This window comes from Balearica regulorum, chromosome 2 (assembly GCF_011004875.1).
Source record: "Balearica regulorum gibbericeps isolate bBalReg1 chromosome 2, bBalReg1.pri, whole genome shotgun sequence".
NCBI classification, from domain to species: Eukaryota; Metazoa; Chordata; class Aves; order Gruiformes; family Gruidae; genus Balearica; species Balearica regulorum.
In genome coordinates, this window is record NC_046185.1 from 29526251 (window position 1) to 29654781 (window position 128531).

Below are 128531 nucleotides of genomic sequence, written 5' to 3' on the forward strand. Positions count from 1 at the left end.
AAAAATTTCTTCACCAAAAGGGTTGTCAGTCACTGGAACAGGCTGCCCAGGGGAGCAGCTGAATAACCATCCCTGGAGGGATTTAAAAGACACGTAGATGCGGTGCTTAAGGACGTGGTTTAGTGGTTGGACTTGATGATCTTAAAAGTCTTTTCCAAACCAAACGATTCTATGAAATCCTACTTTTCTGTTACTGGAGTATTTTTCCCTTAATTCCTCCATTTTTATGGGGGGCAGGAAGGGACCAGCAATCCAAGTCTCAACTATTTATTGGGCTTTCACCTGAAGGAATGACACAAGAAAGGCCAAGACCCACTCCTTTGTAAGATGTATTAAACCCTTTTAGGAACTAATTCTACCCTGTGGATGAATGCAGCAGTGAAGTTGAGTGAATTACCCTGGAGCACTTAAACACAACTTCCAGTATCAAAGCTCACTAAGGTTCTGTATGGCATCACAATCTGCTACAATGCTACATCTCTAGTATCTCTCAGTTTCCCAATAAAGCATCTCAGACTCAGGTACACTTGAATGTCAAGAAACTGAAGGGTGGAGTAGGACAACGTATTTGAAAACTAAAAATAACCAAATCGCTATGCATGACATAAGCATGCATGGGAACTCTAATGTGGCAAAGAGCATGAAACAGTCACTGCTGAAACAATCCAGTTTCAGAGTATCTTGTTGCTAAAAGCCTGTACGTGATGTTTTACGAAATATACACGGCACACTCATAACCACTGAGTTAAAAAGCATTTTTCCTCTCATCTGATAATACTTGTTATAAATCTGAGCTGTTCAGCCTGTGAAATACTCATCATAGGAACTGCCAAAGCAGCATTCAACAATACACAGAAAACACTGAAGTACAACAGTATACTGAAATTATGTTTTTAATGCATAGGCATTGTAAATCAGTTAATTTCATCAGAACTGAAATACATAGGAAAGTAAAAAATTCTGGTACAGGTTATTTTTCTCTGCTGTACATATGTATATATTACGACCATGAAAAGGCAAAAAGCATCTGATTACGAAGACTGCTATGCATCACTTTTATCACAAGGTGGTGCAAGTGACCTACAAACACATTCACTTTACAAAACTTTGACAATATTTTGCTTTGTCACCCTCAAGCTAATAAGGCATTTTTTACATGTAAAAATAAACAAACAAAAAATGGCAACACAACAAAATGACTCCCCTCTCCCTTGTCTCAATCTGCCGCAGCCCTTGATGCAGAATATTGCTTCAGCCTAGCTTGGAAGTTTCGCAATTTTCCAACAGGCTGTTTTGCTGTACACCTTTAAGAGGAATTACACCAGGAAAATGGTTCTTGTCCCTGTCAAGTCTGAAACACTTTTGTTTTACACAGAATAGGGCATGCTGAGAAGTAGGTTCCCGAAGCTTGAGGAACACTGGGCGGGGGGGGGGGGGGGGCACTTTTCCAATAAGAGATAATGAATTCTCTGCTGTAGAAACTCAGAATTTATGTACAGAATACAAAGGGGGTTATGTATTTTATATGCAGCAGATATTTAGTATAATAGTAGCTATTAACATACTTAAAAGCATTTAAATACACTTCCATGGCAACTCAAAACAGAATTGGTAACAGAACTCAGATGCAGCATTATATTTTTGGCAGACAGCTCAGACAACTTCAGTAGTATCCTGTACTCCTATCAGTAGTACCCATCCACATCAATGAATCTAGACAAAGCATTAATACTGCATCCCGTTCTCTCTGTACATGGTGCATGTAGCTATGAAACTGTCAATTTGCAGCAGCGCTATTTAGATTCATTGTAACTACTTCCTTGATCTTAATATTTTGTGTTGCATATCTGGCATGACACTTCATTATAATTTTATATATAAAGTAGTAACACATCTGCACTACACTGATAAAAAGATTACTGTAGATTTCTAAATAAACAAACACATGAATTTGATTTAAAAGAAGAATGATAGCGTAATATGAAACAAAACCTCTTTCTTAGTATTCCACTACTGAAACTATTTAGGACCCCCTTCCACCAAGGAAAATGGAGTGGAGAATAACATATTCATTCATGATTGATAACTAATCAACCATCTACAAAACATTTGGTATGTTTTACAGGTTGTGCAAGACAATCTCAATACACGTATCTTTCACCCATCAATGTTAATGTGAATTCATATTTCTGACAGGATTATACATGTTTGGAAAAAAAAATAAACCACACAGAACAGCTCCAGCAACTAAAGAGAGTCACATACAAAGTCACATACACTATGACCTGATGTAATCTTGAGTGCCCCAAGTATGCTAAATTTGGTGTTAGTCCATTCTGTTCTTACATGTTATAGCTAGACCATCCAAAATCAGCTGGATGTCTAACTTGAAACTACTTCAAATGTGAAACTACAAAATTATATTCAAGATGGACATTCTGGAGGTGGTAAATGAGACCTTGACATCCACTTACGTTACACACACTGACAGGATGAGAAGAGATCCTCTGCAAGCAGTATGCAACTGGGAGACAAGAAAGCTTCATCTGTCCCCTAAGCAAACACATGATTTACACTTGGTGTAAATGGTGAAAACTCAAGCCAAGAAAATAAACCAGAAATTGTTTGCCCTAGAGAAACACAGTATGATTACGGGATTAGAGGTTAGAGACTTTCTTAGATCCTCCTACTGGGAAGAAAGAGGGAAGATTGGGGTCTTTTTGCAGGCACTTTTCATTAGTGAGCTCATGAAAAAGCATGAATCAAACTATGACAAAGCCAATATAAATTAGGTAGCACTTTCAAGAACTGTCTTAACTTGAAAATATGCAGTAATAAATCAGAGAAAACTTTTTAACTGAAAAGTGAATTCCCACTGCACAAAAAGCCCTTTTAAAAAAATCAATAGTCATGACTGATTTACGGAAAAAACCCCAAAACAAAACTCCAACTAAAATAAAATCTGGGGTTCCCATTTTCCAGCATAGTGTACACTGAAACATATCGTACAGCCTTTACAGTAGTAGCCTCAAAGGTCAATAGTACTCTTCTGAGACGTTACCTTGATTCCCCCTAGTTACCCCTGTACTACCTTAAGAGATTGCATGCTATAAAAGAATATATACTTTAATGACTTGTTTGGCTCATGTTCACACAGCCCTGAATCCCAGGCATTGGCCAAAGGCACTGAAGTTGCAAATGTGAAGTAGGCGTGCAAGGAGGGCCTTTGCACTATGTTCTGGCACTTGTCTAATTATGCATCTCCTGTGACAAAATTTTGTTTTCGTGACTTAGTAGACACAGAAGCCTCAAGTATTCCAAATTTGTTGAAGCACATACCAACTTTTATCTGCTTGCTGGGGCTATACACTCTTTTTTGTTTCTGACTGGTTTTACGGTCACTGAGAAACCGCACTCCTCAGTGCTGATTCCCACAAAAGCCACTGAACACTCACACTGGCAATATTTATCAAACAGGCAGCTGTTCCACTTGCAGTCGTTCTGCCACTTCTCTCTGCATATTCAAACTTTTTTTTTTCCCCCAACTCTTTTTCAAATTAAAATGCACCCATGTAAGCCCTCTCTCTCAAATCAATGTCAAATATTAACACAATTACAATTTTGGCCCTTGAAAGGCACACTTGGCAAAGTGATTTGCAGGCAAAAACTAACAGACATTACCATGGAGAAGCGTGTGTATACATGTATACAGAAGTATCTTGAGAACCGAAGTCTGTAGATGCAGCAAGCGAAGCACGCACTGTCTCAGCTCCCCTGCTCAGCCCATTCACTTTGCAGCAGGATTCTTGGGAGGTTGCAGTTTGTAGGTGCTGAAATAGTTCACCACTTGCTGAGGGACTTCTGCCAGGACACACTGTGCCAGAGCTTCTTTTGGAGACTTACAAAAAAACCCCACCAAAAACACAACAAACAAACAAAAAACAAACAAACAAACAAAAAAAGAACACCAAGTTTCAGTTTCCACCAACTGTCAACGGAGATCCTAAGACAGCTAATAAGCACCTCCTCTACTACGCCAATGTAAAGTCTGACATTTTACAGAGCACCTTTGTGGAACAGATGGAAGCTTCCCTGACACCTTTACCTTCTCGTTCCTATTACCAGGAACCAGCTGGCTGCCTTGCTCCACTGAAGTAACAGGAGCTGGGTGTGCACAGGGCTGCCGTGCCTGAAGATAACTTTTGTCATATGAAATACATGCGCACACTGTGCAGACTTCTAACTTCAGCCATGTAAACACACTTCCACTATCTGCTTAAGGTGACCCTTCGGGGGCTCGTCTAATCATCTGCAACCTTCTGCACCCAGTGCCATCCACAGAGAGGAGCTCTTCTAGATACTGGCTTTACTGTAACACTAAGTATCCATGAGAAAAAAAACAACAACCCTTATTTAGAAACTGAAAGCATTTGAATATATAGTTTTATACTGAATATTGACCTTAGTTAATCTACATCCAAGTGCATTGTTCAAGTAAGCATATTCTGTATTGATGTTGCTCTCTTTCTCCTTTCAGTTTGCCTGTGTTGCTCTGAGATTAAACAAAGAACTTGTATCAAAAATAAAAATACAAAGACAAAATAAGGAGGCATAAGTAGTATTATTAACAGGGTTAATATTAGGAAACACAATAAAATTAGAACATACTAGGATGGAAATAAAAATATTGATCTTATCTTCCCCATACTGAGGAAGCTTTGGTGTTTGGTGGGGTTTTTTTAATCAACTTTTTTCAGTGATATAACATTTAAAGGCCAGACTATATTAACCTGTGCATATTTTATTGTGTTCTACAGCAAGAAAAAAAAATCAGGACTCCATTCTTTCACCGCCTATTTTTTTTTGTATAATTGTTTTAATGAAAACTATCAGCACAATTGTGCCCACACACAATTTCTACTGATTATGACGTCCCCAATTTAGTCTTGAATTTTAACACTGCACTAAAATCTGAGACTAACCCACATTTACAAGTGGGCATCCACAATAAAAAACCACTTTTCCCTAAGAACAAGATCACAGTAAGTTTCTCCTCCCATATGAAAACCACATCCATTTTTTTAATCAAGTCTGAGAGAGATTTACAAAGGTCGTTCCCCTGCAGCAGCTTGTCAGAAATGCAGTGCTCAGACTAGAAATGGAGTCTTTTTAAACATGAATCAGCTCACGTAAAGGAAATTGTACAGATGCTGAAGTCTTATGTCCTTTTTTTTTATTTTTAGCATTTGATAAAGACTTATCTCAGACTTCAGAGTTCAAAAGCTTAGGACTAAGGATGTCCTAGCAAACCCAGCACACCTCTACAATATTTATTAAGCATACCATTAAGATTACTTACGTTCTGGAACTTCCTGAACGGCACAAACTGGACAATGTCTCTGACAGCTGATTCTCCTGATGAGGACCTAAGAACGCCATTGTCACCATCGAGAAACTCCATAGCATCAAAGTCTGCTCCTCCAACACCAACAATGATAATGGACATGGGCAATTTCGAAGCATTAACTATGGCAGTTCGAGTTTGATCAAGGTCTGTTATCACACCATCCGTTATGATCAGAAGTACAAAGTATTGCTGTCAAATCAATAAACACCATGTTATGACAAAGAAATAGAAAACATGTAGGCATGTACACTTAGAAAAAGGCACATACAGACTACATACTGTTGTCATTTTGAGCATGTTCAATATGCTCACTGAACTTTACAATCAGACATCTAAATTGTGGTCAGGCTTCCTCTGTACAGTCCGAATAAAATTTACAAGGATAAAATAATCAATCTTTTAAAATAAGTCATCTTTAAACAGCCACCTCCCAAAAACCCAGTGGTATGGCCTTTCTCTTCTCCAAAATCCCTACACAAACCAACCGTTAACCTATCTTCCAAGTATTTGTCCTGGGATAGAAGGCAGTTTGTTGAGGTTTTAGACAGAAAACACCTGTGAAACTTGTATTTATTTGCCTTCTAGTCTATTGATACCTTTATGAAAGGCTACCCTTTGCTTTGTTTAGTTAAGAAGGGTACCAAGGGTAGTTGAACAGGCTTTCATGTTTTCAGTGCATCCCCCAAAATCCTAAACATAGATTAAAGCACATCTTTTTGTGCTGAAAAACAGCATGCTCATTTTCAAATTCCTTTAATCATGTTTTCTAGCTGCTTTATGAAGTTAATTACCAAGGCACCTGAGACCACCTTGCACTACTTCAGTAATTTATTCAAGTACCACTTGAGTTGCTTCTACTATACTGCCAGGGCTTCTACAAGTTGGCATCTTAGTCTCTGTTCTGGATTGAAGTATCAAGAACAACCTAGAAGTACAGAATTCAGAAACTATCAAGCACTTTTTGGACATCTGTCTTCTCTCACTTGGTTCGTTTCATATGATTACTGAGCAGCACAAATTCAAGTTCCAAAGGTACTTCCAATATTCTTAGAAGTATTTCTCTTCAGTTCCTTGCTTCCCATCTTCCCTTATCTGCCTTCAAAATAATTGGTATTCCCTTGTCTCCTGTGTTCAAGTATCACCTTTTCTCATTGCTCCCCACCACTCCATTCCCCTACTCCAGCAAGAATGCCTACAAAACAATCATGATCTGAGAAGGCTATGACATCACATGCATGCTAGTACATCACATTGGATTTATTTCTCTCTTATACTTCCCCCATACTGGGGGAAAAAAAAAAACCAAAACAAAACCAAAACCCAATCCAAACTATCTACGATATGCATTAAAAGGCAAGGCAGCAAAATTTCTTCCATACATCCTTTCAGGCAGAAAAAATAAAACCTCTTGCTAGGCATATTGCACTCTCAGGAAAAAAAAAAAAGTACAAGAGATTTTGCTACTTTCCTAATATATATATTGATGACAGTTACTACCAAGGCAAAACTTCATAAACCACCTGGCATATAAAAATCCATAGCTCTTTCCCAAATTGGTTTCCAGAGGTACTTTTATATGCAAAAATAGCTGATCTTATTTTCTGATTTTACATGACGTCTAAGAATCCAGTATTTGCTGTCATCAATGATTTAGGATATATATACAGATTTGCTGAACTTGCATGGATTATTATCTGATTCGATACTCAAGACTTGCTCTTCAGACTTCCTACTTCTTAATATAGTTGACAACTCACACACACAATTTTAATATGGAGGAAAGCACGGCACACACAGCACCTAAAGCTTTACAGTAAGGACAATTAATTATCTATGGTGGTACCTAGGCATCAGGAGCTATATCCTCCATTTCTTTGTTACCTACCTTAATTTTCTGTCTCAGCTATCTGATGTGAAACAAGGTCTAGCTGATGTTCCTCAGCTGAGGTTAAATCACTTTCCTATATGGAAAGGTTTTAATTAGACTTTAAACACTGTATAGCACTGCAAGAGATTTTTGTTGGGATGCATCGCTTCTGAGCTTGGAGGAGGTGACCCTTGAATATTAGCCAGCTGCCTTGGGCCCCTCTTCCTTCCAGGGCTTTGCCCCATGGTGTTCTACCAAGCAGATCCCTGAAGAGGCCAAAGTCTGCTCTCCTGAAGTCCAGGGACTTCTTGCTTGCTGCACGCCCTCCTCGCTGCCCTGAGGATCTTGAACCACCATTTTGTGGTCACTGCAGCCAAGGCTGCCCTTGAGCTTCACATCCCCTACCAGGCCCTCCTTATTGGTGAGAACAAGGTCCAGCATGGCACCTCTCCTTGTGGGCTCCTCTATCACTTGGAGGAGGAAGTGATCATCAACACATTCCAGGAACTTCCTGGATTGCTTGCGCTCTGCTGTGTTGCCCTTCCAACAGATGCCAGAATGGTTCAAGTCCCGCTTATATAAGGACCAGGGCTTGTGAATGGGAGGAATGCTCTTATCTGCCTATAGAGGACAAATCAGTCTGCTTTTATCTCGTTTTAAGGCTACCAAACATCAATTCACAAGGTAACTGGCAAGCTGTCAAAACAAGTACACTTACAAGCTTAAAAGAGAAAAACAGTATTCATAAACTAGACTGGAAAGAAAAAAAGTACGAAAATTACTATTCTTTACCATAAAGAACTTACAGATGCCATTTTCTGTTGTGTAGCTGCAGCAGCAAATCTTGCCACATGATTTATAATTGGAGAAAAATTTGTTGGCCCATATAACCTCACTTGAGGAAGACAAGCCCGATATGCGTCAACAATGCCCTGGATTCCTAGAAAACACAAATAGATCATATTAATTTTTTCATGTTAAAATATTTTGAAGCACTCAATCTTCCTAAAACACTGTCTATATCAGTTATTTAAAGTGACAATGCAAAGATTTAAAACTAACAATGATAAAGAAAATTATTCGTGAACAACAGAGGCCTTCAGCTTGACCAACGCTTAATGCACACAACACTCTTGGCTTTATGTGACTAGAAACGCCAAATACTGTATGCACAAGTGAGTCTAACTGAATTACAACAGTTCTTTTTGCCTAGCAGCTTGTGGCAGTTAGCAGCGTGATCAGGGAGGCCATGTTGAACAGGCACTAGCAGCATCATACTCAAACTAGACAACTCCACACCAGCAGCGAAGTAGAATGAAGTGGTTGGACTACATGAGAGAACCGTTCCCAGCTTACCTGTACTGTGCCCTAGCTGGTTAAAACACTTCTTTCATGAATCATTACAGAAGACCAAATGCGATTTCTAATAGCTAAGAATCAGTTATAAAATTGTTTCCTGCTACATGAATGAACTCATCATTTAATTAGAACAACATGCTTTGCAGTTCACCCTTGAAGTGTTTTTATCCCTTCCCCTTAGACGTTTTATTTTCTAGGTCTGATGTCACTTTCTCAGACTTACCATTACAGAATGGGTTTGATGGGTTAAAATTTAATGGGAACTCATGTGACACCTGTCAATACAAAAAAAAGACATAGTCAGGACTGTATATACAATCTCTTCCTGAAATAAGCCCTTTTAGTTGTCTTATATAGTGCATTTACATATTCCATTACCTGAAAGGAAGGAGGAATTTGCGCACCAAATCCAAAAGCTGGAAACATCTTATCTCTAAAAAAGCAATTTAAAAGAAAATGAAGTGAGTGCCTTCCTTTAAAAGCTGTCACAACTCAGTAAGTTTAGCTAATCAGTGCTGCTTTTGATCATTAAAAATGCTCTTTATTAAACATTAAGAGTCAATATATAATGGAAGTTCCCCTGTAATTGTTTCTAGGACCAAAACTGTTTTTTCACACCAAATTGGCAAGAAATCAAGCATTTATTTAAATTAATGCTGCTCTTTACATCACAGATGAAAAGCCTTGCTTGTCTGCTGTAAACACAAGCTTCTGCTTGTGATTATGTGATTGTGCAGTGATTATGAAGTCTTTTTTAGCTCTACATCTCTGCTCAGAAGTTTTATTCCAATACATCTGTTGGCATCTTCAACACTGGCTTAAGAAACTACCACAAAAATATACACACATCCAAAAAATGATTTAAATAAAAACCTAAAACTTACGCATCGTAATCTTGAATGACCATTCCAACAGACCAAATGGCTGTTAGGTATTCATTAACTCCATTAGGGCTAAGGTAATGCAGAGAGTCTGGAGAGCGAGGGTCTCCATTGGAGCCTGTAAAATCTATCCCCACCTGTCAAATGCAATATTTGTATCAAATTGCTGTTAGAAGTAAAATTAGGTTACTTATCTCTGGCAAAGCCAAAGTGAAAATCAAAAAAGAGTTGTAAATAGTAGTTACCAGGACACCTACAAATCTAACAGGCATAATACTTTGATGCAGGTTTCTTAAAGTATTAACGCTCTTAAAGGAACACCACTCCAAAACCAGCAGAAACTCTGCATCTCTCAGAAGGGCTGAAACGACTTTCATCTGTCAGGTTTTCACCTTGTTTACTTTCAGTTACCATTCACAGCAGCTCTTCAATAGCTATTAAATGAATTTCATCTTGTTTCTTGCCATACACATCTTTCGTCTCAGAAGTACAACTAGCCAGACACCACAGAACCCTAGATAGTTCTTCCTCTGACCTCAATGAATTTTCTCTGCTTTGGTGATGAGACATATTACCAAGGTAAAGATATCTTACTGTTATTTGTGCTGCATTTGGTTCATGAATTAAGTAACTCAAGGGTCCAAACCCATATGATGGCTTCTGTATGTTGCTTTCATTAAGCAAAGGGTCTTGAAAACCACCAAAGGCAAAAGTAAAATCTTTGGTTGGGGTGATGCAGGACGGGAAGAACCCTTATGAAAAGGAAACTTGAAGTAAATCTGTACATTTCTCCTTGGTCTCCATTCACACAGCTCAGCTAGTTCCTAACAAACATAACTACAGGTTCAGAACTTTTGTGCCATGAATAAAAAAAATAATTTTTCCTAAACAGGCTAGATGGACTCTGGCAAAATAGCTTCCTCCCCTCCATGGTACACAACAAAAAATAAATAAATACAATAATCAAATGAAGAGCACAGGCAATCAATGATATATGTCAGTTTGCTCCAAAACTCAAAAGCTACTTTATAAAAATGATTTAACTTACTGTGAAATTCAGCTGACACCCACCCATGATGTAATCAAGGAATGTGCATTCTACTATGATCTAAAAATAGAAGTTAAAGATAGAAATTAACTTTTTTTTTAATAGGAGAAAACCAGTACGTATTATTGGAGCAAATTTTGATGTTCCAGATTTGTTATCTTCACCTATCCAAAGCACTACTTTTACATTATAGATATCCCACCAACTCACCCACTGCAGTGAGGATATTTACAGTGTTTGCCATCACACAATGCATCAGAATCAGGCCATTTACACAGTTACAGGCAGACAACAAAGCAGCTCCAAAAGCTGCCATAATTTATAAACCAACATATTATGACAGACTTACCAGATTTTAATTTACCATAAAACAATGAGTTGGGAAATGCAGCAGTTCAGGAATGGCCTTACAAATTGCTAAGCGGCTTTTGCCATATAGGTGGCATCTTTAAGAGAAAGTGAGAGGATGGGGAGAACAGATACATGATTCAGGTGTCAACCTGAAGCAATGCATCCCAACCAAGAGGAAGTCAAGCAAAAACACCAAGAGGCCCCCATGGATGAACAAGGAGCTCCTGGGCAAAGTCAAACACAAAAAGGAAGCCTGCAGAGGGTGGAAGCAAGGGCAGGTAGCCTGGGAAGAATACAGAGAAACTGTCCGAGCAGGCAGGGATCAGGTTAGGAAAGCCAAAGCCCTGATAGAATTAAATCTGACCAGGGATGTTAAGGACAACAAGAAAAGCTTCTATAGGTATGTTAGTGATAAGAGGAGGATGAGGGAAAATGTGGGTCCCCTCCGGAATGAAACAGGCAACCTGGTTACCCAGGATATGGAGAAGGCTGAGGTGCTCAATGACTTCTTTGCCTCAGTCTTCACTGGCAAGTGCTTGACCCACACCGCCCAGGTCACAGAAGGCAAAGGCAGGGACTGGGAGAATGCAGAACCACCCACTGTAGGAGAAGATCAGGTTCGAGAATATCTAGGGAACCTGAAGGTGCACAAGTCCATGGGACCTGATGAGTTGTATCCGCAGGTCTTGAGGGAACTGGCGGATGAAGTGGCCAGGCCACTCTCCATGATATTTGAGAAGTCCTGGCAGTCCGGTGAAGTTTCCACTCACTGCAAAAAGGGGAAACATAACCCCCATTTTTAAGAAGAGGAAAAAGGAAGACCCAGGGAACTACAGGCCGGTCAGTCTCACCTCCGTGCCTGGCAAGATCATGGAGCAGATCCTCCTGGAGACTATGCTCAGGCGCATGGGAAATAATGAGGTGATTGGTGACAGCCAGCACGGCTTCACTAAGGGCAGATTTGGTGGCCTTCTGTGACAGGGTTACGGTGTTGGTGGACAAGGGAAGAGCGAGATGTCGTGTACCTGGACTTGTGCAAGGCATTTGACACTGTCCTGCATGACATCCTTGTCTCTAAATTGGAGATGGACCACTCGGTGGATAAGGAATTGGCTGGATGGTCGCACTCAAAGAGTTGTGATGAATGGCTCAATGTCCAAGTGCAGATCAGTGACGAGTGCTGTTCCTCAGGGGTCGGTAGTGGGACCAGCACTGTTCAACATCTTTGTCAGCGGCATGGACAGTGGAACTAAGCACACCCTCAATAACTTTGCTGACAACACCAAGCTGTATGGTGTGGTCAACACGCTGGAGGGAAGGGATGCCATCCAGAGGGACCTTGACAGGCTCGAGAGGTGGGCCCGTGTGAACCGCGTGAAGTTCAACTACAGGCTGGGCAGGGAATGGATTGAAAGCAGCCCCGAGGAGAAGCACTTGGGGTTATTGATTGATGAGAAGCTCAACATGAGCTGGCAATGTGTGCTTGCAGCCCAGAAAGCCAACCACGTCCTGGGCTGCATCAGAAGAGGTGTGACCAGCAGGTCGAGGGAGGTGATCCTGCCCCTCTACTCCACTCTGGTGAGACCCCACCTGGAGTACTGCATCCGGCTCTGGGGGCCCCAACATAAGAAGGACGATGGAGCTGTTGGAGCGAGTCCAGAGGAGGGCCATGAAGCTGATCGGAGGGCTGGAGCACCTCTCCTATGAGGACAGGCTGAGTTGGTGTTATTCAGCCTGGAGAAAAGAAGGCTCCGGGGAGATCTAATTGTGGCCTTCTAGTACCTGAAAGAGGCCTACAGGAAAGCTGGAGAGGGACTGTTTATGAGGGAGTGTAGTGACAGGACAAGGGGGAATGGGTTTAAACTGAAAGAGGTCGATTCAGATTAGATATTAGGAAGAAATTCTCTACTGTGAGGGTGGTGAGGCACTGGAACAGGTTGCCCAGAGAAGCTGTGGATGCCCCCTCCCTGGAAGTGTTCAAGGCCAGGCTGGATGGGGCTTTGGGCAACGTGGTCTAGTGGAGGGTGTCCCTGCCCATGGCAGGGGGGTTGGAACTAGATGGTCTTTGAGGTCCCTTCCAACCCAAACCATTCTATGATCTGTCTTCTTACATGAATCAGAGCCCTTAAATATTTATTGTGTCTAGAACTTTCAGACATTTTAGAGTTTCTTGCAGTTTGAGGGTGAAGGCATACTAGATGAGAGTTGTTATGCCTGAACGCTTAAAACCAGAGTCATACTGGAATATATTACTGACCTCACAGTGCTTAACGCTCACAATGCCAGAGTTTTTATAAGTTTTTTTCTTCTGTCTTTTCTTTTCATTGATGCACTCAAATTCAACCTGCATGAATGCAAACAAAACCAACAAAAGGACTATAAATATAATTTATGCAACGAATTTAAAAATTCTTTATTGTAGGACTGCTACTTTGGCCCTCTATTAAAAATGCTGTTTATTTCACTATCAAGCAAAATTAAACCCAGCCTGCCCAAAATCAGCAAGAAAAATCCCATTATCAAGACAGAAATCCTCTCTTACCCAAAAGCTGACAAAAACGTTCGTTTAGACAACTGTATTTCAGCCAGACAATGAAATTCTGTACCATTTTCCCTCTGAGGATACTGCTAACAACTTTCTTTTTGGTAAAGACATAGTGATTCATTCAAAGCATCACTGTTTCCAGCAGCTGTGACAGTAATGTATGAAATAGAGTTACAGGTTTAAGCTTTCCATAATCAGTTGTTGAGGCTTCATCAACTAAACCAATAACTTAACCTCCAAGTGCAAATCAACAGCTAGCCAGGTTAAGCAGCTCCTGCCATCATACAGTCATGATGGCATGATGCAGTGTGTCTGGTGCATAAGGAGCCTGATGACGTATTCCAGACATGCCTTCTGGCTCTGGGCCAGAAACAGGTTCTGCTGCTTTGGTTTAAGTTAATTTTTAAAAAATGATCTTGCAATTAATCTCAAGCAAACAAATGCACTAACAAGGACACCACCTGAGAAGTCAGCATGCCTCTTCTTTACCTTCTCTTTTTTGGACATTTCATCACCAGCATCACTTCTACTTGATGGAAATTGTCTTTCAGGGACTTGTTTTTCTACTATGTCAATTGGTGACATACTGACTAATAACGGTCATGGGACACATAGCATGTGCAATCTTTCAACTACATTTCATAATCCTCCAAGCAGAGCACACTAACAGCATGCCTGGGGGGAAGATACACCTTAAGGGAAGGGGGAAACAAAAAGAAAAATCATAAATTCTCCAGAGAAAAGACACCCGTTCACTCCAGTCATATAAGATCAGCTTTTTCAGCAATTGAGGATAAGTCACGCCCACGCTGGCTTTCAAGTAAACTTGAAAGAGGTTGTGCCAAATCCCACAGGTGCAACTGATGTCAGAATTGTGAGAGTAACTAAAGATCACACTTGGAGTATAGAAAGTCAAATTCTAATGTGCACTGGAAATATTTTACAGACATTATTAATCAGATTATGCGGGACTATAGGTTAGTTTCTATTAAAAGTAGAAGAAACCTGGAGCACATCATTTGTGTTGTCTCTTTTCTTCGCTTCATCTTACTGACACAGCAAAAAGTTACTTAGAGTAAGCATAGACACAGTTCTCCTGAAAACAATTTTCTTAAAGCATTTCCAAAACCAGCACAGGCAGATTATAACTTAAAATAATTTTTCTTTAAATTCAAAAGAGAATTGCACCTATTATGGTACTAGGTGAGCAATGAAAATAGGTATTTGCAATCTCAAGAAGCCTTTACACAACACACTTAACACCACACAGAAACTCACTATCATGGTTCTTACAAAAAAAATATGTGCTTGAAAACATGAACATACAAACCTGCTACGTTGTGTCTATAACAAAAGTGCAACTTTAAAAAAGCCAACCACACATCTTAAAAGAATCATAAAATCTTCATTAAAAAAGCAGAAAAAAATTATTTTATGAAATCCTCCTACTCCCCGATTTATTTTTTGCACACTTTAATTACAATAACAAGAAGGATCACTGTCCATATTGAAAGCTAAACTGATACTATCTGGTCCCTGAAAATCTAGAAAAAATGAGAAAAAGAGCTCCAACTAGGCGGCATATGAATTACATGCATACAAGTCCAGAATTCCTTACAAACAATATAAAGCTTTAAGAGGCGAATTCAGAAACAGGTATCTAAACGAAAAGCATGGCAGGGCACAAAGCAGCAATCAAAAAGCCCACTACAGTCAAGGTTGACTCTTCATATTCAACAGCTCTGAAGAATTTAGTACAAATGCAACACTCAAGATGTTAGAGAAGTACAAGCAGGAACACAATATATCCCTTTATTACTAATGCAAGAGAGTTCTGCAGGTTTACAGAATTAAAGGAAAAGATGGTAAAATATTTTGAAAACATACACGTCCATAAAACAAAGTCTTGTATGTTAAGGTTGCTATGCCACCTTTCTTCTTCTAAATGTAAACCTTGTCCATTAAAAGGTTTGCAAATTGTTATAGCTCATAAGAACAGGAAGGGTAACTTCACCTTAAAGAAGAGCCACGTAATATAATACATTCAGTTGCATTTTTGTGCAGTGGCATAAATGTTGATTTTTTTCATATTCACTAAAGTATGCATGGCAGTTGGTAAGTGCCATACTTGAAAATAAAGGAGTAAAATCTGGGAAAAAAAAATCCAAGCCCTACAAGTTTTGGTCTTTTAACTGCAGTGAAATTTGTACTGCATTCAGGGTTTTGTGCTGATGGTAGGTATTTAGCTATGTGGTATTGAAAATTGTAGCCAAGATATTAATCCCAGGAAAGTGGATGTGTAGTGTAAATGCTGAGTCAGCCTCAACTGCAGTAGCATTTTTAAGGCGTAGCCCAACACAACTTTGATACCTCCAAATCAAGTGACGTAAGTTTTCCACCGAAATGAATAAAACAGCTTATCAAAATCACACAGGCAGCTTAGACTATGTAAGACTTACAGGTGAGGACCGAGATGCTTCCTTCAGTTTCGACATCGTAGTTTGGAAACTTCCTATAAGATCATGAGACCCATCACTATCGTAGTCGTAACACTCAACCTAAAATGAAGCATTATTCAGTGTTAGTAACAGAAATGGTCCTACAAAAGCAATAAACACTGCACTGGCATTTCTAGTTTAGGCAAACCTGAACATCCAAAACATTCCTAAATTTCTTATATCATGGAGTTTTTCTCATGTTGCAGTCTTGGAATTGCATAGAGTTGCATCTAAAAATTACAGATTAAGACTGGGTAAAAGTTAATATACCCAATTTCAGATCATATCTTCCACTGAAGTGCAGGAGAGACAAGGATACTGAGCAGTGTCAGGTCCCACACGAGCAGGTAACATCAATTATATTGAGCTCATTTGGGGAATGAGGGGTGTTGGGAAGAGTAGGAAAACAATCTGTAGGTTTTTTTATTGTCATAATGGATTAAGACACTTTTGGTTTTTGGAGGTATTAAGGAAATTTGACTACCTCTGAGCACCCAGCTAAAAAACTTAGTAAATCAGTTATTCAGTGACCACAAGAGTTTTATTAATACTTTTTTATTACTTTTAAATTCTGAATTATCTTGAAGATTAATAAAGTATATGAAGGTTCAACCCTAAGTCTAGAAACAAGACCTGAATTTTTTTATTTTTTTTTAATATTAGCAAATTTAAACACTCACCATGATCCACACTTCATGGATCTGAATGTCAACTAAAAACCCCTCTTTTCCTGTATTCAGTGTTTAATGCTAAGTTTTACTATTCAATCAACTCATCTTTTAACACCTCAACCCACCAAAGAAGGCAGAACAAGTGAAAAATAAACTTTTTTTCTGTTTGAGAACCTATTATTTTGAGCGAGCATCATTTTACCACTTTTACTTTAACCTTACAGTGTCCTCGATTTTAGTTTTTAAAAACTCAACTTATGAATGTGTTCCAACTGCCTTTCTAGATAAAAAGCTGGGTATTTCTCTATAATAGCATATGCTAATTCCATCCACCTCTGATACTTCATTTCAGTTTAGCAACACAGACATGCTAGCTAACTTAATCAAATCACAGGAAAACAAATTAAAATAATGTAATAATAATTATTATTATAAATAATAACAATAAATAGTCAAAGTAGGAATCCCCCATTATTTAGAATCAAAACATCAACTTTAAGAAAATTTTTTCTGAATATATATGGCTTAAACTGAACAGCTATTTTCACATCTGTCTTTCCAGAGTGAAAAAATTCTATGCCATATGCAAGAATTGAATTACTTGCCCATTTCATTTCAGAATAACAAAGTAAAACAAACAGCTTCAACACACACCTGAGTTTCTGAGAGGAATTAACTTTCTGAAAACAAACAGTAATGTTGAAGTACAAAATATGATGTGTAGATTGCAAGTTCCATACTGTGCAGAACATGCCTCTGCATTGCGGTTTGCACTACTCCTACAACATTTTGAATGCACTAATAAATAAAATGCATGCACATGCACTGAATAGCAACTTAAATCTCCTACAAGCAGTCACAGTACCAACAGACTAATGTTCATGGTAGAGGCTATGTAAAAATTCTTTTGACTGCCATAAATTAAGCCAATCAAATACTCAGCCAAGTGCTTCAGTACCTGAAATTTAAAACTGAAGAAATTTCCTGAGCCAAAAGTTATGATACCTGCTCACAGCACAGTTATTTCTTTTTCCTTTTAAAGGGATTAAAGTTTGTCTAGCCTGATATATTTGACCCACGTAAGCCAATTTTCAATACTTACTCCAGGCAAGACAGAAATACTACTTTTGTTCCGTGTGTGCTCTCCTGGACACACAATAGCGCTAACGAACCATGTGATAAAATTGCATATATATTTTCCCCAGCGGAACTAGGCATGCTTGCTCCAGATGAAAGGCTCACATTCTCACACAAAAATTTCAGACTGCAAACACACTCACATGGAATATAGCAATAAATCCAGAAGATAAAGAATCAACTTGGTTTGTGCATTGCTGGGGATACACAAACTAAGCCATTAAATAGGTGAAAAGCCACTCATTATGGAAAAGTTGGTGGTTTTACTTACTATGACAAATAGCCCATTACGTATACAACTGTACATATAAAAGTGTTAAAAGCATTGTTTAATCCTTCAACAACATTATAATACAATTCTGTCTGCATTTTAATGCTTGAAGTGATAGCTCCCAGATTTCTAAGTTACGACATAATCCTGTCAGTCTGCAAGTCCGTAACAACTCCAAGTAAAATCTATTTCTGCTGGAAATAAACCTACGCTTCTGAGGAAAGATTCCAAAGAACAGACTTTATTAAAATAATGATAGAGCTGAGAATAACTCCGTGGTAATATATTCTAATCAATGGTCTATATTTTAAGTATGGCTGTTCACTGAAAAAGAGAAATATATTTACAGTATATGGAGATGTAAGAGCTGTCACAGCTATTTTGGGGAAAAAGGAAGAAGAAAGTAATGGGAAGGAAAAAACACAGAAGCAGCAAGCAAAGCACGTTCTGGGCTTATAAAGTTGTTAATCAGTCTGCTCTATAATTATGCATTTAAATCTATACAGGTGCTTGTAACACCTAGATCCCCGTGGCTGTTAAGCATTTTCCAGGACTGCCTCAAATCATATGACTAATACTTGTCACATGCAGATCATGCTCTCGTTATTCCTTCCCAAAGGAAAAACAGCAAGTATAGCAGTTTGTTGGGTTTTTTTTTAAATGCTAAAATATCAGGTTCCTAACATGATCATAATAGCTTCTAAATGACAGTTTGATTGGTTGTTTAGCTTCCCCTAAAGGGAATTCCTGAAGAAAAACATTCAGATGCTAAACATAATTTATTCGAGATAAGACTTGAAGATACAAAGATTTGAAGACCAGCCCTGGTAAAACCATCACTTCACAGGTTTGGTTGACTGTCTGACAGAAAGTTCAATTTCATCTGATAAGAAAAGTTGCTACATCTGGTGTCCACAAGATAGATCTGGACTATCTCAGCTAGTCTATTAAATGTACTTAATTGTGTATCAGGTAGTATATTAAGAATTTCATTAGTTTTACCTGTTGCATCAGCAACAAAGCATTACAAGACCCATAATGTAGAACAAAGCATATTCTAGCCTTTACCATCCATTTTTCACTATACTGTATCTTAACACCACCAATGTTGGCTGATGCAACACTAAAACTGTACGATCTAAGTAAGAAACTGAATTAGACATTTCAAAGCTACTTATGTTCAACTGCTTTCCCAGACTTTCAGAAACCAACTCTTACCAGATAATGCATCACAAATGTGAGATTTATTTTTTTTCCTCAAACACGCATGTATCTCTGTGACTTTGAAATAAGAAACCTAATACTTTCAATTCAATTTGAAATAGAGAGAGGCAATAACTCGAATAACACATCTTCCATTTATTACGTACTTTATTTTTAATGCATTAATTCATACACACACATAATATACATTACCTTGATTGACTTATCCATGTCACTGTAACACAGAGAATTGAGAGAGATTTTAAAGGGCCTCCAAACAGGGTTCAGGTTGTTTTTAATAACCTGTTAAAAAAAAAAAGCCAGAATAGTATTGTTCACAACAGTGGAAAGTAGCCATAGTAATTGGTCATACCTTCATGCCATGATTTTTGTAAGCAAAACCAGTTGACTAATACTGCTGTCAATCACCTCCTGCAATCCAAATCTTAACACATATAACGAAACTAAACATTCCTAACATGCAGTACCATTGCCCAAAAGAGATGGTATCTTTCTGCTCCATATTGTTCTAGACTGCACTGTGATCTACCATATCATCCAGCTACTACACTGCAAAAAATTACATTCCTTTATTGCTACCTAAGTGTTGATATTGTTTTTTATTTAATAAACACACACACATATACATACACACAAACTTATATAAAAGCATGACTTAACAAAAAGCATGGAAAAAGATTACATTGGAATTTCTGAATACATCAATGCTCTGGAGATTACACTTCACTCCAGCTTGTATTTATTCTGAAATGCTACTATTGAAATATGCCCTCCAGAAATTCATGGTATGGTTAAGCAGAAACAGTGTATGAGGGTAAAAAGACATCCTACTGCACACGGTCTCTCAAGCTGAATGCTAAATAACTGATATTTAAGAGTAACACCGAAGAATCCTCAGAATTTATCAACAGATTCTGGATTCATTATTGAAATTGAAGATGACTGAAGATGGAAAAAACTTATTTTACAGAGAACCACCACCTCATGAGAGAAACTTTACATAAATCTGACACAAAAAGGACTTACACTTCTTCAACATCCATGCTTCAAAATTAATATGGTCACCACTTCAAATGTGCACAGTACCTCAGTTGTGACAAGGGCCTGAGCTTCCACTACTGTGAGACATTTTGAATCTAGTCTCACTCTGTCAGTGGCTGTCACGGGACCTCTGCACCTCGTCCTGGGTGGAAGGCTGCCGCTGCTAAAGCACATTTTCCCTCACTGAGCACTATCCTTGGCTTGCCCTTGCTATGCAAGCATTTGGTATAATTACTTTCATTAGTAAACGGTACAGCTAGGTGACACTGACATAAGAACAGCACAGTCACAGGAATGCCCAAGTTCTACTGTCAGAGTAGCACTGAGACAAATCTCCCTGTGTGAGTATGCAGGACCTTTTCAAAACACATTTTCTTCTAGATTGTAGAAAGGTGTGGGTGTTTTGTGGTGGTTTTTTTTTTAAAGGAAAAAAGAAAAAGTATTTTCCTTTAAAATAGGATGGCATAAACCAGAATCAGACTAAGGCAGACCTTCCTGTTTTATCAAAAAAATCAGTGGAAGAGCTGAGGTGATTTCTAACTGGTCTACATGTCAACTACCAGATGATTCTCTTCTTTTTGTAAGGCACTGTACCTCTAGTGCTGTGACACAGTGGAAATCAAATAACCTTAATCTCTAGGCTGTTGACTGAAAATATCCTACCTCTGTTCTGTGAACCATCACCCAGTTTCCATCTCCAGTCTGCTTGTGGAATTCCAGATAAGGATCTGACTTTCCAAAAAAATCCTGTATATAAAGAACATGTAATTATCCCAGAACAGCCTGTGGCATGAATGCCAATAAATGCTAGTTAAAACACACTTAGATTAACGAAAAGTAAACTATATATTCAGGGAACAAAAGCTTTACATGAAAAAATGCAAGTTTGATTATGTTACCACCTGTGAAAGAGAGGAAGAAAACAGGGCATGTCCATCAGTTTAGGATAAAAGTTCTACAGTGTTCACCTGACAGTTCATGCAAAAGAATACTTATATTCGTAAGTACTATGATGGATAGTTGGGAAACTAAGAATTTCACCAGTTCAAAAAAGTAAATTGACTAGGAAAAATAACATTTTTTCCATTATTAGGTTTTTAGGTTTTTTTAAAGTCTTTCTAAATACCGTATTTTTAGCTACTCTCAAAATATTTAATATAACAGATTTATACACCCTTTACCATTTATTTCAGAGAGCTAACAGGTAATAATTTATACAACTATTCAAACCAATAGATATGCCAAAACTCCTTTATCTTTATGATTAAATGTAAAGATTTACATTTAAATGGAAGCATGCTATTCACAGAATATCCCTGCAATGTACTTGTCTTATTTCTGAATATGTTATAATTCATTCCAAACCAGTCAATGAAGTTACTCTGAAGCAATCTTTCTTCAATTTCATTTTTAGTATAAGAAAAATATTCATGGATTTAATTATTTAAAAAAATATGAAAGAACATTTTAATGTTTCCTGATTTGACAAGATTCTTAGTTTACTACTTTATCAAAGAAACAGCAAGCACTTAAATACCTTATTGTCCAGTTTCCTTGCTTCTACTTCCAATACAACCACTCTGTTATCCTTCACTTCTTCTGCTGTAATCTAGATAGGCAAACAAAACACTTGTTTCGTACTCAGGAACTACATAGTTTTCTCCTATTCATAACACTCCTTTGGCAGGTTCATAAAAAAAAAAATTTGCTCACAAGCGAAGCATTAGAAAATGGGGTCGAGGGAGGGAGGAATAATTTGATTTGACATTGGGATTCATTAGATGATGACACTGTCAATTAAAGATGCTGCCCAAACAGTAGCACATCGGATGCCATAATTATTTTGATGGATGCAATGAGACTTATAGATGCAGATGGTGAGCTGTTCTCCTTTTGGATGACAAAGAAATATTAGTAGAGGGGAAAAAATACTTTAAGATACTTTTTATAGCACTAGAGACACACTGTGTTCAAGCTAACTAACTAACTTAAAAAAACCAACAACATTTAAGGAAAAACACTGAAGAGATTTATTGTCTTACCGTAATACTTCCTCTTCCAGCAGGTCTGCCATTTTTAAGTACTAATGGTTTTGTTAGAGTCCTGCTAGAAACTATCTGCCAAAACAAAATTTGAGTATCAAGCATTATTAGTGCAATTTTCTAGATTTTCAAAGGCATTAAATGAGATAGTGAGGTATTTTGATTTCAGGAATTTTTCCTTCATCGTGAACATGACAGCATTACATTTACTTCCCATTATCTCCTATACTACGTAATACTTGATACACTTCAGAATTTTAAAATACATATGCAGATGAACACATGCAGAGTTCTTAAGTTCCAATCTCAAATTGTTCTGAAGTTCTTCATACATATAATTCAAACACATGCAAGCCGCATTTCATAAACGGCTTCAGCAAACAGATTTATAAACACAATGTTTGTCATGCAAACATCAGCCTCCCCCTCCAGTGTTTCTAGTTGATTTTATTTTATCCCCTTCAGGTAACGCTTTCTCAGAAATATGTCTACTTATTCTACAGGTCCTTCTTTACTTTAAGAGTGAATGATTAATTTTCAATTGTTACTGAATTTCATTTCACAATGCCTCCATCTTCATAATACAATTAAAAAAACTTTAGACACAGAGGAGGAAAAATCCCAAGATGACTCTCCTGAAAAGAAGTGCCCTCAAAGGATCTATTAGAAAGAACAAGTTAAAAAGAAGCTGCACAATTGCAATAGCACCAACAGAATTTGACAGGGAAATGGGAGTGAAATCAACAGTAGGCAGAACCAGAATCACTGCTTGCCTTGAGCAGAAAGCAAATTACAAGGTTAAAATGGCCCTTGTGAACATTCTTATGTTGCTATACACCAATTCTCTTTCTATGGAGTATAAAAATAAGAATTTGGGTATTAGAGTAAATAAACAATAATTACTACTCTGTGCTCGTTGACAGTCCACTTACTTTCAGACAGCAATCTGTTCAGCCACCATTCTAGAGTACAGTTCAGGGCATCATCTCAAGACTTTTTGCAAATAAAGTGTATATACACTGAACTGAGGCTTAAAAAATACAAATGAAGGGAATCCTATTCAACCTAAGAATACCTCAACTACACAAGAATACAGTGATAAATTTAAGATAAAAATGGTTAATGATTTGCACTAACTTATATTTTTTTAATTCTAAGGGAAATCATCTGCATACTTACTTGCCCCAGTGTACATTCAAATTCTCCTAAGAAGTCATCATCATTCAGATCAAAGGTTTTGTTATCGATGTCATATATTCCAAATTTAAGTTTCTGAACAAGCTCAAAATAATAATCAATTAGAAATTTCTTGGCAAACTTTGGGTTCAAGGAATTCTTAACTCTTTCTGTGCGATCAACCTGCAGTTAGAAAGATATCACTTTACCCACCATTTCACCAACCAAACAAGCACTCAAATCAAATAACATTATTATTATTAAAGACTTTCAAAAATTCTTCCTAGTATAAAGCCATGTCTTCCTACAAACCTTTCATCAAATATAAATAACCGTATGATATTACAAAACCCACTGTAAGTCAAAGATTTTGAGGATCTGTTTTCTTTGCTCCCTATAAGGAGTATCTATTCCTGCACAGGCAAGCCCAACATAAAAATGGATACTGTCAAATCCAGGATGAGACCCTAATTTTGGAGTACTGTATTTATAAAAGCACATTTAAGTACTTGAAAGGCTTCTTCTGTTGATCCACACATGGCTGGGGGAACACTGCTAAAAATCAGACAGGTGTAAGTATTTCTCAGAAAACGACAGTTAGTGTGCTATCTGTGTAACTATTATAAACATAATGTAATGAAAAGTATTCCGAGGTGCTCATATATAATTAAAATATTTTAATGAAATCATACACTCCAGCGTTTTAAAAGTTCTACCAAGTTAAGACTGTGTTTTTAGCAGATTCACAAGAAGCATCACACTGTACCTCATACCACTGCTGACCACTCGTGTTCTGGAGAAGCACACATAGTGGGTCTGACTTGGAGCCAACATCTTTATCCAAGAGATTGGTGCAGGCAATAGTCAGCTCCACCTTTGTCACACACTGCGCCGCCATTTGTTAAGCTAGAAAACAGTAACAGACATCATTATTTTAAAAATGGACTAAAAAGCAAACAATGGGGTTGTCACAATGCATTAATTCTCTGACTGATCAATAGATTTGTTAACTTGTCAGGAGAGACATTTGAGGCTCCAGATGCAAATTATAAGATTTATGATGTATCAACATTACAATATTACCATTATACACTTGGCTTTGCCACACAGGTACAAAACTTCATTTCAAAATCTTCATATAAGAAACAAGATCAAATTTCTTAGAATGCTTGAGGAACCAAATGGAAAACAGGATACACCACAAAGAAAGCACAGTGGTTTGAACTGCTGACAATAAAACTTTGCAAGATTTAAACTACATTCTGTAAATCCCACATGAATGCTAGTATCTTATAATGCAGATAATAATACAATTAATAAGGAAAAAAAGCATCCTATGATATACTCCCCCACCAAACCTCTGTAACAATGCTGAATCCATGAGCATGGCAGAATTGGAAAAGGAGTTTAAGTGGGTAACTTAGGTGATCTTGCTTTAGTAAATCTTCAAAACCAACTACAATTTTTAATAATAGGGATAAACAACTTTGAAGCCAAGTAACAACTGAGAATTTAGGAGGAAGTGTTCTTTCTGGAGGTTAGTTTGAAAAAAAAGAACAACTGAAAGCTTTCTCACATTTCCTCTTAAGTATCTCAATCGTTCTCCACTGGAACTGAGAAGCCCAGCAGATCCAACAAACCTACAGAAACAACTTCATTACCAGTTACGAATCCCACTCTGGGATAAGATGCATTTGCATCTTAATTAGGTCTGAGCAGCAGGGATTTTCTACATAAAAAAATCTCTACATTATACTCTCCAAGAATACAGTTGATAATTTCCAACACCTCTTTGGGAGGTGAGCCTCTACAGTACAACTGCTGTTGACTTAGAGACTAAAACTTCCAAATCTTTCCACAAGCAGCCTATCTTGGAAGTTCTGAAGCCTCTTCAGCTTCAGATTTTCCTTCTCTACAGTTAAGTCCACAGCCTAGACACAGTATCGCTCTGGATTAACTTACCTTGAAAGTGCATAAGACACTAAACAGAATAAGGACAGAAAGGTATCTGCTTCAATCTGTACCTTTCACTGCATTCATACAACTTTTGGTGAAAAGGAACGTTTTTAGAGGCAAACAGGGAAAGGAAGATGGAAAAGAGGAACGATGACCTGAAAACAAGACAAAGAAAACAATGTGGTCTAAGGGATTTTTCCTGAGGTTTCCTGTATTCCACCAGGGCATGCTTCACACATTGCCTCTCCCTCTCCGTTTTGCTATCTTACAGATGGATCATTTGGAGATCGAAGTAAATATAAATGATCTGTAAAGGAACCACTCAAACATCCATTCACATACATTAAAGTAGTACATCAGATTCACGGAAATCCTCCTGCACCTCCCAAACACCTAAACGTGATTCTACCTTTGAGTATCTTTTGTTCCTGTGACTTTACCAAATGTCCCTGAGGGGAAAAAAGTGAAGTTCTAAGTATTTATGGTTTTAAACCAATGTTTTTAGGCTTAGAAGGCATACCTTTATAAAGCAGTCTGCCCTCTTTTTCCTGGTTCTCTTTTTATACTGGTATTTTCCATTCCTATTGCTTTCCTGGCTGCCAGAGAGAGCTCATTAACAGTCAGTAGCTTTGCCCATAGAATTCAGTGCAGACCAGTACATGACTCCTTAATGGCTGTTTCCAGAAAAAAAAAAGGAAAAAAAAAAGACAAACCAAAAAAACACCACCAACAAAAACTGTCTGCTGACAAAATGATATTCTAATACCCACTGATACTGCAACAGTAAGTAGAAAGGGTTTTCATGAAATTCAACAGAATTTAAACTTAATTGAGACCTATTTCTCAAAACAGTCAAAATTTTCTTGCTCTCACTTCCCTGAAACTCATTACAAGTGCCCGAAAGGGCTTATAGCCACCTTTCTTTTGTTGAAGTAACATTTCCAAAAATCACTGGTAAACGGATAGCATCTAGTGAACCTAAAAATCTGGTCAGCTTTTTCTGCTTTGCCTGTGTGTGCGTCTGCGTGTGCATGTCCCACTTTTCTTAACATCACAAGTACTTCCTCACATGAACACGTCAATTCTGTTACTTCCTCTCCTCCTCCACATGTCACCAACTCTCCCATTATATATCTAACGTGGGAAAAGAGCAGATTTAGCAAAAGAGGTGCTGTGCAAAAAGCATCCATTAACACACAGAGAAAGGAAGAATAAAAAGCTGCTTCCCTTCCCTGAAATGCAAACGCTCTTGTTTGAGACCTAATAATTGTGTCCATATCAGATGAAAGACAACTTACAACAAGAACATGCATTTATTCAAGTGGAGGATACTCAACTTGAAACCCACAGACAAAAGCAAAACTTCCCAAATCCTGAGATGCAGGATCTTCCATTTCCAGTTTTGCAAAATCCGAGATGAAAAATAATGCAATGCATTTTCCTCAGAGGTTTTGAGAATACTAGGAATCAATATTTGTATAATGGTTTAAAGAGGTCTGTAATATTTCTAATGCATTTCAAGAAGTAATTTTGCTATTTTTCTTGGAAAAAAGACAACACAATTATCCGTAATACCGTAAGGCTGATGTTTTACAGTAAATAGTTGTATACAACCTGATTTTCAATAACATTATAAACATTAAAAGTTAGTAAAATACTGACTAGTGAGAAAAAGTCGTATCATTAATTCAAAACAGTATTCACGGTAGCGAAACAGCACATAAACAACAGATACATCTCTTACAACATTGCATTCATTACAGACTTGCAGAGAGCACACAGATGCTTCACATGTGTGAACTCTTAAGTCTTTTTAACAGCAACAGCTGTTCGAGCTCTGCATATGCTGCACAAATCCTCATAATCCTGTACTGCATAAAAGGAAGAATGACTCCAGCTCCACCCAATTCCCCTCAGGTCTGAAAGCCTGTGTTAGCAGAAAGTTCCAAAACAGGTTTGGGAGGTGGGTGGTAGGATTCCTAAAGATGATAAACATCCACAAGGATCAGTGTCACTGTCAGCATGTTCTTTTTCAAGACTTCATAGAATACAGTCTGGGAAACTGCAGTCTCTTCAGGATTGTGGAAATAAGAAATCACAGCTGCACTAGTGCATTACCCCTTGAAATATCATTCTACAACACACTATCACATCTAGCAGGCAAAATATTCTAGATACATGACTGGACTACTTGTACATTTGGGATACTGGAATAACTTTACATGGACAGATGATATTGTTTGGGTTCTGGTAAGATGAGCTTTGACTGCCAATAAGTTACATCACATAACAAGAGACTTATTTAAATTAGTTACTGTTATGAAAGTAACTATGCTCCTCACTGGCCAAATATAATTAAAACCTCTGCTTTTCTCAAGCTACCAACTCCTTGTCCTCCGTGTAGGGTACACCATAAAGTGAGAAGTACACGAGAATGGGGCCAGATGACAGCTCGATGGTCCTTTTTATTGAAACAGCTTTCATGACTGCAGGAGTGTATCAGGCTCTTAAAAATCACCAATAATTCTGGACAGAAGACTGAAAATTACTATATAAACTATACGGCTGAACTTGCGACATCCAGACTCTGAACTGCAACAATGTACAGTCACAAGGGAGATGCCTGTTCCTAATCCTATGCCATGTCTCAGCTGCTCAAGAGCATGATTAGGTAAACTAAGTGTATGACAAGTCCTTCTGCTTGAGCTGTCAGTATCAAAGCAAAACTAAGTCAAGGACTAGTTTCGTCTTGCAGTTCCACTGATTATAACGTTCTTTGAATTCCACTAGTGAGTCTATTGAAGATAAATGGCATCCACCAAATAACCCAGCCAATGTCTGCTTTTCAAAAGAAACTGTAAACATGGCATTCCACTTGGAAAGGAACAGATCTATTATCAGAATAATCTTCTAACAGAGCACCGGGGAACTGTCAGGCTGCAGCAATCCTGTCAATGCTGCAATACCAGAGGAGAGTACAGACTTACCCTGATAACCTTCCAGAGTAGTACAATGATTATGTTCCTAACTATAGGAGCTTCCCAATCTGACTAACAGAAATACATAACTACAAGAAGACAGAAAGACTAATGAAGTGAGCAATGCTCTAGCTGGGTTTGGTACCACTGCCTTTAGTCACAAGTCTCAAACCTGTTCTGATGTAAGCTATTGCTGTCATAGAACATTTCCTAGTTCCTGTGAACTACTAATGATAATAGATCAAAAATCCATATTTTGTAGTTACCTCAAGGCCCAGATGGACACAGAAAAACCAGGGGAAACATTTCAGAACTTGCTAATAAAATCTATTCCTGATCATTTTATGTGTGTCAGACTGAAAAAGTCAGTACCATAAATAAGCAGTGCTCCGATCCTTCTTGGATTATTATTTCCCATGAACCTGGGCAGCTGACAAGATGGAAATAATTAATTACTCAGACATAAAAATTAAAGTCTTGAACCAAACCTAAACCTGAAATAATGAGCATAAAGCTTTACTATCCTGAACATTCAGTGTATGCAATTGTTCAGTCTCTGCTCTTTCAGACAGGACTAAGACACCATTTCTTTTTTTTTGTGGTAAAGATCTCTAGCCCTGTATTCCTTAGAACCTCTTTTATTGCCTCTCAGACCAAGCAGTAACGGCACTTCGTGCAACAGTCTTTCACAAGAAGGGTTCCAGTGAAGAGCTGGCACAAAGATGGACAAAACAAGATTTAAATGAAAATAACCTTAGAGACAACATCCACGCAGCAATATAACCTGCTCAATCCATAATCTCAGCATAGTCCTCTAGCATCTTTTTATAAGAGTTGCATAGGACAGGGCAGAGAATGACAACTCATTCTGAGAAAATGCCGCATCTGCCGCAAGAAGCTGACAATGAAATTATGACAAATGGATGCTTCTTTCTACTGGTGGGTCTAGTAGTGACACCATTTCCAGTGATCTTCGACTACATGCATATAAATGTATATTTAAAAAAATCTCAAGGTAACCCTTCAATTCTCAAGGAAACACACCACCTCACAGGACCCGACATATAAAGTTACAACGGCTAAGATTTTTTCATAACTTAATTTCATCACTGCATTTGAACATTAGAGGCTTTACTTATAAATCTGAATTCTGGCTCCTCTCTTCCTCTCTCTTTACAGGCAACACAGCTGATAAAATTCTCATGTGGCACTAGCTGATGTGCTCACAAGCTGAAGAGCAGAAGCAGCTCAAAGTAACACATCTCAACTTGAATCATTCCGCAAGTATTTGCAGAATCACACAAAACCTTGAGTGTAAACTCTATCTTCTCACATTCACTATTTAGTATGCACGAAGGTATTATATCATTCTTAACTGAACAAGTGAGATTACGCTAATAAAACCCTAATGATCACAGAGCTCATTTTACTGGGGATTATGCTGAACAAAAATAAGAGCTAGTATTTAAGAAATGCGAGGCATATGCGTGTGTGAGAAGGGACACATTGGTTTCTCTATGGGAAATGAATCATCTATTTATACAAGCTTCATCATACTCAGGCAGTTCAAATATTTATCCACTAAACTGGTAGCACACTGGTGTAACAAGTCAGGCAACTATTTGTAGATAGTTCCTATATATAAAAATCTATCATTAAGTTATATTGCCAAAGAACATATTTAGAATTCTATTTCTAAAAAATCCCGCTGCACAGACCAGAAACTACTAATTTGACTTCTAGGACACCTGTTCACAAGATGACTTAGAACAGCCATTTCTAAATATCCTTTTGTTGACTTTTTTATTCCTGAATATTTGTGTTTACTATTTAGGCATATCTTTAATGCTTTCCAAAATCCTCCTCACACAAAAGTATTTTAAGAATTTTGGATGATGTTTTGATTCAAGTGAGCTAAACTATAAAGTGCAGTATTGTGCCCTGAACAAGAAAATTAAGCAGCACAGATCTCCTGACTTCAAAGTTTAGTTGTTTTAAGAAGACAGCATTTAATCAAGGAAAAACGTGTTTCCTGCATATATATCACAATATTTTTATGTCAATTACTTTATGGGAAACAATCTATCAACTACACAATTTGAATAGTATCTTAAACTGCATATTCTTCATTGCAATTTCTCTGTGTAAAGCCATTGACTGGATTTATGTAATTAACATTATCTACAAGAAACAAAAACTTGTATCTTACTAAAAGTTGCTGTGTTTTATTGCAGAAACAAGACGCAAGAGATCACGTTTTAGACTTAGCCTTCTTAACAGTCCATTTCAAGTCTGTCAAGTTGTGACAGTTCACTGTTACAAATACAAGTTCTTAAAAATGAATTTATGGTAACTTACCTCAGAGGTCTGCCTCTGGGCTTCTCAGCAGAAGGCATATGCTTCAATAGTAGCATTAAAATGTGAAATGAAAGGAAATTAAACCCAAGAACTGTTATTCCCACATATCAATCAAAGTAACAAGTTAGAATGCATATACTTTGAGGAACTAAGGCTCGTCTTAAAATAAATAACCTGTCCAACAGCTTTATGTGTGCATGACAGCAGCACTGTAAAGATTATTCATGGGAAACTCAGAGCCTTTGTTAGACAACAAAGTACAATATAAATTAGATATTTAAATAGTCCAGTCAGAAAAGTCTCTTAAGATTTTAAGAACAAAGATCAGATTACCTCTTTTGTTCTATTCATTTAATGCTATTTTTCCAATAGGATGATAGCGTTTTAAATTAAATAGACCAAAATCAGTGGCTTGCAAGCTCCCAATATGGCTTATGCTCCAATAAACCTGTACTTTCCTACACTGCTAAAGGTTGTCCAAGAAAAATCCATAAAAACACTATCTCACAATGGTCCAGTATATCATTTTATATCTCAGTGTGAACAATAACACTAATTTCAAACTGACAATCACAACATTACATCTGGGCTACGGTAAACTGTATTTCAAACCTTCCCATAGGCAAACCAAGAGCTCTCCAGTCAGCTGTCCCTCAGTTCTGTATCACAGCAGCTACTTGCTCTCTGCATTCACTGTGCCTGGGAGGCATCCTACATGCTCTGCATACACATAGGCAGCGGCTCTGAACACAGGCACATAGCAATGACCCTACTTCCTGGAACCATCAGGTTATTGCACATATGCTAATCACCTACCTGGAGGACTTGTTAATAACCCTCCTGGGTGTGAGAAGCACCAGAAGCAAGTTGCTACCACTAGAACTAATTCAGCTGACTCCTAACTGCACCTTGAATAAAGCACTGGGTGAACATGTCTGCTCGATCCAGCTGCAGGATAGGAAGGACCTACAAGATATGGTCTTCTCTCAACCATAGAAGAAAGTACAAAGCAAGTGATTCAAATTATTAAGGCCATTACTTAAACAGAAGCTTGGACCCAGCCCCAAAACTCCTACATTCAGAAATCCTTCAAATGCTTAATAATGTCATTTTTAAATCCCTGAACAACAGCATCTCATCTAAAGCAGTATTAAAGACAAACCAAAGAAATTAAACATAAAACAGTAAAGAGCACCATAATTCTACTTCTTGTCTATTGGTTTCCACAAGACGCACCACAACTTAAAATGTGATGCTAGAAGGGGCCATTATTAATCTTAGCCTAATTGGTCCAAGAACAGAAGTAACTTTGTTGGGTTTAACAGGAACTAATACCTATACATACTAACTCAATCATTTATTATTTATTTTGGAAGAGCACACTGACTTTCACAGAAAAATAATTCATAAGGAAGGAGAAAAAAAACCCAACTTACTACTTAACTTTGTCCCTAAAGGTATTTTTTAAAGGAAAGCATTGTAATAGCAGCATCTGATTCTAAATCAGAATAAGGAAAACAAAAAATTAAACTCCACACAGGTAGTAACATTAACCTAGCTGTGGAGTTGAGATTTTATTTTTATCACTCCTAAAGAAGGATATTTGGTGGTGTTTGTACAAAACAGCTACCATGGCTTCAATCTAAATTCTGGAGAAACATTAACATCTTGGGTGGAACACAAGGCTGTAAAAACACTATGGTATAGCACTACTACCTTGGAATTCTGTCAGGTGACATTTAATAATGGCTTAGTTATTCAATCTACCAGAAATGGACTTTTGCTTTCAACAGCTGAACTAAAAATCAGTCTTAACAGTCACATATAATGGATTTGCATGGATTAACTCTGACATATTTAACACAAACATACTTGTTGGAAAGACAGTGCCTTCTCCCTAACACCACAACAGAAAAACAAGACCACCTCTGTCTGGTTCTCCTTGCTCCTCTACACATCTTTCTTTCTTACTTTTTTTCTTCTAATGCTTGTCGATGTTCTACATGCCCTTTGAATCATCTCACCTCTGTGGTTATACATATATAAAGTTAAAATTTAAAACGTCAATTGAAAAAGGTAATTCTGGGATTAAGTTTGACTCTACTTTTACTAAGTAAACTGTTTTATACTACCACAGGAATAACTTGAACTTTCAGGAACATAAAACTCCGAAGAAAACAAACATAAGTTTTGGAGGTGGGGTGATGCATATTACCTTGAGGATACTTAATGCACTTTGATGATGAGAATATGGAAGCAAACGTGAACAGCTTTCATATTTTAACTTTTTCCTAGTAGAAGAGTAAATTATGACAACATGCATGCCAGCTAAGGTTTGTCTTACACGTATAAAACTGCAACGAAGAAAGAAAAAACGACAACCCACTCTAACAGCAGCTCAGGAAGAAGAGTGTACGTTTTCTTAGGAAAAGTGATGACTTGCGACAGTCTCCCTCCTAAAGGGTGAGGGTGCTTTTCAGAGCAGGGTTACACCGCCACAGAGACCGGCATCCAGGACTGAAATGTTCTAGCATACAGCTTTAATTTCACCGAGTTTCGCTACCTGAGGGACGGCGAATCAGACGGCTGATTCCTCGAGCTCCGCAGAAGTTTCTGCCCCACTCCTCGCAGAGAGCTGCCCGTCCCTGGGAGCAGGAAGCGGGCCAGCCACCTGAGGGTGTTTCACAAGAGGAGACGGTTAGGACAGCCGCCGCCCGCGGCGCCAACCGCCGCCTGCAGCAGGGGAGGGGCGGCCGCCCCAGACCTGCCCTGTCCGTCAGCCCCCGCCCCACACGTCTCTCCGCTGGGGAGAAGCGCCTCAGGAAGGTGGCAGCTCGAAGGAACGATGCGCGGGAAGACATCGACTCCCTCTCCCCGGGCCGGAGGGGGAGCAAACACCGCGGCAAACGGGCTGACACACGCCCTGTGCGGGCGGACGAGCAGAGGACTCACCCCTGAGGCATAGGAAGGCGACAAGGCCCCACCAGGCAACGAGCCGCTGTCCCCGGGCCCCCGAGCGCTCTGCCTCGCCCGCGGACAACGCCCAGTCCCGCCCCGAACAACGGCACGGCACATAACGCCGTTCCCCGACAGAGCGGCCAGACCGGCCGCAGCCCCCTCAAACCCCTCTCACCTGCGGGGTCAGCGATGACAGCGCGGAGGCTGCGGACCCCAGGCGCCCGCGGCGGCCACGCCCACGCCAACCGGGCGCGCGGGGCGCGCCCGGTTGGCGTGGGCGTGGCCGCCGCGGGCGAAGGGCGCATGCTCAAACTCACACCCACGCCCCCGTCCTAGGCCGGTGACCTGTTTGGGGCGGGGGCGTGGCTCGGGTCGCGGAGTGGCTGGCGCTCGGAGCGGCGGAACGGGTGGCCGTTGCCCTCGTTTCTCTCCTCACCCGGTCAGGGCTGGGGGATGGACCGGTTCCTCCGCCGGCGGAGGGCGGTGCTGGAGGCGGCGGTCGGTGGCCACAGCTGGTGTCATGGCGGCGCTGGTGCTGGCGCGGCCCTTCCGCAGCGGCCCCGCCTGCTTAGGGAGGCTGCTCCGGCGGGAGGCGGGAGGCGCGACGTGCGGCCCACGGGGACGGGGGCGGCCGGGGGCTCGCCGCGGGGCCGGCGGGAGCGAGGTAGCCGGGTTGCCGCTCGGGGGGGGGGGGGGCGGCGGGCGCGGCCGCTTGCAGGGTGTTGTCGCGGGCATGTGCCCGCCGGTCGCCACCCCCGAGGCCGCTCCGCCGGCGGGAGGGAGGGAGCAGCTGTGGAGGCTCCGGCTTGGCGGGACGTAGCGAAGGGGGCTGGTTTAGTTTTGTAACAACCGGGATCCCCGTGCTCGTTTGCTTGTTTTGCTTCTTACCATGTGCTTGCTCCGTATTTATGGTTTATTTTCAGTCTAGTGGTCTGTTCATATTTTAAAGCGTAATTATGAGCCTCTGTTGAAAAAACTTAAATACCCTCTTGATGATGTGGTGTTGGTTACTTGTGAAGGTTTTTTTTTTAGCTTTTAAAAGTCTCTTCTCTGTTCAAAATCTGAACTATAACTGGTGCTAGAGATGAAAAGAACTTTTTTTAACTCAGAATGGCAATGTTTATTAATATATATGATCCCATGCAGGTGCTTATAAAAAGCCTTCAAAGGGGGCTTGTGCTCTCTACAGGGTCCTTTTTGGTTTATGAAGCTCACAAGCTGCTCCCTGGCTTTGCTGAGGTTCATGCAAGCTTCAAAGGTAATACTTTAAAGTTTTGAACTATGTAGGTTATTTTAATGCAAAACTTAAAAATTTTAGTGCCAGAATTATATAGGAAAATAGCGTAATACTTTTTATTTTCTCCGTTAAAGCTGCATGCAGTGTGTTTCTGTGATAGGATGCTTTTGAATTGGGTCAGGGTAGCCTTGTAGCAGTTTAACAAGAGGTTCTTTCAAGCGTCACTGAAAGCAGATCTAGTAGCTCCTCCTGTCCAAGGTATAATACACACACAAGGTGTATGATACCTAACTTGTTGCCCAATTTTGAAATAACTCTTATTGAGAAAGATACAGTTCAGTTAGGAATGCAGACCCCATCTTAATCAATTTCTGGAAATCTTAGTTCAGATTTTCACTATGAACACAGCGCAATTCCATTTAATCTGGTCGAGGAGCACTGAGATGTCTCAATTTTGTTTGAAATGCAATGTCTTGGAGTTTTGTCACACTGAAAAAGGTGTAGAAAAGCCTTGCTTTACCTACCAGAAAAGAATAGAACAAATGATAAAACGTCCTTTTCAAGATCTGAATAAAGACAGTCTCACTACTGGAAGAAAAGTAACATCTTAAAAGGGGATATTGTTGCAGCTTTAGAATTTGTCTAGCATGTGGTAAATTAAGGGGGTTTGAGAGTAGGCCTAACTGAACAGAGAATGAGCCCAACTGAAATGTATGCTTACTGTGTAGATTAGATAGTAGTCAGTTCAGAAAACCTGTTTCGCTGTGTCTCAAAGAGAGGAACATCTTACATGATTATGCTTATGGAAAGAAAAATTCAGACAATGGACTTTTGAAGGGATAAGCAACTGTTTAATTTGGTGTAATAGAAGGAGCTTCAGTGAATAGCTACTCAGTACACAAATAAGAAAATTTCCCGTGAGGAACATAAATAACACTACTTAGTTGCCTCTGGACTTTTTTAGTGCTCTCGTTTGAATCTGGCATTTACATTGCCAAGAAAAGCAATGTTAGTGTACTTTCTGTGCAAGACTAGTAGTAGATGTGGTGAAAATAAGAGTGAAAAAGAAATACCTGAAAAATAGTCTTAAAGAAATAGAAGTCTAATAATTTACATAAAACACCTGGTGGGAAATGTGTTCAGAAGTTTGAGTTCTGAGCATTTAGTCATTAGATCTGTTAGCAGTGTTCAGGGATTCTCAGGAAGCAAACATAACGGTTCACTGAAGATAAGACTGAAGATGTACTATGAAGCAAATATTAGACACTGAAATCCAAAGTCCACGTAGACCGTTCCCTTATCTTATCTTTGAAATGGTTGATGGAAAGCATTTAGAGATAGCAGGGTTAAAAATTACCTAGAATGCTTTCCTAATCTTCAGTGTTTTATATCCTAGGATCTTTTTAAGCTGAAGAGGAGGCTTTTGTGTTTAGTAGCCTGCAGTGTTGGTGGTTTTTTTTTTCTTCTGTATGTAAAACTCTGCTGCTGTGAAACATGACTACCATTTTCAGTAGATAAGCTTTCTTTTTTCAAGTTATAAACATGATTAATTTTTATGAAGTGAGGGGTGGGGAAAGCTTATGTTTTGACTTAGAAGTTTGATCACGGACCCACGAGTAATACCAAAGAGACAATAAACATAGCTGAAAGTTCTGTAAGAAATTAGACAAGACTTTTGACTTAAAAGATATCTTTTCATGTTTTAATGTTGGCAGAAGAGTGAACTCAGAGTTTGTTCTTCTCCTGTACAATTATAAACTTCAATAGAATTATCTACCTGGTTCCCTTTGGGTATTTTTCCTCCTGACTCCATCTGTTCTCATGCTAGAATCCTGTATTCTGTGGTTTCTGTTTCTGGAATGCTGTTTTATGTACTATATACATATTTTATATATATTATTATTATATTCAGCCAGGTGTGGAAATGGTACTCTCCCATTTCCGTTGGGAGAGTAGTTGGGTTTCAGTAGATGAACGGAACTTTTTTGGAGTTGTGTTTGTGAAAATCTTAAGGACTTCAGTCAGAAAACCTTCAAGCAATGTTTCATTTTGGTTTGTTGAGTAAGATAATGGGACCAATTCAGTCTGCAGTCATATTCCGGTAAAACTATGGAACCATATTGAGAATGAAGAATATTTAATATTTTTTTTTTTTTTATTTCTATTATTAGATTTAAATTCTGTACCTATACTAATGAAGGGGATTTGTTACTCTCAGATCTCTACTGCTCTTGTCTTCCTGGTCATATTTTTCATACTTTTTTTTTCCCTGCCATTTTCACAAAGAAGAAAGCAAATTGCTTTTGGTAGTCTGATGCATTGAGAAAGACACTTTTGAATGTTAAATCCATTAAGCATCCAAAGCTTTGTTTCTGAAAGCTGTTTTGTAGTTCCAGGAGAACAGCATGTATTCAGCACTGTTTCTGTTCCTAATTGTTCACTGTAAATGTAACTTACCCAGTCCTGCTGCGCACATAAGTTGTTTGGAATGATGGCCTAAAAAGGAACTAAATCGTTTGTTCATGTTTCAGCTAGGTTGTCTTGCTCTAAAATGTTTTATGCTACAATGTCTTAACTATGTGTAATTTGTTCTTCTGTTTCTGCAATTTTAATTCCTTCTTAAGTGGAAGAAGTTATAGAGCAAGCAGACTACCTGTATGGGAGTGGAGAAACTGAAAAGCTGTATCGGTTGCTGGTTCAGCATAAAAATAGGTACTTGATTGCATTGAGACATTACTGTGACTTCTTTTCTATGCTGTTCTGTATCAGTTTTTCAACTAATGTTCTCATGGTGGTGGAGAACCTTGCTTTCATCCTTATGTAAGTAGGAAAGAAGGACTCTTGATCTTTTTCCTCCTGATGGTAAAATGAATGAAGAAAGGAGTGGTAGCTGTAGAAGGTGAGGGTTAACACTCGAGTGTTTCAGTTGTGCAAAGGAAGGGTTTTTGCTTGTTTTGTTGCTCTAAGAATCCCTTTAAAATATAATGCAAAAACTCATAATGTGTCTACACACTACTAAATGATCAAAGTACCTAGAATTCTGGTATTGAAATTTTTTGAGAGTCACTGTTTTATTTCTTTTTCATTGCTGACCAGCCTTTTTTTCTGTTTCCATTTGTTTCATGTTAGGATTTGAGTCTGAACAAAAAAAAGCTCCTTATATAGTTATGTCTTAACTGTACAAAACATTATTGATAAGTGAAGTCGGGCAAGCTGTTTAAGGAAAAAGCAGAAAATGCATTGCAAATGGAAGAATCCATCCCTTTGGAAGGGACATGGCATCTCACTCCTAGAACACTTCTGGAGGAAATCAACTGTTCAATTGTTTTCTTCTTCCCCCCCCCCCCCCTCATTCTTGCCAGGGGCACAAGTATAAAGCCTGGGAAGTTAAATGAAGGTCCTAGCCTGTAAGGGACACCATGTCATTAGCAAGGTGTAAGCTTGCTACTAGGTGTATAAAAATACTAATTATTCTGAGATGAGTAATGATTCCAGTAGCAGTACTTCACATTTTTGTGACTTAGCTGAAAAATGAGTTTGCTAGTTCTGTATTAATGTGTTAATTAGAGGAGGACTGCGGCGCTGTAAGCCAGATAAGAAAATTGGCTTTTATTGATATTCTAAGTTTAGCAATAACTTGTGTATGCTTTTTAATATTTTTAGTTTCTGGTAGTTTTGACTTCAGTATTCCTGTTGGGGGAAGAACAGGAGTTTTATAGCCAGACAGCCAGAATCTCTGAAAGACTTTCCACATTTAAATGTACTGTTGAAGTCTCTATTAAAATAGTAAGCCAAAATTAAAATTATAGTTAGGTAAAAGTATAGTAAAGTGCAAGCAGTGTTTCAGACCAGTATGTTGTCATACATATATAAAATCCCTTATCTTTGGCTATAACATACCATACACCATTTGATATAGTTATATAAACGTACAGTGTTCTGTGGTGGTGGTGTGGCTAATCTATGTTTTTTCACTTTTTCTAGGAAAAAGTTCATTATTTAGGTACAATTATAGGGGAAAAAGATGCATAATAATGTAAACATTAATATAAAATCAGTGGATGCTGGAAAAAATACTGTCTAGCTAAACCCAAAGTAGTCCTTGTTTTCCTTCTGGTGTTTTGAGTGGTATTGTTGGGTTTCTTTAATCTGCATCTTTTTTGAGAAGACAAAGCCCTTTCCTACAGTTGTGTTGCTTCACAGACCAGAATGGCAGAACGAGGACTTTAATTTGTCATCTATTACCTTGGGGTTGTATACAGCATAGAATGACACAGGATGTGCTGTTGGCTTATCACCCACTTGAGATACATATTGAAAGACTAGTTTAAGACCTTTGCTTGCTTTGTTTCCAGTATTGCTTTAAAACGTTAGTGTTTGTGTTCATAACTAGTGATGATGCAGAGCTGTTATGGCGGCTGGCCCGAGCATCACGAGATCTTGCTCAGCTTAGTACTACTTCTGCAGAGAAGAAAAGACAACTGACTTATGAATCCCTTGAGTGTGCAAAAAAGGCACTTGAAAAAAATGAATCAAATTTTGCAGCACACAAGGTGAGCCAAGCAAAATACCTTAATTGAAATCTTGTTCTTTGATTTCTGCCAGTAGAAACTGGAACAAATGTCATTGTGCTGTTTCAGCAAACTTCAGCATAATTTAACCTTTCAGTTGAGAATGAGTGAGGTTTCTAATTCTCCCTAAGTTTTTTTGGAAGATCAGAGTTCAGACACTTGCAGCTACATTTCCTGTAGACAGAAAACAGGAACTAAACGTGTGGAGGACCATGGAAAGAGATGACTGCTCAGGTTGATTACAGCTGATGTAATCACCTCATCTTTCCCTGATGTAGCCTTAAAAACATTGTACACGCCCCACATTCAGCATGCTGTTTCTGTGCACAGTAGTAGCTCTATGGAATTTCATTGGAAATACTTCAGGCTCTGGCTTCGTTCTGCTCTTTTTCTTTTTTATACTGCTTCCCTCACAGGTAGAGAGGTAATAAAGTATAGTCAATTGTGTTGGCATCTCAGATAAGAGGAGGACATTGATTCCCTTATACATGCAGACCAGCAGGTTGCTCTGATGCTGCTTGAGCTGTTCATAACAAATACTTCTTGCTGCTTGTTGTTAGTGGTGGTGGCAGCAGCTGTTCCGTTTGGGTTTGTTTGGGGTTTTTTTTTTAATTTACTATTAAAAGCTATAGCGCTGTATATTATTTTTGTTCTTTGAATTACAGTGGTATGCAATTTGCCTCAGTGATGTTGGAGATTTTGAAGGAATCAAGACTAAAATTGGAAATGCCATTGTTATCAAAGAGCACTTCCAGGTAATGTAAACAGGTTTTTGCACATGACAGCATTAATGTGTCCAATATGTAGATTGTGTGACAGTTGTGGACTATTTTTTGGTGAAAATTTGCAAGTGTACTTCTTGCAAGTGGTGACACTTTGGGGTTTGGGTTATTCTTACAGTCCAGCACTGTCCCAGCAACAAGGAGTACAAATTACCTCCTGCAGTAAACTAAGTTCCTATAGAAGAGAGTCCTGAAATAGCTGAAGTGCTTTTGACACTTCTTAGCACTAGATAAAATGTAACTGTGCTATTGAGAAATGGATGTGTGGCTGTCCTTTTAACTGTGGAAGCAGTACAGTACAAATACTGGAGAAGACAAAGGACTAGTAATTTTATATCACCAGAAATTATATCAAAATCTGAACATGTCAAGTCTCATGTGAAACTCTTAATGACCTACTAAACGGAAGTACTTAGAAATCCATCAGTGTCTTCAGTTTTTTGGAGGCGAGCTGATGAGCTGATTTAGTTGTGCACTGAATAAATACCATATAGCCTTGAAATGCTACACCCTGTTAATTTGGTTTAATTAACAGCAGGATAACAAGTCTAATTTTTGTAATGTATTTTAATCCAAAGGTGGCAGAACAACTTTTTACATCTTGTTTTGTTCCCCCCCCCCCCCCCCCCCCCCCCCCCCCCACTAGAGAGCCATTGAGCTGAATCCGAAAGATGCTACAACAATTCATCTTATAGGCATTTGGTAAGGCGTATTTTCAAACAAAAGTTATCATGAGGCAAAGAAAACTGCCTGAATATAAAATGTCTTTTATGAATTGCAGAAATGCTTGGAATAATTGACTAGTTGATGCAAACATGAAAACTTACTGAATGAGTATAGGACATTATGCCTTGAAAAAGTCTGGCTCTTAATTCTTACGCAGTTCAAAAAGATGAAAAATAATTGTTTGTTCAATTTATTTGTTTTACTGTATGGAACTATTAAAAATACATCTTGCAGACATGTTTCCATAGCAGAGATTGTGAGCACTACTCATTTTGTTCTAATGGTGTTAATTTGCATTGAATTTCAGTGACAGCTGCAACTTAATACAATCCATGTATAGCGAAAAGCTATCAAAAGTGAGATGTGTTCCTAAAATACTTCCGTTATTATCTGTCATGATACTGTATTTTAAAAGTTACATTGAAGTGAGGGTAGCTTATAAATGCATATGCATTAACAAAAATCTCTGAAATTGAATTTACTGCTCAGTGAAATTGTTACTAAGAATTACTGTTAGACAGCAGGCAAAAGGGACTGGAAGTGCAACTTTCCATATGAACCAGGGCATTCTGAGGAAGCGGTCTGGTTGAAAGTGGTATCTTTCATGTGTTAGTGAGCGACTCCAGACACCATTTGTGGTTATTTGTCTGAAAGAGACCAAAGCTGCTACATTGTTTTACAGGAAATCTCTATTGTAAGATTGAGATATTGAAAATAAAGCCAATGTAGCTTAAAAAAAAAACAACTAAAAACCACAGTCACCTTCTCTGTATTTTTTCTGGACTCTTGAGTATCAGAGTAAACTACAATCTACTGCTCCAGAGGGTTTTTCTTATTAGTTTACAAACTTCAGTTTTTCAGCATCCACCACTCATTCCCACATGACCTAACTGTTCCAATAGTCCAAATTTTTGAATAGAAGTGTATGCTACCAACTAAATGAGCCTCAAGGTCAGTTTTCAGATGGGAAGCCTGCTCTGGAAAGTACTTAAGACATTGTTCCTAAGGCAAATTAGAAAAGGTGATCAGAAATGTGAGATTATTACTGCTTTTGGCACTAAAATATCCTCATATTGTATATTTAAATATACTCATTATTGAATCCCAGACCTTCTTCATCTGAAGCTGGGATTTGGTATCAGCCAATTCTTGAATATGTTTCTCTTTTTCTAGTCTTTCCTGGATTGAACCTCTTTTATTGGCATTTCTGATCAGGCACATCTGATGGCAGAATTTCAACTCAGACTGTGTATTCCATGCCTCCCCCCGCCCTCTGAACACTTCCCTATTTGCATTTATTAATTTTTCACTTCCTCTAGAGTGCTCTATTTTATACAGTGAAGAATATTTTTATACTCGTTGTGGGAGGGTAATAAAGTGAATAGCATTATTTAATGTTTACACCTGGAATGTTCTAAGTATTTGAGATATTAACAAATATTTAATCCTTTCAGCATCTTCAAGATGCATGATTACCTTTGTTACTCAGTAGACAGGAAAACAGCATAGAATGGCCTAGCCTAGAACACAGTAGTTTGATTCTTGGGTTTATTTTCATTCTTATAGATCAGAGTCTTTCAGGAATGCACTGCAGATCTGCTTTATATTAATAATTGAGAAAAACAAGGTAATGTTGAGGTAAGGCAATGACATTACACAGTTGTGCCCTGTTTTTGCAAATATATTAGAACAATATCAAAGACCCATAAATCATTAAAAACACGCAAGCTCAAAAGCTGTCTGCTGGTTAATAACTGTCTCCAGGTTTGTCTAATGTTAATAGCAGTTCCCAGTAAAAGACACACCAAAACTTCTTTAGCAGAGCTGCACGGCATCTTCCTATTTTGTTGTACAGTTGTAAGAGCTTGCTTATAGAACTTGCAGTGTCGCTGGAGTTGTTGTGACTCTTGGAAACAACAATTATGACGTCCCAAGATACGAGAGTGTTACTCGAAAACTAGAGAAAAATGTGAAGGGTATATACAAATGTTTCCTTTTGCTCCAGGTGTTACTCCTTTGCTGAAATGCCATGGTACCAAAGAAAAATAGCTGCAACGCTATTTGCCACCCCACCAACCTCCACATTTCAAGAGGTACAATATGAAAATGTTTCACAGATTATTACTCCCACACACACAGCTGCTGATAGCATTTTCCTAATTTTCCTGACAAAGTTGACCTCTGCTTATGGAATAACCATGGACTTGTGAGTTTACAACTGTCATTAATAAAATGAGAATATAACAGGAGAGTGAGGGATATCTAAAAACATAAAAAGTCTTTAATTTTTTCAGCTGTGGCTTGCACAGAATAGTGAAAATTATTTCATGTAGTTTGTGCAGCAGAAAATAAGCTATATGTAACCTAGTTTGTATTTACTATTATGATCTATTGCAGATAACAGCCTGTGCTAGTTCCAGTGCTGATTTATATGATGGTGTTACACCATGTACTTATTTAATAGGACTATTAGAATTTTCCCCTTTGTATTAAATGCAAAAAGTAACAGCTTGTTTTGTTACCTACCTCTAACAAATACCTTCTCATCCCCGGCTACATACGGTATGGGATTTTTTCAGTCAAAAGTACTTTTGTTCATCTTTACTTTGAAAATTCCTGCTGTCTTACAGCAGGATGTCTTCTGTGTATCTTCTAGGGCGTCTAACGCAGTATGCATCTTATTTAAACACTTGTACATATATAGAAAGTTGAAATTTAAATTGGTAATAGGAAAGTTTGCTGCAGCTGTTGTAATCTTTGCTTAGATCAGCTGGCCCACTGTCTTGTTCTTCTAAGGTGAGGGGGGGACAGGAGTCACTAGAAAGTAATTGTAGAAGGTCGCTTGCTGTTACACAGACAGCAATTTAAGCTCTGATTGAAAAAGGAAACTTTTTAATGGAATGTGAAGCTTGCAAGTTTTGCTGAAAATCACTCTCAGAAGAATACAAAGTGTCAGCCAGGATTTCGAATACTGCAGAATCGTGCCAGTCCCAGCAATGAGCTCTGTACCACTTAAAGTGGCTGAAGAAGCAAACTTGTCCCAGAACCTGTAGTTGAGCCATTCTGGAAAGACTCGCGCAGTTTCAGTACAAAATCTGTTTTGTAGATACAGCCACACTTTAAGTTCTCTGACAGTATTTTCCCTCCAGCTAGTAACATCAGGAAGAGGTAGGAACAGACTGAAGTTTCTGATGTGCAGGATGGGAAACTAGTTGAAAAATGTATGCGGATTTCATAAAAGTTTATTCTCACGTAAGAGGTACTAACTGGTGCTCTCCATTTTAAAGAAGACAACCTTATCTTTTGCAGGCTCTTCGTTACTTCCACATGGCAGAGGAAGGTAATACTTCTAGCTTTTTTGGACAGAATAGTATCTTTTATGAGTGATGACTTGCAATAAACTGGTAGTTTTCAGTATTATCTTAATAGTGTATGATCTGCTGATAAATGTATCAGCCTGTTGTGCTAGTCAATACGTTAGACTGGTACATGGGGATGTTTCATCAGAGATACTCGAAGTATGTTACACGCTTACTATCATCATTTAGTGTAACAAGAGGGTTTTTTTCAGAATAAGTATTAAAATGAAATTTGTGCTTTCATTAGTAACAAAGTACTCTTCCCCAAGGTGTTCAATTGGAATGCAGGGGGAAGAAGGAAGCCATAAATGTAATTTTATGTCAGTTTTTCTAAATTTTCTTAAAGTTCAAAAGCCCTTCAAAAGCATGCTTTTTTTTTATTTCAGAAGCTATTTGGATCGGAGTGCCGATCTAACTGGCAGTAAAACTGTCCGTATGTAAAAGAAAATATGGATGTATTATTTCTCCAAGAGTGACACTGTAAGCAAAACTGACTAGCTGAAAGATAAAGGAAGACAAGGGAAGACAATGTTCTATGAAAGATTTGTATATAGTTATATCAGTGAAGTTATATCATGGCTTTGCTAGTGTGCTGCTCAGTCTCCTTTAAAACTTTTCTCCTGTCTCTATACAGCTGACCCAAATTTCTACAGCAAAAATTTGCTCTTTTTGGGGAAGACATACTTGAAGTTAAACAATAAAAAGATGGCTCTTCTGTGGTTAAGCAAAGCGAAGGACTATCCTGCACATACCGAAGAGGACAAACAGGTAGGAAGTTAACTGTAATAGTACAATTATATGCTGTAACCAACATGTGTGACTTCATGGCAGTGGGATGTTTTATAAAGGTAACTCAGAGTAAATTGTAATTCAGCACCTATATTCCAGGATCACATCCACACACCAAAAAATTCTAGATGTTGGTAACTGCCTCTGAACACAATAGTTGTAAATAATCTGTTTATAATAAAGAACTGTTATTCTTTCTTCTTCATGATGTTTTTGTAGTGCTAACAACCACCCATCCTTAACCATGTTTTTGAAGTTAAGGCAGCACCTGAGCTAACCTGCGTCTATGTGAGCACAGAGTCGCTTTTCACGTGTCCAAAACTGGAAAGGTAGAAATCATATTTTGGAAGAGCTAAAAACCACATGAACAGGAGAAAGAAAAAAGCCTATGTGTATCAAAAATTTCCTAGATCCGTAAAACTTAACATTGCAGTCCTTACCAGGCCCCTAGCGAGAGATTCAGACTATCCGAATTGAGACAAATGGGTGTAACGTATCTTTGACAGCGAATCTGCAGTGCTAGGTGACGTGAGGCGCTTTACACTGTTGAACTGCTCAGAAGGATCCTGGTTGGTTTGGGTAGGCATTTGCTTCCTACCTAAACATATACAGAGTTACTTCCGGGACGGGTAATCCATTAAACTTGCTCAGACCAAATAATGCATTCAGTATAAAGCACGGCAGTTGCAGTTACCTTTCATAAACAATCCTATTAGCATCAGGACTAACAAAGCCTGACTTCCAATTGATTTTTCTGATGGTCGACTGACCTCCAATTCATTTAGCTTTAAGCTGCAGTGTGAGATGCTTTAACTGTAACCAAAGACATCCAAATATGTTGTGATATTCCGACTGTCCCAATTGTAAGAAATAATTTGGTAGAGTTTTGCAGTTCACATCTCAGAAAGATTTCCCTCTGTAGATTCTCTAGTAAGGTTTGAACTGTTTCTCCCAAAAGTGAGCTCCTTCAGTAACATCTTTCAGTAGAAATATGAGTAAGGGTCTCATTCTTCCACTGCTTTGCAAAATGTATAGGAATTTAATAGCCTAAAAGAGTAGTCATCTCATCAAGCGACAGGACAAGAGAAAATGGCCTCAAGATGTGTCAGGGGAGGTTTAGATTGGATATTTGTCCCGTCCCATTCAGAGGGTGAGGTTAACTTTTTAATTTTCTGCACGGTAATCAGGAGTAATGACAATTACTTTAGAGGTTCAAACCAATCATAAATTTACTTAAAACTCAGTGGAACTATAAAAGATAAGAGGCTTGGCAAAAGTCGTAACAATGCTCAAAACTTAGCAGAACTATGAAAGGTAAGGGTTTAGCAAAACTTGTGACAATATTACCCTAATGTGCTGAAAATTAAGTTAGAGAGGAAAAGAAAGAAAAGAGAGAGAGAGAAAAGATATCACCACCCTTGGATCCAGCGATGTTCTCTGCTCGTAGTTGTAGTCATCATCAGCCCATCCCTGTCCATGTCAAGACGGGTGTTTGCAACATTCAGTTGTTATGAGGGCCTTACAATATTAGGGAAAAAATTGTCACTGAAAGGGTTGTCAAGCACTGGAACAGGCAGCCCAGGGAAGTGGTGGAGTCACCATCCCTGGATGTATTTAAAACACACGTATATGTGGTGCTTAGGGACGTGGTTTAGCGGTGGACTTGGCAGTGCTAGGTTAATGGTTGAACTCGATCTTAAAGGTCCTTTCCAACCTAAATGATTCTACGATTCTATAAATAGGTCAGTTGTTCTGACAGTTACTAGTAGCTGGATGCACACATGAAACCAGTTATCACAAAAGCTTGCCTCTCTTTAGAAACCACACAAAAGGAGTCAGTAGTGATTTTTGTGCAGTAGCCAAGTTGTTAAACCGCTTATCTGCTGCAGCCTCCTGGTACAAACATGTTTCCTTCATCTCCTCGAAGGGTGCAGAGCTGCTGAACTGAGAGGTGCTGTTCTCTCCACTCTTAGGGTGAATGTGTAAAATTCATTGGGAACTAGACTTAGTAGTCCAGTAAGAAAGACACTAGCCTGTGCAAAGAAATTGAAATTCTTGTCTCTGCATTTGGCAGAGGTAAGTTTTCTGAACATTTTTTATCTCCTGAGTATCTGCAGTCTCTGGCTTACGTTGTCTCCACCACTTGCTCTGTCAGGACTGGAAGTTTGTTGGGGTTTTGTTTTTTAATAAAAGTGTTAGAGTTCATATTCAAATTGTATTAGATTTTCCCAAAATCCCTAGGCAAAAGGAGTCTCAGAAACAGTCTTCTCACGCTTCCTTAGCTACTGTCCAGAGTTTTGAAAACCCTGGGTTGGTTGGTTATTGTCAAGTACAGGACAACTTACTACGTGCTACTATTGGATTACAGCAAATCAGGAGCTAATCATCTGTATTCAACACAAATAAACTTACATGTAGTAAATGAAGGCACTGGCATAAGTGGTTTTATTCCCGCTCGTGTTGCAAGCGTTGAGCATCTTAACTACAGAAGAAAAATGACTGGTCTTGGGAGGGTTCTGAATTTACAGAACTGTGGTGGAACATTTCGACTGCTTGCAGGGTGAGTTCTGCTGGAAGAGCCTCGAACTACCCGCCACTGTTTTGTTACATTTATTTCTTTCAGGTACAGAAAGAAGCTTTGGAGTTACTTAATTCTATATAATAAGAAACAAGATAATGGGAATTCAGTGCCTCAGGTTTGAGCAGCATAGGAAGATGACCCCAAATACTGTGATTTATTGAAGCTGTTAATAAAAGTATAGCCTAAACCTGCTCTTGCCATCTCATTTCAATGAAACTGTCAACTAGAAGATCTGTTTGATTCGGTGATCCTATCTGTTGGTTTACATGGGAATAAAGGGCTTCATGGACAAGCAGGGTATGTATCAGATGGGAAAGGCTGGGGCGGTGGCTGCATGGGGTTTTAATGAAGTTTTTTACACTGTTCAGCTACAAGTTATCTATGAGGAATAGTAAGAAACAAACACGACTAGCACGACTTTGAAGAAAGCAGGTTCAGGGCCATGACATAATTCTAAACCTGCAATTTTTTCTAGAGTATTCTCCTGTGGAGTTCAACAGCCTTCAGGAGTAATGTATGCTCACGTTATCAGATGCTCCTACAGATTTGTCATTAAGGCCGCACAAGCAATCTTAATTCCATTACGCTTAAATGCAAGTATTTGACTTTGCAAAATGTTCTGTGGGTTGTTTTTGTTTTAAAAAAAGTGAAGTAGGGAACTCCTAAGAAAATCCTTGTATGGATGATACCAGCATATGCAGTGAGCAGCTTTCTGTGAAATATGAATACTTATGTGCACAGTGCAAGTCTGAGCTCTGAGGATTTGGTGGCCACACTGTGCTTGCTGGACATACGCACGCCTTCCCCTTGATTGTGGTGACAGGAGGAATGCGTCCTCACAGTACGTTAGACGGGAACTACAATTTAGAAGCACATAGGATTCTGTTTGTAGAGATAAAGTGAAACTTTGTTTTTGTTCTTGCTGCTATTTTAGCAGGAACTTTCACCAGAAAAATAAATTAACCTTAGATACTCAGCATAGAAAATATTTACACACTTCTCAAACAATATATTCTGATTACCCAACAGTAAAAGAGGACCAAATAATGGGGGAAAAAAAAAAAGGTAGGCAATCAAATACGCGTGGTATTGCCAGTAGAAAGTCTAACACTGGAACAAATTGACTATAAATACTCAGTGTTTGCTTTAATAGAAAAGGATATTGCAATTTATAGGAGGAAGACGAGGGGTATAAATTGTGTAGACTAACCAAGCCTGTGCCAAATCAGCAGTAAGAATCCACACCTGAGAGACACTCCAGAACTTTAATTCTAGCCTCAGATCATTAAACTGGTTAAAAGATGGGTTTTCTCCCTTACGGCAAAGTAATTCTTATTTTTCTGTTAGTAAAGCATCAAAATGAAGTCTTTGCTATGCCAAAGTTCCAGGGTGGATGACATGTAGTATTTCAGAGAGATTCTTTGAATTTTTGGCATTCACACACTACAAAACCACCTGCCATACGCAGAACTGCTTCTAGGGGCTTTGTGGCAGAGGCACCTTGCTTCTCTGCTTTCTCTGCTGCAGAAAACAGTATCTGCAGAAAGGGGAAGGCTACTGGTCCACCAGGTAAACATTGCTGAGTGTTTAGAAAAGAGCAGCTGAGCTGCTTTGCAGGAAGAAAGGAACAAACAGAACCCATGAGCTACACAGTAGCTCCTTCCAGTAGTATTGTAGTACTACCTCACTGCTTCCCTCATCTGATCTCCAGCCTTTACTGTATTTCCTCTTTTCTCTGTCTTCCCTCCCCCCCCAAATACAGCTGAATCATGGGGAACGCACACGGGAAAAAGTTACAATGCAGTATTACCAGAATTCCCAGAAAGGCCAAGTTAACTGTACACACTCACAAACAAGTATACAAATCGTTGAGTTGGGTGGTTTTTTTTCCTCTTTTTTTCTCATGCTTGTAGTCAGTCCTTCAAAACTAATTAATAGATCACGTACATGCACAGAAGGCCGCTAGGTTTGGTTTTTTTCCTTGCTTACTAACCCTTACCCCAGGAAAAACTATTGCATAACTATTGCTATGAGACAGCTAAAATTATCAAAACAATAAAGCAACTACATTCTTGTGATGTGCTGTCTTTTTTATTATTATTTTGTTCTCTTACTCACAGATTCACAAAATTCAGCAGTTGGTAGTGGGTCACCAAGTCATTCATTAGTGCAAATTCATGAAGTTCAACTTTATGACACTTAGCACTCTTAATTGTCTTTCAGGCAAGCCATACACCCTTCCGTGGCCCAGCCTTTGACGTTTGTTGTTCGGTTGTGTTTTTTAAAGCTTCCTCCATTCAAACCAGCATAAGTCATAATTTAAGTGGATTTACACTTGAAATTAATCTAATGCTGTATTTCTGAAAATGGTTTCGCAGACGATATTTGGTGTAGTATGAAAAACCTCAAAGTGGTGGAAATTTTTGAAATTCTTACAGAAAGTTCAGGTAAGATAGCGGTCTGTTGGGCCCGCTGCACTACCGGTGTTACCAAAGCTACGTACAGGTTAACAGCTCCACAGTAAGCTGTGCAGATTGAATACAAAGCCTTAGGAGAATCCAATATGTAGAAAAATAAAATTTTGGCAGAATTCAGTTGCTGTATTGGAAAGATACATGAAGAGATATAGCTATTTTTTCTGCATGTACACTTTTAACAGTGCAATATGATATGTTACAGAAGTGTTTAATCATATTCTAAAATCATTTTCATGTGTGTACAAAATTCTGTATAAGTTAAATGTAATGGAATTTACAGTTAATATTTAAAGCATAATACAAGTGGTAATTTTAAATGTTTTTACTCTATAATAAGGAAGCACAGTTTGCTAGAAGTAGCATTTAATATCATTCATGTGAATAAGGTGTTAAATTTTTATTTTTTTTTAAAACACATCTTTGCAGTTCAGCAAATGCCCTCAATGCCAATAAAACTAATTTAAAAATGGCTTTATATTGTTGTGCACTTAGGACAAACTTGACCTACATAAAAGAGTGACAGGTTTTAGACATACTTAATTCAGGTACATCTGAATTTCTGTAAGAACTTAAGAGCAATGAGAGTATTTAATACTTAAGAGTATTTTTATCTGTGCAAAGCTTATGTAACTTTCATTTTATTTGGGTTTACTAGATCCAAAAACTGAAACTGAACATGAACATAGAAAGCAGCAAAGTTCACATTACCTTTTGTATACCCTTATAGCTCAGTTTACATTAATATACTCTACAAAAAGGGCATCACAGATTGAAAAAGGAAACAAAAAAACAAAAAAAAGAAGAAACCTGTAAGACACCAGACCAAGGAGAGAATGTATAATATTTTCTCTTTTATTATTATTTTTTCTTTGAAGATTACCTAACATCCTTGTGGTAATAACCCAAGGTAAGATGTAAACAAATTTCAATGCTGCTCAAATGAATTAAAATATTCTGTTCAGCTCCTACAATAAGTCAGAACAGTGGCACCAATTCCTTTCAACATTAAATCACATTCATCTTATTGTACATGACTCTTGTGCAAGTAGTAAAGGCTTTATTCATGACCTTGGCTACATCAGTAGAGAGGGATATATCAGCTATGTACGTATTTTAAAAAATTAAACTGACAGAACAACATATTCTGTCATCTCAAATACCAGCAGCATCTTTCTACATATTTAGGATACGTTTGGCCTAAGCCTTTAACACCTTTTAGAACAGCCATGCAATAAAACAAACTTGGAGATGTTTCTTAAGAGAGAACACAGAGCAGTTTAAACATTTTTCTGAATAAAGCCAAGATAAAGCAAATCCAGGCCCTTTTAAATGGCTGCAACTTTTCATACACTTAAAGCTCTATAAAACTAGAGCCTATTAGTATATATATTTATATTTTTTATATATATCTTAAATAAGTCTCTTGTCTGCTTTCAAAATTTATGAGGGGTTTTTCTGGTCTTTTGGAAGGGCAATAAATAAAAGTAGAAAAGGCTGAACTGTTTTGCATATCTTTGTGGAAGAACGGAGAACAATTACACTTTTAGAGTTCCAGAAAGATCACTGTACAGAACAAAAAGCTTATATACAATTAAGTGTGCAATTTTAGGTGGCTGGGTCTTTTATTATGCAAGATCTCCTTTTTGACTGGAAGCCACTTCTACTCTTGACCAAATCCCTCTGTTTCTTCAATGGCAAAGAGCAGCTTCTCTTTTAGTTGTTCGTAGCTTTTATATGGTGGCAAATCCAAACGATTAAAACTGAGCAGAAAAAAACAAAATTTGGTTAAGTTTATCTAAATCCCATGTAGAACACTACAGAACTCTATAGTAGAAGTTAAAAATTGTCTGGTCTAACACTTAGAAATGAAGAAATAGCAATCGGTGCTATCTCACTGCCTGGACGTTTCTATCAGCTGCAAAAACAGGCAAAGTTTGAGAGGAATACTTCAAGAAACAAAAGACCGTTATCGCAGCAGACAAAAACCAGAACCTCTGAAGACTAAAGACCAAGCCCAAGATAGATACAGAGAAGTGTAATACTCAGAAGAAGAAATGTTTGCCATCATCCTGGTTTGAAGCAGCTCCAAATTCCAGCAGAGCATGAAAAAGCTGAATTTTTCTTCTTCCTAAGCATGCCTGGATATAGGGGTGGGGTTTTTTTCGCTCTGAACTTTGCCCTAAAAGGCTCCTGCCAAAATTCTGTGTCTTCCCCAAAATCATCTTAGACAAAGAGGGATGTTTAACTCTTGCAATCATCACTTGAAAAAACAGCAGCAGTAGAGAAAATGGAGGATTCCCTGAAGTAGTTTAAAAGTATGCTGAATATTACTGTCCCAGTGTTGCCAAAGGAAGGTGTGTCCATTTTGCACACAGTATGCATGGGGAAACTGATCTGTGTATACCTGTTGTTGCTCCAGTTTGGCATAGGAATGCCAAGCCTACAACAGTCTGAAGCCTGGCAGAAAAAATACCTGCAGTCTTGGCTAAGCATCCTTGTTTTGAATGTTTGCTGTGATTTCTTTCACCTTGCTTTCTCTCATGACTATACATTTATCTTCTATAATGTGCATGTATAAGAATTGTATCTAATAACTGTATATACCTAATACCAACATGACTTTTGTTCAGTTATTTAATATTCCCTAAAAGAAAGAATTAGGGAAACACCTCTCAGTTCTATGCAAGAAGGATGATATCATACTTCTGATACTGACAAACTGTCTACAGTGCAGTAGCAAAATTTAAGAACAGGGCAACCAGAAAAGTTTTCAATACTGGCATATCAGAGCAATCAAAGAAGCTGAAGATGGAGATCGAGAACTGATTCAAATTAGATTTCATTTGCTTTGGTAAATGCAAGATTGAAAGAGAGAACCACTAAAGGTACAGAAAGTTTACATGTAACAACTCACCAAGTGTGACTTCTTGGTAACCAGGTTTCCTTACCAACTTTTTCAATGCAGAATTTCTGAGGACCATTACTTCCTAGGAAAGAAGATTTTTAACAGTGTGAAGCTGTTACTTTTAAGTAGCACACATGATACATATACGTGATATAAGACACAACTCAGATGATACAGCAGACAGAGCTCATTACGTGCTACTCGATGTTACATGAATATGAACATTCTTCTCATAGAAATGAGCTAATTTCCTAATCATTTATAAATGTATTCATGGGATTTCTGATATAAAAAGCCCTTCTAGATACAAGCTGATGTACATGAAGTTCCTGCTATCTGTACACTTGCAGCACGGTTCATTTGCAGATGGAACAGTTCAGTATAAAAGTTTTGGTCACCTTTTACTTACTTACCCATAAGTTCAGCAAATCCACCTAGTGGTAATCTGCAAGTGCCAGTGACAAACTGCAGAAGTCGCATGCGAACCTCGTTGTCTGTTTCTTTTACGAACTAGGCACAGAAATTGAAATTACTTAATAAAAAACTTTAGCATAGCTGGAGAAAAACAAAAACCCCACAAGACTGTTGAAAAAGTATAATTCCATTTAAAAAGACACCACCGTGAGAACAGTTTACCTTTCTTGATTTCAGCAAAACTGGGTGGAGGGAGAAGACAGTGATTTCAGATAATATGCACTGTCAACTGTTATAAGGCTGGGAACAGCAAATAAGAAGAAACTTTATCTATTTTATTCTGCACTAAAATACAAATCATGCCAATGCTTTATATGAAGACTATTGCCATTTTGATTAAACACAGCAATAGCCTAGCCACAGGCTCTGGGTATTTCAAGACTGAAGTATTCTCTGCACGTGGCAGTCTCAGTGAGAGGAAACACCATCTGTAATAGCTGCATCACTTCATAAGGAAATTCACTGGGAAAGGGAAGAGGAAGAAAAGACGGGGGGACAGAGACCATCTCAATAAGAGAGGAGGCATTAATACAACTAGAATTTTGACTCAGAAAAACCTGGATAACAAAATGAGTATTTTTGTTCTACAAATGTTGAAACCATATCCAAGTTACCTGAACTTCCCGTTAAGATTCTTTCAGTACCAAGCCTCTCAAAAACAGATTATATCGCCAGATCTTACATTATTCTGACAATATAAATAAGCTAGGAAATAACTGATTTGCATCATTTTCTTATAGAACTTTGTTAAAAGCATCTCTACAATAGTGATTTATCAAAAGGCAGGAACTGCCTAGCTGTGACTTCTCTCTAGGGAAATTCATAGAAACTGAGAGCCTGTCTAGCATTTTTGTAGGTTTTTTTCTGAAAATAATTCTTAGCCAACTTCATTAAAATGTGAGTTATAATCAATGCTAGACTGGCACAGTTAATATGACAATAATCATAAATAATATGTGGCATTTCAGATGTACAGGTGTGCTACATATTAGAACATATAGAAGGTAGATCACTGCTAAGAATAAAAAAACCCTCTATCTATCATTGTATAATCAATAAGAAGGACAACTTATAGAACAAGTATTCATGACCCAGCCATCCAAATGTAATGTGGGTATCTATCTGCCATTTTCCACCCTAAAGTATGCTTCCTAAGAACCAGTAATCCTCCTTTCCTTCTCTGAGAAGAAAAAAGAAAAGAAGCAGTGAGAACCTGCACTCAGATGGCATTCCTCCACTCCACGTGCTATTTGTATTACAAAACAAAACAAAACCTAAAGAAATTGGAAATTTTACTAATCACCATACCTGCCAGAACCATATGATCTGCTTGCTGTTCCTTGTATAATGACGATAAACAGTGTTCCTCTGCCAGTCTGCTAAATCAACTTCTTGCATACCACAGAGCATAACCTAGAAAACAGAATGGTTGCTTGACAATATACATGTGTACACACAAAAATTAAAAGTTAATTTTGTATCTTGTATGAGGCACGCTAACAAAAATGGAAGTTCCTGCTCCCAAAAAAGGGCTGTTAATTCTTTCATTTTACTCCACAGTTAGATTTTCCTTTATCCTAAGTTTACAGAACTCCTCCAAAGTTGTTTATGTATTTAAGAGGTCTGAAAGCCCGCGTATCAGAAACTTAGTTTCTTTCAACTAATAATTCAATAATAAAAGATATCACCTTTCCCATAAAAGGAAATTTTATATTAAAGAGGATATTACCTTTCCTATTAAATCCTCGCCTCATATTCCAAGATGATGATGATGATTACATTGCAGATACTGCTACTACTAATAAAGATGAAATACACTGCAAAGTATAAATCTGCAAAGTATTCATTAAAAGAGGCAATGAAAGCTTAAAGTGCTAAAGGTAAAGCCTCCCAGAAAACTGAACACTAAATAAGATAGATCAAAGTTCCTTCTCAGGAAAAACTCCCATTTAACTTAAGAAGCTTTCAGAACACTGCTCATTATACCTTGGCAGGTCTCACAGAAATAAATAAGCATTGCACTACAGAGCCTTTTGTCCCAGCTACAAATCACAACCCCAACAATGAGTATAGGTCAGGCTGGTTGTTAAGTAAACATGGTGCATGCAAGTGATTCCTCTTATCAGCCCTTGGGTTAGATACTGAGGATCTGCAAAATTCAGTTTCAAACCTCGTTGGTTCCTCCAACTTTCTGTCCTTAAGTGTAATAACCCTAGAACCTGTCCTGACTATGTCTGTGAAACTAAGCAATCACTATACATCAGAATCAACTTCTGTGCCACCTGTTACAAGGTAATTCTACCCATCTACCACAGAGGAAAAAGTTTTCTATGACTAACAGATCCATCTGTGACCTCACATTCTGATCCTTTCATAGAAACTTGCACACATTTTAATATGAGAATGGAATCTAAAATTCCCAACTGCTGAACACCACAAAACACTGATTCAATAGATACTGACTTTTCCCCATGATTTACCCCCACTGCCCCTATTAAATTCTCCATGTTCCAGAAGTTATCAAATACAGCATGCCACAGATGAGAGATTCAAGCTGACCTATCCATTTAATCATTCCGTATGTATTACCTTTGCAAAAGGTAAAACTGTTGAACAGAAAACCTCACCTCCAGCTCCTTTTCATCAAAATAGTGTAGCCACTGTAGAGGAACAACTTCATTAAAACCATCAAGAAAAGCTTTGGTTTGTTCTCTGACTCCCCGAGAAAATCGCCACTCAGCCATTAGCCTGGGATGGAAAAAACCAAACATAAATATCAATTAGCAGTCAACATGAAGAAGTCTAAACACGTATGACTGCATGTGTTCCCATGAGGTAATGCTCCCCTCCATTTTACTTTCTTATACTGTATGATTCCATAGACTACAAGGGACCTACCATACTAACATTATCACAAATCTCCAAACTTTGACAACAGTAAAAGTAGCACGATGAACTTAGATTATCATTCTAGTTAAAAAATAAATTTTTTATTATTATTAACCTTGCACTAATCAAAATTCAGCAGCCTTTTCATGAAAATAATGCTACTTGGGCATTATGATTTTTTTATGACAAAATTTGCTTTAGCTTAAAAAGTGCATAATCCTAGTGTTTCAATGGTAGAAAAGAAACTGAGGGAACAGAATGAAGCTGCGACGGGGGAGGTTGAGGTTGGGCATCAGGAAAAGGTTCTTCACCGAGAGGGTGGTTGGGCACTGGAACAGGCTCCCCAGGGAAGCGGTCACAGCACCGAGCTTGACTGAGTTCAAGAAGCATCTAGATAACGCTCTCAGTCATATGCTCTGATTCAGCTGGTCCTGTGTGGAGCCAGGAGTTGGTCTCGATGATCCTTATGGGTCCCTTCCAACTCAGGATATTCTATGATTCTATGAAACATTTCCACCAATTTTAAAATATTCTGTTCTTGAGCAAAAAACACCATGTAGGCAGAGAATAATAACAAATACTGTGGCTTATAATACCTATAACTATGGTTGCCCAATACTTCCAGCATAAGACTATTTCCAGCTTCAACAAAGAGTAGTCATTTTCTGTTTTGAGCTTCTGATTTATGCTAAGATTTGGAAGAAGAGGTAACATTTTTTTATGTTTCAGCTAAAATGGTCAAGCCACTTCTGAATAAAAAAAAAAAAGGACAATAAATATATATACATTCTATAGAAACTATTTGACTAAGAAACTAAAGACTGCTAATTTAAGTGGAAACTTTATGTGCAGCACTGGACATACACTGTATCACAGAAAAGGATCTGTGTACATCTGCTTTTGAGATCACTCTGAATAGATGGATCAGAAATACAGGTTCAGAAAGACAAAGAGTGGTAAGATTAGGAGAGAAGCAGGAAAGAGCAGCATAACAGAACAAAGCAAAAAAATAGTTTAAGTCACACCACATTATATAACATTCTGAACTTCAGTTTCCACAGTGACAGCAAAGTTCTGAACAATTTTGAAATCCTCTGTCAAATACATTTCTTCCTTCCACCTGGATTTGTTCCCTCATTTTGTTTGTTCATTTTAAGTTTCATCTGTTCTCTCACTGTACATGTAATAACAAGATAGGTCATGTTCTCTCTATCAGGTCATCTTTTTTTTTTCTTTTTTTTTTTTTTTGGGGGGGGTGGGGGTGGGGGTGGTGTACAGTGGAGGGAGAGGGAAGAGGGGAATAGGAGAGATCAAAATGTACCAAGAGATCATGTGTACCAAGATAGCAAAATGTACCAAGATACCATTTCAGTAATAGTCCCAAGAATTACATAGTAATAGGAAAAAAAGAAAAAGGAAAAAAAACCCAAACACAACAAACAAATCATATACTGTGTCAAAAAAGACTACAGCAACAGAAGAAATATGGACCACTTTTTTCAACATCTACACCTTCCTACCCAATATATTCTTCTTTGTTCTCCTCAGTTACCAAGATATTTGAACCTCCTGATTTCAGCTCATGTGAGGTTACTTTGCCTAAGAGCTCCATATCCACACAAAAATACATTTCCAAGTTACACTCTTCGATGTTATTATCCCTGAATAAAAAAAAAAAAAGCGCAATGAATTCTATATAAATGACAAAATCCATAAAACATCACATACAAAAAAATAATCTACAAACCTTATCCAAATTAGGGAGTTGTAAAATTCAGTATCAATAGATTCTAGGTCCTTAATAGTAAGTTTTTTGCTTAGCATTCGTTTGTAGAAAGGCAGAGAAAAACCAGTGTCAATAAATTTCCCATGAAACAATGCCTGTTGAACAGAAAAAAGTCTGTTTAGCTTTTACTGAACTACTGAATTATTGAAGTATTTCTGGACCTGAATTCTTTTTTTCCCTTCTCCTTGAAATAATAAAAAGCACCAAGTAGCAGTAGCAGCTTGGTATTTAAAAAGAACAAAACAATATATTAAATGGGAAGAAAAAAAGTTAATTGACAAAATTTATCCAAGCATATGTTATCACTACAATTTAGAACTTTTTTGATTAAAAATACACTTTTCATAAAAGAATGAAGTCTATTAAAAGAGAAAATGACTAAGTTTACGCTTTATTATGTGAATAAGAATATATTCCAAGAGTTATTTGATCCTACTTGATCATATTTCATCCTACTTGAGTGTTACTGCCATTTTTTACTACATATATACATCCTGCAAAACCATCCTTTACACAATGCTACTGCAGCATGTAATAAACAGTTTAAAAAATGCAATCACAGACTGCTTCAGAAAGAGCTTTAGCAATCACATTTTTTATAGGTAACAGAACTGAGAACTGAGATTCTCCCTTCTACTGCAAAAAGAAATTGGGAAAAAAAACCAAATCATGGTCACACTTGTCTCACCACGCGTGCACAAAGGGTGTAGGCTAAACTCTAGCACTGAAGCCTAGCATTACACGCACACAGAGCCCTAACCTCTATACTGATTCAGTGCATCTGAGAGCTAACTGAGCACAGCTATAACTATGAAAATACTTTTTGCCCTCATTAGGTACACTTTCTTAAATAAAATACCTCTTTACAAATCATCCTAAATGTAGGCCAAGTATGGCATTCATTGTTTGTCTTCCTCACAGCTGAAATTCTAGGAGCAGAAGAGCCAACGTAACCATTCATTTCCTTTAGGAAAAGGCAAGGCTCCATCTTTTTTTTCCAGCTTCTAATTTCCCCAAGGCTTACTCTCTCATGCATTTTCTTCTGCTTTAGAAGAGCTTAAAAAGGTTCTCTCAGGGACATTTATTTATTTATTTATTTACTAGTCTATACTTCTCATGGGAGAGTGAGTTGATAGAAATGAAAAAATTAAATGTCAAGTGCAGCATCCAGCCATACGATTTCCTGCTTTTTGCAAAAGTAAGCTCTTAAATCATCTCATTTAATGTCTATGATAATCTTACAGCAAATTATACAAGTTGCCTCAGCAAACCTCATTTAACAGCTTTTTGTTACCAAGTAAGATGTGTATTCTTTATGTTTAACCCATTTCAGTTGAAAATGTCTGTGGGTATTTAAGTATAAATCCAAAAGAAGTCATAATGATCTGAAAATCACAACTATTCTAGAACTTAGACAGAAACTACAACTGCACTTAAAAAGCCCATCGAGACTCCTTAAATTGATTCCCACTTACATTATTAGCTGAGGTATTTTAAGCCACTAGAGGGTATCCCAGGAAGTACTGCAGGAAGTGCCATCCATTCTAAACCATGAATATACTCAAAGCTCACAACAGACCACATGAGGGACCATTACAAAGGTGTCTCTGTCTCCCACCCCCTTAGAGAATTTAAAATAAAAATACAAAAATACTTCAGGAAAGAAAAGTCTGTATTTTGATTAAATACTTTAATTAAGTTCTCTTCTATGATTTATACTTTTAGGAAGTAATTTTCCTAAAGTTAACATTTCAATTATGGATTTATCTTATGCGCAAGATCAAAACTCACTGACTAAAAGAAACAGCATTTGGCTCTAGCACCTAATTAGCTTTATCATATCTTCCTGCTAAATGGCATTAGAGCTTACCGAGGGTTCTAAAAGAAAGAAAAAAATTGGTAGCCTATTGAAAGTGTTAACCCAATGAAATAAATTTTCATGACAGCACAGAAATGGGGAACTTGGCCATAAAATCCTTGAAATCAGAGATGTTATCATCAAAACTGAACAAATTTGCTTCTCAAGAAGCATCTATATGAAAAGCAAAATCAAGAAAAGCCCCAAACCTAACTTATTTTAAGTCTCAACATTTTTTTTCCATCTATGCTACACTTTGCTTATATTTATTCTAATTTCATACAAAAAACCTGAACAACAGAAGATTACAGTCTCTTCAATCTGAAAATGCACTGTTACCTACTCTTTTTGGTTTCACTATTTGCCAAGTTCAGCGACGTTGCTGAGGGCTACCCTGCAGACATCATGATGATTATATGGAAAAATGACTGTATTACTACACGGAAGGAAAGAAATGTGACAGAGCAGTCCACTACAGGGTGGACTTCTGGTATCACCTCAGTGATACCAGAAGAAGAAATGATACAACATGCCTTGTCAGCTTGTAGTTTAAGAGAAATCTGATGGCAGAGAATCAGCTCTCTGACAGCTTCTGCTCTCCTCAGTATCTGACCTTTGTATCCAAGTACATACATTTCAATTAAGGCTCAGTGTACTCCGCAAAACATTTGTAACTCATTTTTTTGAATACGGTAAAGTATACCTAGTCTAACTGAGGAGCCTTTTTCAGAAAATACTAGTCAGATTTTTCAGAGCATGAGCATTCAGACACTCAATCAAACAGTGATTTGCATGAAGTACACACATCCAATTGATAAAAATAAAATATTATACTGAATGTCATATTAACTTTCATCACTATCCCAGGAAACTTGAGTGTGTCAGAGACTTAACTTTCAGGGAATATTTTGGCTCAATAACCTTATATGCCTTAATCTTCCATTTCTAAGAGATTAATATAACCTTTAATAACTGTAAAAACAAATACTGTTCAGGAATAAATGTATAGCTACAGAAAATAATAATACCTTAAAAATCTAACCTACCATGGCAATAAAGCGCCCAATGAAACAGAAATATGAAAGATGGTCAGGATTGATTGTTGATGCTGGATTTATCTGCAGGCAATAGTTGCTCTTGCCAGCATATTCAAATAGGCAGTACATAGGGTTCAGTACTTCATGGGAAAGCAAGAAAAACCATTCTCTAAGGAAAAAAAAACATGTATACACATAAAAAACATCAAATACAGATGTTTATCACCATTCCTCTTAGGTAGCTAGCAAAATGGTCAAAATATATGCAAACTTAGAAAAATAATATAAACAGTGTTGTATTAGAATCACAGAATAATATATGGCATTATATACTTCTTAAATATAAAAAAAATTCATTATTAAAAACAATGTTAGAAAGTCATGGTTTCCAAAGTTTAGAAATTATTGTTAAGATTGTCACCTTGAACACACCCTCATCACATAGGTTTTAGCTGCATATTAGTAACATTTTTGCCTACAGAGTCCTTGCCTCAACCAGTACACAGTATTTGTTTTCCTTATGCCTGCTTTACTGCATAAAACTCAAATAAAAAAAAAAAATTACAGATTATTCCATGGGCAGTGCTTATTATAAACAATCCAGGTAAAACAAAACAAAAAAACCCAAACCACAGCACACCTTATTTGCTTTCCAAATCTGACAGCAGAACACACACTGAGTTACTGTGGTTTAACAAATTACCATGCATAAGTTAAGCCCACAGGACACAACAATGTGAAAATATGCTTTTGTTGAGGTTTAACTAATACATGTTATTCACCACTTTCATAGTTTCCAACTCAGCTGACCTGAAATAATAATAGAATCTGGTATTTCAGTGTTAGGATAGCTGATTTTTAGAATATTTGTTGCTCCATAGTATTTACATACAATCAGACACCTCAGAAGCAGTCATATATACTCAGGAGTTTTTGTATCACACCCCAAATGCTTGGAACTGAACAACCAGGCTTAGGGAAAAGCTGCAAAAAAAGCTAAAAGTCTATCCTATAACAACTGCAGGGACTGAATTCCATCCTCATTACCTTGTAGCCATCACATTGAAGAGGCATCTTTTCTATCCCTAGATTTACCTGAGAGCAGGGAATAGAAATGAGAGGTTTGCTGGCTTGTTTCTCCTAATAGTTCTCTGAAACTCAAGTCATGGGTCATGATTGCTACAACACGCTTCCAACTCAAAGCCCAAGTAGAAAGAGTAAACAGAGAAAGGCAGCCAGGATATGATAACCCTAATAGGGTTCTGTGTACCTTTTAATAAACATGAGAATGTTGTACAGCATTCTGTGCAAGCTTTATACTGAGACAATTATATTAGCTCTGCACAGAAGCATCAAATGTAATAGGCATTTAAATTAGATCAAAGCCAGATAACAAGGGAGGAATCAAAGACATCAGTCATCAACAAGAAGTTTGCAGAAGCAATGAATTTTTCACGTCAACTGCTAGAACTAGCCACAGGACACAGTGTCAGATTGGTCCTTCTGAACACAAGGTAAAATTCTGGAGGGAACATTGAGTTTAGCCTGCTGAGAGACAGGTGATAAATCAGGCGCATCAGCTTTCTAAATTTGTATTAATACAGTGTTACATTAGCAAGTCAGTACATGAACATTTACCCAGTGTCACTTGAGATTTCTCAGTTTAAGTTACAATGAGATCATTGCTGCTTCTCAATTTCACACACAAAATCTTGGGCAAGACCTATTCCTAAAACTACAAAGTTATATTACTTCTATATTTGTTATTTATTTATTTATTTATTCTGCCACTTCCTATCACTAATGCTCTTCAGCTAAATTATTCTAACATCACTTCTTTGGAATACTTTGTTTCTCTGGAACAGATTACTTCAATTCTCCTGGTTCCCCATCCTATGTGTAGGGCCATCAAGATAGGGACACTAACCAAACAAAACCCATGCAAAGCAAAAATTGGATTCTTCCCTGCAATCACCCCTGAAAAGCCTAGCAGGTATTGTAATTCAGAAGCATAACCACCCATATATCCAAAGAAGCTCAACCTTCAGAGGCAAGCTTCCTTACTTACAAATACTACACATTTCCAATGAACTTCATTTTAACACAGCAAGCTACATAAAACCAGAACAAAACCAAAATAGAATACCTTCACATTAAAAAAAAAAAAAAAAACCAAACCCAAGAAAAAATTCATCACCTATCACTTCAAACTCCCTGGATCTGCAGTAGTACTGATATTTTCATCCTAATAGTAACATTTCAGTCAAGTAACTGGCAGCAGTACTCAGTGGCTGTCTTTTATACGGTCAACAGATGAAATGCATTTTGTCTATGGTTTTCCTGTTATCAGATTTTCCCTCCAAGTTGCACTTCAGATTCTAGAATAACTTGTTGTCTAGCTGTTTTGTATTCCTGTGCAGCCTACATAGTCTGCTCGTCTGCCATTACTTCATGCCTGCACTACTCTCCTCTTATGTCCTTTCTGTTCTTATCAGCCCAAATCTGGTGTTCACTTGTTTCTTAACAAATAAGCAAAACACTTTATTTTTCCACAGTCCCCACTTCCAGGAAAGTGGAACTTTCTGATGGGAAGTTTCTGAAATAACTCAGTCTAAAGCAATTAAATGGCATTAAAAAATTCCAATTTAAACATCAATCGTTGTCAAAGAACTGAACAACTGAGACGACAGTTTTACCAATGCAAAGTTATAACCCCTAACAATAGCCAGTGCTGCCAGTTCCACTTCCTTAATACATTAAAGGGAGCTAAAAAGGTAACCAGGTCAGACTGCAAAACTAAGCAGTTTCTTTGCCAACAGAATGACATTAGAAATAAAGGTTAGAGTGCTACTAAAAATATAAAAACTATTTTAAACTGATTTTCTTTTACCTTGCCAAGCCACCATAATCCAATCCTTCTTCTCCTCTGAATATAACATACAATCTTCTCCTCAAATCATAGGGTTTTAATGCCATAATCTATTAAAAAAAACCCCAAAATTTAATAAGTTATAAATTACGCATTGTCAATAGAATCGCTCCTTCTTATTCGGATTTTATTTGATACAAAAATACCATATATGTCAAATGTTTACACAGATTTAACAAGAAATTAGACCATCTCATGGAACCTGCAATCAATGAACTGCACACAAAAATACCAACTCGGACTTCCGAGTCCTTGAGCAGCAGACTGCTAGCAAGTGGGAGGGCATATCTGGAAAGTATCACTACATGGTTGCCCTGTTCTCATACTCTTCCTAAGGCATTCAGTATCATTAAACGAGAACAGGCGAAAAGGCATTTCATCTGATATATGACAGATTTTTGGGTTTAGGCAAATCACTTAAAACCGTAACTTAATTCAAAATGAGAGTAATATAGTTTCATTAATAACATAGTTTTTACTTATAGAGAATCCCTCCCAAGAGGGTTCAATGTGGTGACAGCGGCAAGAATTTTCATTGTTACAGAGAAAGAAGGAAGGAACATACATTGGTTGCAGACTGTAAGAGCTCAAGAACTGTAAGCTTAAATTACGCAGATTTAATGTTTGAAGGACAAAGCAGGACACCAGTTTTAATTGGAGAAAATAACATTTTGTAATGTATATAACCACACACAAGAATGAGAGAAGCAAATCCGATGTGGTTAAGTTAATATGGTACACAAGGTGGTTAAGCTATGGAACTCTTTACCACAGGATGCTGTAGATGCTAAAAGTTCACAAGAGGAGCACAGACAAGCTCACAGAAGAGAAGTCCCTTGAGGATTATTAAATACCCAGAAACCACATCAAGCCTAAGAAGCATTTAAATTGTAAACAGCTGGGAGCTGAAAGATCATTTGGTAAAAGTATTATGTACATTACTTCTGTTCTTACAGTCTTCCCTAAGAATGCCCTCTGGTTAATACCAGAGGAAGATTACTGTGCCTGAAGGACCATTAGTCTGAACTGGCTACGGCCATTTTTTGTTCTTACGCTTTGTCTTGATAAACAAACACAACAATCTTTACAGGCTTACTTGCTGGAAGGAATCCTCAAATAAAGTCTGTCTGGATACATTGATTTTCACATGACTTGGCAATGCATTGGACTGTAATCATAAGGCAATAACGTTAAAAGGCAGCACATATAAATGTAAATTCAAATAGTTTCAAAAAGTAAGTAATTATTTATCAGTACCTGACACAGGTAACGGAAATGAGCCAGTTTCCACCTAAAGCTACGCTCATAAGCAATCTGTGGCCCTTTATTTCTGTAAGGAAATATATTTGAGATAGATTAACCACACAGACATCAAACAGCACTTTCAATGCTAAACAACAGCATGTAGATTTCAAAAATCGTTATCATAAGATATGATCAGAAACAAAATGCAATTGATGGTTTGGTCAGCTGGTCTTTCTTTCTGCCCCCGTCCCTGTTCCTTTTTATTTTTTTTTAAGATGCTAGTCAATTTACCAAATTTGAGAGAAAGGTAGAGATCTAGAGGATTTCAAATCCCTATCAATCTTGTAAAAATTGCAAGCCAACTAAAGGAGAGACATCTAATTTACTTTCTTCACTGAGAGAAAGACTGTTAAATCAGGCTTCATAAATTCAGACGTTTGTGGAACTATGAAGGAATTTCTAGTACAATACTCCATAGGCTCTTTGAATGAAAAGTCACCAACATATCATCAGAAGTAAACCCTATCCTACATAAAACACATTAAGACAGCCACCATAGGTTGAGTCAATACTTCTGATATTAAACTATTTTAAAAAAGATTTGCATGTAACATTTTTGAAAAGTATTTAGAACTGTTTTGTTTAGACATTAATGTTGCTTGCTAGAGGGTGTATAACTATAAGCAATACTCATTACAATCATTTGCCTTTTCTTTAAAAATGTAAATGTTAGTTACATTAGTTGAATATTCATGTTTGTCTCACTTCTCCTTTCTATTTATAAAACAATTACAAACATGCTATTTGAAAAGTGTTTAAAAACTACTGAACCTTAAAGAAGTGCAGCAAAGTGTGGAATAGATACACTGACAATTAAAGCTTAAAAATAGATTAAATTTATAGGTTCATAATTTAATGCTCAATTCCAGGTAAAAGTACATATGGTTTTCTAGTATGAGAAGACTTAATCATTAAACTATAATAAGTTAAAACATTAAAAAATACATTGAATTTCTCACTTACACAGAAGATTTCCCAGTACGAGGATCATTGAAGGTGGTGGTTCTTGTATTATGGTCAACAAAGTATCTGACACCTTCTCTGGTATATCTGATTTCCCAGCCCTCTGGAAGAGGGTCCTCGTTTTGTAAACTGCAGAAGAAATTACAGACAGTACTTTTTCCCCCATATCATGACATATAAGAATTAAGCAAGATCTTTTCATCTGCAAAGTCAATATACACACCTACCCTTGAGTTCGAGGGTCTTCCCACTGTGTTGTCTTTGTATTATGATTTACAAAATACACCCTATCATTTGAATCCACTCTCCTTTCTAGGGGGAAAAAAGAAAAAAAACCACTATACAACAACTGCATTCCAAATTTCTGTAACTGTCACTTCCTGAAATCAACAGCTAATTAACTTACCCCAACCTGGTGGTAGAGGACCAAGTGGATCATTTTCTGCTGACAACATCGAAGCCTATTTAAAAACAAGAGGACATTTGGTTAGGCCAAATATTATTCATATTTTTTCCTTAATGCATTTTAAGCTTACCACTAGTTCTGAAGACTATCCATTCTGAAAAAAACATCATGCCATTTTTAGGCTGGTTTTGTGAAGAAACATAGATTACATGGTAAGAAGATATGATTTGTGCCCTTGCCTCCACTGTTTTCAACCCAACACAACTTCCCTTTCCCTTCCTACAGCAAACTTGAGAGAGAGTCAGCGGTCTTAAAAATGTACAGTTCATAGAAGTTTTGCGGAAGCACATAGAAGCAGATAAGCACAATGTTCTTGCTTAAGAACATGCTTTACCATAATAAACATTTCCGAGCACAGTGATTACTGCCAGCATAGGGTTTTTTGCTTCCTCAATACATGATCTCTTCCCTGGATGTTTGGCTATTTTCAGATTTGTCATTCTTTGCAAATGCAGCTGCATTCATTAAAATACGCAGATGGTTAAAATTATACCAACATACAGTAAAGTTAAAAGGAAGGAAAAAAAAGTAAAAAAAAAAAAAAGATTTAATTATTATGTAAAAACATGCTAAACTTGTAACATACTGTAACCTTGCAGAAGTCCCCCAGTAGCTCCCAACAATACAAAGCATGGGAAAAATAAAATGTAAAAGGCAGAAATGCCCCAGACTGCAGGATCCATGCTCTGATTTATAACTGAAAGCATCCATCCCCTAGAATTTTCTGAACACTAAAATTCTTTCTTCTTTTTTCTTCGGTGCAGAATGCAATTTTGATATATGGGAACCAATCTACATTTTCCAGAGTATCTTACGGATCACCTTGCTGCAGCCGGTCATAAGCTATGGCCGGTCACAAGCAGTGTTCCCCAGGGCTTGGTCTTGGGGCCGGTCTTGTTTAATGTCTTTATCAATGATCTGGATGAGGGAATCAAGTGCACCCTCAGTAAGTTTGAGGATGACACTAAGTTGGGAGGGAGTTTTGATCTGCTTGAGGGTAGGAAGGCTCTGCAGAGGGATCTGGACAGGCTGGATCGATGGACTGAGGCCAACTGTATGAGGTTTAACAAGGCCAAGTGCCAGGTCCTACACTTCGGCAATGCTACAGGCTTGGGGAAGAGTGACTGGAAAGCTGCCTGGAGGAAAAAGACCTGGGGGTGTTGGTTGACAGCCAGCTGAACATGAGCCGGCAGTGTGCCCAGGTGGCCAAGAAGGCCAACAGCATCCTGGCTTGTATCAGAAACAGTGTGGCCAGCAGGACTAGGGAAGTGATCATCCCCCTGTACTCAGCACTGGTGAGGCCGCACCTCGAGTGCTGTGTTCAGTTTCGGGCCCCTCACTACAAGAAAGACATTGAGATGCTGGAGCATGTCCAGAGAAGGGCAACAAAGCTGGTGAAGGGTCTGGAACAGATGTCTTACGAGCAGTGGCTGAGGAAACTGGGGTTGTTTAGTCTAGAGAAAAAGGAGGCTGAGGGGAGACCTTATTGCTCTCTACAACTACCTGAAAGGAGGTTGTGGTGAGGTGGGTGTTGGTCTCCCAAGCAACAAGTGATAGGACAAGAGGAAACAGCCTCAAATTGCTCCAAGGGAGGTTTAGTTTGGATACTAGAAAAAATTTCTTCACTGAAAGGGTGGTCAGACACTGGAACAGGCTCCCCAGAGAGGTGGTGGAATCACTGTCCCTGGAGGTGTTCAAAAAGCTTGTAGACGTGCCACTTCGGGACATGGTTTAGTAGACATGGTGGTGTTGGGTCAACGGTTGGACTTGATGATCCTAGAAGTCTTTTCCAACCTTAAAGATTCTATGATTCTATAACACTGCTTTATATAGCATTTGCAATCCAAAAAAAGTCAAATCCACTTAAGAGCTTACAACAGCAAATTCAGGCAACAAAAGCTACAATATTTTTCCTCTGAAACAGAAACAGAGCAAGGATCAGAAGAAAATGCAATAGTTACACTCAAAATCAAGCTGCCTCTTTGTTCTAGCCACCAGCTACTAGACGTGAACAGAGAATCATCATTATCTCAGCAGCAAATGCAGTTAGCCTATTCTGCTTTTGGAAACTATACAGTCACAATGACCCTGTGACCAAAGACTTTTCTCTTGGTGAAGTATAAAAAGAATAGCACACAACAGAAAATGCTGTCTGACAAAGAACTAAATGGTGGCATAATTCAGAGATCTCCAATCTTCTTAATGGGTCCAAGGATTTGGATGTGGCTCTTGGCTAATGTATATTTAACAGAACACACTGAAACACTAGACTATGGTGTGGGATAAACCAGATACAATACCAAGAGGAGTACAATGTATTAATCCAGGTAAAAATAACAGTAACTAAAATAACTATATCCTATCCAAGTTTCTTCCTTCACATAATTTAGCTTTGACCATTGAAGGTAATTGAAACATTCTCTTATTCATTAAAAGTATTAATTCACTTTTTCCCAAAAAAATAAATAATTATCTCCCTTATAAACTACTATATAGGCAGAGTCCTGGTATATCACCAGAGGAAGAAAAGTAACTTGTAGATTGACCTTAACAATTCTAGAAAAAAAGTGTACAGCAGCACTAAAGTTAAAAAAAAAAAAAAAGGCATTCACACTTTTTCAACATAATTTCCTTCCCCCCCCCAACAAAATGTGAGCTCTAGGTATGCAACTGATACACTGTTTAGAAAAGAGAATTCTAACAAATCCTAATTTAATGATTCTAAGGTCAGATGGGACATTTTAAGAAATAGGCCCGTAGTTTTCAGTAAGAGTCATCATTAAATGAAGAAAGGAATACAATTTAATTTTAAAACTATATTGTTCCCTGAGAGAATAAATCTAGCTCAAAACAAAATAAATCTTAGGATTAGGAAAAGTGAGAGTTTTCTTAGATGTTTAAGCAACTGATCTAAGTAGTACACAAGTACAGAAAGTTGCTCAGTGAGAGTTCTTGGCTTGATATGTTTCAGCTGTGATTCTTGGATTTGCATTAAAAGTTACGAATGTGTATAAATACCTGAGGGGAGGGTGCAAAGAAGGATGGAGCCAGGTTCTTTCCAGTGGTGCCCAGTGACAGGACCAGAGGCAATGGGCACAAAATGAAACACAGGAGGTTCCCTCTGAACATCAGGAAACACTTTTTCACTGTGAGGGTGACCGAGCATTGGCACGGGTTGCCCTGAGAGGCTGTGGAGTCTCTATCCTCGGAGGTATTTAAAGATGTCTGGACGTGGTCCAGGGCAACTGTCTCTAGGTGGCCCTGCTTGAGCAGGGGGGTTGGACCAGATGACCTCCAGAGGTCGCTTCCAGCCTCAACTATTCTATCTTTCTCTAATTGTATAAGATAAATTGACAGATGCACAGCTCCAGGAGTTAAGAAAATGAGTGGTGATGCATGTTTCTGCTATTGCTAGTGATGAGATATAATGTCTAATCAGATAGGCTGAGAATTATTAAATGTAAGAGTACTGCAACATCCTTTACTTCAGAGGGGTACCTGAATAAAGTCCAACAAATTCAAAGCAAAGTTAGGTCTGCGGATGCATACAGTCCTAGTCCGATGAAGCTGTTTCAGACTTGTACTTCAATATTTTCTTCTTTAAAACACTCCAGCGTTGCTACATATCACTTATGAAGTCTCTGGGATTGGATCTTTTTTTAAAAGACCAAGCACAATTCTTAAAATGGAATGTTTAGAGTGACAGTGACATGCAGGCACCATCATTCTCAACTCTGAAAAAACAACTATTCTATTTATCCAGTCACAGGCAGAAAAATCTGTCTCAAGAAATATCTTTTTTGAAGCTACTCATGATATTTTCTTCAGGCAGGTGCATAAGCCTAAAAATGAGCTCAAAGTAAAAGAACTGCCATCTGTACTAATGACTTCTACTAACTGAAAAAGTTTTGAAGGCCATTTAATCTTCAAAACGCCCGTAACTCAGCTTTTATGTTCATTTTCAGTTAAGGGTCTGCTTTAGTTTTACCTCTTACTAATGTCATTAAAAGTCTCAAGTATCAAGCAGTACGCAAGGCTCACATTAGGGAACAGGCTCGGAAAAGGGAGTACTTTTTGCCTTTAAGGACAATTTTTGTTAACATTTTTCAACAGAATCAGAATCTGAATTACTGATGCCAAACGTCTCATAACACATATGGTTGAAAAATCACTTTAGATTTTTAACTTTTAGAAAAAGTTAAAGAACAAAAGGTATACCTATACCTCTCTACTCATTTCTATATTTTATGTAAATTTTACCGAATAGAGGTATCGTTGGTTAAATTGTTGCATAGCTCCCTGCAGTTGATTCCGTTGAGATTGCCATTGCTCAAAGTTCCTGACTGATTCCATTGTTGGTCGCTGCCACGTTGTTGTTCTGGTGTTGTGGTCCACATAGTAAACTCTCCCACGATCATCAACTCTTCTTTCCCAGCTTTCAAGAAACACAAATGTTAACAGCTAAATTTTTCAGTCATATTACATAACTAATTTTCTCTTTATGCTCAATTCCTAGACAGTACCTGAATGAAGTACTAGAGTCACAGGCATGATTTTAATTTCCAAAGCAGACAAAAGTACTCCCCAACTTTATTAGAAGGACAACCACATTGAGCCAACATAGACTTCAAGCGATAGCACGCTCAGCTCTCTGTCCCCTCTCTTTTAACTTTGTAAATTCCTGTGACCATAAGCAATGTCGGCAGGTTTCACAGAAAACACTTTGCCTAGAAATCTGAGGTTTGGAACCAGTCCACCACACCTAGTGGTGTCACCTAAATAAAGATGGTCAAATATGCATTATCTAATGCTGTGCTGGTTTTGGCTGGGATAGAGTTAATTTTCTTCATAGTAGCTAGTGTTTTGATGGAGCTACGGTTTGGATTTGTGCTGAAAACAGTGTTGATAACACAGGGATGTTTTCGTTACTGCTGAGCAGTGCTTACACAAAGCCAAGGCCTTTTCTGCTTCTCACACCACCCCACTGGTGAGTAGGCTGGGGGTGCACAAGAAGTTGGGAGGGGACACAGCTGGGACAGCTGATCTCAATTGACCAACGGGATATTCGTCATATATATGATGTCATGCTCAGCATATAAGGGGCCGGGGAAGAAGAAGGAACGGGGAGGGAGTTCAAAGCAATGGTGTTTGTCTTCCCAAGTTACCATTACACGTGATGGAGCCCTGCTTTCCTGGAGATGGCTGAACACCTGCCTGCCCATGGGAAGTGGGTCAATTAATTCCTTGTTTTGCTTTGTGTGTGCAGCTTTTGCTTTACCTATTAAACTGTCTTTATCTTGACCCATGAGGTTTCTCACTTTTACTCTTCTGATTCTCCCCCCATCCCCTTGGGGCAGGGCCGGGGCGGGGGAGTGAGCAAGCAGCTGTGTGGTGCTTAGCTGCTGGCTGGGGTAAAACCACAAGAAATGCTTAAGTTTTAAAGGAAGAACAAAGTAATTTAATAACCGTATTTGAACAAGTGATCAGAACAAGCAACATACACAGTACCAACATTCCTGTAACAATAGCTGTAATTAATATAATTTTAAATTGAATGAAAGCTAGAATTTCTTAATATGTGATGTATGATACAGTTTTCATGAGCTACTTCTTAAAGTTGGTACTTTTTTCCTACACCAAATAATCAAACAAAAAATAATACCTTTATCATATTTAAATCAAAAAAGTCTACATTACCCAGGAGGTAAGGGCTGTGGTCTTTCCCATGTTGTAGTTCGTGTGTTGTGATCAACATAATAGGTTCTACCATGAGGATCCTTTCTTTGCTCCCACCTTCAAGACAAAAAGACTTTCATGTAAATCAAGGTGAAAATGCTTCCTTAGGATTTATTTCCCCACTAAGCCAAAAAAATACCTTGGTACTGAATGAAAATACTATAATCCAAACCTCATTCTAAAACACCAAAGAGAACTCACACTAGAATACGTATCAGTTACTTCCTATTTGAAATGGCATCAGCATAAAGACTTCTTTAAGGGACTTGGTACACAACATGAGCATACGTCATACACGAAGCTGATCGGAGGGCTGGAGCACCTCTGCTATGAGGACAGGCTGAGAGAGTTGGGATTGTTCAGCCTGGAGAAGAGAAGGCTCCAGGGAGATCTAATTGCAGCTTACTAGTACCTGAAGAGGCCTACAGGAAAGATGGTGAGGGACTGTTTATCAGGGAGTGTAGTGACAGGACAAGGGGTAATGGGTTCAAGCTGAAGGAGGGTCGATCTAGATTAGATGTTAGAAAGAAATTCTTTACTGTGAGGGTGGTGAGGTACTGGAACAGGTTGCCCAGAGAGGTTGTGGATGCCCCATCCCTGGAAGTATTTAAGACCAGGTTGAATGGGACTTTGGGCAACATGGTCTAGTGGAGGGTGTCCCTGCCTGCAGCAGGGGGGTTGGAACTAGATGATCTTTGAGGTCCCTTTTAGCCCAAACCATTCTATGATTCTAATATCCACAAACATTTTCAAATTCTATTTAAGATATCTGAAAACAAAGTCAATTAATTATCTGCTCAAGGCTTGGCTGCTAAAATAACCTCATTCAAAAAGTGTTGAGAGATGCATTCTTTGCATTTCCAAGTACATGTCTCTCTCTCTCTCTCAAAAAAAAAAAAAGAGGTAGTTTGCATTTTGAAGCACTGTTCCCTATATCCCACAAACAACAGGATCTTCCAGAGTGAACCTGAAGTGTGTGCTGTAAGATGGTTTTCCTGTGTTTCTACTTCCTATCCTGATAAATTCTCTATCCGATATCCCTGGGGATTATTTCTTCAGTTTTAGTTGCAAAGCAAATTTACATTGAAGATGGGAGAGAGGACCAAACATTATAAACAACTGAACTTTCATGCTGCTGAGAACTGCCATAATGCAATAAAAATAATTATAAATGGGAGAGGAAACCAGGATAAATGTTAGAAGAAAAGCTGAAGCCCTTGCTTGCATTAGATACGTTTGGTTTTCTTATATACCTAACTAATTAGCTCCTAAAAACACAGACAGAACACCTTGCCTGCTACTCATAGGATTTGATGTGCATTTCCTCACTATTAGAGAGCATCCTATAAAACTCCTACAAAATGTTTTCTGCAGTTCAAGAGGTTAAATGCAATGATTACAAGGAGGTAAGACAGGAGCAGCAGCATGTTACAGAGTTACCAGGGCTAAACATAATGGCTACTCAACTAGACTTGGGGGGGAACCCAAAAAAAAATCTCTACAAAAATGTGATCAGGGAAGAATGGTGAAGAAAAGCATTTGGCCATAGCATGCACTATACTGGAACTGATGACCCTGTACTCAATGGGAAAGCATGTAATTAATTTAAAAAAAAAGAAATGTGGCAGGGGGGTGACCACAGGAATTCCCACCTATAAAGTGCTTCCATTGTCAAGACATCTAGAAAATAAAAACTTTGCAACTCTTTCCCAACAATATGTACACAAAATTTCTATCTTTTTAGATGCTTGTTTTCATGTTTATCCAACTGCAGAAACTCAAGTTAAATGTCACTAATAACTTACTGAACCTCCTTCAGAGGGAGCAGGTACAAGACAGGCTCTCTGAAAGATCAGCTACAATGAAACAAGGTATATACACTTTGGGTAAGAAACAATTTCTGTGTTCATAAAATGCTAAAATAGTTAGTATTTAGAATATTATGGAAATGTCAGTACTTCCAATTAGTTACTGAAGACATCTTTTCACCCAAACATGAAAGCATCTATCAAAAAAAATTTAAGATCACTATATATATTTGAGCATGTACTATATTTTCATTTAAAGACTAAGCACTTTAATTTTGCATTTACGGTTTAGGACTACAGAAGTAGTTTCTAACAGGCTAGTAGAATTACAAGCTTCTAGCTATTCTGAGCACATCTATATTTCAAATCTTTATTTTAACCTGTAACATTATTGGTCTCATTGTTACACAGCAAGTTCTTACAAGTATTTCCTGACTATTTTCACTTCTCTATATTTTGGTCCCTACTGCATTCTCATAGTTTAAGAAACAAAGGAGTAACAAATTGTGACCCAAATAAGTTTGAATATATCAAATGAAAAGTCTTCACGTCCCTAATGCCCAAGAGTTTGTCTATTTAGATCACAATACCGTCTCAGCAAATCAGTTCTCAGTTGTTACTTTCTGGGACAAGAGCTACCAGCCAGTTATAGCAGCAATACGAACACAATTTTAGATTAAATAACCCCATCTCAACCAACTGACCTGCATTTGGCAATCCCAGTATAGAATTAAATTTCTGTTTCTTTAAATGCATGTTCAGACAAAATATAATTATAGCATTAAAATCAAGCCCACATACCCAGGTGGCAGAGGTTCTGTACTGGCATTACCAGGCTGCTGTCTTACAGGTTCTGCAGATGCACTTGAGGTCGAGGAGGATTCCCTTGGTTTTGCTGCATCTGCAGCTGTACTGTTTCTAGCATTAGGTTGAGCACAGTCTGTTGCAGCTGCAGGTTCCAGTCCAGCAGACGCAACAGGTAATGGAGAAGTGTGGCTTTCAGAACAACTAGTTGCTTCTGTTGTTGACTGAGGTTCTGCTGTAGTGCTAGTGCAATCTGAAGACATGGGAGCTTCAACTGAACCTATCAGAGCTTCCGAGACAGAAGAATTACCAGCTTCTGGTGCAGAGGCAGACGACTCGCCATTAACTGAGAAGTGGGAAATAAGAACATTTGTGTATCAGAATCTGATGAGATTTGCTTTTCAAATTACCAATCTTTGGAATAAAAAACATGGAAGGAATACATTTAAGTCACACCATTATGCCATAAGCACCACTTTTGTATAAGATGACAAAAAGTCACAATGCACCTGTCTCAGTGAAAACTGTAATTAAAACTTACAGTCTACAAGCCCATCCTCTTTACATCCCTGCTAAGGTAATTTCTTAGTTTCTGCATATCTCAGTCAATTCACCGTTATACCTTATTCTTTAGATTAGCAAAAAGGTCCTTTCTGCTTCCCTGAAAACAGTACTGCTTTATTTGCTTTGAAACTTTGAACTTATATCAACTTCAAAAAAGAATCTTGATTAGCATGATATGAAAAAAAAATATTAAGAGATAAATAACTATATGAAATATGGAAAAGTAAGAGGCAGGTCTCAGACATGATTTCTTTTTCCCTTTTTCAGAGTCGAGGTATAGAATCCTACAATTAAGCAAAAACCACCTGTGTGTGACTTGGAAAAAATTTCCCCTCCAAAAGAAGGATTAAAATATAAAAATTAATATTTGGCTAATGTAACTTACATAGTTCAATGACTGAAGAATATTATTTTAGAATCACAAAGTAAATAAATTTCTGTCTTTCAAAGAACAATACAAATGTCATCCAACTCGAGCAAGCATGATCTCATAAAAGGTTTAAAGCAGGCATAGATTTAGCAGGAAAAAAGGGCTAAGAAGGCTTTATTACTCCCAAGCCCACTTGGCCAACCATAAATCAATACCAATCATCTGCAGAGCTTAACAGAACAGTATCTCAGCACATCAAAATCTTGCCTTCGACAAGCAAAATCAGGTACAGCAGTCTGTAGGACCCCCATTAAAAGTCAAGGCCCTATTAACAGCAGTGCAACATCATTCACAGATTTCATTTTCTGCATCACTAATCAACACCAGACAGTGACAATTCTATTTAAACTCATCAGTTTGTACCTCTTCTAGAGTTGGAATTATTTTTCTACAAGACTAAAGATAATATTTAATTCTGTGTAACACAAATAAAAAAATTGCTAGATTCTTCTTACTGTTTGCAATATCTATATAATATCAGCAATTTCTTGCTTTCCCAGACGGTCAGAAAAGCAGGTCAAAGAATTACAAACAATAAAACAGTCTCAGCAATATACTTAAATTAGCGATTCAGTTTCTTTAAGGCATTACCACTGGGCCATAAATATTTTATTGATATGCACAATGATATGCATGATTTTACAGGCAGTACAGTTTTGTAAGATCTGTACAGGTACTGCTGTTTGAACACAACTATTCCGGGTAATAGACCACTACTTCCAGCTCACACAAAACAGGTTAACTACATTAAGACATGACAAGACTTTGTATTATTCCAAGCAAATGTAAAGCATGACATTAAAAAATCGTAACTACAAACAATCTGATGAAGTTACTTCAAACTTCTGCTTCAACTAGCAACAATTTTACTTAAACAGGAAAAGAAGCCAACTGAAATTTCAGCTTTCATTAAAAAAACCCCATTCAATTCATCCACATGAAGGAGTGAATGGGATTAGATAATGAAGTTAGAAGCAAAATAACTGACAAATCATCAGCTCTTTTAGTAAGCTGATCTCCAAAACAGACCTATAAAACATTACATCAGCCAACTACCTCACCAATTAGATGTAAAACAGCAATTCCAGCAACATCACATGAAATTACAATCCTGCTAAGCACAACAGTAGGGAAAAAAAAAAGTCTGTCATCAACAAATGCTAGAGACCTGGTTTATGCCTTGCCTTAAAAAGTCTCCACCAACTGGTACAGTAGTTGAAAACTGTTATATCAGTGCCTCAGTGCAAGCTCAGTGATGATTTCATCAATATTACTATTTGAACAAATCAATTATTTTTGCAATTACCCTATCCTAATACAGATTTCAAATGGATCTCTCCACTGTTGAAGAAAAAGGGAACAATGCCTAAATAATATATATGCCCTCTGGCCTTCAACTGAAAAGAGAGGGGAATCAAATTCAAGTTCTCCAAATAGAGAAAAGCTTCAGAGAAGGCCTAATTTAATTATTACCTTTTAAAGTTCATAATTGTTTCTGCTATCTTCCCACCATACCCACATTTCCCACTCTATTACAGAAAGTTTGACAATCTCTGCTCTAGTGGTTAACAGCTTGCCTATTTCTATTTAAGGTTATCTTTTTCCTCTGCTATCACTATAATCTCTCTCAAACTGTGGAGAAAAAGCAGACAGTGCTTAGAAAGCACAGTCATTATTAGATGTAAAGTTTTGCCAGAGGAACAAAAATTTAAAAATACTTTCTTTTCACTTGTTTTACTATACTGAATGTTACTTGTAGTCATAATAAAAGTTTTTGTGTTTAAGAGGAAAATGAAATTTAGTATTTGCCAATATCTGTTTTGAAACAGCATACCTTTTGAAAAAATGGAAGGCAAGGAGAATCCGCATCACATCTCAACTCAGAGCACAGTAGTTCCCTGACAGCACTAAAAATCAGTTTTATCTAATGGCAAAAGAAACTTCACTATAGTTACTCAAATTAATTGTGAAAGAAATCTGATTTTCCTCCTGACAATCAGTAATATGGGACAGAGAAATGGAAGTTTTGGATGCTTTAAATCTTTCTTCAGAGAAGAGAACTGATGGGAAAGTATGAAAGTTAGTGCATTTAAGAATGGATCTATTCCAGAAAAATTCACAGAAGTGGACATGCAAGATTATAAATTCAAGCCCAAAAACATCCTCTCAGCATTTTTGAATTCTAACAAAAGATGTGTAGAAAAAGTGGCTCAACTACAGATACATTTCAACCAGACAAAAAAGTCTTATGGAACATGTTCTCATAACTCTCCCATTCTTACCAGTGCTGTTGACAGGCTGAGCTGCAAGTGGTTTTGGTACTGGTGTATTTTTGGGTCTGGCTGCAACGTGAGTAGGAGATGGTGTGCTGTCTCCATTAACAGCTTCTATACAGAATGTATTCTGTACTACAGAGTTGGAAGGTACTTGATTGTCTATCCCATTAGAAATGTCACAAGCAGATCTTATAAAAATAAAAGATCGTTTTAGGTTACTACAAACAGCACGTTAAACAGTTATGCAACTAAACAAAATCCTACACTAAATCATGCTAAAGAAACAAATAGAGAAATGGAAGTAAATTCACAACAGTTTATAACACAATGTTTGCAGCCTAGATAACAATCAAGTGCAAGACAAAACCAATTAAGGAACAAAAGGTAAATTATGGCTTTGAGGATTTCAGATACTTCAAAGAAGTAAGATTTTCCATATCCACTTAATCTTTTACTTGTAAGGACATATTAGAATTGAGTTGGGCAGACTGATGTGCCTGCCATATCTTCCAAAACTGCCTTAGGGACCCTTCAAAGGGCAGCTATGAGCAAGAAAATTTTTCCTCTCGTTAAGCAAATGGAACAATTGGTTTTGTTTGTCATATCTCCACAAATTATTCTAAGAAAGTAACAAAACTCTCCCTCAGTAAAAGGAAAATAAGATGAGCTTCTCCATGCATAGGCAGGATGGGATATTGTGAGGAGATATACACCGGCAGCTCTGCGTTTATAAGGCCACATGGAAATAAATGTACTGTAAGGGCTTGTGAATGGAAAGTCTCATTCAATTACTGGTTTTACTTAAATCCATCCCAAAACGCTCAAAGCCATCCACCAGAGACACATATTGTAAAAATTACATTCAATGCCAGCTCTCCATCTTCTCAAGGATTAGAGGCTAAAAATTAAAGACAAGTTAAACAGATGACAAAAAACGTGAGAATTGTTACAAGTCCCACTTTGCAGAGTAAGAAAGGAAACAGCAGCACTTCCATGCCACCTTACCCAACTACTCCCCAAGGGAGAAGTATAAACAGAGAATTAAAGTATTATCCCTTTTCAACTCTAGACTACAAGCCCGATTTGCTTCCTGAAGACATTCACAGAAGCTACCTTAAAACATTTCTTCATCTCTTAAATTTAAAACTGTAAATCCAATTGCTGTATTAGTTATAAGGAAAACTACTCTAATCAAAATATCAAGAGCAGTATCCCAGTAAAAGCCACAGCTCCAGCAACAATAGTTGAATGAAAACAAATGATTACTACTGCTGTTTCAAAATGGTATGCAGATGTGTTTTAAATCACTTTAACAGTCCCAAACCTTTCTAAACAAAACTAAGGAGATGCAACTTTTTATCCTCGCCCCCTCATACTGGGCACCCATGGGGGAATAGAGACAAACCTCCACATATTCAAAAAAAGAATCAAGTCGAGTGTACAAGGACAAATGTGTCCCTGTCACTCAAATGCATAGCAACTGTATGTTTTTTCACTCCATGGTTTGTCAAGAACTTAGACAGAAAGGGGTTCACTGCAAGGTAACTGAGCAGGCCAGTAACATCAAATTGATCTGAATGTTGACCTATTTATTTGACTCACTAGTGGTGAGGGGGCAAACAATCTACTCCTACTTCTCTCCCTGCAGTCCTTGAGCTGATACAAGGACAGAGAAGCCAAGAATGAAGCTCTAAATTGATCCCAAAGCCTTTTTCTTGCCACTTCAGGTTGAAAGCAGGCAACCCCTTTGCCTCAGTGTTCTGAATACTGCTTCCTAAACTCAATGCAAGTCTCTTAAACAACTTCCTGATCGCCACCTTAACAAGGAACTGGGTGAGGGGGAAGTAATTTAGGCTTTTTTTTCTTCTTTCTTCCGTTCAGATGGTATGTTGCAAGAAGTTGGTAGGCATGAATAGAAAGGGTTCTTAAACAGCTGAAGAAAACAAATAGAAAAAGGATGCAAAACCACACTGAACCCCTGCTCCCTAATCTCTGCTGCAGCATTTATTAGACTTCCAGTCAGTTGAATTTTTATGTTCATAGGGCTACATATCCTAGAAGCAATGATAAGGTAGAGGAGAGCAGACTACCATCAGAGGAAGAACAGAGTTGTAAATTTAATTCTTCTCAAACTAAATTATGTAATTATCATACAAGCAATGTTTCTAAAACCTGTGGTAACATAATTTAGGGCTTGACAGTTAAAATCTATTCCCTTCAAAATAATTTAAAAAAAAAAAACATTTCAACTGATAAATTTGCTAATATACTTCATATAGTGTAAAACACAAAAATAAACTCCAACCTGGATGTACTTCTTGCTGAAGCATCTCTGCTTTCATGCGCAGCCTCACCATTTTGCTGAACTTCTACTGAACAGTAAGAAACAAATTCAATAGAAATATTCTATTATATCTGTTTGAAATCTTAATCAAAATATTATCATCTGATTTAATAATTTTAACTTACTGGTTGCTGATGAACTGAGATTTGTAAGAGATTCTTCTTCAACAACCAAACCATCTAGCACAACTGTCAGTTCACCTGTTTGCACCATGCCACTCTTGTTTTCCAAAGACAGTTTCAACTGTTCTTTCACCTTCTCCACTAAAAATGGAGTTTGGGTGGGTAGGGGGAGAGAAGGAGAGAAGGGATAAAGGAAAGATTAAATTCTAAACAACACTAAAAGAGACTTTCTACATAAAAGTATGATACATATATTTAGTTGTACAAAACTGAACATGAGAGACATTCAGATGATTCAAATCAACATAGAAATCAGTAAGGAGCTGTGGGTAAAAGCACAATCTATTGTAAACATAAATTGGCCATTTACATAGTATATTCTATAGGTATGCTATAGAATCCACATGGTTTCAGTATGCTGTTAATGCTTTCCCAGATTTTCTGTTTCCACTAAGCCCTTTTGAAATTACACATTACTTACATAACATGAGAAGACTTAAAGTCAAACAACTTCTGAAGTACACATCCAAATATTACAACTCATGGGGAACCTCATTCAACAACCAGAGCTTATGTTCATTTCTCTTATCACTTTCCAAAACTAATTCCAAGAGACTACTAAAAAGAAGATCACTTTGAGGAAGAAGTAAATGCAAAGACTGCATAGAGTCCTTCCTCATTTTTTAAAATTATTTTTAGTAAATCCTTACTCGCATTTTCATAGATTCCAACTCCAAGGATTAAACAGTAACACAGAGGATACCTCAAGCAACCAAATATTAAATCAGAAACTATTTTCACCAAAAGAAAGTTTGAGATAATTGAGATACACAAAAAATGTGTACATGGTTCAGTAAAAGCATTCAATATGACTGATAAGCAATGTACACATTTGTAAAGAGACATACATAATCCAGAGGTAAAATACGCTGTGGATGCTGTGTAATTGTCTCTAAATCAACTATTACTAGTACAGCAGTTAAAGCTACATGTCATCAATACAAAAACAGTCAGCTATGAGTTCACATTAAACAGGTTAAAATGGTTTAAGGCCTTTTAGTATTTGCGGTCTCAGATTAAAAGATTATTTTTTCAAGATATACTACCATATTTTCCTCTATATGATAGCAGTCCAAGCTAAAGTTAAAGCTCACTGTGCACTTCTATGCATTAAACTAGTATTTCCTTTTTTTTTTTTCATTCTTAACATATATCATAAATGAACAATAAACATGAGAACAGGGAAGGCTACCATAAGCTATTATCAGGTACCTCCAAGCTATTACTTTAGAAAGCAGGTCTGGCAGTGTAGTTGGGCAGCAGTTACTAGCAGACACCCACTGCTGTATTACAATGGACTTCAAATAACTGGAGTAAGCACAAACCTCCCAAATCTACAGAATTATTGATTTAGCAATCTGCATTTTGGGAAGCAAGAGAAGAAACTAGCCTACCACTAAGCTGTTAAATTAACATATTTCTAAATCATTGTTTCTGCAAAGGGTGGTTGGTTTAGCTTCTGCTATTTTAACAGGTTATCTCCCCAAACCAGACCAACAGCTGGCTGTAGTCCAACTGAGCTGGCAAGAAAGCTGGAAGGGGTGTGGCCAGTAATTCAATACTGCTGGTGTTTAGGAGGAGAAAGTAACAGCACTAATTCTGAAGTTTCTGCATTTAGAGGACTTCCCCATTCTATTTTCTTCAGCAAAGAGCCTTTAAGTGCTGCATTTTAGATTAGGTATCAATAACTGAACAACTCAAGAATATAAACCACATTATTCAACCACTGAATTATTGGATAATCCTGTGTGTGTCAAACTGCTGACTTGCCCAAATGAGAAACACTGCACATAAATTACTTTTGATGCAATGTACAGCTAACTCAGTCAACCATTCCCTGAAAGAATTTGCCAAGTTGTTGGCTCCTACATCCCCTGGATCTACAGTAATAAAATATTAACTATTTTGTTAGAAATAGTTAAAATATTTACTTTTTTTTTTTTTTTGCTATCATTTACTACAAGGCAGTTTCTTCTGATACAATGTTTTTAATTTTAAAAAGAAGCCCGGAATCTTGGGCAGAATCTTTATAATATTGCTGAAGAAACTCCACTTGATTTTGGATTCTGTTTCAGTTTTCTGCAAGAATCAGAAAAATGAAGCTTTTTTTCAGCTCTCTTTACCCCCACCTCCCTAAACACAGCTCTCAGGTTTGTGTATCTAACTTGTGAGAAAGGTTAGAGATTGGTTTAGCTGGAATTCTACTGCCACTCTGGAGTGGAATTTAAAGTGTGGATTCACCATCTGCTTTTACTAATGAAAAAAAATTTTAAAACCAAATTAGATAAAGAAGACCTGTTTTAATTTTATTAAAGACAATTAAAATTACAAGTTACATAGAACACAACAATCTCTAATGTACTAAAAGGAAGTTCTCAATTGTTTCATTAATCAGTGGTTCCTATTGCTCCCTGGGCAGCTAAATTATGAGGGAAAAATATCCAGCCTTTGTATTAGTGATTCCAGAGAAGGAAAACAAAAAATGACATAGATGGCTTTTCTGAAAGTTTAGACTTTTTTTTTACCAAGTCTAAAACAGATCTTCTAGCAAATTAGTTATCAGTTGGCCACAAAACATTATATCTAATCACTTCTATTTTAACTTAATTTGTAATTACTCATACTCTAATGTTTGTTTCAAAATTATATCCCATTGTTACATTTAAATTGCTCTTGATAGCACAGACATCTCCAGAAGAGACAAGTAAAGACATCAACTGAAAGTCAGTTGTAATTACATATATAGTTAGTAGTCTGGTTGCCAGTTTGATATATAGATTAGTAATAATAATTCTACTTTACTCAACATATCCTTCATGACAACTTACATTTTCTATTGTGTATTTCCAAAGCTTGTCTCAAGTCTACAGTGGCTCTTCCTAATAAAGCATCTGCTTTTAAAGTGTGATGGCTCCACACTCTAAATTCCAGCGTAGTCTGTGGAGTCACATTCCTGCATATAAAATACATTTTTTAAAAAAAATATATACAGATTTTAAGGTATTCGTTCTTGTTATTAGGAGTATTTGAACTTAATTCACTTTCTCATATTTATTGTATTTCTTGATACTAATTAACTGAAAGAAATTTTTGTACTGCAAGGGGAAATTTTTAACTAAGAACTGCAAACACTATGATATTTCTACTTAAGATTGAGCCTGAAGTGCATCATTACGATAGCATAAGGAATTTGAGAAGTATCAGAATAACCTACACTAAGCTCAAATCTCAGTTATATAAACCATATCTGTCTTTATTTATGAAAGACATATTTTCCTTATTGCTCGCTATTCCAGAATTCTAACCAAAACCTCACATTATTAAATGTGGAGTAAAAAGTGGTAAGTATATTCATCTGTCACTAGAAAGAAAAATACTAAATATTTTAAAAAGAGGAAAAAGCAACCAATCAGCTACTTGCAAGCAGGAAGAACCCATTTAATAGGTGTCAGCTTGCCATGAAAGTGTTGATAAAACATTATTTGTGAATCCACAAATACATATAAAACCATAATGTATACTCACAGAAATCAGAGGGAAAAAAATCAAATGATGAAGCTAAAGTAAAAATTGGAGGGAAGCAGAAAGGTAAAGGACGCAATTACAGTAATATTATGATAACCTTTGGCAGTAATCTGTCCCCTGCTCAAGAGAGAAAACAGGAAGCTATGCTAGGTCCTGGAGAGTAAGTTTTGTAGTACAGGGTCTAGTACTGTAAGAGTGCTCCTGGCTGTGAAAAATGGAGTAGAATCACTGTACTGCAAAAAGTCAAAGGCCACATATCCATCAGTATTGGATACAGAAAGTTATATCAGCATTGATGAAAACAATACTAAAAACAACCCCCACCCTCCCAACAACAGGGCTTGGTTTATAGTCACTTGAACATGTTGGACAACATGGATCATTTTTGCTGAAATCCATGACCAAATATATTTTTGCATTTTGAAGAGGCTGCCTTCTATTGGAAGTCTTACTAAAAGATCAGCTCAACAAAGAAAAGAAAGAAAAAGAAAAACAAACCACCACCTACAAAGAATATATTGCTGATGCCCTATGCAGACCCATAGAAGTGAAGAGAATTTGGTAAGCCAGAGTTCACTCATCCTCAAATACACTGGGCAACTGAACCAATAACACCATTCCAACAGCCAGAAGAACAGGAGGCCAGAATGCCTTAAATAAGGGTAAGATCCTAAGTAAGTAATACTGATGATGGAATGAGTCTGTTTGGCAGTACTGTGCATGCCAAATTACCTCATTTCTATCAGCTCACCAAATCCTGCCAAATCAAACCTGCCTCCTCAACAGAAACTCTGGTCTCTGTGAATATAGTGATAGTTCTGTACTTGTGCTAGTAATAACTCCTGGAAATCATTGACAGATCCAAGACTATATTATTCTATTTTACAATATTGCAAAGGGCTAATAAGGTCTACTAAACCTGAAACATTGAGAACTGTGGCACAGGAATATCTTTCTGACTTCAGCCCAGGTCTGTACTTAACAAGCAAGTGTTCCCAAGCAAATAGTTCCCCGAATCTAGGTATGCTGTACCACTCCCCACTCTCCAGCATTGCTAGTTATAGGAACCTGGCGTGGTTCCTACCACTAACAACAAAGCTGGCTGTTGCACAAAGACAGGTCAGATGCTGTAAAATGTACTGGTCCGCACTCAGTGCCACTTGATAGTAGCTATGCTGTTTCCAGACCCAAATCTTGCCTGTATAATAATGCATTCTAGCCAACTGCACAGAGCCAGATCACCAGTTCTTCATAGAATCATATTCAGGTGTATCTACACCTGTAGCATAGTTAAACCACATTAAACGACAAGAAGATTAAAAAGGTCAAATATCAGGATAAGTTGCAAGGTCACTTTGCAGTAAACTGTTTTTGTGTGTGTATCCCTTCATTAGGAAATATAAATGAAAAAGTGACTCTTCCTCATAACTCCTACTTATCCAGCTGAGATTTTTTTTCCTTTTAAAGTTGAGAATGACATGGTTACAATTAGTAGCATCTTCTAGAAGCGAACTTAAACTCGAATGGTCCACAGTGCTAACAAATATCAAGAGTATGTCATGTATAGCAACTGTATGCAAGGAACACTTTCTGTACAAAAAATATTCTCCAAACATTTTAAGACTTGAGAAAAAAAAAATCATTTGAGATTAATATCATCTCAAGTCTGCATTTAGCTATCAACAGCCAGAGAAAACTATGTAGGCAACCAAGCTTAGTAAATATTTGCCTGCAATATCTGCCTAAAAAATAGTATTAAACAATGAAAAAGATATACTTACACTGTCAGCTGTTCATCCCATTTTGGATTTGAAGAACTACTTGATTTTGCTGTTTTCTTAATTTCTCCATCTGCAGTTAATTCTGTGTAGAAAGTTGTTCCAAACCAATTCTTCTTCCGTTTCAGTTTGGCACTAGAAACTAATAAAATGCATTGCTTTATCTATAACAGCACACTGTTGCTGAAAAAAAGAAAACGTACTGTCTACACAACATATGAAACACAGCATGGCAATGTTATTCCTCACCTTTTGTACTTCAGCTGAACATAAAAGAGGTCAATGCTAAAACGGTAGCTTTTATTCTCAAAAGCTACTTTGTCAGATACCTGAAACCAAGTGTGACATATTCTCTTCACCGTGTACGGGCATGATGGTTTCAGAGACAGCACAACAATTATTTTAGGGATAAACACTGAAAATCATGTGGGTTCTTTTGTTTATTTTCTCATTGTTCTTCCTACTCTTCCCCTAACTGAAAAATATGTAACTATGATAAATCTGAGAGATTATCAGGCAGACTTAAAAAAAAAAATAAATTATATTTATTTATGAAAGTATATGTAGTTCAGGCCTATTTCAAAATGTCCCTGTACACAGAGCTTTTTTTCCTTGCCTATATTACCCGTGTAGTTAACCTGTGGTTTAACACAACAGTTTGTTAAAAGTAAGAAATCAGTTCTCAAATTTCCCCTATTTAAACAGCTTTGCAGATGAACTTAAAGTTTCAGCTAAATATTCAGCAATTAAGCAAATGACCAAAGAAGCTATTTTTTACCCCTGAATTACTGCTGAGGTACTCAGTGCCCCCAAACATAAATCTGTATTCCCACTTCCTCACCCAGCTGAGGGAGTCACTATAAAAACCAACAGCAGACTAACTGCCAACACTTTAAATTCTATTTCAGGCAGATGTTGTCCTCAGAAGACCACATCGATGGACTTGCAGCAGTACCTACCTGCTGGCTATGCCTTCTCTCTCATTACTCCCATACTTCAGTGTGATTCTCTTTCCTTCCACTTTCAAACCAAAGCAAAGCTGAGTATTTTCAGCCACTTGGAAATAATCGTTCCATGTTACTTTTCTGCATCATACTTGCTAATTCAAAAATATGTGCAAGTTAACTAAACTGTCTGAAAGGGAGTCAAAAAAGGTCTGTCAAGTATTTCTGGATTACAATATCCATTAGTTACTTAAAAGTTAGGCAGATGCAACCATCCAAGATTCTAAAAGCATTAGCCATGGACTCTTACTTAATTTCAATGAAAAGGTGCACACTTAACTCCCTTCTTAACTGAAAAGTCCAGTCTAAGTCATGCACCACATGTCATAAAAGGGAAGTGCAGCCTTGATAAGGATGAAAGATTAATGTAGAAGACTAATAACAGAATTCCACACATAGGTAGTATTTTTTCATCTGAAATCATTATGTATTTTTAAGCTTTAACAACCTCTACTTCTTCCACTTTTTCTTTCTCCATATTTTGCTTTCTAAAAGCAACTGCAACAAATTTGTTAAAAAATAGGTATTTAGTCATAATATTCAAGCTTCCTTTTAGTTTCCACCTTATCTGATTATGTTTTAAGTCATTAAGTTTTGAGTGCCAAACATGAAAGGAGACAATTATCATTTTTTTTGGTTAGGACTTCTTTTAAAAAAATTAGAAGTAATAAATACTAGCAAAAAACTTCAAAAAGAACTAACAAGACAAGATATGTCACCACATACATTTGAAAAAATACTGATGGAAAAACTTGTTGGAAACGTTGTAACTGTCCAAACTCGAACAAGTCACCACTCCATATGAAGTCCCTTGTCTACAAAATGAGTATATGCTACTTGCTGCCTTTATAAAAGCGCTTTTTAAGTCTGGTTCTTGAGATCTAAGTCTAGATGAGCACACGTCAGCAATACTACAGCCCCACACTCCTCTGTCTCCCACTTTTTTCCCTGTACTGCCACTGGCGTTCCTCTGATCTTGCAATAAAGACTGGTTAGAGAACTAAGCCTTCAGAAAACAAATCCTAAAAATTGCACAGATTTTCTTCCCACTTTGATCCTTGAACCAGATCTCTTGAAGTCAAGAGAAGCTCCAGTGCCAGAAAAATACACGGTTATTTACATAAGGAGCAGTACGGTACAGGATACCAGAATCATCATTTCTGCATACAGAGATCTGAAGTTACGGGTCATTTGTGTAACTGAGTTTGTTACAGTTATATAGATATTGAATCTACAGTTGGCTCCATCTATGCTATTAGTTATTGCCAGTTTTGATGATTCATCACATTATCAAGTTATGTGATCCTTACACAAGGTTAATCAGTTTTAAGGTTCCTCTCTTACATAATTTGATAAAATATCCATTTTGGGGACTCTCCAACAATGTATTTTTTCTCAGATAACCTGGTCATCTTTGGACAATCCAGCATGACATATCTTTCTTGAGATGTAGCTTTTTTTAAGACACGGTGTCTTACTCAGGTTTTTTCCAAATTTTATTCAAGATAGCCTTAACATATTCTTGATCATGCATTCGTTCTTACTTCAGGGTTCCCAGATTTTTCAGGATCTCTAGAAAATTCAAGTGATTTATCAATGGTAAAATAATACTTATATACATACACACACATACATTCACGTGTATATATATTTATGCACAATATCTAACTACTTGCTGGTAACATTTTCACTTTTAACTAGTGTAACGCTGTCATAATTAGCTACCAAACTTGTTTACCTAGATGCATTTTGCTTATCTTCGGACTACAGCAAGTTTTTGTTCTGCTCTGCAGAACAGAGCTGCTCTCAGAAAGAGCTGCTAAGACTGACACCGATTGTCACATCCCTGACCAATTCTTACCCATAAGTAGCAAAATGCATAACCTACTTGCCCTGTTCAACATCTATTGAAAAAAGTATCCCCAACACAATCAGAAATTTCCAGAATCACTTGTAGCCCACTGTGTTCCCCTTCCAGCAGATACTGGGATGGCTGAATTCTGCTTCAAACTATGAGAACCAACACAGCAAAAGGAAGAAAGAACAGTCACAAGATGCAACATAGTAAATTCCAATTGGATAGAAGGAAAAACATTTTCATAGTGATGTGGTTTATCACCAGAACAAGGTGCCCAGGGAAGCTGGTAATCTACAGCCTCTGAGATACTGAAAATTAAATCTGGCAACAACCTGATCTGACTTCAAAGGCAGCCCTGCCTTTAGCAGAAGAGTGGACTAGGAAATCCCCAAAGGTTCCTTCCAACCTAAATTATTCCATATGGCTGTGTAATCCAATCTGGTGCCCTAAGGATAATACAGAATATCTATATTATTCTCAACAGATGTTTACTTGATATGTAATCAAAGACCTTACTCTCTTGAAGGGCTAGCAGATTTTGTGATCTCCTGTTCTTATCCAGCTTCACTATAACATTGCACCCATTTTCAACTTGGGATTCACTAAAACTGCTCATCTTTTTTGTAGAATTTCAATAGTATGTGTTCCCATTATATAATTTAGTGCCATTAATTGTTTGTTCCCAACCAAAATTCTTTACATTTGTCCCTACTGTTGTATTGAATCTCATTTTTTTCTAATTTGAGATCATTAAACTCTGTCATCCAACTCACTGTATAACCTCTACCTAGCTTTATCTACACGATAGTCATATTCTTGACTGTAATGTTCAAGTTATTAATTAAAATATTAATGATACTGATCAATTTTTACACTCATTTAAAAGATTGCTTTTTCAGAATACATGTTTTCCTATAAAAATCACCATGATACAAATCACTACTTGCCTGTTACTTGCATCTGTAGTCTTCCATTATGGTTGTTACTTGTATCAGATCTTGGTGAGGCTGTGGCCATGTCAGAGGTTTAGGCTTTAGCCTAAAAAAAATAAAGCACACAGGTAGCTTATTAAAAAGTACTTATCTCTGCATGTTAGTTACAACTATTAAATAAAATGCTCAACTAATCAGCAAGTTACCAAATGTTACTTAGGTATGGTAGAACACATTATTTCATTTATACCTGTTAAAAAAACTAATTACTTTGGAAATTTCTCCCACATTATCTTTGAGGACACAAAGACACTTCACTAATGCATACATTTACATAGTTTAGAACAACTGAGACAAGAAAAAAAAAATTCAGCTGACATATCAATATTCCTATCTCCAGAAGGTACACTTACGGTCTGATTTCAGATGAGCTAAGAACCAACAACTTCAAATGAACAACACATCTGAAACATTTACATGCTTGAAAACCAAGCTGTCCCCAAAATGATACACTCAAGCAGTAACAAAAGTGATTCAGACAAAGAACATTTAAATTCTATCCCTGGATTTGCAATCAGCTTTCTATACCACTGTTGTCCACCCACAAATCACTTCCCTCACAGAATCATAGAATCACAGAATGGTTTGGGTTGGAAGGGACCTCAAAGATCATCTAGTTCCAACCCCCCTGCTGCGGGCAGGGACACCCTCCACTAGACCACGTTGCCCAAAGCCTCATCCAGCCTGGTCTTAAACACTTCCAGGGGTGGGGCATCCACAGCTTCCCTGGGCAACCTGTTCCAGTGCCTCACCACCCTCACAGTAGAGAATTTCTTTCTAATCTGAATCAACCCTCCTTCAGCTTGAACCCATTACCCCTTGCCCTGTCACTATACTCCCTGATAAACAGCCCCTCACCATCTTTCCTGTAGGCCCCCTTCAGAAATTCGTAAGCCGCATGTATTGAGACAGTAAGCACTTAACAAGGACCACCCCATCTGATCATTTGTCCACTAAACTACTGTGGCTTTGACCTTAGCTGGGGCATCCCAGCACTTGAAACACGGACAGACAACATCACTCCTGTCCTGCATTACTACACCTGAAACAAAGATAGAAGTATAATATCTGTCAGATATCAGTTTCTATCAGCAAGTATTTTTCATGAGAAAAGAATATGTACATGTAAAATACACTATGATCTGGTGAACTTTCTTATATTTCTGTGAACATTAATTGGTATCAATGATAATATGGGAACAGTTGTCACCAAATTTTTTTTGATTGTGAAAGTAAAAAAAGATCGTATCAGTAAAAAAATTTTGAGCATGTACCCCCAATATGTGTATTTATTTATAAATTATATATAGGTACTACTGTACTAATGTATTCTGTACACTATAAAACATATAAAAATAGAAATTAAAAAGGATGAGATAGAGATGAAATAAACAGTATTTTTAAATAATTTTATTATTAATGGTAAAAAAACCTTTTTGCTCTCACTAAAAAAAAAAAAATTAATTTTTTTGCAAGAGCCATGTGAATATGCTTGACCATTATTAAAAATGTTGGCTTAACACTTTGTAACACAGTGATTTGAAGGTCTGGTTCTAAATTGAGTTTATTTCAATACTTGGTTTTAATGGCTGTCATAGCTGGAAAAGACAATTTACAAAGATACGCACACCCAAATGAAAGTGCATCACTGGCTGCACTTATTAAATCATGATACTAGTTTTTCATTCCCATCCACTAATTATACAAAGGTTTTTCTTGAAATTTGGCCAGTAAATTTCCTTCTTCCCGCATATCAATCAGTGGTAATTGCAAACTAATGGAAGGTGTTGCATTTTTATATTTTTAACAAATGGGTTCAAAACTCCCTGAAACTCTGCATTTGGAAGGCTTTTAAATGGGTGAGGAAATTCTGTTTCCAAGTTTAAGTGTACAGATACAAAAGTTTTTATAGATGATCTGTATCCTTTCTGGTAACAAAATCACACAATGATGGAAACACTTCCAAACAACTCTTTTTAAAATGGTGTCTCCACAGCATGACTTTCTTCCAAAAAGCTGTCAGCTTCTTGCTCATTGTTAAAATGCCATCTTCACCTTGAAGGGACACATTAAGTGTCTTTATTTTTTTTGAAAATATCTGTTAGTCAGCATACTGCTGACAGACACTTGTCCTCATAGAACACGTCAGCAAATTCAGAACACTCATCTTTTTGTGAAAGAAAACACGTAATTAATCTTCTACAACTCTTCTAAGTGATTTGCCATGATTACCAGCAAACCTCTGCATGGTACAAAAGATTTTCCCAGTCCCTCTCCATGTCATTACAAATTATTGCCAAGATTCTACTATTTAAAGGTCCTGTTTTCACACAATTAATTACATTGATGACATCCTGCAGCACTTTTTGCGCTTCTCGCTCCAAATTTCTTGCTGCTTGCCTATGCATGATGCAGTGAATGAAATCCACGTGTGATGCTCTCCCTGTAACCTTACCCCAGAATCCTTTTTGCTTCAGTCAAAGCACCCTCTCCATCAGTGGTTACATTTGCACAGTTTTTCCATCAAAAAAACCTGTTGTTATTAAAGAAGTCATTTACTGTTAAGAAGTATCTTCTCTGGTACATCCTTGCTTAGTGACTTAGTTCTTTGCGCATTTCATTATTGACACAGAATCTAGCAAGTACTGTAAGCTGAGACAAACATCTGCACTTTCATCCAACTGTCCAGCAAGCCTCCCACACTGTAATTTTTTCTAGTATTTGTTTCTTCAAATCTTTGGCAATGTTTCATAAACATCATCCAACAGTACTTGCGGACAAAGGAATGCATTTCAGTTTGTCACCATATTGTTTTCCATGTATTATTTCAGACATTTTTACTGCAGCAGGAAGATCAAATGTTTCCTCAATGGTATGTGGCTTCTGGGTCTTTTGCTATTCAGAAACCTCAAAAGAGGCTTCTAAAGATCTGTCATTAAGGTTAGTGAAATCTTGTAAAGTACGGGACTGAGTATCGCATGACTTTAAACATTGCTGAAAAAAATGCAGAGGCTTGTCTTCATGTTCTGGATGTTCAGTTTTTAAATGTCTTGCTAATTCATACTATCATTAGCTGATATATCAAGGCACAATATTCTCTTAGAGTGAGGTTCATCATTAACGATAGTGGATATAAATCCATATTTCAAATAGCCTTCTTGATAAACTCAGATTTTTTTGGCCAACACCTTGTCAGATCTAATTGCCATCTTTTTTACCTCATAATGAGGCCACATAGGAGCTCATACTCCTGTAGGAGAAGTGTCAGCTCTGCCATGTTCTTATTGTTCAGTTGTGCTCACATTATTAGTATTGTCTTCAATCCGTGGCCTCTTTGCAGGATTTTTTTTTTTTAAGCCACTTGCCCATTCTGTGAGGGTTAGTTTAGTTAAAACTAGGTAATATAATCCATAAATCTACCTAACCCAGCACACATAAACTGCATACACTGCAATACTGAAAGTGAATGAACAAGTGAAGGTGCTACTGTGACCCCTCCACGCTGTGGAATACTAAATCCACCCTCAGGACACCTCAAAATCATATGTGACACAGGACCACCTGACATATGGACCAAGTGAGGGCACCAGCGGCAATATGGATATTAAACAGAGCTTAAATTCTTTCTTATTTTTCAGATTAAATGTAAGTCCTAATATTTTCTTCCCGCACCTCAATGGATGGTCTTGCGCACCCCACTTTGGAGGCCACCAATACAGAAGACACCAAAAGAGCAACACATGCAATCAATTCTGTGGCAAGTAAACTCAAATTCTTCACAAGAAACCAAGACCTGCAATCTAGTTCTACTCGTACATTAAAAAATTAGTTTAGGTGTACTTTTGTAACTGACAAATTATGATTTACTGTTTTTTTTCCCTCCTACTGTTCAAACCTGCGTAGATCTGAAATGCTAAGGTTTTTTTTCAGTTTTATTGGGTTGGTTGGGTTTTGAGGGGAGGGGATTTAACTCTACTCCTAGCATGCACAAAGTACAATAAACAGAAATAAAGAAATAAACTGTGTCAGAGTCATCAGGTAGACAGTTCATTGCCTAATCTCCTAAGACTTCAGGTTTCAGGTGCTGATTTACCTGCAAGGCATACCACCTGCCCTAACCTGAGTTTCTGGCTCTACTTGCTACTAAGGTGCTAACTGCATTTAGCAAACATGTTTGCCAATCTCCTGATAACAAGGAAGTGAGAATTCACTTCACTTAGCTTTGCATCTTTCCCCTTGAAGGAAAAAATGACCATGTTGCCTGGGAGAAATTATTACAATACTAGGGAGATCCCAACAGAGGATGGAGATGAAACAATTATATGAAGTGAAGTGATTATATTAATTTGGAGGATTGAGAAGTTTTCACAACCTGGGATAATGTCAAGAACAAAGTACTTTCTTCATCTAATGTGCAAGAAAGCCTATATAAGAAGAAAAACAGGTGGTAAAGAAGCACCGAAAGATGGCTTGGTTTGTTTTTTTAAATAAACAATTTGATTAAGGGTTAAAATCTTTGAGGTTATCTCTACATAAGCTTAAAAAGAGGATCACATACAGCAATGTAAGAGCCACCATCCTTGTAGTTATAATCTTCCTGAAAATCAGGGGATTAATTCTAACAGGGCTACAGTCACCATAGATTCCTGAATATGAACTTGCTATACCTCTTTATTCAAGTTCTAGGTTAAACTTCATTGGTCTAAAGGATATGAAGCTTTACTTTCAAAATGTTTCACTAACACATGCAACACTCCCTCTTCAAAATTTCTGGACACCAAAAATGAATTGAGAGTCTTGAGAGCCACATAAAGGTCATAGTTATCACAATGCTTCTGTCTAAACCATAGCCATCATACATAACTGTTGCATCAACTGGAAAAGTACAATCTATTTATTAACCTCTGTAACAAGTATTTTAAAAATTAGTATTACTTCAGTTGTATAAATTATTTTGGGTAACTTCAGATCAATTAGGACAAAATAAGACCCTAGCAAAACGATGGAATGGCTGACACAGCAGTCCATTAAAAAATTCAAGACTCATTTCCTAATTCACATGAATCACCAGTTTCATGAAAGAAAGTCTAGTTAACAATAACAGCATTTATAAATTTACACTTCTGTGAAGAAATTTCTCTAAATCTCAAAATGCTATTAAAACATCAGAAATAAAAGGCAACCATGTTACTGGATATTTCATTTATTTTTCAGTCTTTAGTACACGATTTACTTATTCATGGAAGATACATTTTAAATTGCATTAGCCACTTGCTAATGAATGCACCTGGTTGAGACTTATTATGGTGCTATATTGAAACAAATTATGGTATTTCTTGTGAAGTTGAAAGCCAAAAAGTATCACTGGAGCCGCAAACATATTTAAAAATTGACTGATGCTTTGAATCAATATTTGAGGAGATTTTTCATGAAGAACCAAGAAACTCAGATGTAGAAGAGTACAACCACCAGCACAGAAAGTCCTTTCCTTATTCATATGATACCATTAGGAGTCAAGCTAGGAGTGCAACAAAAAAAAATTGTGCCAAGTTTAAGACAGTAGGGTCTAATTATCTGTGGTATCATTTCATAACGGATGGAAAATCCTATCACACAAAACAGTTAAAATATAGGAAGAATGTTAAATCTGCAGAAACAAGAAGTTACACAGCGTGGTTTTTCAATTTAACTTTAAATCAGAAGATCTGCAAATCAGGAAAGTATTAATGGAATATTTATCCAAGAAGCAGAGCCTTCCCCCTCACAATTGCCTACAGAAGGTCAACCCACTAAAAAAAAACCCAAACAAAATTCTAACCAAACCGAATAACATAGCCAGGAACTCAGAAACCATCCATAAAGCTGTGGTAGAAAATTTCACAAGTCACTGTGTCCCTCAGCTGAAACTGCCTGCAGTTTCATCAGATACAAGACAGAAGACTGAACAGAAAATAAATATAACTGTAATTTAAAATTATATTCAATCACAATGTATTTGGGCTTACTGATGGCACTTTAATGACCACTGATTTATTTTCTTGCTAATCTGACACTTCTGTTCCAGAATATAGAACATGGTAGATAAGGGAAGAGAAAAAATAAACATGAACAGATTACACCACGAATGAGCACTGTTGAATCAAAAGTCTTCCTGAATGCTCAAAACCAGAGTAAGAAAACTTGAGATCTAGTTGTATAAATGCACTAAGGACAAAGTAAGTAGATGAGCAAAATGCTTAAATATTGTTAACCTCCCCACTAACATCTTTAATTCAATTTACTGTAAGTATAAATGAGAATGGAATTGGCTAGGTAAAATCACCATAACGCCATAAGTATTATTTTTCCGATATCACAGCACATCTTCCAAACAAGAATGGAAATACAGAAAAATCTTTTCTCAATAGACTCGGGTTTTTTAAACAAGGAAGCTCATCTAGTCAAGACGCTGCAAGCAAAAAGATAGGAAAGGTTGAAGGAAGGAGGATAGAATGGGGAAGAAATAAGTGAAGTGAAGCTCTAAAACCTATGGCTATTTAACATAACAAATAGTTCTGTGGACTCTCTCATGACTCTTTTACAACAAAATCAGAAAATCTAAGGTTGGAAAAAAGTTCCTTGATGTGAAGATAAAAACAAAGAACAAAAATAAGAAAAAAAGAACTTTTCATAGCTCAGATGCAAGTAAATTTCTTAACAGATTCCCTTCCATTCAGACTTCCAAAATCCAGAATCTTTATTCAATGCAATTCTGATTTGCAAGTCTATTTCACTATTTATTAGCAATAAAATGGGGATGATTGCTAATCTCAGGAGGATCATTAAATTTAAGTGAACATTCTCAACACCAAGACCCCTTAAATTTACATATATTCTGACCACATCTCTAGCAAAGGCACAATATTTTTCTAATTTTGTTAGCGCAAATTGCATGTATGTCTAATTCCCTGATTTAAAAAAAAAAAAAAAAAGCTACTGATGTTAAATGTATTCCTTACAGAGAGAACCAATAATTCCGTATCATTACAAAAATTAAGGGTATCTCCCTTTGACATTGGGAAAGTTTTATCTCAGAAACTGGTTACACACAAATAGAGGCCAGATCTGTTTCAGATCTGGAGAAGAACGTGCAGACCCAAAAATGTGTTGGCCTTTATTAAACTGAGCAGGATAGTAAAGGATCATTTCTAAAAATTGTCTTGCCTACTAACTTAGCAACACTAACTAAAAAATTCTAAGACTTGACACTCCCTAAACCGATAGCTTTGGTCATCAACAATTAAAATTACAGTAATATTTACACCTAGGCAAACAGAGAACTTTAAAGTCAAAGTTGTATTTCCTTGAATGCCACAAGCCTGCTTGCTACTTTAAGAAGTAATGGAAAGGCTATGCTTATCAGCAAGGGATATCCTCCACAAACACCAAGAGGGCCATCTGAGAATCACTGAACTTTCTGCTTGATGTTGGTGACAAAATTAATTCATTGTTCTTCACAAAAATTTCATCTGTCCTCTTCTATTTCAGATGTCCTCTTCCTTTTTAAGATCTACTATTACAGGCTAATTCAAAATGTCTTCAATTCCATTCTCCTTTTGGACCAAACATATGGTAACCTGGAATACACTGCAAAGTCTAGTAGGTACTTTGGTTTAGGTGTGATGGACTACGGATGTAGACAAAAGACATTATGTAGGCAAAGGTATTAGTTTTTATTAACCAGTAATTTATTGGTGTATGTGAGGGGGAAAAAAAAATACTCTCCTGTGAAAAGAAGCTTCCAGCAAAAAGCTATATTCATGGACATCTATATTTAATCAAAATACTTGCTGGTTTAATTCCTTTCGATAGGATGCCAGAATTTAAAATACTCGCACATTGTTTTACAATCCTCCTTTTCTGGTATAACTAGTTAAATTTAAAAGTGGTGAAATGGTACCTTGACATGCTGCAGACATTTAGGTTTCCTTCATGTATGCACTATGTTACACTCACTGTTAAAGAATCAACTTTTTTGAACACAAGGACAAACTTTTAAAAAAGGAAAATATTGTTTAGTCATACTATTGTTTTAATTATCTCGCATTACACATCCTTTTAGCTAGCAAGGAGTTTAAAAAGGGTTGTATTTAGTTGTAAATGAGCATATTGTAACAGTTATACAGCCAGTAAGTGCTTAAAATTACTAAAAGTTGCAAAAATGTTAAGACATATTTTTAATGTCAAATAGAAAGTCTTGACATTTTTTAATTTATTGAAATCGAGTAAAGGACTAGAACAAGAACTACAGACTAATAAAGCATCATTAAGCGGCAGGTCTTGTTTTGTCTCTCTTACATATACACTGAAAGAAATGCAGTCCAGTGGCAAAAACCAGTAACCAGTGCTCTGATCTGTGACTCCCACTAGACATACGCAAGGAAGGCAAAGTCCAGGTTACACAAACAGCTCTACCCTTTGTTTTCTAATTTGAATGCTTTACACTGAAGGTCTTAGATTCTTTCAATTTATTCAATAAATCTGTCTATATGACAATGAAATGTTACATTTTTTTCACAGGCTAAGTCAAGTTCCTTGTCTTTTGGTATTCTGCTTTTGCCCCAACACAAGATGCCAATTCCAATCACAATTCTTTTTTTAGTTGCATGAGTTCCATCACTTCCTGTTTTTTAAACCCTGTCCTGGTTCTGGCAAGGATAGAGTTAATTTCCCAAGGAGCCAGGACAGGTGAGCCAAGCTGGCCGGGGGCTATTCCATACCATGTGACATCATGCTCACCATAAAAGGGGGCTAGGCGGGCAGGGGTGGGCTTGGCATGGCTCCTGGACTGGTTGAGAGTCTGGTTGTTGGATCCGTAAATCATTCTCTGTTATCACCCATTGTTACTCTCTGTTATCAGCACTGTTGTTGATTGTTTCCCTCTCCCTTGCTGTCCCAGTAAACTGTCCTTATCCCAACCCACGAGGCTTTGCCGTTGTTTTTCCGTTCTCCTCCCCATCCTGCTGGGGGAGGGGTGAGCGAGCGGCACGTGGCACACAGCTGCCAGCTGGGGCTAAACCATGTCAAACCCTTTAATTTTTGTTGTTTTCACCTTTACTATCTTTAACTATCAGTTCTATGGATATTTTTGTCTTTGAGTTTTATACCTAAATAATTTAGATTTTTTCTAGGAAACACTTTAATTATGAACCACAGAAGTACACATGAAAGCTGTATGTTATGAAATAAAAAATATTTAAGATTGGAACAATGCAACATGCATGTATGCCATCAGTTTTTCTATGTCTTAAAATTATGCATCATGAAGAAGAAGAACCTGCAACATTACCAGTCCTGACTTCTGTGGCAGTATGCTCAAGGTTATTAACTTTAAGAAGCCCCGTGAAAACGATTTAGGCTACAGTCCTATCCTCAAACTGAAGGCAAAAGATGGCACAAGACAAAACCATAAAACATAGAATAACTTTAATAATTAACTTGGAAATTTGCAAGATGCAGTGAGTAGTATTGAATGGTGTCCTTACTTATAAAGTATCATTTGTAAAAGTATTATGAATAGTAGTGTAAGTCACTGTTTAATAGCTTAGAAAATACTAGAAATGGAAATCAGTTTTTCACTGATCATTTAAAATAATACTGCTAGGAGCACTAATTCTACTTCTCATCGTGTAAGGGAAACACATGATGGCAGTACTTTTAGGACCGGATTGTAGTAGGATCATCATTTGCTGAGCAACAAAATATTTTCTGTGGCACCTACTGCTGGTTTTAAACTTCAGTCAAACAAATATTGATGGGCTGAAATGTAGGTCTCCATATTAAAAAAAAAAAAAAAAAATTCTAGAATACCATTTATTAAAATGAAAAACTAGCAACTTTAAACTACTTAACAGAATACTTAGCTACCAATCAAGATGGTAAGATTCACAGAATAAAAGAATGAATCGTTTGGGCTGGAATGTACCTTAAAGATCGTCTACTTCTAACCTCCCTGCCATGGGCACGGACACCTTCCACTTGACCAGGTTGCCCAAAGCCCCATCCAACCTGGCCTTAAACACCTCCAGGGATGGGGCCTCCACAACCTCTCTGGGCAACCTGTTCCATTGTCTCATCACCCTCACCACAGAAAATTTCTTCCTAATATCTAATTTAAATATCCCCTCCTTCAACTTAAAGCCATTACCCCTTGTCCTATTACTACATGCCCTTGTAAAAACGCTTTCAATTCTGCAGATCCCTTTACTACTTACTTTTATTTACTAATAGTTTCCCTAATTCCTTGGACATTGGTGAATGTAAAAATATATGTATGTAAATAAAACTGTATTCCATCAGACTTATATTACCTATACAAACAAATAGATCTTGAAAACTTGAAAGGACAGTAGTTAAGTCCTGTTCAACACATTTGTAACTGTAAGACATACTCTATGCTACTAATAGTGAACACTGGAAATTTTTTTAAGTCAATGGTCTAATGAAAGTGCTCTTAGCACCATTCATCCCATAAATGACATGTTCACCATATATAAACCCAAATCACAGAATGGTTGAGGTTTGAAGGGACCTCTGGAGGTCATCTGGACCACCCCCCCTGCTCAAGTAGGGCCACGTAGAGACAGTTGCCCCGGCCATGTCCAGATATCTTTTAAATATTTCCAAGGATGGAGACTCCACAATCTCCCTGGGAAACCTGTGGCAATGCTCAGTCACCCTCACAGTAAAAATGTGCTTCCTGATGTTCAGAGGGAACCTCCTGTGTTTTGGTGTGGGTCCATTGTGTCTAGTCTTGTCACTGGGGAGCACTGTCCTTCAGGTATTTATATATATATTGATGAGATCCTCTGAAGTCTTCTCCAAGTTCTCTCAGCCTTTCCTCAAAGGAGAGGTGCTCCAGTGCCTTAATCATCTTCATGGCCCTTCACTTAACTCTCTCCAGTATGTCCATCTCTCTCGTACTGAGGAACCCAGCACTGGGCACAGGACTCCACATGTGCTCTCACCAGTGCTGAATAAAGGGGCCAGATCACCTCCCTCAACTTGCTGGCAAGTCTTTGTCTAATGCAGCCCAGGACATCACTCGCCTTCTTTGGCCCCAAGGCACATTGCTGCCTCATGTTCAACTTCGTGTCCACCAGAACCCACAGGTCCTTTTCTGCCAGCTGAATGTCTTGCTTCTCCCTGTTAAAAGTCAAAAGTACCACCAAAACCATCTTCAACTGGTAATATCCTTCACTCCTTTACCTAGGAGTGGCTCACAAACATTCTGAAAAAAAAAAAATTACTTGAGACTGAGAGGACTGAAAAAGGACCCAAAAAAGTTAAGCAGTAAATCCAACTTTGATAAAACAAAGGAGAATAAAGCTATGAGAAAGTCCTCATACTTTCTGTTATCATCAACACACTTTTTGGAGTGAATCTCCAAAACAGCCAAAACAGCAAGGGACACAGAAGCATTTCATGTCTCATGTTTTCATCAAGCCCATAGCACATACTGACAGGTATAGATATACCAGTGGCTTCCTTAGGATCTGCTTTGACATTAGTAGAATTTCAGCTTCAGCAGTCTCCTCCTCGTGGTCTAGAAGGCCGTGTCAGCAAGGCAAGGCATTAGTTCTTCCTGACAACTAACAACTTCTCCAGAGATACTTCAACATGCATTATACATTGCAAACATTTTGTTCCTGAGTTCCAAGTTGCCAACCCTACATGAGACCTATATAGAACTGAACTGGAAAGCAAATTGTCCTTCTTAAATCACAGAACATCCTGAGATAGAAGAGATCCACAAGGATGATTAAGTCCAACTCCTGACTCCACACAGGGCAACCCAGAAGTAAAATGATCCAAAAGCACTGTCTGAACACTTCTTGAACTGGAAGTATTGATCAGTTCCCAGAGCTCTGATATCATTGGTATTAGCAAGACTTGATGGAATGAGTCTCACACCTGGAGCGTTGGGATGGAGGGCTACAGGCTGTTCAGGAGGGATGGGTAGGGTGGGCAAGGGGAAGGAGTTGCACTGTATGAAAGGGAGGGTTTGACTGTACAGCCCTTACAGTTAGTGATGATGTGGTTGAGAGCCTCTGGGTGAGGATTCGTGAAATGGAAAACAAAGATGTTGTAGTGGGTGTCTACTACCGATACCCCAGCCAGAATGTAAGCACTGGTGAGTTATTCTATAGGCGATTAGGAGAAATCCCTGGATCTGTAGTCCTTGTCCTTATGAGAGATTGCAACATCCCAAATACCAACTAGGAATACCACACTTCTGTGACAAGCAAGTCTGGGAAATTCATGAAGTTTGTGGAAGAGAACTTCTTGTCACAAGTACTCAATGAGCCAACTAGGAAAAATGCTTCTAGACCTGTTATTTATGAACAGAGGAAGATTCACAGGACAAATGATGGTAGGCGACTGTCTTGGCCACAGTGATCACAAAATGGCTGAGTTTAAAATTTTCAGTGTAATGAGAAAAAAGGACAGCAGAGTTGCTACCCTGGACTTCAGGTGAGCAAACTTTACACTATTCAGGGAGCTATTTAGCAGAGTACCCTGGGAATCTGCTTTTGAGGGTTTAGGAGTCCATGAGTGCTGGTCAGTTTTTAAGAACCATCTTTTAAAAGCACTGGAGCAGGCAATTCCAGTGTGTCATAAGTCAAGCAAGCAGGGAAAAAGACCAGCTTGACTGAACAGGGAACTCCTCATGGAGCTCCAGAAAAAAAAGAAGCAAGGTCAGGCTTCACAGGAAGATTAGAGAGCTATGGTTCTTTTATTCAGGGAGAAGACACAAAAGGCCAAAGCTCAATTAGAGTTGAAACCAGCCAGTGTTGTGTCAGATAACAAGGGCTTTTTTAAGCATGTTACTAGGAAGAGGAAATCTAAAGAAAATATGGGACCAATACTTGTTGAAGATGGTCACCTGACTGAGAGGGATGAAGAAAAAGCAGAAACATCCAATGCTTTTTTTGCCTCAGTCTTTAAAAATACTGATAGTCCTTGGGCTGCCTGGTCTCTTCAGTCAGAGGACCATGAGTGTAGGAACAGCAACTTTCCCTTTGTGGACACTGAAATTGTAAGGGACCAGCTGTATCAGCTGAATGTTCACAAGTCCATTTGGTCTGATGGGATTCATCACAGGGTACTGAAGGAGCTAGTAGATGTTACGGCAGTATCCCTCTCCCAATCATCTACCACAGGTCTCGGGAGTCTGGGGAGATCCCTGCTGACTGGAAGCTAACCAACATTATTCAAATTTACAAGGAGGGTGTGAGGGAAGACCCAGGAAACTACAGACCTGTTAGTCTAATCTCAGTTCCTGGAAAAATTACGGAGAAAATCATACTGGGTACTACCGAAAGGCAGTTAAAGAATAATGCAATCATCAGGCACAGTCAACAAGGGTTCACAAAGGGAAAGCGTGGTTTAATTTAATATCCTTCTATGATAAAGTCACCCACCTCATGGATGAGGGGAAGGCAAGGGATGTAGTTTTTCCGGATTTTAGTAAGGCTTTCAATACTGCTCCTCACAGCATCCTTCTGGACAAGTTGTCCAGCTGCAAAATGAGTGGGTTCACAGTGCACTGTGTGAAGAACCGACTGAAGGGCTGAACTCAAAGGGTTGTAGTGAATGGGGCTACATATGGTTGGCAACCAGTCAGCAGTGTTCCTCAGAGCTCAATTGTAGGGCCTGTTCTGTTCAGTATTTTAATCAATGATCAGGATGATGGAGTTGAATGCACCATTAGCAAGTTTGCTGACTGGGAGGTGGAGAGGGAGGTGCTGGTCTCTTCTCCCTGGCATCCAGTGATAGGACGTATGGAAGTGGTTCAACATTGCATCACAGGAGGTTCAGACTTGACACTAGGAAGCATTTCTTTACAGAGGGGGTGATCAAACACTGGAACAGGCTTCCTGAAGATGGTTGATGCCCCAAGCCTGTCAGTGTTTGAGAGGCATTTGGACAATGCCCTTAATAATATGCTTTAATTTTTGGTCAGCCGTGAAGTGGTCAGGCAGTTGGACTAGATGATTGTTGTGGGTCCCTTCCAACTGAAATGTTCTTGCATACTGACTGCACAGCTTGGGGCCATGACCACTTCCCTGGGGAGGTTGTTCAGTGCTTGATCACCCTTTCAGTGAAGAACTTTTTCCTAATACCCAATCTGGACTTGCCTTGATGCATGTTTTAAGCCATTTCCTCACATCCTATCACTGGATACCAGAAGGAGATCAGCATCTCTTTCTCTGCACCCCCTCATGAGGAAGTTGTAGACAGCAATGAGGTCACCCCTCAGTGTCCTCTTCTCTAAACTGAACAAATCAAATATCCTCAGCTGCTCCTTGTATGTCACGCCCTGTAGTCCTTTCACTATCTTTACTGTCCTCCTTTGGACAAATTGTAGTGTTTTTCACACACCAAGTCTGATACAAACTTTTCTGTATTTATCTTTCTTAAGCCAACCTATATGCAGTTCCCATTCCCCCACACCTCAGAAAACAACCCTTTGTCCACTCATATCGGCACGGAGAACAAGCTACATACAAAAATATTTTATTTTCTGTATTCTGTCATACACATGAATGTTCATGACCATTGCTTCAGGTGCTGCAATATTAATCCATGCATTATCTACAACATATTGCCACCCTGATATTAGGGTCTAAGAAAAAAATATAGTACAGAGGTTTACAGAAACCTATTTTTCAGAGTGTTATGCAGGAGGTCCAAACAAATGACAGACTGATTCCACTGCACACATCTGTCTGTTCTGTTTTGCCTTAGACTAGCAAAGACCTTTTTAGCCTGATTTCCCAAGCAAACATCACATGTATGATCATGCTGTCCACCTGCCTCTTCCCCGTTCATCCCACTCTTCATCTCCATCCCTCTAAATGAACCTGTTCACCACCAGATTCAGTTAAAATAAACTAAGAAGTAATGTCCTCCGATACACTAGGTTCCCATGAGCTTCATGAAAATCAACAACTAGGTAGAGGGAAAAGACACAATTTCCTGTGCTTGTCTGTACAAGAACTCAAGCTATCCACGCTGCCTGGCTCAAAGGCTACACAATCACCACAGACACATCTCTGAATCACTGTGAGCTGGAGCTGTGCATAGTGGCTTTTTACTACAAGTAAGAAAGGTCTAGAACAGCAGAGGGAGAAGAGAACTGTAATGATGTAATAAAAATTTGTATGAAGCCTAGTTCCACTGCTCAAAGACCAACTTACAGGCAAAACATTTAGGGTATACCTTGCTTTTGAATCTTAATCACGATGATGCTTCTAGGTCCTACCACAATATCAAATAATGAAAAATACCACAATGCCTCTTCTGTGTATTATAGATAGGACCACATGCACAGTGAAACAAATGGAGTAAACAACTTCCAGGTTGCTTGAACAGAACAATGGTAGTTAAAGATCGACAGTCCAACACGTATGTCAAAAAATCAGGGAAGAGCATTTTCTCCTTCATTTTAATATTCAGCTGAATAGCCTTCCTATCTGCCAGAATACATAATACACTAGTTACACACTAGTCTTCAGCCTCTCTGGGTTGCCTTCTGCTATGGATAATTCTAACTGTTGGTATAAATTATTGTTTATCAACTTGTATCAAGAGCAATGTAAAGTAATATACTAAGATGTATCTCCAAAATATCTACCTACACTGCAAACAGAAAACCCTACCATAGTTACATGGAGGCATTTCCATATTAAATTTAACTCTATAGGTTTCATATTATAACAATACGTAAAATGGAGAAGTATGGGCTTCAGAACAGGCAGGCAGCCTGAGCACATACCAAGAGTGCCCAGATAGCTTATAAAATCCATTCACAAGAACTCGTGCTTGTCACCACCACCTTATTAGTCACAATAGCCATGACTAGTATAAGCACATCTCTACTGCAGTCACAGCAAAATTAACAAACAACAAATTCCAAAGGGATATAAAACAACATCAAAGATGTTAACCAAGAGTGCTGCTGTTTCTGTTACACCCTGCTCTTTGTTTTTGTGGGGATATGAAGAAACCATGATTAAGAAACACCTATAATATGGGGAAGCATTAACGTATTCCCCAAAAAAGTCTCCCAGTCTCCCCACTGTTCTGGTAAGTCAGCAGAAGACAACTAAGAGAAGAAGAGAAGATAAACCTACTCATTGTTACGGGCTGAAATGGTAGAAAGGGTCTGTGCACATTTTTTTGGCAGTAATAGATTTGATGTGATCCACCTGTGCTCAGTAACTCTTATCTCAAAAAATAGCTCAAAGACGTATAAGTAGAATTCACTGCATGTTCTCACTCTCTTGTCTCTGAATATCTGCTTTCTTAAATGTGCTATGCAAGCCTCTTTTCAGCTGTCAATCTCAGCTGTTAAAACACTAAAACATGCCTGTCCTAATTCCAATCACAGACTGTGCTAATCTTACCTATTACTACCACAGAGCACTCACCCAAGCAGTGTCACTTATTTTTTCAAAAATAGCCCTTCAGTCTCCACAGTGCTAGAGAATTCAACCTGATCCTTAGTAAGGCTCCCAGGTGTTTTAAGAATTGAGAATTATTTATCAAAGAGTTGTTGTCTTCTGCTAATTATTTTCTAATACAATTCTAATCTGATTGCACAAAAATAACAAGTTGAGAACATGAAAATGAATAACACGTAAGTCTTACCAGAAGAGTCCAAAGCCTGACTTCTCAAGGGTCAATATCGGACCACATCAGTACATTGCCTATTAAGTTCAACTCAATGCTACAAAGGAAGGAGTGGGCTATAGGAAAACTACTTACATTTTGTAGTAAAAGACCATTTGAAATATTAGTTATTTTCATTTTAGGTGGACAGATGGAGTTCATGAGGAATGCAGATACTTTAATGAGGGTCAGTATCCTTGCTGGTGAAAGCCTAAAGAGTAAACTACATAACTTAAAATCATTAACAGCTAATTCTTGAGAACAATATTCCCTTGAAATCAAGTGACTACAAAAACCACACAGAAAATGTCATCCAACTCCTCACTGAAATAAGTCAATTTTCAAAATTACTCCCTTGTTCATGTTGATTTTTGAGGAACTTTTGAGGGTAGATATTAGAGACAGAGCAAAGACAAGCAAGGGAAAAGCATCTCCACCATCCTTTACCCACATAATGTGCACTTGCATGACACGGTCATCACACAGGTCTTCCAGCCTGAAGAGTACTAAGAATCCTTAGTCATTCTGTAAGTCTTCTTCCATATAAATCATCCTTGCTGTCCTTCTCTGTACCTTCTCCAGTTGTACTATATACCTTTGAGACAGAGTGGAAAGCGGAAAAAGATGAAAAAATGCACAAAGCATTCATTCAAGATAGGAATGCACTGTGGATAAACAGTGGCATGATGTTGTTGTCTGTTCTATTCTTTATTCTATTCTGACATCTTCTATATCAACTTTTGAAACCATCAGCTTCTAAGCTGGGGGAGGTGTCAACACACATCTGGAAAAATGGTCTTACTTCCTGTGTTAATAGCGAGGGATCGAAACACAAAATTTTCAAGTATGCAGGAAAATAAGCCCAAAGTGTATGTCTCTGCTAATACAGATTTATTTAATTTTAATTTCTTCTGGCCTTTAAAGCTTTGAAACTAAAGGAACCAAAATAATAGTTACTCAAAATAGACAAGAACATCAACCAACTCCGAAAGCAAGCTGTCCCTGGTAGTTAAAAAGAAAAAAAAAAAAATCCAAGAAAGGCTGTAGTGGGCAGGCTAGACTAACTTGCTCATAGGAAGTATTTATAACATGTGGTTAGTTTATGCACTGAAGTGCGATCTGTATAATCTTTTTATTAAAACTCCTATTACTTAGCAACAGATTTTCTCCTTGTCTGTGTAACAGTCTATTCCTTATTTTGAATCATACATCAGCCAATCGCAACTGAATCTTGTAAGAATTAATTCTTCATAGACTACCCTACTCAACTTTTCAAAGTGTGCTCTAACTTCTTCTTGCTTAGTTGTTTGACAGGGTTAAAAGCACAGGCTGAAATTTACTTGTATTCTATTCATGATTCGGTTGGCCTCTCTTCCTTCACTACTTTTTTTGTTAAAAATAAACAATATTTTCCATTTTATTTGCACAGGAGCAGTACTATTCTAACACTTTTCTCCTGAATCAGTTATTTTTTCCAGATCAGAAATGGAATACAAACAACAAAGGAACACAATAGTCCATTCATAAAACAGCTAATGGTAGGAGGTGTCCTCATAGTAACAGAACCACTTGCCATACAATAGTAACTTCTAGCAGTTTTCAATACAAATTTGAAAACAATAGTATGCAAGCTAGTATATGTTATATTCTTAACACATGCCAATATTTACTTTTTATTCCATTCCTGATGGGACATTTTCATAAAGCAATTCATAATTATGTCGGGTTCTTATTACCAAATAATCTACACCCCATTTTGATGAATAGTTCTAGATGGTCCTTCCAATATGCACTAGGTCTCCTATGTTAACACAAAAATGTGCCTATCACCAAATATTAAACTAGCCCCTGTTATGTCCCTCTGAAATTCTCACTGCCATTACACAATAAATAATTTCAACACCTACAGATCTCACCATTTCATTAGTCTTTTTGTCATGTTATGAACTAAGACTCCAACTAGTTTTCTTCCCCGTAACTATTCCCTTAACAATATAGTTTTACTCACCATCCCATGACAACATAGCTTTGTCAGCAACCTCTCACAAGACATTCAGCCAGGGATGTATTTTATTTTAGTTTGAAATGACACACAAATATCAGTCTTCCACCAGATTTTCAGTACTAATTGATTTTTTCCCAGTCCTTGTAACTTGCACCCAGAAGTCAAAATATACTTTTTTCTTTTAAACCCAAAATCTTTCTAGCTACTACAGTAAGACAGTGATCATTTTTTAAAAAGATAACACTGCAAGAAGGTAGCTAGAAGTAGAAAATAAAAAGTGCCAAGAATGAAGGAACGAAGGGAACTGAAATTTAAGAAAAAGTAGCTTCCACACTTCTAACCTGGAGGGAATACAAAAATAGAAGTTTGGCAATGCTGTTGCTCTTCATCTTCTATTTAGCTTTCTTCTTATATTTTGTTTTGACTGTTATGTTTACACACAGATACTTTAATGTCACTGTGTATACTAGAAAATGCTGGAGAGCTAATTCCAATATACCAGTTAGCAAAATCAAGGTCAGTTTTTGAGACAAACATATCTTGATCTGTTCAGCAGTTTTAGTTCATGCTTACAAACAACCAAAAAAAAAACCCCACCACGTATTACTGAATTTCTCAAGAACTAGCAGAGCACTGTGTTTCAAAACTGGACATGTTCTTTTTTCAGTTCTGATGCCCAAGTATATTGTGCAATTTTACAGATTATGAACTTTATCTTTCCTGTTTACTTTTCCCTGTTCTAAAACTACAACTCCTTTGATTTATAGTGAGAAATCACTGACTACCTTGAAAAGTACATACAATCCAAAGTTCTCTCATAGTTTTCACCGACCTGTATGATAGATAAAAGGTTTCATTTCTTTCTTTTTTAAGGACTCCTGCTAATCTCCTGCTTCACTTAAATGCTTATAGGAAAAAAATCTTGGTTAGAAAGCCCAGAAACTAGAAATGTGCACAGACTATGCACTGTATACTTTTGTCTGTACCCACAGAAGCACAGACAAGAGCTCTCTTCTGCCCACTTCAGGCTGCAAGGTGAAGATACTTGGGTGTGTAAAATTATTTTGCTGTTTATTTCTAAAACGTGACATTCTTTTCTCATCATTTTTAAATTATTTTATTCCACCTCCACAATGGTTTTCAGCAAGGTAACTCTGAAATCCTGATACAAAAAAGTAGATGAGAGTAATTCTGTGCCATTAGAACTACTTGAGAAGGTCAGTTACTAACACATACTTGTATTCTCAATGCCATTTACACTTAAGACAAAACAAGAGAATGTCCTACTATGTTTTCAGTAATAGACATTTATATTTGAAAGAATTATTCTGTAGTGATTTGAGCCAATGAAAGACTCCTTGCATTAGACATCAGAGGCTGAATTTCACTACAAAAGAAAAGACTATTGGCCATACTAGTTACATCACTCCAAGTTAACATCCTTAACAGTGAAGATATTAAGAAGTCTTCAGGTTTTGAACTGGTTACATTGAAGTACGCTCAGACACTAGTCGTTTAAGCAGAACATAAGCGTCTCTAATATGCCAGCAATAAGAAAAACAGTGATTAATAAAAAAAGCTTCAAAAGCCCAAGAATGTAATCTGCTTTGTTAAACACATGCTTCACTCCAATTTTTATTAGACTTTATTTTAGTCAAAAGTCATTATAAAGCAACACAACCAGCTAAGTAAATTTCAGTTTATGCTTTGAAGTCAGAAGAATTTATAAGTTAAATCCAAATCCATATTCTCTTTAAATAAGATTTTGAAAGTGCTTTTTTTGACAATACTGAATTATCAAACTGTACATTAGATCACCAAATTTCACAACTCTCAACATTGACTAAGAGGAGAAGGAATAATAAAAAAAAAAAAAAAAAAAATCACGTTTGCCATATATCTGCTGTTACAGAATCACAGCACTATACAGTCATGCAAATCTGCAATGATTAATTGCTTCATACTACATACCATATGTGTAGTAGTTACTAAGACCTACACTAACATGAGTTTCCCTGACATACTTTCCCTGAAACGCTAAGAAATTTAAAAAAAAAACCCCAACAAACAAACCACCACCACAAACCACAACACACAAACCATAGCACCCTCCCAGGTAAATAATTCTGACATGCTGTTACTACCGTGACAGTTGATAGTTTCCCTGGAATCTAGTGTTCTTCTGTAAAGAAATGTTACACTTGCAAAACAGCTAAACTTACTTAAGTATGCTTCTGGTTAAACTATTAGGTCCTCAAACACAGCAAACACATATCCCAGAAAGCAGTAATTAGAACTTTTCACTTACACAAAGCAATTAAAAACAAAAACTTCCTCTTAAAAGGTACTGTAGCAGATTTTAGCAAAAACCATGCCATGTCACTGTTCTACAGGAAAAAAAAAAGAGGGTGCGCCACTTGTAAGGTCTGTTATTTTCTACAAGCCTTTGGAATGCTTCTTCTGGACTCTCCAACTCCTGCTAATGAGGAAGAGGAGATTTCTCTCTCCAGCCATATTGTTTTCCTTCAAGAAAACAGAGGTGAGATCTTCGATACTTCAGATGGTCCTTATCTACGACTATTTTATGTGACTACAGGAGAGCATCGGGAGATTATGATAAATCTGAACTAACACCTACAGAGAAAGACTACTGACGCAATGAAAACAAACTTTTAAAGAAGGACCTGGTTGTAACCAACTCCTATTGTCTGCATTTGTACATAGACCAAAGCAATACAGAAGAATGTCACTATACATTGCTTAACTCAGAATTCAAAGGGAGAGTTTGGCAGTTCTAGCTTACAAGTTTCATAAGGACAGCAGAAACAACAGGATTTTGGTTAATCTGACACTACCATAGAACCTGGGGAACCCTGCCCCAATTTACGCACTTTCATACAGGAAGGCACACTGGAGCAGCTTTTCTACTGACTTTGAGTTGTATGCAACTGATGAAGAGCTAGAAAATGTGTTTTTTGGGGGGGTTTTTTTGTTTTTTTTTTTTAATTGAGGTGAATGTTACTCTGTGCAAGAGCAGGTAAGAGCAGTACTAACCTAGATTAAAAGATACGGCATTTTTATCAGTAGCTTCACTCCTTCTCTTCAGTCTTTATGAAAAAAAGAGTCTTTTTAACCAAGTTAAAAATAACTTCCAAGAATCACTTAAGCATAGATTTCATCAAGCACTTATTTTGGTTTTGTCTATCACTCCATCCATTCCCTCTCCAAGCCATCTCACTTCATCATGTGCACTTCACCCAACTAAACTCTAGGATGAATTTGGGTTTTTTGGGGGGGATTTGTGTAGTGGTTTTTTTTAAGCTAACAATGAGTGTTTGCTTTAAGTGCATGAATAGTAGTCATTTCTAATTAATAAACATGTCTTAGGTCATGATTTTTTGATTATGGTATCTTAGTTTTCAAATTAAGTGTTTTAATGGCATAGGAATACTGAAACATGAAGAAACTGAATGCAATACCAACTTCCTGTCGTAGATCCTTACCCCCACCTCTTGTGTCCAAAAACCAGGAGAAATCTCTTTCCACACACACATTCTTTTAAGAGAAAAAACAGGAAAGTGGGTAGAAATTCCAACTTATCAAAATTTCCAACTTCATATGGAAAGATAAGAAGGAAAATGAAAAGCAACAGAGCTAGCAAACATTCCTCCTTCTTCCAAGGGTTCCACAGACTCAGGAAAAAAGGTTGGCTCTGCACTCTGTCAGTACTCCCATGATTCAAAATGCACTTGTAGACAGGTGATTATTCAAACTTTATTGCCAACCCTTTAACAAAAACACACAGGCTGACTTACAGTGTTTTGTTCACTGATGTTTAGCAACAAATGTAGATTATTTTTCCAAACAAAAATAATCCATATTCTTTTGGGAAAAAGGTGTCCCATGCCGAGAAATTAAATCCGTCCCAGGTATGTAAAATTGCTTTCATGTTTTCAAGTATAATTATGCAATTTAAGGGAATTATTCCACAGTATCATTAGAAAAAGATTACTGATAGTGCTAAGTTACTCAAGCTAGAAGCATTTATAGGATCATTTATAGAAGCTTTAAAATATAGCTCAAGATACACACCAATGTGTATTAAAATTAATGAGAAATAATAATTCAGTTTATATCTTGAATGACACAGACTCAGATAAGGCAGCATACAAAATTTAAAAAAAAAAAAAAAGTCCAAGTTAGTGAAGCATTATCACAGCCCACCAATAATCAATTTGTTTCTATATCACAAAGAGATTAAACCAGAATATGAATTGAGGGGAGACTCGTACCACTTTGAAGGCCATATTGTCTTTTACATATACGACCATATGTAACCCAGCCACTTGCAGTCAGTGACAGTATCACCTAGTAAGCCAGCATTGTTAAACTTGCATAACCTGGAGCTTTTTAATGGTAAATATCCCAACAACTTTCTATATGGCACAGGTGCCATGTGAAAATACAACTGTAATATGAAAACCTCTTTTTACAGTTTCACCCAAACATCAGAGAGCTCCCATTAAAATGATTAGATAGTGTTAAATCCTTTTCTCTCTTTGATGTACAGTTTAAACACTTATAGATACAGAAGCAGAGCTAGATCATCCTAATTAAACTGGGATGAGAATTGGTATTGTTCCAAAAATAAGACACCTACAAATAAAACCAAGTAAATAAACACTTACACCAAGTTGTAACATTTTGCCACAACATACACAAAGATAAATGACATAAATAGGTCTTTTGAGGTCTTGAATTCACACAGTCTGCTCAACAAAGCATACATCGAGAGGACCCAGAGAGATGAGCAAACACGTATAATTTGAACAGTAACCATAATGACTTCCCACCCTGCTGTGCCCCCTCCTCTTGAGAGGAGGCAAACTACACATACAGTGACGGGTGACAGCAGCTCATTGTAGAGGGGAAACGGCTCTTCACCTCCTCCCTGCCCATTTTCACCAAAGGAAGGTGAACTGAAACGTAACAATATCCTTCTCTGCTTTCATCCCGTAGATAAGGAAGCAAGGGTCGGCTGTGGAACTGCTTCACTGACTCCCAGTCACTAATGCCTCCCGCAATCCACTCAGCGTTGACACAGGTCAGGACTGAGCCCTCAGTCACCCTCACTCGAAAGGCCGTGGACAGGAATAAACAAGGTTATTCGCCTGACACCGGACACCAGCGACACTCCCGCTCTCCTTTCCCCCCACCCGGTACCTCCACACAAGCTCACCAAAGTGCCGACCCTCCCTCCCCCTGCCAGGTGTGGGCCAGGAGGCCCTCAGCCCTGTCCAGACATAAGGCGGGGGGGCAGACGGCACGGAAACACAGCGATCCTCCCGCCGCCAAATGGGGGCATCGAAAGGGGAGAAGCAACAGCCGCCATCCCCCTCCTGTGGGGCCCGGGGGGTGCGAAGAGTTGAAGTGCCGGAGAGACCGAGACCTTACTACAGCTCCCTTCGCCATTTTAGCCCCCACGCCCATTCCCCTCCTCCCCGCCCCTCAGTGACAGGGGCAGCTCGCACCCGTCCAGAGCCCACCCCCCTGCCCTCGCCACCCCCCCGTTCCCCCACGGCCGAACGGCGGCGAATAAGCGAGAAAAACAGCAGCCGTTTTTCTCTTCAGGCCGGTCGGGCTCTGCCGGGCCAGACCGCAAAGCGAAACGGCTGCAGCACAGCTTGTTTTGTTTCCTTACCGTGGCTCGCAGCCTCACAGCTGCTGCCGCCTCCTCCTTCCTCCCACCTTTTTCTTCTTCTTTTTCTCCTCCTCGCCGCCGCGGCAGCTCCTCACCCCTCGGCGCCGCGTTCCGCCGCCGCCGGCGCGCAGAATGATGCCATCTCACAGCGGCATCGGCGGCTCCTGCACAACCACCCCCCTCCCTCCGCGGCCGCCCCTGCTGCTGCTGCTGCTGCTGCTGCTCCCGATGCTGCTCTCGCCGCCGCCGCGCGCCCCCAACTGCCGAGCCAGCCTCGTGTGCGCCCCCTGGGCACGGGGAGCAGGAACTTATGCAGGAGCTGCCGTCGCCGCCGCCCGGGCGGGAGGGCCCCGTCGGAACCAAGTAGTGCGCAGCGGCAGTGGGAGGGAAAAGGAGAGCCTGAACGGAGGCTCTTCAAAGGGGACAGGGCTTATTCCTAGCGCCTGCCCCGGGCTGAACCAACTTGGGCGCGGCGGCGGGGAGAAGAGGCCAGCGGGCTGAATCAGCCTCTCCGAAGGCAGGGGAGGAAGGGCCAGGCTCCAGCGCCGGGGTGCTGTCCGCGGGGGAGAGCGTGCTTGGGCAGGATAAGGAAAGCTTTTGTGAGTCACTGTCCCCCCGAGAAGGCTCCTCTACGGCGGCGGCGCCGAGAGCCAGCACACCCCGGTGGTGTGCAAGCGATAAAGACCGGGGGTGTCTTCTCCACCCGCCTACTTCTTGCGCTACGCAGGCAGGGCGGGGCGGGCTTTTGCGCCGGGAGGATCCGTCGCGGCCCTGACGGTCACCGCGTTTCGGACCCAGCGGGATCCGTGCGGCGGGGTCCCCTTTCTCTACCGTCCGACCTCTTCTCGCTCTCTGAATAACTTATACTTTGCCGTACTTTGGAGGTGGGGAGAGGCAGCTCCTCGCGGCCCACGATGGCGGTGGAGCAGCTGATAGGGACGCCCGGGGCCCGCGGTGGCTGCCCCGCTGCAGTGCCTGCTGCCTTCGACCCCAGCAACACCTTGACCACCATCCCCGGCCTGGGCAAGGGGCCAGGTGTCCTTAGTCACCCTTAAAAATGGCACAGGCATTCCGTACAGATTTACAAACCTAAAAGTGCTTTTATGCACAAACGTGAGGTTTAAGTTGTGTCTTACATTGAAGACTGGCGAAGCATTAGCTTTGTACTGTACAGTATAATGCTATGGAGGCAGCGGTAGCACGAGCTCTTGGGAATAAACAGGGCCTTTGAGTGGTTGTCCCAGAAAGTCCAGCGCCGCTGTTAATTGAAAGGAACAAAAGCTTACAATGTGAGGCCCTGAAGCAACTTCCAGCAAAGTCTGGTATTTTGTTGTTTTTAAAAAAAAACATGAGGGCCGACAACCTGATTTGGGCATGTAAATTCCTTCAGGAAACAAAAGGGAAGCTCTTGAAAGTACTATTTTGCAACCTATTCATTCTTCATAGAAAATCTATAGGAAAACCATAAGTTTGGCAAGAAACATTATGTACAGATCAACTTTTAAAAGTATCTTAGACTAGACTTTTCTAAAAACAATACTAGTCTTCTCTTAACTGGTAATACTAGTACAAGGGACTGAAAACTCTGGTGGTTTGAGTATTTGCATGCAGCAATTGTAACAGAACATGTGAACGTACAGTCAAAAAATAGCTGTTTACACTTAGCAACCTAATCATTTGATTTGCAGAATTCAAGAAATGCTGTTTTCTGCACATCAACTAAAGTTTACATTTAAAGAAAACTACAGTCCCACTTTTGTTCTGATATTGTCCAAAATTAGGTTTGTTTTTCTGATGTACAGCAATCTAATTGAAATCTAGAGAAAAAAAAACCCAAACTAGGTATTTAGGTAGGAACACTTGTTAATGGGGAAAAAAAAAATCATATTTAGAAACTTTCCACTGGATGCAGAATTATATTCCCAGCAGCAAAGGGTGTGTGAAGTTGTAAATGGTAATATTTCTATGTCTGCTCTTCGCATAAGCTATTAATTTCTCTAGTCCTAGACTTTGTTTGTTACTAATATCAGTAATCTGATACTTATGCTTCATTAATATTTCTTAATAGATTATATGTGTAAAATTGCTAAGTGCATCTTCCATGAAGTATGAAAAGTGTGTAGTGACTTGAAACAATACTCTATACACAAGACATGGGCTTCTCTGGCTTGCTTCCTCCCTGTTTCAAAACAAGCTTTCTCATACATTTGTCTCACCCTGGGGAACAGTGACATTCCAAGTATTATTCCCTCTTAAAAGACATTTGATACACTTATGAATGCAAAATGTCACAAGTTTGTTAGCGTCACAAGTTTGGTTTTAAATGTCTTATAAAACCTCAAGATTCTTGGCATTTTTTCCTACTTATAGGAACTACTTATAGGGCAGTAGGTAATAAATAAATGTATAATGGTTAGAAGCCATATATTGAAAACTTGATGAAAACATTTAAGTTATATTTAAGAGTTATACTTGTTAAGTATCTGAAAAAGTACACAGTTTTCTTCATTTTGCAGATAACCACCTTTACTTTTTTCTACTGTGCTATGGCCAGTAAAGATTACAGATTCTATCATACAGTGCCGAAGGCTAGGAGGAATTAATGCAGTTCTGGTTGCCTCATTGCTTCAGAGCTTTGCTCTTTAGAGGGTTGAAATACACTGTTAACCGCAGGTAAGGTCTCACAAGCCATTGAACTTATCAAAACATAAATCAACCGAAGTTGGAACTTGGCAAAAGCGTCTGCATGAAGATTTATTTTAAATAAATATAAAAGTAGGTTCTGTACACAATATTCCTGAGATAGTAATTTATGAGCCTTTTCAAAGTTTTTAATAGCATCTCCTTGGGCGTATCTCTGACATTCTTTTCCTTTTTTCCTTGCAAATTAAGGAGAGTTTTGGAGGACTCAGATTCAGAATAGATATCTATAAAATAGACTGCAGAATACACTGGGTTTATCCTTAGATATTAATAGATCTTTTCTGACATGGTTGAACAATGTATATTTGCTAAGCATGGATTTTAGGACAAGTTTTGCAAAATCTAGGTTATAGAAGACTAGAGCGTCCACTGGCTGGAGTTGTATCTTTCCCTATCAGTGAATGTTTTTGCTGTTGTTACTGCACACAGAGGATTGGCAGTGAGCGCTGCTAGCCTTTAATTGGAAGGTCTAGGTCAGTGGCAGTAGTTTTGCTCAAACTATACTTCTGGAGAAGTCTTCTGGAACTTAATAGGAAGCGAACCAGTAAAACTATAAATTAATATCTCTAGTAGCACATAAAACTACTATACAATACCATCTATTTGCATTTCTTTCTGCTCTTTTTTAATTTCTCAAAGATTTTATGAAAGCCTTATGTTAAACTGTAATCCCCTCATGCTACAGAATAGTTTAAAAATTCTATAGAAAAGTAAAAGTGAACGCAGTAGTAAAAGATGAGACTGAAACCAAATCTTTCTCAAATACAACCTGATTTCACCTGAGAAAAGGCATCCAGAAATAGTCTGTGGTTTCTGTTGTTTGAAATGAGCCAAGTTCTATAATACAAGTCTTACACGCAAGTGGTTAGGTTGGTTGCTTATGCAGCCCTAATATTCCAACTGTGAAAAACCAAAAAGCAGTATCTAATAGTAGAGGTAGGATTTCTCTGGTAATTGTTGTTATTTTTTACATGGAGATGTATTATTACAAAACTTATACAGAGTAAGAAATGTTGGGATAATTTTCTTTGGACCATGTTGCAAAGCATTTGACACTGTCCCATGACATCCTTGTCTCTAAATTGGAGACATGGATTCGACGGATGGACCACTCAGTGGTTAAGAATTGACTGGATGGTCACGCTCAAAGAGTTGTGGTCAACGGCTCAATGTCCAAGTGGAGATCAGTGACGAGTGGCATTCCTCAGGGGTTGGTACTGGGACCAGCACTGTTCAACATCTTTGTCAGCAACGTGGACAGCGGGATCGAGTGCACCCTCAGCAAGTTTGCCGACGACATCAAGCTGTATGGTGTGGTCGACACGCTGGAGGGAAGGGATGCCATCCAGAGGGACCTTGACAGGCTGGAGAGGTGGGCCTGTGTGAACCACATAAAGTTCAGCAAGGCCAAGTGCAAGGTCCTGCACGTGCCTTGGCGTAATCGCAAGCACAACTACAGGCTTGGTGAGGAATAGATTGAAAGCAGGCCTGAGGAGAAGGACTTGGGGGTATTGATTGATGAGAAGCTCAACGTGAGCTGGCAATGTGTGCTTGCAGCCCAGAAAGCCAACCGTGTCCTGGGCTGTGTCAAAAGAAGTGTGACCAGCAGGTCGAGGGAGGTGATCCTGCCCCTCTACTCCGCTCTTGTGAGACCCCACCTGGAGTACTGTGTCCAGCTGTGGGTCCCCCGACATAAGAAGGATGATGGAGTTGTTGGAGCGAGCAGAGGGCTGGAGCACCTTTCCTACATGGACAGGCTGAGAGAGTTGGTGGTGTTCAGCCTGGAGAAGAGAAGACTTCGGGAGACCTAACTGCAGCCTTCCAGTATCTGAAAGGGGCCTGCACAAAAGCTGGAGAGGGACTGTTTACAAGGGCATGTAGTGATAGGACAAGGGGTAATGGGTTTAAACTAAAAGACGGTAGATTTAGATTAGAAGTTAGGAAGAAATTCTTCACTGTGAGGGTGGTGAGACACTGGCACTAGAGAAGCTGTGGATGTCCCTTCCCTGGAAGTGTTCAAGACCAGGCTGAATGTGGCTTTGGGCAACCTGGTCTAGTGGAGGGTGTCCCTGCCCATTAGCAAGATGGTATGGGAACTGGATGATCTTTGAGGTCCCTTCCAACCCAAACCATTCTATGATTCTATAATTCTATATTCAAAAAAGCATTTAGGTACCTGAAACATGATTTAGGTAGAACTTATATTTTACCTTCCAGAGCACAAGCCACAAAACCAGGTACATGTAGTCACCCGAGTCTGCCAGTGGATGCACTCAGTGTCCGTAAGCGTGTGCAGTGGGCACCTGATGTCTTCATGGCAGCAAAAGAGGCAGCTTGATTTGTGCCTGTTTTGTTTGGGGTTCAGACAGTGGGTAGTATATAATCTGAAATCCATGGATGGGTGGATCAGAGAGGCATGGTTAAGGGTATATCCAGTACACAAAAGATCTGAAATCAACACAAAGTACAGAAGTTGCAGTAAGAACAGAAGCAGAGGGAAACATGGTAGCAGTGATCACCAGGCCTACAGTATCATAATTATTAGAGAACTTGGGACTTGGAAAACCTGTGTTCTGTGTCCTCCTAAACTCAAAGCAATCCTTCCTCTCAAGGCAGACTATGACCAGAGTGCTGTCTGATTTGGGATCAGGATTGTCTCTCATGTGTCAGCTCTGAGCAGCTTTACAAAGGCATGCTGAAGTAGTGCGAGAGAGTATTGCCGGACAGCTCTGCAATTAGAGAACGTAGCTAGAACAGCTGGAAAGTTTTAGTTTTTGGTCCTTCCCAACAGTGTTCAGACATTTTAACCAATGGCTTTTCAATGCACAATATTGGCTCTTGTTCCAGGACAATAAACACTCCCTATAACAACTGAATGTCTGCACTGTTGGCATTCAGTCAGTCTCCTCATATTTCTCGCTCTGATTCCATGATTATTATGTTCTGAAAGCAGATTGAGTATAGTTATGTATATGTTTTATTTATATACATATATATGTTTGTGTCTGGAAAACTATACCTTAAATATATATTGTCATTACAAAATATCTTATATATATGGTAAGTACGGGGCAAGGGTTTGTCCTTGTGGTGGTGTATGGGGTTTTGGCATTAAAGTAGAATCCTACTTTAGTCTTTTTTTTTTTTTTTTTTTACTGCATATAATTTAAAGTCTATAGTTTTACAGTGGTTAGGGAACTTGGGTACTGCTCTGTCCAATTATTTACTGTCTGATATTTACTCCCAACTCTCTAGAGGTATGCATATGTTGCTTTTCATTTAAGGAATGAGATATGGATTCTGCTAATATATATACAGAATCTGACACAATAAGGTTCTAGTCTGTAATACGAGGGGTTTTTCATATGTAGCTGTGTAAATAATGCATAACAGTAATCACCTTGGGCACACTTAATTTAACTTGATGCCTAGCAAGAATTTGATGTCTGATTGCATTAAAATTATTAGGTTTTTTTAAGCAGCATGGTGGAGAAATTAAAAAATGACAAATTGCAAATATTTGACTCTAGTTAATAGAAATCAATAAAATTGCTTGTCTCTGGTTTTAGACAATATTAGTTTCTTTATCTAGAAATCTGGAATTATAAAGAGAATCTTTTTTCCTATGCCTTTTTCCTAGACCAAAAAGTGTTAATTCAAAAGCTCTAATTTTAAAGGATGAGTGAATGATTGAGAGGGGTAAAAACCATTGGTTTTTATCTATGGTTCCATAAAATGTATTTTCCTGTATACAAACATCTTCCAAAATTGCTCTGTGTTTTGAGAATACAATTATTTCAATACCTAGACGTTGTTGTCTTTTCAGACAACATGTGTTGATGTGTTATTCATCATGGAGGCACTGCTGAATCAGCAATGAATTTATTAGTTTTTCATGTAAGCCTAGAGGTTTGTGTGCTGAATACTAAAAATCTTGTCAAAGTGATGGTGTTTTTGGTGGGCTATCTCTTAGCAGCACAGGATGTATGATTTATTTTGTGGGAAATAAAAAAAAAATCACAAATCAGTCTGTCTCATCTGTTGTAATGAACACAAACATTTGCTTTAAGTTTAGTATTGCAAGGTCTTCTCTAAACTCAGAACTCAGATTTTATGTGAACATACTGAAATGTATTTGAAAGGCAGACAAAGCGTACAGTTATCTTTTTATCAAGTACTGTTTTCACACTGACAATAGCGTGAAATTTATTAATGTAAATTGACCTCTCTCTTGGAATTGTAGCAGGTAAATGTTGAGTCACTGTTTGAAGTCTCTTGCGTCATACAAGGGTTACTGTTTTGAAGCATGCCTGCACTTCTGGCTCAGAAGCAGGGCTGAGAGGGTGAGAATGAGGGACTGGTACTCTCATATGAGAGTCAGTGGTATGCAACAGAAGAGTCGGGGAGCAGGCTGCAGGAAGGAAGAGAACAGGATTGTGTAGAAGGCATGAGGTATGGGGAGAACACTGGAGTAAGGGGTCAGGAATGGTTGGGTTTGTTCTGTTCGTATTTCAGTAGCAAGCTTTTGTATTTTTTCTCTCCAATAAACGGACAATGAGTTTTGGAAAAGAAAATCAGAGTATGGCAAATTATTTTAGCCTCATTTCCTGTAGAGGCAAGATACATGTTTACTGAGTGTATGTTCAGGGACCAATTACCACTGCATCTCCATAATAACTTTTTCGAGTTCAGTGGCCAACTTCAAGCATGTCTTAGAAGGACTGATAAATTCTTACAAACTTTGAGAAAATAGATGGCAGAGTGTAGTAGAAAGCTTCTGTAAATGTCCCCTGGAAGAGCTACAGACAAAGAAAAAGCTACATCATTAGATTACACACTATTAACCACTGGAGAATGGGGAGCAGGGAGAGAAAGAGTAAACAATAAGCCAGCAAGCCGTTAAAACTGCCTGCCATAAGAGAAGGCTTCAGTTGAAATTTGCATTCTTGGGCACCAAAGTCAATCAACCATGAAAAACAAATCTTTAAGAGACCAAGCTTCATTAGTTCCAGTACTCACTGAGTGATGTGATTTAATTGCAGCACCACCTAAAGCAGTGCTTATGCAGCCCATAGTCAGCGGATAATTGATGGTCAATAAAATATCAAAAGGGAGCTCAAAAAGCAAGTCAAAACCAGAAATTCCTGCACAACCATATTCTCCCATACATAAAAGCAAAATGGAAGAAGAGAATAAAAATTAGGATACATTTTTAATCTTTGTCTCTAAAAGAAGGCCATTGTGACTACTTTGGCACATTAAGCACAAGGTGCCCTCTGAGTTCTTCTCCCAGAGGTTAAGTGTTCCTTCAATTAAAAAGGTTGAGAAATGTAGTGGTCTAGAGAGCACAGTCAGAGAATCAAGGCTCTGGTTGTTGTAAGAGACCATATGTCCTTTTTCCTTCATTGCCCTATTTAGGTAGCGTAACTGAAAATGCTCAGTTAGATGTAATTTGTGTTCGTCCTTTGTGAGAGCGTGGCCTAAGTGAACCAGAGTCAGCTATTCAGTTTGAGCTGCAAGTTACTCTTGTCTTTTCTCAATCCTTCTCAGAAAAACTACAAAATCCATATCTTCATCTTTTCTGACACTTAACCATCTATTTTTTCTCTTAACATTACAGTGGTTGTTATAATGTTCATGGTTATTTAAGAGCTGAGAGCTCTCTCTTCCTTTAGTATAGAACATGTACATATTGCATTTCTGTGCAGAACTCTTGCCATGACTTTCTTTTATTCTAAGGAAATTCAAAGATCTTGAACCTCAGCTTTCTCCTGACCTGCGTCTCTGACCTTTCTTGGATTCCTACCTGCAGGCCTTTTTTTCTCAAGCCCTAGTACATTTCTTGTCTCTGAAAATCCTCTCTTCTTTCCCTGAACTGGAGATAAGAATTAGACAATGGAACTGTATATATATCAGTAAATAAAATAGACTTACAAATCCATGCATATGTTTTAACAACCTGTGAAAGTCTTTTTTTTTGTAAGTTATTAACCATGTAGTACTAGTTTGTTTCTTTATGTATAATTCCAATGTTTAATATAAGTTAACTACATTTCAATATTAAGGCAATGCACATCCTTGCTAATCTTGGTGAATGGTTCCTTCCATAACTATTTCAACTGTGAATACAAATACACTAGACAATGTTTAACTTTGCCACTTTTGACTTTCTTTTTATTCTCTGTTTTAATGCAGCTACATTGTCCCCAGATTGTTATAAAAGTTTCGCTAGCAATTTGTGCATATTGTATATTTTAAAATGCAATATAAAATTTATAATTCTGTATACTTAATTTGCTATTTAAAATCTTTTAGGCACAAAAAGCAATAATATTTTTAAATTTTTATTTTTAAAACATCTTTTTTCTTATGACATACAGGAGTGTTTTAAGCAATTAAATATTAATAGAGAACAACACTTGCATGTAGAAATCAGTGTACTGTTGCTCTGTAAAAGCATTTAATAATGCATTGCAGTTTTTCTTACACATTCTGCACATTCAATTTAACATGTAAAATTTTTAGCACAAATCTGATGGGATGACAAAAGACACGTTTGAAATAGAGCTGCTTTTCTGCTCTCTTTTGTCTTCTGTATTCACCCTCATGACATCTGTTACTTTGGTGGGCCAGTTTGTGACATGGTCACTAAAATATTGGCAATGTCATAAGTAGTTCAATGAAGTCTAAGTCAGTATTTCCTGCTGTAGTCTCAGGTGTTTGCAGTATAGTGGAGGGAAGTGAGCTGCTGCCACGACTGAGAGCCCATGCCTTTTAGTTCAGAAAATGCAGGTTTTTCCATAGCTCTTTCTCTGTCTGATGTAGACTTTGAAGAGGCTTAGTTCAGAATTTTCAAGTGCATAGATTTCTATATGCAAAGGTATGTGGAAGATGTGTGTGGGAGATAAGCTCAAATAGATTTGTTTTCTTGTGTTTTCAAAGGGTGAGTCCTATCTTACACATCTCTGTGTATGAACTGTAGGCGTCTCCTTTGGCCCTCAACCAAGCACTGAGTGAATTACAGAACTGACGTGAGATACTGTGCACAAAAAGTCTGCTTGATGACTACGGCCTCAGGGATGGGTCCTGTTTTCAGAAAATAGTACTACCCATCAGCTTTCTTGCATTCACTGGGGGGTAGGAAAAAAATGAAAGCAGGGTTGAAAGGAGAAAGGTGATGGAAGATGGATTGTTTGGAATAACAGAAATCAGCAAGATTAATATCCATACACATGGTGATGATGGTAATGATGATGAATATTACTATTATTATTGCTATTACTCCTGCTAACAATTCTAACTATTCCTGAAGGAGAGACAATATATAGCATATGGCAATGAAGCATGCACCAGCGTAGTTCTTTTTAAAGTGTGTTATTTTTCCTCTCTAGAATTAAAACACAAATACTGCTTTGGTATTCATGAAGGAATGATTAGCTAGAGGGAGTAGTATTTACATGGAATTTGTTAAATTTAACAACAATGTTACCTACAAAAAGTAATACTTTTGTAACCCCAAATACATGACTAATTTTCAGCCCTTTTCCAAAAAATTACTAGGAAAAAAGGTGTATTGACTGATGTAACTCTTTTCAGATAGTTGATTACTATATTTAAGTCTGCACAATGTTAAAAAATGGTTTTCCAGCAATATCCAGTGATGTTTCTTGATACTCACTTCCAGTAAAATAACAATTTGAAAACACTGAAACATTCTAACTTGTGTTGAATACCTATAATAATATACTAATGTCAATTTAGCAAGACCAAGTTCCCTAATGATATCGATGTTATTATGAATTAAATGAAAAAACACATTTAGGAGGAGAGGGTTAACTTACATTTCTCAAATTTAAGTCTTTTATTTTCTCCCCTCTTTTCCAAGATACATCACATTACCTTTGTTAAGGAGCATGCTAGTCTTGCCATATTCAGGGAAGTCGCAGACCAATTTTGTTGATTTGTTTTGGGATACAAGTTTATTTTCATATTTATTTTATGAAAGTAAAATGCAAAGAAAATGAGAGAGAAGTTAACAAAAGTGGAACTCTGTGAAATAAGAAGAGTAAAAGATTCATATAGCAACAAAGTGAGAGCTCGTGATTTTGGATACGTAATTTTTTTTAATGGTAACTTGCCTCGCATCTGAGTGATTTTATGCACCTGTGAAGGTTCAAGGTTCATCACTATTTGAAAGGGAAATGGTAAGAAAAGCAGGAGGAAGTGTAGATATTTCTGTGTAAGTAATATCCCTTCAAAGGCAGAGATAATCCAGAGTTATTCTGAAATAGTTCACTCATAGCAAACAACTGTTTGGGCTTTCTGCAAAGCTATGGCAGTCTGTTCTTGTCCAATTATATGAACCTCTTGGTAGTAATTGAATCAGATTTCTTTCCTAAAATGTTATGCATAAGAGTGATCCACATACTTAGCCTTTGCTGTTTCCAAGGTATTGCTTTTATTTTTTCAGCAGCAGTGCCTGCTGTACTACCAGTGAGCAAACAGTAAACACGAGACTTGGATAACAGCTGAGATGTTGTAATGTATTTTCAGTCAATCTGGATTACATTGTAATGGAGATGAGAAGGCATTTTCTTTTAAAAAGCAATACTTGAACGTACAGGTTTAGTGTAAAAATTGCAATTTTTTTTAATATTTAAAATAATTCTAAAGTTTCACTGGCATTTTTAATATACTGAAATACCTGCAAATAAATAATTGATAACAAGACTGAGCTGCAAGCCATGTTTTGGGGGTTTTTTATTCCAACCAACATAACTGATAAAGCTGGATAGCCTGCAATCAGAAGACTCAAGTCAAATGATCTTTGTGAAGGAATTTAATTTTGTAATCATTAGTTAGTGGAGTTGACTCTTTGTTCCATGATGGTCAGTTATTAAAATCTCTTCTGGTCTTTAGTGTTGTCAGTATTTCAGTTATGAAAGGGCAGCTTTCTTGTACTGGCTGGCCTGGAAGGTCTGTGTGAGTTTAATGCGGGTTTTTTTTCTGTATAGTTTAATGCATAATCTGCCATCTACATTTCCAAATTTCTTTTTTTGTTGTTGTTTTTCTCTTAAAAAAAAAAAAACTTCTGAAAATCACTGTTAGGAGATTGTAGAGCAACTCTAAAGTGGATCAGGGGAAGTCACTGTATGGGGATTTTTTTCATTGAGTTCAGTCATTCACATTCTGAGGAAACAAACTGACTTAGACCTGGCCAATAAACTGACTGGTTATAATTTCTCTGATGTATATAATCCGCTCGATGGCATGAGATGTTGACAATTTTGTGAAGATCTTTTTAAGGAGTGATCAAGATGTGAAGCAATAGTGTTTTGGGGTGTTTTTTTTTAATCTTGCTTTTAATACAAAATTAGTTTATTCCGATTTTTTTCCCTCTGTGCTTTTGCCCGAGGACTCATTTTCTAACTAAGGTAGTTCTGTCTGACAAGGTAGTGAAATTCCTGAGCATCTAGATTTCAAAAGCCAGTGAAGCTTTCAAAAGCTGGAGATGTTAGTTTAGTTGAAATTCATCAAGTCTTATACCTTAATTGTTTTACATACATTTCTAAGTTCACTTTTACCCAATGCTGTCTTTGAGAGACTAAGGGCATGAAATACTACAAATTTAATTTTTCATTGCTTTTGGATGGGAGTAAGACACTTAGAGCTTGGAAGCAGGTTATTAATTAATTTCATGTGGCTTGCAGCCCAGAAGAAAGTGGGAAGAACAAGATACTGTATTAATGTGGCAAAGAGCAACCCCAATTGTATTTGTTATTATTGATAATGATAACTCATGGCTTTGTATAGGCCATAAATACCTGAATATATAGGGGAGGAGGTAAAAATTCTGCTCTATTGTTTTAAGAAGACAAAAAAAGTGTTTCAGTTTTTGCTTCACAACTTAAGTTTCATGTTGACAGGACAAGTGTTTTTCAGCTTAGCAATAATTTTAGTGTTGTCTGGTCTTCTTTCTGAGATATAGAATCCCATCACTACTGAGTATTTTTTCATATTAAGAATCTAGGACCATGCCTGACTATGGAGGACAGGAGTGCAGCTGTTGTCATGCACCATGAATGTGTACACATACACATGACCATTTCAAACTCTCAAAACTCCCATTAAGTTGGTGAATGTCATTTGTAACAGGGAACTGACAGATTCTTTTCTGAAATTTTGGTATTAGTTATGTTACAATTCATAAATTACTGTGTTACAGGTAGAGAAGCCATTGAGCTGAGTGCGAGCATCATTTTTCTTAGCCAGGGAGAAACTGCACCTAAACAAATTTGGACAAAATATGACTTGATCTGCACTACTGCTTATCTTGTAAAAATCATCCTATCGCAGCTAGTATTAACTTTGTGTATGCTAGCAGATACCTCCTGAAAAACAGTTGGGTTGTTTTGGGTTTTTTTTTCCTTAGATTCAGACACATTACTTGAGATAAATAGAATACTGTCTTCAAGCAAAATTTCTATAATGTCGGACAGTTACTGATATCAGAGTACCATTAGATTGTGTCATTTTACTTTTTCAGGTTTATGACACATTTTGGTATTGGTCTGGGTATTTCTGAATTTCTGATTTCATGGAGACAGACTGTCTAACTGGTTTTCCTTCAGTGGAATTAGATCATTGTCCCCATTCTGAATGCTGTGTGACTTTGCCAGAATATATCAGTTATTTGCTTTTTCTGTGACTTCAAATGTTGTCTGAGTAATAATCTGACTTTGTTTACCAGCATCCTTGAGTAGGTGATAGAACCCTTTTGGGAGACTTAAATTTCCAAAAGGTTTTATTTATTTTTCTTCCTGCTTATACTGTGTACTTCATAAGTGCATAAACTGAAATGTTTTGAGACAGTTTTTAATAATCATCATTCTCATTAATGTGCCTGATGCTGTGCCCAAAACTAATCTTAATTGGTGCACTTCAGAAGATGTGTACTAATTGGAAAGAGTCCAGAGCAAACCAACAGATTTTATCAGACATCTAGAAAATGTGATCTGCAAGGAAAGACTGAGTTTGTTTAGGTTGTTTAGCACAACGAAAGAGAAAACAGAGAGTCTTTTCAGGGTGGTTATTCTTTGATGATAATTTGACCTACTCTTAGGGGGGGTGAACTATGCATTATTGGTAAGATTATTTGGGAAATAAATCTTTTAAAAATAATCTTCTGATGGAAATGCTGGGC

At 37.9% G+C, this 128531-nt stretch overlaps 3 protein-coding genes across 16 annotated transcripts; 1 reads left to right on the forward strand and 2 right to left on the reverse strand.

Moving 5' to 3' along the window:
• Positions 1 to 877: 877 nt before the first annotated feature.
• CPNE3 (copine 3) lies at positions 878 to 34072 on the reverse strand. Of its 4 annotated transcripts, none has more exons than XM_075743768.1 (17): positions 33944 to 34072; positions 33197 to 33481; positions 24285 to 24424; positions 23522 to 23701; positions 22343 to 22417; positions 21838 to 21909; positions 20964 to 21047; positions 19452 to 19541; positions 15918 to 16016; positions 13171 to 13257; positions 10563 to 10622; positions 9518 to 9651; positions 9012 to 9066; positions 8857 to 8908; positions 8081 to 8214; positions 5360 to 5596; positions 878 to 3898 (listed from the first exon to the last, which is right to left on the reverse strand). In XM_075743768.1, the coding sequence occupies exons 3-17, from the start codon at positions 24414 to 24416 to the stop codon at positions 3788 to 3790; spliced, it is 1602 nt and encodes a 533-aa protein (XP_075599883.1). In that variant the 5' UTR covers positions 24417 to 24424; positions 33197 to 33481; positions 33944 to 34072; the 3' UTR covers positions 878 to 3787. The 4 variants fall into 4 exon arrangements, with proteins under 4 accessions (XP_075599883.1, XP_075599884.1, XP_075599885.1 ...); XM_075743769.1 differs by having other exon boundaries at positions 33227 to 33481; positions 33944 to 34037; XM_075743770.1 differs by lacking the exon at positions 33197 to 33481 and having other exon boundaries at positions 33944 to 34029.
• Positions 34073 to 34173: 101 nt separating this feature from the next.
• RMDN1 (regulator of microtubule dynamics 1) lies at positions 34174 to 48004 on the forward strand. 2 transcript variants are annotated; one of them, XM_075743781.1, is made up of 10 exons: positions 34174 to 34432; positions 34915 to 35026; positions 37630 to 37717; positions 39399 to 39558; positions 40242 to 40331; positions 41005 to 41060; positions 43090 to 43177; positions 44394 to 44424; positions 45078 to 45211; positions 47856 to 48004. In XM_075743781.1, exons 1-10 carry the CDS (start codon positions 34289 to 34291, stop codon positions 47892 to 47894), a joined length of 942 nt encoding a protein of 313 aa, XP_075599896.1. In that variant the 5' UTR covers positions 34174 to 34288; the 3' UTR covers positions 47895 to 48004. The 2 variants fall into 2 exon arrangements, with proteins under 2 accessions (XP_075599896.1, XP_075599897.1); XM_075743782.1 differs by having other exon boundaries at positions 34179 to 34266.
• Positions 48005 to 51121: 3117 nt separating this feature from the next.
• WWP1 (WW domain containing E3 ubiquitin protein ligase 1) lies at positions 51122 to 115228 on the reverse strand. 10 transcript variants are annotated; one of them, XM_075743774.1, is made up of 24 exons: positions 114626 to 115220; positions 90159 to 90249; positions 86353 to 86491; positions 83875 to 83999; positions 80990 to 81127; positions 80826 to 80889; positions 78527 to 78708; positions 75248 to 75596; positions 72600 to 72695; positions 71163 to 71337; positions 66843 to 66897; positions 66664 to 66748; positions 66437 to 66565; positions 65426 to 65498; positions 65265 to 65336; positions 64130 to 64218; positions 61249 to 61408; positions 58306 to 58439; positions 58079 to 58219; positions 56297 to 56417; positions 54978 to 55082; positions 53609 to 53705; positions 53205 to 53277; positions 51122 to 52050 (listed from the first exon to the last, which is right to left on the reverse strand). In XM_075743774.1, the coding sequence occupies exons 2-24, from the start codon at positions 90226 to 90228 to the stop codon at positions 51951 to 51953; spliced, it is 2772 nt and encodes a 923-aa protein (XP_075599889.1). In that variant the 5' UTR covers positions 90229 to 90249; positions 114626 to 115220; the 3' UTR covers positions 51122 to 51950. The 10 variants fall into 10 exon arrangements, 8 of the variants coding, with proteins under 8 accessions (XP_075599889.1, XP_075599887.1, XP_075599888.1 ...); XM_075743772.1 differs by having other exon boundaries at positions 80826 to 80892; positions 114626 to 115219; XM_075743773.1 differs by lacking the exon at positions 114626 to 115220 and adding an exon at positions 107371 to 107509 and having other exon boundaries at positions 80826 to 80892.
• Between the last annotated feature and the right edge of the window lie 13303 nt (positions 115229 to 128531).

Coding starts and splice junctions, on each gene's coding strand:
- CPNE3 (XM_075743768.1), bottom strand. CDS start 24,416: ATGGCGGCGCAGTGTGTGACAAAGGTGGAGCTGACTATTGCCTGCACC. Junction 21,910..22,342: donor CTGGAAGAGGAAGTATTACG/GTAAGACAATAA, acceptor TTGCCTATCTAG/ATTACAGCAGAAGAAGTGAA. Junction 13,258..15,917: donor AAGCATCTCGGTCCTCACCT/GTAAGTCTTACA, acceptor GCATTCATGCAG/GTTGAATTTGAGTGCATCAA.
- RMDN1 (XM_075743781.1), top strand. CDS start 34,289: ATGGCGGCGCTGGTGCTGGCGCGGCCCTTCCGCAGCGGCCCCGCCTGC. Junction 34,433..34,914: donor GCGGGGCCGGCGGGAGCGAG/GTAGCCGGGTTG, acceptor GATCCCATGCAG/GTGCTTATAAAAAGCCTTCA. Junction 37,718..39,398: donor CTGGTTCAGCATAAAAATAG/GTACTTGATTGC, acceptor GTTCATAACTAG/TGATGATGCAGAGCTGTTAT.
- WWP1 (XM_075743772.1), bottom strand. CDS start 90,228: ATGGCCACAGCCTCACCAAGATCTGATACAAGTAACAACCATAATGGA. Junction 66,898..71,162: donor ACCAACGATACCTCTATTCG/GTAAAATTTACA, acceptor GTTTTTAAATAG/GCTTCGATGTTGTCAGCAGA. Junction 64,219..65,264: donor TTGAGGATTCCTTCCAGCAA/GTAAGCCTGTAA, acceptor TTTTTTTAATAG/ATTATGGCATTAAAACCCTA.